We start from the raw sequence: 144,179 nt of genomic DNA, 5'->3' as shown, positions 1-144,179 counted from the left end.
ACAATTCTGTGGTTACTACATGATTCCATGTGTGTTATTTCATAGTTTTGATGTCTTCACTATTATTCTACAATGTAGAAAATAGTAAAAATAAAGAGAAACCCTTGAATGAGTAGGTGTTCTAAAACTTTTGACCGGTAGTGTATATTAACAGTTCAACCACATAAAGAAAACAAGATGGGGAAAATTGCAGACAGATGAGATGAGTTAGGTAGGCTATAGTACTACCGCAGTGAACATTTCCATAAGATGGAAGACAGACTTGAGATGCACGCCACACCGCAATCAGTTTATGATCTCAAGTCGTGTCTATGGTCAAAAATGGGTTGCCATGTGTACAGGAGAGAAAAAAAGAGATTAAAAAGACTCCAAAAGTGACTTGGTGACAGCTCCCATTATATTCACACTCATGTCTCTACAGAAAACCCTACAACTGGCCTTGGCTCCTCGGACTACACAGGTTTGACTATACAATGCTTGCCAATGTTTGGAAGTTATTTGTTCTCCAACAAACTTATTTCACCACTACTGAGATATAATGGTCAGAGCATCTTGGAACACAAACCCAGGGCACACAACCATTCCTATACTGTACAATTTATTGTGGTCAGTGGACCGACTGACCAAAAAGTTACCATTTAACCATAGATCTGCTGTCATGATGTTCGACCAAAATGGTATTGGGATCCACAATGTTGAAGTGGATAAGGGGGAGTGCTTCACAGGTCTTTACCAAACTATCAATCTCTTTTTCTGCTTCTTCGTTCTACAACAAACTGTCACTTTATCATATGTAATAAGCCCTTGAGTCGAGAACACCCTAAATAACCTCCCTCCCCCCAAAAACACAATTGAAGGGCTATATGCCAAATGGCACCTATTTCCTATAAGTGCATTTCTTTTGACCAGAGCCCTAAGGCCCTGGTCAAAAGTAGTACTATAAAAGGAATAGGGTGCCATTTGGGACGCAGTAATGACTTGCCCGCTGACACCAGAGGTTTATTCAGGGGAGAGCAATGTTACAGAATGTACAGATAATGATGCATTGTGTATCGAAGAATCACAATTCTAGTATGTCTATCTATACATTACATTTCTATCTGCGACGTTCTAAAGCGCTGTACCCCATTCTATAAGCTAATCTATCATTCTAAAAAGGTTTCTTAACCCAAACGCCCCTATGGCAATACTGGCCCGAGTAATGTCCATACAGAGGTATTTTCATTGGTCTCTGCCAAAATGGAAGACTTGGGTCACATTATTGACGTGGTAAATACACAGAGGGAAGAAGCCATGAGTTCATTAACATCTTTCGTTTTGTCAAAAAGTGTCCGATATGACTTAGGAGTGCCGAGTGGTGCGGCTGTTCCTTCTCTAAGCAGTACTGGTTACGGAGGCCCTTGAAGACAAGATGAAAAGAGAGAGAGAGAGGAACTGTGATGAGACCAGAGGACCTGAGAGAGCTGCCTGGATACGGATGGGTTGAGGTGACTCGACGACGAGACGAGCCACTTGGTGGGTTGCTTTCCACCTGGGATCCGACGCCATTTTGCGGTGGCTGGTTTAGCTTAGCTAGGTGCCGTTTTCAGATCGAGTGTGTGTGTGTGTGTGTATATGAGTGTGTGTATGAGTGTGTGTGTATTGAGAGTGTGTGTGTATGAGTGCTATTGCACACAGAGTGAGTCCATGCAACTTATTATTTGACTTGTTAAGCAAATGTTTACTCCTGAACGTATTTAGGCTTGCCATAACAAAGGGGTTGAATACTTATTGACTCAAGACATTTCAGCTTTTCATTATTAATTAATTTGTAAACATTTCTAAAAACATCATTCCACTTTGATATCATGGGGTATTGTGTGTAGGCCAATGACAAAACATCTACATTTAATCAATTGTAAATTCAGGCTGTAACACAACAAAATGTGGAAAAGGGGAAGGGGTCTGAATATTTCCGAATGCACCGTTTGTTTTTTTTCAAGATGATTGATGAGAAAAGTATCATCCAACCCATTGGGTATCTCACTACACCCCAATGTCATGTCTTGAAATATGCAGACAGATGGATTACAAGTATATTTACATTGTAATACTCCTGACAGCCAACTTTCTAACTCTGCGAGATATATAACTTCTTTTTTTTATATACAGAAATACAGCCAGTATATATCTTAAACTTGATTGCTGACATGCAATTTATTTTACACTACATGAACAATGGACTAATGAAACAAACATTTCGTTTTGGGTGTAGTTTTTTTCTTAACTTGGGCCCAGACAATATCTCTGAGCTCGACTTAAAGGGATACTTTGGGATTTTGATGCTCTTATCCAGAGCGACTTACAGGAGCAATTAGGGTTAAGTGCCTTGCTAAAGGGCACAGCGACAGATTTTTTTCCCCCCACCTAGTCCGCTCTGGGATTCTAACCAGCGACTTTTCTGTTACCGGCCCAACGCACTTAACCGCTAGGCTACCTGCCACCCCAGGTATGAAAGGCTTTGTTGAAGAAGTAGTCAAAACATAATAGGGGAGGAGACAAGTTGGCATGTTGTATACATACATTTAACATAATGAATTAGCTGCAATAGTATGTTTGGCATGGCTCGTACTGTTAAAGCAATATTTATTTTCATGATGTTTCTTTCTACTGTGTTAATGGACGTGCTTCCTTTGGTACATACAATCTATAATGAACAAAAATATAAACTGAACATGCAACAATTTCAACGATTTTACTGAGTTATAGTTCATATAAGGTAATTCATTAGGCCATAATCTATGGATTTCACATGACTGGGCAGAGGTGCAGCCATGGGTGGGCCTGGTTGGGCATAGTCCCACCCACTTGGGAGCCTGGCCTAGCCAATCAGAATATGTTTTTTTTTTCCCACAAAAGGGCTTTATTACAGACAGAAATACTCCTGTTTCATCAGCTGTCCGGGTGGCTGGTCTCAGATGATCCCGCAGGTGAAGAAGCCGGATGTGGAGGTCCTGGGCTGGCGTGGTTACACGTGTTCTGCGGTTGTAAGGCCGGTTGGATGTACTGTTTAATCATCTTCTTGATATGCCACACCTGTCAGGTGGATGTATTATCTTGGCGAAGGAGAAATGCTCACTAACAGGGATGTAAACAAATTTGTGCGTATGGAACATTTCTGGGATCTTTTATTTCAGCTCATGAAACATGGGACCAACACTTTACATGTTGCGTTTATATTTTTGTTCAGTGTAGATATTTATATGACATGCCCTACTAGTCACTTAGGAATGATACTCTTTCTGTCTCATCATTCCGGGCATGTAAACTGGCTTCGGTGCTGAAGGGAGTGTTGGATATCATCAGGTGAGTACATTAGTGCTGCTTAACCCACCTGTTTGTCTGTGTGTCAGCCACACAGGGACTTATGTTTTCACCTGTCGCCTACTGAATCATCCACTTGGTAGGGCATATCTATTCATCCTCTTCTGGAAAGACATTACAGAACTGGCTACTACTGTCAGACAGTACAATGACAGAACTGGCTACTACTGTCACAGTACAATGACAGAACTGGCTACTACTGTCAGACAGTACAATGACAGAACTGGCTACTACTGTCAGACAGTACAATGACAGAACTGGCTACTACTGTCAGACAGTACAATGACAGAACTGGCTACTACTGTCAGACAGTACAATGACAGAACTGGCTACTACTGTCAGACAGTACAATGACAGAACTGGCTACTACTGTCAGACAGTACAATGACAGAACTGGCTACTACTGTCAGACAGTACAATGATAGAACTGGCTACTACTGTCAGACAGTACAATGACAGAACTGGCTACTACTGTCAGACAGTACAATGACAGAACTGGCTACTACTGTCAGACAGTACAATGACAGAACTGGCTACTACTGTCAGACAGTACAATGACAGAACTGGCTACTACTGTCAGACAGTACAATGACAGAACTGGCTACTACTGTCAGACAGTACAATGACAGAACTGGCTACTACTGTCAGACAGTACAATGACAGAACTGGCTACTACTGTCAGACAGTACAATGACAGAACTGGCTACTACTGTCAGACAGTACAATGACAGAACTGGCTACTACTGTCAGACAGTACAATGACAGAACTGGCTACTACTGTCAGACAGTACAATGACAGAACTGGCTACTACTGTCAGACAGTACAATGACAGAACTGGCTACTACTGTCACAGTACAATGACAGAACTGGCTACTACTGTCAGACAGTACAATGACAGAACTGGCTACTACTGTCAGACAGTACAATGACAGAACTGGCTACTACTGTCAGACAGTACAATGACAGAACTGGCTACTACTGTCAGACAGTACAATGACAGAACTGGATACTACTGTCACAGTACAATGACAGAACTGGATACTACTGTCACAGTACAATGACAGTCAGTGGATGAGCAACAGGCTACAGACAGCCACTAGTTCCTGTTTTTTTATTATTTTTTATTTTATTTAACCTTTATTTAACCAGGTAAACCAGTTGAGAACAAGTTCTCATTTACAACTGCGACCTGGCCAAGATAAAGCAAAGCAGTGCGATAAAAACAACAACACAGAGTTACATATGGGGTAAAACAAAACAAAGTCAAAAATACAACAGAAATACATATAATATACAGTGTGCAAATTTAGCAAGTTATGGAGGTAAGGCAATAGAATAGGCTATAGTGCAAAATAATTACAATTAGTATTAACACTGGAATGATAGATGTGCAAGAGATTATGTGCAAATAGAGATACTGGGGTACAAATGAGCAAAATAAATAACAATATAGGGATGAGGTAGTTGGGCGGGTTAATTTCAGATGGGCTGTGTACAGGTGCAGTGATCGGTAAGGTGCTCTGACAACTGATGCTTAAAGTTAGTGAGGGGAGATAAGTGTCTCCAGCTTCAGAGATTTTTGCAATTTGTTCCAGTCATTGGCAGCAGAGAACTGGAAGGAATTGCGGCCAAAGGAGGTGTTGGCTTTGGGGATGACCAGTGAGATATACCCGCTGGAGCGCAGACTACGGGTGGGTGTTGCTATGGTGACCAATGAGCTAAGATAAGGCGGGGATTTGCCTAGCAGTGATTTATAGATGGCCTGGAGCCAGTGGGTTTGGCGACGAATATGTAGTGAGGACCAGCCAACAAGAGCGTACAGGTCACAGTGGTGGGTATTATATGGGGGCTTTGGAGACAAAACGGATGGCACTGTGATAGACTACATCCAATTTGCTGAGTAGAGTGTTGGAGGCTATTTTGTAAATGACATCGCCGAAGTCAAGGATCGGTAGGATAGTCAGTTTTACGAGGGCATGTTTGGCAGCATGAGTGAAGGAGGCTTTGTTGCGAAATAGGAAACCGATTCTAGATTTAACTTTGGATTGGAGATTCTTAATGTGAGTCTGGAAGGAGAGTTTACAGTCTAACCAGACACCTAGATATTTGTAGTTGTCCACATACTCTAGGTCAGACCCGTTGAGAGTAGTGATTCTAGTCGGGTGGGCGGGTGCAAGCAGCGTTCGGTTGAAGAGCATGCATTTAGTTTTACTAGTGTTTAAGAGCAGTTGGAGGCTACTGAAGGAGTGTTGTATGGAATTGAAGCTCGTTTGGAGGTTTGTTAACACAGTGTCCAATGAAGGGCCAGATGTATACAAAATGGTGTCGTCTGCGTAGAGGTGGATCTGAGAGTCACCGACGTCATTGATATACACAGAGAAAAGAGTCGGCCCAAGAATTGAACCCTGTGGCACCCCCATAGAGACTGCCATAGGTCCAGACAACAGGCCCTCCGATTTGACACATTGAACTCTATCTGAGAAGTAGTTGGTGAACCAGGCGAGGCAGTCATTTGAGAAACCAAGGCTATTTAGTCTGCCAATAAGAATGCGGTGGTTGACAGAGTCGAAAGCCTTGGCCAGGTCAATGAAAACGGCTGCACAGTACTGTCTATTATCGATCGCGGTTATAATATCGTTTAGGACCTTGAGCGTGGCTGAAGTGCACCCATGACCAGCTCGGAAACCGGATTGCATAGCGGAGAAGGTACGGTGGGATTCGAAATGGTCGGTGATCTGTTTGTTGACTTGGCTTTCAAAAACTTTTGAAAGGCAGGGCAGGATGGATATGGGTCTGTAACAGTTTGGATCTAGAGTGTCACCCCCTTTGAAGAGGGGGATGACCGGAAGCCAGCCATTACACCCTCATGAGCGAAATAATGACATCACATCACCGCTTACTTCAACTCTGGCCGTGTCTCAATGTTAGAAGTTTCCTCTTTTGTTTTCCGTCAAGGAGACCAGTCTGAGAGGAATTGATTGGTGGATGAAAGAGGAAAGGAAGAAAATGATTTTTTCTATTGTACTCTACCAGTACACCTTCCTCTCTCTCCTCCTCCTCCCCTCCCTCTCTCCTCCCTCTACCAGTACACCTTCCTCTCTCTCCTCCTCCTCCCTCTCCCTCTCTCTCCTCCCTCTACCAGTACACCTTCCTCTCCCTCTCTCTCCTCCCTCTACCGGTACACAGCTCTCTTCCTCTCTCTCCTCCTCCTCCTCCTCCCTCTACCGGTACACAACCCTCTCCCTCTCTCTTCTCCTCCCTCTACCGGTACTCAGCCCTCTCTCTCTCTCTCTCTCTCTCTTCTCCTCTTCCTTCCTCCTCAGGGCCAGTCACGTGTGTTTAGAAGCAGACCTGAACTGGGGGGTGGCAGGTAGCTCAGTGGTTAAGAGCGTTGTACCAGTAACCGAAAGGTCGCTGGTTCTAATCCCCGAGTCGACTAGGTGACAAATCTGTCAAAGTGCCCTTGAGCAAGGCACTTAACCCTAATTGCTCCTGTAAGTCGCTCTGGATAAGAGCGTCTGCTAAATGACTAAAATGTAACTGGGTGCAGTTTCTGGACGGGGCCGTGGATCACAACCTACAGAAGATCAAAGTTCTGATTCAAGGCTCCAGCTAGACGATGACAGCTAGTGTGCGTGTGTATGAGGTGAATGAAAACAACGAGGTGTGAAGAGGACTGGTGGTCTTTTCTCTGATGGACTGGGACTTTGTTGAATGTTACTTAAGTGTGTGTACTTCCCTCTTGTGTACACACGCTCTACATCATTTTAACAGCAGATATATTACATATATTACATTACTGCAAGACAAATATTTGCCAAACATACATCTTGCTTCATGAATGTATGAATATTTCTAGATTAATTTAGTCTTTACCACTTTTATTTTGTATTTCAGTGTGACATACAGCCAGATGCTTTGCAGTGGCATAAGCCTGTTTGGAAATCTTTCTTTGAGTGACAGACTTGAATTCTGAAAGAACAATCATTTATTTCAGGATATTTAGGCAAGTTATGCGTTTGATTTGATTTGACAATTTAAAAAGAATAAAGAAGCCACACCAGTTAACAATACATGTACAACAAGTATGGATGATTACATAGACAAAGTCACGCCTTGTTCCCATTGTGGTCCATTATGAAGGAAAGAGATTTCCATGTACTTCTGCTGCCCACACTTGAATAATTTGACTTTTTTTCAGATTATTGTTAAACAATTTTACTATCAACAGTAATAAAAACCATGCTATATAATGTGATTTTATTAAATCTCATTGAACAGCACAATGTATTACTAAATAAAAACTTGCCTTAGCCTTGCACTAAAACAGGAGGTGTAATAGTGGGTGGAGGATGTAATGGGATATAATAGTATATTATAGGATAGGGGTTTTTCAACTTTCTCAGCCTGGGACCCAGATGAGAAATTCTGTGTTTTCCTGGGACCCAAGCTTATGAAAACATGCAACTATACGTAAATATCGGTACATTTCATTGCCCTTATGTCTAAAACAAATGCAATATAGACAAAAACTAATAACAATTAAATGAAATACCCATATATATAGCAATTCATGTTTATTTTTCTCATTAAAAACACTCTTACATATCTGTCTAGGTAGGAACTGTTGCTGTTAAAATACAATAAATGATTTTCATTCTGATTCTGAACTGGAATAAACTGATTGATCACATCAGTCGAATGTATAACAGAACACACACACAGGCTCAGTTTTTGATAGTGCAACCCTAAGTAACAGTACAGATGAAAAATGATCAGACTTACTGTACATCTTACTGTAGAAAGTATTGTTGAAAGAAAGGTCTAGATTGGAACTATTGCTGTTAAAACACAATAAATAATTGTTTTTCTGAACAGATGTAGACCAGAAAACACACACAGTCCTAATGAGAGGTGTGTGGCTGGTTGAAGTGTTCAACAAGCATGTCTATTCTGGGCTCAGAACATCTACTGCTTTCTCAGACAGGCAGGAGACCGCTTCCTGCTGTCGATGAGCAACACAGAATTGTGCGAGTGTTTGCCTCAAAAAGCATCTTGCTTCAATCAGTTTATTACAGTTCAGAATAAAAAGTATTACTTGTATTTTAACAGCAGCAGTTCCAACCTAGACTTGTTTTCAACAATAATTTATACAGTAAGATGTACAGTAGGCCTGATCATTTTTCATCTTCATATGTGACTGACCGGCTCGATTCGGTCTTATGTAGCAACATTTGAAATTGTGTTTTTTACATTGGATAAAAGTAGAGACTCAGAGCTAGAAAATGGTATATCATACATTACAGTTGAGGAACAATGGGAAAGTCATTCTACTTTGAAAGTTGATAAACTTGTAATCTGACTTTTGAGAAAATGGCCCTTGAATGTTTTGGTAAACCTACTGGAGAGCTCTTCTTTGTCTACACCCATTCAGCATCGTTCACACACTCTTAAGCCTTAGCCTCACCCATCTCTTTAAATATAATATAATATGCCATTTAGCAGACGCTTTTATCCAAACCGACTTACAGTCATGCGTGCATACATTTTTGTGTATGGGTGGTCCCGGGGATCGAACCCACTACCTTGGCGTTACAAGCGCCATGCTCTACCAGCTGAGCTACAGAGGACCACGGTCTTTAAGGATTCACATATAAGGCCATGTACTAAACAACCAAAGACTTCAAGACTAAAGGCTGGTTTATACTACGTGTATCGACAGTTGTCGCAGTGACATCATGAACATTCTATTGTCGTCCGACATCAAACTTGTCGTTGTCGTTATGAAAAGTATAAACACAAAAACTACAGGCTGCATGACATCAGCAGCCTGGTGGTCAAAATAGCATAACTAGAAAATAGCTTACGGTTGTGAGTGTGACGAAATAAAAGCAGGGCATTCTACTGGAGAATTTTAGATCTTGGACATTGTCTCGTTGGCCTAACGTTATATCCTGATTTTACTTTGGTGCAGGTCATGTTCTTCACATTACCGTCTCTGGTAAACACATACTATATCAAATAAAATCAAAGTTCATTTGCCACATTGTCACGTTCGTTGAATGACGGGTCAGACCAAGGCGCAGCGTGATATGCGTACATGTTTATTAATGTTATAAACAACACGACAAAACAACAAAGGAAACGAACCGTGAAGTCCAAGGTAGTACAGAACAACAAACCTTACACGGAACAAGATCCCACAACTACATAGTGCCAATAGGCTGCTTAAGTATGGTCCCCAATCAGAGACAACGAGCGACAGCTGCCTCTGATTGGGAACCACACCGGCCAACATAGAAATATACATACTAGAATACCCCACATAGAAAATGCACAACAAGGAATATACACACCCTGACTCAACATATAAGCGTCCCCTGAGTCAGGGCGTGACACACATGCACTGGATACAGAAGGTGTAGTGAAATGGTTACTTGCAAAGTGGAGTCTAGCTAGCTAGCTAAACAATTAACCATAATCCCAACTCATAACGTTACTACCCGGCATGAATCTGCAGGTAGCTAACCAACCAGGTTCAATGTTAGCTAGCTAACATTAGGCTATAACTAGCAATGCAAATGGCTCTGAGATACGAATAATATTACTACATAGATCATACATGTAACGTTACCTAGCTAGCTAACAGTAAGCTTTAACTAGCAATCAAAGCGACTTTCTGACAAAATTAGAAACTTATAATATCTGAAAATATAGCTAGCTAGACTCTCTTACCCAAACACATGGATGAACGCTTCTCCCTATCTGTCACAGATGCCATGGTTGCCCTTAGTTTGAAGATGTAATCCGGAGACAGGTGTTTTATACAACAGCCTTCTGTGTTTTCTCTTTTCGACTCCATCTGCATATTTGCAATCAAACAGCAGAATTTTCTCCATCTCTTTAGCTATCATACTCTATTCCACCGGGCATTCCACTGATTTCAAAACTCGGTCCTCCAGAAAGTGGAGAGCAACACTTCAGCAGTTCTACTACGTGACATCTTTCAAAAAAGCTGCGTTAGAAATAATGACCTACACATACTGACCAACTCATGTTATAGACATGGCAGACCAATCCGAACTCATCTCTCGGCTTGTCCAGCCCATCTATTATCTCAGCCAATCATGGCTAGCGGGGTTCCTGTATTTTTCCGTGGCTAAACCAACTAGGCTCGTAAGTTAACAATTGTATTTGTAAATACAGATGGCATACAAGTTTATTATAAAGGCACATGAAAGTTTGCATGTCCTTAAGGCATTTCTGCCAAAAAAAACACATTTTGATTAAAAAAAAAAGTTTACGTTCAAATCCCTCTCCTGTGAAGTAGTGACGCGCGACATATATTAAATCATTATACATTTACTCTGAAACATCGCGACCCACCATTAACAGGTCAGGGTCGCGACCCATACTTTAACAAAGGCTGATATACGATATAACAGGATAATACAGTATAAATTGCAGAACTTATTTGAGTTATTATAGTTATTCTCACGAGGGCTTTACTGTCTACGGCAGTGGGGGGACAGCACTGGTGACAGGTAGGATGTCCACATTGCAGCTCGCCTTAATGTTCCTGAATTGGTCACAGTTGAAGTTGGCCACTAGCTTCTTAGGACCGGGTCTGTATGGAGTAAAGGGCATCTTCACACGCAGCTGTTGCCCTTGTTTTAGGAAAGGAAATCTGAGGAGACACATTAAATAAATTATACCTCAAAGCATCTTTAGATCTCTAAACTTCAACACACAAGGTAGTGTAAAATAACGAACAGCCCATAATCGAACGCACAATTGCTGATGCTCCAGATACTCAACTAGTCTCAAGAAGGCCAGTTTTATTGCTTCTTTAATCAGCACAACAGTTTTCAGCTGTGCTAACATAATTGCAAAAGGGTTTTCTAATGATCAATTAGCCTTTTAAAATGATAAACTTGAATTAGCAAACACAACGTGCCATTGGAACACAGGACTGATGGTTGCTGATAATGGGCCTCTGTACGCCTATGTAGATATTCCATTAAAAATCAGCCATTTCCAGCTACAATAGCCATTTACAACATTAACAATGTCTACACTGTATTTCTGATCAATTTGATGTTATTTTCATGGACAAAAAAATTGCTTTTCTTTCGAAAACAATGACATTTCTAAGTGACCCTAAACTTTTGAACGGTAGTGTACATTTGGTTGAGTTATCAACTAACGTGAATTCAACTTGAAATCAACAAAAAGGTTAAAAAGTTTACTTTTTGCAAATCCAATCAGTTTTCCATGTTGATTCAACGTCATCACATTGATTGTTTTGGTTGAAGTTACATGGAAACAACGTTGATTCAACCAGTTTTTGCCCAGTGGGATGGATTCAGGTTTTATGACAAACCGAAACCTTGCTCGTAAAGACGGCAGAGAAATGTCACATAGGCCTACCTGGCTTCCATTGTCTCTGTCAGCAAGCCACTGCCAGTCACTGTGATGGAGCAGTCTCTTAGACCCTTGGATATAGGGTTCTCAAACACAACCTCTGCCATCATGTCACTATACTGCAATTCAGATCCAATGGCCTAAAAGAGAAGAAACATCAGAATAAAAGCATCTGCTAGATAGTATATTATATTAGAATTATCACACTGAATAAACCCCATCTCCAGTTGAGTGGGTGTTACTGATATTGGCATTGTATTGAATAGATCAATTGTTCAGATGACAGTCTAACACTTTCGATTTTCATCTTCACATCACGTTTATTCACAGGCCAACCGTTATATTCCTTGCAAAATGCTATTCTCGCTACTAGTATGTTTGCCACCTACAAATTTGAAATGGTAACCCAAGAGCACGTAAAGAGCCTTGGGGCTTGTTCCATAATGACCCCAATGAATGTCACTCAGAGAAAGTTGAGCTGTTCTAATTAAGTTATTGGAGTGGCTTAAGGATCTGACAGATGCGCGAAATTACAATTTGGGGAATATACAGTACTCACTTTGATGGTGAGTGAAGGGCTCTCTGGCACAATGTCTTTCTCTGTGATGTACACTGCATCACTGTTGTCCTTGTCTGTGACCACAGCCGAAACCTTGATGCTGTTGCTCTCCCGCATGTTCTCACCGTACACAGAGAAGGGGATGTGGATGGGTATAATCAGATCTGCCAACACAGACAATGCATTTGATTGTCAATGTATCACAAAGGCTAACATTCTGTGATGTCATCAGTACAACGTTAGCAACCCTAACATTCTGTGGTGTCCTCAGTACAACGTTAGCAACCCTAACATTCTGTGGTGTCCTCAGTACAACGTTAGCAACCCTAACATTCTGTAGTGTCCTCAGTACAACGTTAGCAACCCTAACATTCTATAGTGTCCTCAGTACAACGTTAGCAACCCTAACATTCTGTAGTGTCCTCAGTACAACGTTAGCAACCCTAACATTCTGTAGTGTCCTCAGTACAACGTTAGCAACCCTAACATTCTGTGGTGTCCTCAGTACAACGTTAGCAACCCTAACATTCTGTGGTGTCCTCAGTACAACGTTAGCAACCCTAACATTCTGTGGTGTCCTCAGTACAACGTTAGCAACCCAAACATTCTGTAGTGTCATCAGTACAATGTTAGCAACCTGACAGCCATAAGAGTTAGTGTCAGTTGATTTGCTACACAGCTATACATGAGACTTTACAGCTTTGTTAAATTTACCAGTTACAGTTGAAGTCGGAAGTTTACATACACTTAGGTTGGAGTCATTAAAACTCGTTTTTCAACCACTCCACAAATTTCTTGTTAACAAACGATAGTTTTAGCAAGTCAGTTAGGACATCTACTTTGTGTATGACACAAGTAATTTTTCCAACAATTGTTTACAGACAGATTATTTCACTTATAATTCACGGTATCACAATTCCATTGGGTCAGAAGTTTACATACACTCAGTTGACTGTGCCTTTAAACAGCTTGGACAATTCCAGAAAATGATGTCATGGCTTTAGAAGCTTCTGATAGGCTAATTGACATAATTTGAGTCAATTGGAGGTGTACCTGTGGATGTATTTCAAGGCCTACCTTCAAACTCAGTGCCTCTTTGCTTGACATCATGGGAAAATCAAAAGAAATCAGCCAAGACCTCAGAAAAACAATTGTAGACCTCCAAAAGTCTGGTTCATCCTTGGGAGCAATTTCCAAACGCCTGAAGGTACCACGTTCATCTTTACAAACAATAGTACACAAGTATAAACACCATGGGACTACGCAGCCATCATACCGCTCAGGAAGGAGACGCGTTCTGTCTCCTAGAGATGAACATACTTTGGTGCGAAAAGTGCAAATCAATCCCAGAACAACAGCAAAGGACCTTGTGAAGATGCTGGAGGAAACAGGTACAAAAGTATCTATATCCACAGTAAAACGAGTCCTATATCGACATAACCTGAAAGGCCGCTCAGCAAGGAAGAAGCCACTGCTCCAAAACCGCCATAAAAAAGCCAGACTACGGTTTGCAACTGCACATGGGGATAAAGATCATACTTTTTGGAGAAATGTCCTCTGGTCTGATTAAACAAAAATAGAACGGTTTGGCCATAATGACCATCGTTATGTTTGGAGGAAAAAGGGGGACACTTGCAAGCCGAAGAACACCATCCCAACCGTGAAGTACAGGGGTGGCAGCATCATGCTGTGGGGGTGCTTTGCTAAAGAGGGACTGGTGCACTTCACAAAATAGATGGCATCATGAGGAAGGAAAATGATGTGAACATATTGAAGCAATAGCTCAAGACATCAGTCAGGAAGTTAAAGCTTGGTCGCAAATGGGTCTTCCAAATGGACAATGACCCCAAGCATACTTCCAAAGTTGTGGCAAAATGGCTTAAGGACAACAAAGTCAAGGTATTGGAGTGGCCATCACAAAGCCCTTACCTCAATCCTATAGAACATTTGTGGGCAGAACTGAAAAAGCGTGTGCGAGCAAGGAGGCCTACAAACCTGACTCAGTTACACCAGCTCTGTCAGCAGGAATGGGCCAAAATTCACCCAACTTATTGTGGGAAGCTTGTGGAAGACTACCAAAAATGTTTGACCCAAGTTAAGCAATTTAAAGGCAATGCTACCAAATACTAATTGAGTGTATGTAATCTTCTGACCCACTGGGAATGTGATGAAATAAATAAAAGCTGAAATAAATAATTCTCTCTACTATTATTCTGACATTTCACATTCTTGAAATAAAGTGGTGATCCTAACTGACCTAAGACAGGGAATTTTTACTAGGATTAAATGTCAGGAATTGTGAAAAACTGAGTTTAAATGTATTTGGCTAAAGTGTATGCAAACTTCCGACTTCAACTGTAAATGCTATCTATATGCACTCCTGAAATACACCACCTTTGTGACATAATCAATCATTGAGATTGATGCATGCGTCAAACCAAGGATGTTGACAAAGAATTATGAAAGTAAATAGCTGCAATGTGTTCTTGGTTTTGAGAAGTGTTTCAGTTCTCTTTGTTCTGTGATGTAAATGCCCCCCTTTGTTAGTTCAGCCTTGTAGGCCTACTCATGGAAAGAGTTTGAAACATTTTCACTCTACCTTGGTTGGGACGGAGCTTCTGTTCTTTCAATTCAGTCTGTATCTTGGAGGATGGAATGCCGGTGTATCTCATGGCCTGAACGTTGACATGGATCACTAGTGTCCGAGTCTCACGGTCGTCGCTGTTCAGTACAAGCTTGAGGTCGATGTCTTTGCCGCTGAGCGGCTTGGTCAGCTCCACGATTTTCATGGAAACATCAGAAGGTTTGCGGTCAAGGATCCCGTTTGAATTCTCTTTGTCGTCGAGATTGTTGACTCTGTTCACTGCGTTATTGTACACAGTCCTCTCCTTTTCCGTGCCTGTTTTAAATGTGTGACATTTTGGATGAGTAGCTGGTCACTCAAGCAGTTGCCCTCACTCACCTAGGAGAATTATGTCTTGTGACAGGTGGACACAGCCCTTTTCTAACTCATCTCTTAAAAAAGTACAGAACTATTTCCCAGACCAACCCTAGCTCTCAAAGACATAAAATACGCTTCTACCCTTATGATAGGCATAACCCTTGTAACGCTGCATTATTTCGGAAATCAATTGATAACAGTTCAACAGCCAAAATGTATAAAAGGGTGGAGATTGGACAGCCTTAGCGTTACTCCATACAGAACTGGTCCTAAAAAGCTAGTGGCTGGCTTTTGACATTTAACCTCCAGGACGTTTTTTAAAGAAAACATCTGACAAGTCAACCTTTGTAGATATAGTCAGACTCTCTCAGTTCATTCAATACCAACCCTCTGCATATTTATAGTTGGCCGTGATGTCCACTCTCTTGTCGCTGCCCACTGCCTTGGTGCTGATGTTCTGGCCTATGGACCCAGTGTCCGTTAAGATCTTTTTCTTGGAGCCGTCAGCGAACACCATCCAGGTTACACGGTCGGCGTTGACTTCGGCGAAGACAAAGGGCACATCGTATTTGAGGTCAATGTGACCCTGCAGTATGGCCTTGACTGGAGCAGGGCCGCAGCAGTAAACACCTGGGGGAGAGGAAGGGAAAACAACATGAGTGTATAACAGGGAGTTCCCTTCATGTCTCCCAGACCCAGGACACAAACTCAGCACCATCTTCATAATAACACAACATACAGTACATACATACTCCAGAAGTGTGTTATTATGTATGTTGGTGTGAGATGAGATGGAAGTTAGACCATACCAGTGCTTTTCTCTTGAGGGGTAGGGTCCACAGCCTGCCAGCCGTCATATAAGGAGTCTCCTGAGAGATCGGGCCGTCTCATCCAGGCCTCCACCCACACATGGTAGTTCCTGAGCAGAAACACCAGTCTTTAAAACATCATGCTATTGGCATCACTCTTCATACTGTAGCCACAATGACCTGATGTTGCATTTACCAGACACTGTCTTGGCTCTGTTTGGGTCTGACTCCATTGTCGGAGAAGAAGTCGTCAATTGTCAGGTTTTTGTCGGTGTCGTGGGCTGACTGGAAGTTGGTAACCACTCGACATGGGATTCCCAAACACCTCAGTACTGACATGGAAATACATTTCAGGCACACTGGTTAACTAAATAAAGACATCCAAAGGATACTGGTTAACTAAATAAAGACATCCAAGGCATTGACACCCAGCCTCTCTCCTCTGGTCAGAGATGAATCGGACACAGATGGTGGGTAATCTTGCCATCCCTCTCAAAACCAATCACAACCCTGGGTCTGAGCGCTTGCAGTACAGTCAGCGCTATTTAAATATCGTTGTATTGATTGATTGACTAAAATAATAATTTAAGATAGATTGGACAGTGATAGGCTACCTGTGCACATTACAGCGGCGAACACCCAACACTGGCCATACTTGACTGGATTGCCTCCATTGTTGAGCCACCTCCTTAGTACCTCCACACTGCCGTTCCAGTGAGTGGGGGACACGCCACCATTGTATTGACCATCCCACCGCCCCAACAGGACACCTCTGTCATCATTAGCGTTGATCTGGGCAAGGAAAATAATGTTAAAATTATAAATTATAAATTTCAGAACTGTCATTTGGCTGAGTGAATGTGTTTTTGTAATATCTCAAATGTAGTTGGTTTCGTGGATCTAGATTGAGCCTTGGACTAAAAAGCTCAGTGTGGAAAGTTATTTTTAGTCCAGGACTAGGTTTAATCTGGGTCCGGGAAACCAGTCCTATATGTGCAACAACACCTTACTTAGTTGCACTGGACCCATTTATAGTGAACAGGGCTAGATGACGTTCCAGAAATGAACCAATGTATTTTCTTATGCTGTTCATACAGTACTATGACCTTATGATGATTAAAGAATGTCACTGTTACTAGTGGGGTTCAATAATGTTGTCACTGTTACTAGTGGGGTTCAATAACGTTGTCACTGTTACTAGTGGGGTTCAATAATGTTGTCACTGTTACTAGTGGGGTTCAATAACGTTGTCACTGTTACTAGTGGGGTTCAATAACGTTGTCACTGTTACTAGTGGGGTTCAATAATGTTATCACTGTTACTAGTGGGGTTCAATAATGTTGTCAGTGTTACTAGTGGGGTTCAATAATGTTGTCAGTGTTACTAGTGGGGTTCAATAATGTTGTCAGTGTTACTAGTGGGGTTCAATAATGTTGTCACTGTTACTAGTGGGGTTCAATAATGTTGTCACTGTTACTAGTGGGGTTCAATTGTCACGGTTTCGGCCGAGGCGGCCCCTCCTCCTTGTTCGGGCAGGTTTCGGCGGTCGTCGTCTCCGGAGTACTAGCTGCCACCGTTCTATGTTTCTTGTTTGATTGGTTTTGTCTGTTTGTCACACCTGTTTTGTGTTATGTCTCATTAAGCACCCTATTTAGTTCCTTGTTGTTAGTTAGGTGTTGTGTGTAATTGTTCCTTGTCGTGTTGCTGCGCTACCTGTATTTTGGTGCGCTATTTTGTAGCTTACCTCCTTGTTTTTATTTAGGAGAAGATTACGCACTTGTTTAGTGCGCCCGTTTGTTTACGCCTGTGCGCGCTTTTCTCGCCTCCGGGCTGGTTTGTTGGATTATTTTTGTGTGATCTACTAAAGTATTTGGTTGGACTTTACTTCTGCGTCCTGTGCCTGATTCCACACCACACCTACCTACAGCAACTCTTGACAGAATTACACACCACATATGGAATCAGCAGGAGCACCCACCGACATCATGGAGGAGCGTCTTCGTGGTCAAGAGGATCGTATCAACCAGATTGGGCACGCCTTGGACCGCGTCATGAACACCCTCCATCGCTGGGAGACCAGCGGGGTACCCACACCCCCACCTATCGCACCATCACCATCGGACAGCCCGCCCGTCCAACTACCGGAACCCAGTGGGATTCGGCTCTCGCTCCCGAGGGCGTACGACGGCACCGCTGCCGGGTGTCAGGGGTTCCTATTACAAGTGGAGCTCTACCTTGCCACCATACACCCGGCGCCCTCGGGATACGAGCGTTTCCGCCCTCATCTCCTGTCTCACCGGCAAGGCGTTGGAGTGGGCCAACGCCGAATGGAGGGGAATAGACGCCACCACAGTCACCTATGCGGAGTTCTCCCGCCGCTTCCGTGCTGTCTTCGACCATCCACCAGAGGGGAAGGCGGCGGGGAGCGTCTATTCTACCTCCGACAGGGGATGAGGAGCGCTCAAGAGTTTGCGCTGGAGTTCCGGACTCTAGCGGCAGATGCAGGGTGGAATGAGAGGGCCCTCATGGACCACTTTAGATGTAGCCTTCGGGAGGACGTCCGTAGAGATTTAGCGTGCAGGGATACTACACTAACATTTGACCAGTTGGTGGACATGGCCATTCGGCTGGACACCCTGCTCGCGACCCGCGGACGTCCCAGGTGGGGGCCTCCCATTCCACCCTCCAGCGCCTCCGAGCCGAGCCCGATGGAGCTTGGAGGTGCTGGCGCTAGAAGGAGGAGAGGAAGGAGCCCGAGGGGGGCAGTCTCCTGCACCAACTGTGGCCGCGGAGGGCACACCGCGGCTAGGTGCTGGGGAGGGTCCCCTGGTGAGGGAGATGGCAGGTCACACATTGGGGAGTCCTCCCAGGTGAGTAGGCGCCCTACTTACCCAGAGCTTTCTGTCGTACACATTACATTACCTGTTTATTTCCCACAGGTTGCACCTCGTTCCCAGCATAAGGCGCTAGTCGATTCAGGCGCAGCTGGGAATTTTGTAGATCGTAAATTCTGTGTTGAGTTAGGGATTCCCCTCCTTCCAGTCGATAAGCCCTTCCCTGTACATGCCTTAGATAGTCGTCCGTTAGGATCTGGGTTGATTAGGGAGGTCACGGCGCCACTTAGGATGATGACGCAGGGGGTCATGAGGAGACGATTCAACTCTATCTGATCGACTCTCCTGCGTATCCGGTGGTACTGGGGCTTCCCTGGTTGATTACCCATGATCCTACGATTTCGTGGCGAGAGAAGGCTCTTAAAGGGTGGTCTGCTCAGTGTGAGGGGCTATGTCTGGGTGTTTCCGTAGGGGCGACCTCGGTGGAGAGCCCGAACCAGATGCCAGCACTGCACATTCCGCCTGAGTATGAGGATTTGGCACTCGTGTTTAGTAAGACCAGAGCGGCACGGTTGCCGCCTCATAGACAGGGGGATTGTGCGATAGACCTCCAGACAGGAGCTGCGCTCCCGCGGAGCCGTGTGTATCCTTTGTCACAGGAGGAGAAAAGGGCAATGGAGACTTACATTGCCGAGTCTCTGAGACAGGGATACATACGGCCCTCCACTTCTCCCGCATTCCTCGAGCTTCTTTTTTGTGAAGAAAAAGGATGGAGGTTTGCGTCCGTGTATTGATTACCGCGGTCTCAATCAGGTGACTGTGAAATATAGTTATCCACTCCCGCTGATTGCGACCATGACGGAGTCATTACACGGGGCACGGTTCTTCACAAAATTGGACCTCAGGAGCGCATATAACTTGGTGCGCATTAGGGAGGGCGATGAGTGGAAGACAGCATTTAGTACTACCTCCGGCCATTACGAGTATCTCGTCATGCCATATGGGTTAATGAATGCTCCATCAGTCTTCCAATCGTTTGTAGATGAGATTTTCCGGGACATGCAGGCGCAGGGAGTGGTGGTGTACATAGATGATATTCTTGTGTACAGTTCTACTCGGGCCGAGCATGTAGCCCTGGTGCGCAGGGTATTGAGGAGACTGTTGGAGCATGACCTGTATGTCAAAGCCGAGAAATGTCTGTTCTTTCAGGAGTCAGTCTCCTTTTTTGGGTTACCAGTTGTCTGCGTCAGGGGTGAGAATGGAGGTGGACCGAGTGTCTGCCGTGCGTAATTGGCAAACCCCAACTACGGTTAAAGAGGTGCAGCGGTTCTTGGGTTTTGCGAATTACTACCGGAGGTTTATCCGGGGTTTTGGACAGGTGGCAGCTCCCATAACGTCTCTTCTGAAGGGGGGTCCGGTGCGCTTGCAGTGGTCGGCTGAGGCGGACAGGGCCTTTGGGAGACTGAAGGACCTGTTTACCTCGGCTCGGTGCTGGCGCACCCGGATCCCGCTTTACCCTTCCAAGTAGAGGTGGACGCGTCTGAGGCCGGTATCGGGGCAGTTCTTTCACAACGGTCTGGCACACCACCTAAGCTCCGCCCCTGTGCTTTTTATTCTAAGAAGCTCAGTCCGGCGGAGCGGAATTATGACGTAGGGGACAGGGAGCTGTTAGCCGTAGTACAGGCCCTAAAGGTGTGGAGGCATTGGCTTGAGGGGGCTCAACACCCTTTCCTCATTCTGACCGACCACCGTAACCTGGAATACATTCGGGCAGCTAGGAGACTGAATCCTCGCCAGGCTCGATGGACTATGTTTCTCGCCCGGTTTGTGTTCAAGATCACTTACATCCCTGGGTCCCAGAACGGAAGGCAGATGCCCTGTCCCGGAGGTATGACACGGAGGAGAGGTGCGTGGAGCCCATTCCCATACTACCGGAGTCTTGTCTGGTGGCACCGGTGGTGTGGGAGGTCGATGCGGAGATCGAGCGGGCATTACGCACCGACCCTAGCCCTCCACAGTGTCCGGAGGGTCGGACGTACGTCCCCGCTCGAGGTCCGGGATCGGCTGATTTATTGGGCTCACACGTCACCCTCCTCTGGACATCCAGGTATTGGCCGGACAGTGCACTGCCTTAGTACGAAGTACTGGTGGCCAACGTTAGCCAGGGATGTGAGGGTTTATGTCTCCTCCTGCTCAGTGTGTGCCCAGTGTAAGGCGCCCAGACACTTGCCCAGGGGAAAATTACAGCCCCTGCCTGTTCCACAACGACCCTGGTCTCACCTCTCGGTGGATTTTGTTACCGACCTTCCCTCCTCACAAGGGAATACCACCATCCTGGTCGTTGTGGATCGGTTCTCGAAGGCCTGTCGTCTCCTTCCCATGCCGGGTCTTCCTACTGCCCTACAGACCGCTGAGGCTCTATTTACTCACGTCTTCCGGCATTACGGGGTACCCGAGGATATAGTGTCCAATCGAGGCCCCCAGTTTACCTCCAGAGTCTGGAGAGCCTTTATGGAACGGTTGGGGGTCTCGGTGAGCCTTACCTCGGGTTACCACCCGGAGAGTAATGGGCAGGTCGAACGAGTCAACCAGGATGTGGGTAGGTTTCTGAGGTCATATTGTCAGGGCCGGCCGGAGGAGTGGGCGAGATATGTGCCCTGGGCCGAGATGGCACAGAACTCTCTCCGCCACTCCTCCACTAGACTAACCCCTTTCCAGTGTGTGTTGGGGTACCAGCCGGTTCTGGCACCTTGGCATGAGAGCCAGATCGAGGCCCCTGCTGTGGATGAGTGGGTGCGGCGCTCGGAGGAGACGTGGAACGCTGCACACGTCCATCTGCAGCGAGCCATCCGTCGACAGAAGACGAGCGCCGACCTACACCGCAGTGAGGGGCCAGTGTACGCACCTGGAGATCGAGTCTGGCTCTCAACCAGAAACCTGCCCCTCCGCCTGCCCTGCCGGAAGCTGGGTCGGCGGTTTGTGGGGGCCTTTAAAGTCCTGAGGAGATTGAACGAGGTGTGTTACAGGTTACAACTGCCCATTGATTACAAGAATATTAACCCCTCGTTCCATGTGTCTCTCCTCAGGCCGGGTGGTAGCTGGTCCACTCCAGGACTTTGAGATTGAGGAGACTCCTCCGCCCCCGTTGGACATCGAGGGGCTCCGGCGTCACACTGTTCGGACCATCCTGGATTCGAGACGCCGGATGGGGGTCTCCAATATCTCGTGGAGTGGGAGGGGTACGGTCCGGAGGAGCGGTGCTGGGTGCCGAGGAGGGACATTCTGGATCCGTCCCTACTGACCGAATTCCATCGTGGTCATCCTACGCTCCCTGCTCCGCGTCCTCCTGGTAGTCCCCGAGGCCGGGGGCGGCGCACGGCTGGAGCCGCGCGTCAAGGGGGGGGTACTGTCACGGTTTCGGCCGAGGCGGCCCCTCCTCCTTGTTCGGGCAGGTTTCGGCGGTCGTCGTCTCCGGAGTACTAGCTGCCACCGTTCTATGTTTCTTGTTTGATTGGTTTTGTCTGTTTGTCACACCTGTTTTGTGTTATGTCTCATTAAGCACCCTATTTAGTTCCTTGTTGTTAGTTAGGTGTTGTGTGTAATTGTTCCTTGTCGTGTTGCTGCGCTACCTGTATTTTGGTGCGCTATTTTGTAGCTTACCTCCTAGTTTTTATTTAGGAGAAGATTACGCACTTGTTTAGTGCGCACGTTTGTTTACGCCTGTGCGCGCTTTTCTCGCCTCCGGGCTGGTTTGTTGGATTATTTTTGTGTGATCTACTAAAGTATTTGGTTGGACTTTACTTCTGCGTCCTGCGCTTGATTCCACACCACACCTACCTACAGCAACTCTTGACATCAATAATGTTGTCACTGTTACTAGTGGGGTTCAATAATGTTGTCACTGTTACTAGTGGGGTTCAATAACGTTGTCACTGTTACTAGTGGGGTTCAATAATGTTGTCACTGTTACTAGTGGGGTTCAATAATGTTGTCACTGTTACTAGTGGGTTTCAATAACGTTGTCACTGTTACTAGTGGGGTTCAATAATGTTGTCACTGTTACTAGTGGGGTTCAATAACGTTGTCACTGTTACTAGTGGGGTTCAATAATGTTGTCACTGTTACTAGTGGGGTTCAATAATGTTATCACTGTTACTAGTGGGGTTCAATAATGTTATCACTGTTACTAGTGGGGTTCAATAATGTTGTCACTGTTACTAGTGGGGTTCAATAACGTTGTCACTGTTACTAGTGGGGTTCAATAATGTTATCACTGTTACTAGTTGGGTTCAATAACGTTGTCACTGTTACTAGTGGGGTTCAATAATGTTGTCACTAGCTAGAATTTCCATCCAATTGGTGACAGATTTTCATGCGAATATTCAAAAATCTGCATAAAAACAATATGTGCATTTTCCCACCAGAGATGTGTTTCCATTAAATTGACCTTTTTTTTTTTTTTTTCGGATAAAAGGCTGTGGGGTGATGACATAGTGGACATAAAAATACCTTTTGCGGTTAAATTCTTTATGTAGCGAATGTTCCCACTCTGGTATTGGCACAGCTCGCAGATACATTGCGGGTATACAGTGCATTCGGAAAGTATTCAGACCCAATTACTTTTTTCACATTTTGTTAAGTTACAGCCTTATTCTAAAATGGATTAAATAAATAAAAATCTTAATCAATCTACACACAATACCCCATAATGACGAAGTGAAAACAGGGTTTTAGATTTTTTTTGCAAATGTATTACAAATAAAAACAGAAATACCTTATTTACATAAGTATTCAGACCCTTAGCTATGAGACTTGAAATTGAGCTCAGATGCATCCTGTTTCCATTGATGATCCTTGAGATGTTTATACAACTTGACTGGAGTCCACCTGTGGTAAATTCGATTGATTGGACATGATTTGGAAAGGCACACACCTGTCTATATAAGGTCCCACAGTTGACAGTGCATGTCAGAGCAAAAACCAAGCCATGAGGTTGAAGGAATTGTCAATAGAGCTCCAAGACAGGATTGTGTCAAGGCACAGATTTGGGGAAAGGTAACAAAAAATTTCTGCAGCATTGAAGGTCCCCAAGATCACAGTGGCCTCCATAATTCTTAAATGGAAGTAGTTTGGAACCACCAAGACTCTTCCTAGAGCTGGTCGCCCGGCCAAACTTAGCAATCGGGGGAGAAGGACCTTGGTCAGGGAGGTGACCGAGAACCTGATGGTCACTCTGACAGAGCTCCAGAGTTCCTCTGTGGAGATGTGAGAACCTTCCAGAAGGACAACCATGTCTGCAGCACTCCACCAATCAGGCCTTTATGGTAGAGTGGCCAGACGGAAGCCCGTCCTCAGTAAAAGGCACATGACAGCCCGCTGGAGTTTGCCAAAAGGCACCAAATGACTCTCAGACCATGAGAAACAAGATTCTCTGGTCTGATGAAACCAAGATTGAATTCTTTGGCCTGAATGCCAAGCGTCACGTCTGGAGGAAACCTGGCATGGTGGTGGCAGCATCATGCTGTGGGAATGTTTTTCAGCGGCAGGGACTAGGAGACTAGTCAGGATCGAGGGAATGATGAAAGGAGCAAAGTACATAGAAGATCCTTGATGAAAACCTGCTCCAGAGCGCTCAGGACCTCAGACTGGGGCAAAGGTTCTCTGGAGAGACCTGAAAATAGCTGAGGAGCGACACTCCCCATACAATCTGACAGAGCTTGAGAGGATCTGCAGAGAAGAATGGGAGAAACTCGCCTAATACAGGTGTGCCAAGCTTGTAGCATCATACGCAAGAAGACTCCAGGCTGTAATCGCTGCCAAAGGTGCTTTAACAAAGTACTGAGTAAAGGGTCTGAATATTTATGTAAATGTAATATTTCCGTTTTTTTTTTTTATATATACATTTGCTCAAATTTCTAAAAACGTGTTTTTGCTTTGTCATTATGGGGTATTGTGTGTAGATTGATAAGGGGAAAAACGATTTAATCAATTTTAGAATAAGGCTGTAATGTAACAAAATGTGGAAAAAAGTCCAGGGGTCTGAACTTTCCGAATGCACTTTAGCCTACATGATGAGATAATTTTTTATTTGTCAAACGAGGACAGCCAAGCATCGAGGATCATGTTACCAGAATAAGGCCCTCGATATTTATTATAAAGAAATATCAAGCTTATCACCTTGCACATTCAGCACCCTGTGAAGTTCATCATTCATTTCTTCATCTGTAGCCTAATAAACTGCATGCTTTCCCGATGAGTCGTAGTGGGAGGACCACACAACATGTCATTACGTGACTCCATGTTTACTTCGAAATGATGGTTATTGAATCAATATTTGCGCATAAAAGCATTTCCACCAACATTTCTCTCATAGTTCATTTTACCGACACAAAAAGATCCCACCTTGTCTAGTGTATTTTGTTTTGTCAACATTTGGAAAGTTTACTGAAAACATTTTCCATCAGCACTGTTATGAAATGTTTTAACTGACATGTACTTTACTCGCATTACAAGATTGGATGGAAAACTGTTTACTGTTACTAGTGGGGTTCAATAATGTTGTCGCTGTTACTAGTGGGGTTCAATAATGTTGTCGCTGTTACTAGTGGGGTTCAATAATATTGTCGCTGTTACTAGTGGGGTTCAATAATGTTGTTGCTGTTACTAGTGGGGTTCAATAATGTTGTCGCTGTTACTAGTGGGGTTCAATAATGTTGTCGCTGTTACTAGTGGGGTTCAATAATGTTGTCGCTGTTACTAGTGGGGTTCAATAATGTTGTCGCTGTTACTAGTGGGGTTCAATAATGTTGTCGCTGTTACTAGTGGGGTTCAATAATGTTGTCGCTGTTACTAGTGGGGTTCAATAATGTTGTCGCTGTTACTAGTGGGGGTCAATAATGTTGTCGCTGTTACTAGTGGGGTTCAATAATGTTGTCGCTGTTACTAGTGGGGGTCAGATCTCCAGTCTTACCATGGCACTGACCACCCTACTGACATAGATGGGGTTGCAACGAGCAGAGAAGTCCTTGGCGGGGTCTCTCAGACACTTGGGGTTCACGTCAAGCAGCTTCAGGCAAATGTCCACTATATCGTCTTCAAACTGGAGAAACAATACATTTGGGCACGTTAGCTAGGTAGCCTACAACTATTTCTAACATGTCTTGTCTATACTTACATACATTTTAGTAATTTAGCAGACGCTCTTATCCAGAGCGATTTACAGTATTGAATGGATAAATGTTCGTATTGGTCTCCCGTGGTAATCGAAACCCACAACCCTGGCATTGCAAGCGCCATGCTTTACCAACGGAGCCACACAGGACTCTAGCCAATCACTTCGACTGATATATCGTTGTGTAACACTTGGGGGCGGTTTCCCGGGCAACAGATTAGTCCTGGATTTATCTAGAGTAAAAATAATTATTGGTGGAGATTCTCCATTGAGTTTTGCTTTTTAGTCGAGGAATAGGTTTAATCTGTATCCAGGAAACCAGCCCTATATGTTATAAGCAGCACTTTTCAACTGTGCAATACTGTATTGTTTGTTCTGTGTACCTGTCCGAAGTCCCACGCCAGGGAGCTGATGTATTTGTCAGAACCTCTGTACACCAGGCCTTGTTCTCTCATCACATACTCCTGCCTCTCCTCCTCTTCAGGTAGATGCACCCAGTCCTCTACAGCCCGCCACAAAATACAGCAGTTTCAAAACATGAATTATAAGAATTTGTTCAACTGACTTGGCTGGTTAAATAAATGATAAATAAAAAATATATTATTATACAAAATGAAATGAAGGGGTAACTTTAACATGTTATCATGCTGTTACTGTGTTATGACCACTGTCTCCCATGCTAGAATGTAGTGTTACCAGGATGTTACCAAGCTGTGTTACCGGGCTGTGTTACCAGGATGTTACCAGGCTGTGTTACCAGGATATTACCAGGATGTTACCGGGCTGTGTTACCAGGATGTGTTACCAGGATGTTACCAGGATATTACCAGGATGTTACCAGGCTGTGTTACCAGGATGGTACCAGGATGTTACCAGGCTGTGTTACCAGGATGTTACCAAGCTGTGTTACCGGGCTGTGTTACCAGGATGTTACCAGGCTGTGTTACCAAGATGTTACCAGGATGTTACCAGGCTGTGTTACCAGGATGGTACCAGGATGTTACCAGGCTGTGTTACCAGGATGTTATTAGGCTGTTACCAGGATCTTACCAGGCTGTGTTACTAGGCTGTGTTACCAAGATGTTACCAGGATGTTACCAGGCTGTGTTACCAAGATGTTACCAGGATGTTACCAGGCTGTGTTACCAGGATGGTACCAGGATGTTACCAGGCTGTGTTACCAGGCTGTTACTAGGCTGTAACCAGGCTGTGTTACTAGGCTGTGTTACCAAGATGTTACCAGGATGTTACCAGGCTGTGTTACCAGGATGGTACCAGGATGTTACCAGGCTGTGTTACCAGGCTGTTACTAGGCTGTAACCAGGCTGTGTAACTAGGCTGTGTTACCAGGATGTTACCAAGCTGTGTTTTACCGGGCTGTGTTACCAGGATGTTACCCGGCTGTGTTACCAGGATGGTACCAGGGTCTTACCAGGCTGTGTTACCAGGCTGTTACTAGGCTGTTACCAGGATCTTACCAGGCTGTGTTACCAGGCTGTTACTAGGCTGTTACCAGGATCTTACCAGGCTGTTACTAGGCTGTTACCAGTATGTTACCAAGCTGTGCTACCAGGCTGTGCTACCAGGATGTTACCAAGCTGTGTTGTGGCCCATTGTTTGTATCTGTGTATATGGGCTATTATGTTCCAAAACAATTATGAGGCGTCTTCCCAACCCATACAGAGACATGGGTTACAACAATCTCTGTAAAGTTAGCAATTTCCAGCTTTTAAACTGATAAGAACATTCAGGAATGCAGCATTTCACACCCTCCAGATACTGTATCAAATAGTTACCATGGCTGTATTGATGCATTCACCGCATTTGTTCTCCTTTGTGTGATTAAAATAGTTAATTTATCACAGTTCTAGTTAACATTTTTATGAATTTGTTATACTCCATTATAATGTATTAAATCTGCTTTACCGTACTCTCAAATCTCGTTCACAGGAAGTGTACAGATGTAAGATGTAATAAAGTTGTTTTGAATTGAATTGTGTTTACCTTGGCACCAGGGGTTAAACAGCAGAAGGAGCTTGCCCAGGCTTCTGCCCACTGTGGCGTTGGCGCTGAGTCTTTACAGACAGGCTGTACTCTCCCACTGGGGCATCTGCTGGGCTGGTGATGTCCAGAGTGATTGAGCCCTCCAGGAGCACTGAGTCCGGGTGAACCTCAACCTTCCAGGAGGAACCCTTCCCACGGCCCTCAGGTATCCCGAACACTGACCTGGTCCCCAACGCCTCAGATGGCTGGGGCCCTGGATGGAGAAGGGAGGATGAGTTTTGGGTTGTGTTCAGTAGGAACGAAATGGAAGAAAACGTTCAGAAACAGTGAGGTAGTATACACAGTGTACAAAACATTAGGAACACCTTCCTAATATTGAGTTGTCCCCTTTCGCCTTCAGAACAGACTCAATTCGTCGGGGCATGTACTCTACATGGTGTCGAAAGTGTTCCTCAGGGATGCTGGTCCATGTTAACCCCAATGCTTGTCAAGTTGGCTGAATGTCCTTTGAATGTCCTTTGGGTGATACACACGGGAAACTGTTGAGCATGAAAAACCCAGGAGCATTGCAGTTCTTGACACACTCAAACCAGTGCGCCTGGGTACTTAAATCTATTGTCTTGCCCATTCACCCTCTGAATGGCACACATACACAATCCATGTCTCAGCTGTCTCAAGGCTTAAAAATCCTTCTTTAACCTGTCTCCTCCCTTATTGAAGTGGATTCAATAAGGGATCATAGCTTTCAACTGGATTCACCTGGTCAGGTCAGTCTATGTCATGGAAAGAGCAGGTGTTCCTAATGTTTTGTACACTCAGTGTATTTGTCCAATAAGATGTTATATTTTCTGTCAGAGTAACTTTGATGTCAACATTACATTTACAGTACAAGTGGAGGTATCTCAAGTCCTGTAAATGGTGCAATTTAGTCTTTAGATTAGATTGAATTGACCCCAATTCAGCTATTTACAACGCATACAAGGATTTGTTTTAATGTCATTATTACTGCACGTGTCTGTCTTGTCAAAGGGGATCCACATAGGGCCGGTTTCCCTGCCCTAGCCTAGATTAATCCTAGTGTGTTTTAGTCCAGGACTAGCATAATCTGAGTCCGGGAAACCTCTAGTACAAACAGCCCTAATAAATAGCAGAGATAAATAAAGTGATTCTATGTTCTATTCTAGATAGCTCACCTGTCTCCACCATCAGCTCCAGCATGTCTGTTGTGGGCCTGAAGGGGCCATGGAGGTCAAAGGTGACCAGGAAGGACTGGCCTCTCCTGACTATCAGTCTGTTCACTGAGATGTCATTGGTGTTGTGGGCTGTGTTGTTCTTCTCACAGTGGAGCTCTACCTTACCAATGTCTTCAAGAAATAAAGAAATAAAAAGAAATAAATCCTGATTTTCTATTTTGTCCTGATAATACAATGATTATTATTATTTTATTAGTGTGAGCGTCAGTCTGTTTCTGCGTTTGCTTTTGTCTAGCCTGGTCACGATCGTTATAAGATGAAGCGGACCAAGGCGCAGCGTGATAAGCGTACATTATTTATTACGTACACAACACTAGAACAAAACGATACGTGAAGTCCTAGGTTAAACACAAACCTTAACGGAACAAGATCCCACAATAAACTAGTGCACACAGGCTGCCTAAGTATGTCCCCAATCAGAGACAACGAGCTACAGCTGTCTCTGATTGGGAACCACCCTGGCCAACATAGATATAAACGATCTAGAAAACAAACATAGAAAACTACATAACAAGTCCACACCCTGGCTCAACATTTAAGAGTCCCCAGAGCCAGCGCGTGACAAGCCTAATGTTTTGTCACTTTTGCCTGACAGCAGCATAGCAGAAACAGACTGTCAGTTGGGCTAGTTGAGGCCACTGGATAGAGAAAACACGTGTAGTCTATCACCATGCATAATGCAGAAAGAATATGCAGAGAGAAACAGGCCAAAGACCACAGACTTAGGAATTAGAATATCAATAATATTAATTTAACAGATGAACATACACCAACAATAATTATCTTTCTTTGTAAGCAAATGTTACATTCTACAAGTCAAGTCACCCAATTACCCATTCACTGTACTATATGACCCTCTGTCACTAAACATGATATAGGGTACCTTGACAAGGCAATATCTACATTTTTCATCATCTGAATTTGATCAAAAATCTTGCAACGAGAAGTTTCAGTTGACTTACCAAAATCCATTGAAGCTGTCTCTCACGTGGTTGTGTTGGTAAGTGGATCGAGTTGCTTGTTGTAGTTCTGTAAGTAATGAAAGGATGCCAGGCCTTATAAAAGGAGCCCCACCCATGTCATAATGTCTCAAACGTCACACAGAGATGTACACACCTTTTCTTAATTCACAGGAAAATGTGTCATTACATAGTCATCACCACATCAGCATCTAAATTAAACCAGAAATGTGTGTTTATGTGTAGTATTGAGATTGAACCGCTATAGGTAGAACTCTCTTTATGGTTTGAGTTTTAGTACATTGTTCAATGTGTTTTTCTGTCATGGGGTGACTTTAACCACAGACAACCACCATGGCAGTTGATCAGCACAGTGACAACCACTATCATAAATCACTGCTAGGCAAATCCCTGCCTTATCATGGCTCATTGGTCACCGTAGCAGCACCCACCCGTAGTATGCGTGTCACGCCCTGACTTATGGGACTCTGGTATGTTGAGTCAAGGTGTGGTGTTCTATGTTGTGTTTTCTATGTTGTCATTCTAGGATTGTATGTCTATGTTTGGCCGGGTGTGATTCCCAATCAGAGACAGCTGTCGCTCGTTGTCTCTGATTGGGGATCATACTTAGGCAACCTATTGGCACTCGTTAGTGGTGGGATTTTGTTTCGTGTGGAGGCTTGTTTTGTGTTTAGCCTCAGGACTTCACGTGTCGTTGGTTTGTTGTTTTGTCGTATGTTTAGCATTTAAATAAACATGTACGCATTTCACACAGAGAGAGGAGCTGGTTAGGCAACATAAGGAGCGTGGGTTAAAAGAGGAACCCAGGTATGCGGAGATACGCACTGTATCGCCAGTGCACATGCACAGCCCAGTGCGTTCTGTGCCAGCGCCCCGCACGTGTCGTGCGAAAGTGGGCAGCCAGCCAGGACGGGTTGTGCCAGCTCTCCGCTCCAGACCTCTAGTCCGCCTCCACAGTCCGGCCCAGCCCGTTCCTGCTCCTCGCACCAGACTAGTGGTGCGTGCTCCCAGTCCGGCCCGGCGCGTTCCTGCTCCTCGCACCAGACCTGTGGTGCGTGTCTCCAGTCCGGCCAGGCCCGTTCATGCTCCTCGCACAAGACCAGTGGTGCTTGTTCCCAGTCCGGCCCGGCCCGTGCCTGCTCCCCACACCAGACCAGTGGTACGTGTTCCCAGTCCTGCCCGGCCCGTTCCTGCTCCCCACACCAAGCCAGTGGTGCGTGTTATCAGTCTGGCTCGGCCCGTTCCTGCTCCCTGCACCAAGCCAATGGTGCGTGTTTCCAGTCCGGCCCGGCCCGTTCCTGTTCCCCGCACCAAGCCAGTGGTGCGTGTCGCCAGCCCGGTACGACCCGTACCTGCTCCCCGCACCAAGCCAGTGGTGTGTGTCCCCAGTCCGGCCCGGCCCGTGCCTGCTCCCCGCACCAAGCCAGTGGTGTGTGTCCCCAGTCCGGCCCGGCCCGTTCCTGCTCCTTGCACCAGACCAGTGGTGCGTGTTCCCAGTCCGGCCCGGCCCGTTCCTGTTCCTCGCACCAAGCCAGTGGTGCGTGTCGCCAGCCCGGTACGGCCCGTGCCTGCTCCCCGCACCAAGCCAGTGGTGCGTGTTCCTAGTCCGGTCCAACCCGTCCCTGCTCCTCGCATCAGACCAGTGGTGCGTGAGTCCAGTCCGGCACGGCCCGTGCCCGTTCCACCGGTGCCTGGTCCGGCACCGGTCAGCTGCTCCACTCCGGAGCCAGAGCAGTCCGCTCCACCGGTGCCAGATCGAGCTCCAGTCAGCTGCTCCACTCCAGAGCTAGAGCAGTCCGTTCCACCGGTGCCCAGTCCAGCTCCGGTCAGCGGATCCACTCCGGAGCCAGAGCAGTCCGTTCCACCTGTGTGAAGTCCAGCTCCGGTCAGCAGCTCTACTCCGGAGCCAGAGCAGTCCGCTCCACCGGTGCCCGGTCCAGCTCCGGTCAGCGGTTCCAGTCCGGAGCCTGAGCAGTCCGCTCCACCGGTGCACGGTCCAGCTCCGGTCAGGGGCTCCAGTCCAGACCCAGACGTCAGCCCCTCTCCAGGTTCGGGGTCTCCCACACCAGGGTCCAGACAGGGCTTGGTACTTCATGGGAGGAAGGAGAGGGGAAGCAGCGCGCCGAGGTCCAGACCAGACCAGGGCGCAACAGGGAGGCGGAGAGGATGTGGTCGTCACGCCCGAGCCGGATCCGCCTCGGGGCGGAATGCCCACCCGGCCCCTACCCTGTTATGTTTATGTTGTGCGTTCGGAGTCCGCACCTTTGGGGGGGGGGTACTGTCACGCCCTGACTTATGGGACTCTGGTATGTTGAGTCAGGGTGTGGTGTTCTATGTTGTGTTTTCTATGTTTTCATGGGTTACAACAATCTCTGTAAAGTTAGCCATTTCCAGCTTTTAAACTGATAAGAACATTCAGGAATGCAGCATTTCACACCCTCCAGATACTGTATCAAATAGTTACCATGGCTGTATTGATGCATTCACCGCATTTGTTCTCCTTTGTGTGATTAAAATAGTTAATTTATCACAGTTCTAGTTAACATTTTTATGAATTTGTTATACTCCATTATAATGTATTAAATCTGCTTTACCGTACTCTCAAATCTCGTTCACAGGAAGTGTACAGATGTAAGATGTAATAAAGTTGTTTTGAATTGAATTGTGTTTACCTTGGCACCAGGGGTTAAACAGCAGAAGGAGCTTGCCCAGGCTTCTGCCCACTGTGGCGTTGGCGCTGGTCTTTACAGACAGGCTGTACTCTCCCACTGGGGCATCTGCTGGGCTGGTGATGTCCAGAGTGATTGAGCCCTCCAGGAGCACTGAGTCTGGGTGAACCTCAACCTTCCAGGAGGAACCCTTCCCACGGCCCTCAGGTATCCCGAACACTGACCTGGTCCCCAACGCCTCAGATGGCTGGGGCCCTGGATGGAGAAGGAAGGATGAGTTTTGGGTTGTGTTCAGTAGGAACGAAATGGAAGAAAACGTTCAGAAACAGTGAGGTAGTATACACAGTGTACAAAACATTAGGAACACCTTCCTAATATTGAGTTGTCCCCTTTCGCCTTCAGAAAAGACTCAATTCGTCGGGGCATGTACTCTACATGGTGTCGAAAGTGTTCCTCACGGATGCTGGTCCATGTTAACCCCAATGTCAAGTTGGCTGAATGTCTTTTGAATGTCCTTTGGGTGATACACACGGGAAACTGTTGAGCATGAAAAACCCAGGAGCATTGCAGTTCTTGACACACTCAAACCAGTGCGCCTGGGTACTTAAATCTATTGTCTTGCCCATTCACCCTCTGAATGGCACACATACACAATCCATGTCTCAGCTGTCTCAAGGCTTAAAAATCCTTCTTTAACCTGTCTCCTCCCTTATTGAAGTGGATTCAATAAGGGATCATAGCTTTCAACTGGATTCACCTGGTCAGGTCAGTCTATGTCATGGAAAGAGCAGGTCTTCCTAATGTTTTGTACACTCAGTGTATTTGTCCAATAAGAGTTTATATTTTCTGTCAGAGTAACTTTGATGTCAACATTACATTTACAGTACAAGTGGAGGTATCTCAAGTCCTGTAAGTGGTGCAATTTAGTCTTTAGATTAGATTGAATTGACCCCAATTCAGCTATTTACAACGCATACAAGGATTTGTTTTAATGTCATTATTACTGCACGTGTCTGTCTTGTCAAAGGGGGATCCACATAGGGCCGGTTTCCCTGCCCTAGCCTAGATTAATCCTAGTGTGTTTTAGTCCAGGACTAGCATAATCTGAGTCCGGGAAACCTCTAATACAAACAGCCCTAATAAATAGCAGAGATAAATAAAGGGATTCTATGTTCTATTCTAGATAGCTCACCTGTCTCCACCATCAGCTCCAGCATGTCTGTTGTGGGCCTGAAGGGGCCATGGAGGTCAAAGGTGACCAGGAAGGACTGACCTCTCCTGACTATCAGTCTGTTCACTGAGATGTCATTGGTGTTGTGGGCTGTGTTGTTCTTCTCACAGTGGAGCTCTACCTTACCAATGTCTTCAAGAAATAAAGAAATAAAAAGAAATAAATCCTGATTTTCTATTTTGTCCTGATAATACAATGATTATTATTATTTTATTAGTGTGAGCGTCCGTCTGTTTCTGCGTTTGCTGTTGTCTAGCCTAATGTTTTGTCACTTTTGTCTGACAGCAACATAGCAGAAACAGACTGTCAGTTGGGCTAGTTGAGGCCACTGGATAGAGAAAACACGTGTAGCCTATCACCATGCATAATGCAGAAAGAATATGCAGAGAAAAACAGGCCAAAGTCCACAGACTTAGGAATTAGAATATCAATAATATTTAGCCTTAGGACGTCACGGTTCGTTAGTTTGTTGTTTTGTTAGTGTGTTTATCGGTGAAATAAACATGTACGCATTTCACGCTGCGCCTTGGTCTGACCCGTCCTTAAACGAACGTGACAATGCGCTCCAGCAGGTATATCTCACTGGTCATCCCCAAAGCCAACACCTCCTTTGGCTACCATTCCTTCCAGTTCTCTGCTGCCAATGACTGGAATGAACTACAAAAATCTCTGAAGCTGGAGACTCTAATCTCCCTCACTAAGCATCAGTTGTCAGAGCAGCTTACCGATCACTGCACCTGTACACAGCCCATCTGAAATTAGCCCACCCAACTACCTCATCCCCATATTGTTATTTATTTTGCTCATTTGCACCCCAGTATCTCTATTTGCACATCGTCTCTTGCACATCTATCATTCCAGTGTTAATACTAAATTGTAATTATTTTGCACTATGGCCTATTTATTGCCTTACCTCCATAACTTGCTACATTTGCACACACTGTACAGTGAGGGAAAAAAGTATTTGATCCCCTGCTGATTTTTTACATTTGCCCACTGACAAAGAAATGATCAGTCTATAATTTTAATGGTAGGTTTATTTGAACATTGAGAGACAGAATAACAACAACAAAATCAAGAAAAATGCATGTCAAAAATTTTATAAATTGATTTGCATTTTAATGAGGGAAATAAGTATTTGACCCCCTCTCAATCAGAAAGATTTCTGACTCCCAGGTGTCTTTTATACAGGTAACGAGCTGAGATTAGGAGCACACTCTTAAAGGGAGTGCTCCTAATCTCAGTTTGTTACCTGTATAAAAGACACCTTTCCACAGAAGCAATCAATCAATCAGATTCCAAACTCTCCACCAAAGAGCTCTCCAAGGATGTCAGGGACAAGATTGTAGACCTACACAAGGCTGGAATGAGCTACAAGACCATCGCCAAGCAGCTTGGTGAGAAGGTGACAACAGTTGGTGCGATTATTCGCAAATGGAACTTTGGCCTGTTTTTCTCTGCATATTCTTTCTGCATTATGCATGGTGATAGGCTACACGTGTTTTCTCTATCCAGTGGCCTCAAAAGAACTGTCAATCTCCCTCGGCCTGGGGCTCCATGCAAGATCTCACCTCGTGGAGTTGCAATGATCATGAGAACGGTGAGGAATCAGCCCAGAACTACACAGGAGGATCTTGTCAATGATCTCAAGGCAGCTGGGACCATAGTCACCAAGAAAACAATTGGTAACACACTACGCTGTGAAGGACTGAAATCCTGCAGTGCCCGCAAGGTCCCCCTGCTCAAGAAAGCACATATACAGGGCCGTCTGAAGTTTGCCAATGAACATCTGAATGATTCAGAGGAGAACTGGGTGAAAGTGTTGTGGTCAGATGAGACCAAAATCGAGCTCTTTGGCATCAACTCAACTCGCCGTGTTTGGAGGAGGAGGAATGCTGCCTATGACCCCCAAGAACACCATCCCCACCGTCAAACATGGAGGTGGAAACATTATGCTTTGGGGGTGTTTTTCTGCTAAGGAGACAGGACAACTTCACCGCATCAAAGGGACGATGGACGGGGCCATGTACGGTCAAATCTTGGGTGAGAACCTCCTTCCCTCAGCCAGGGCATTGAAAATGGGTCGTGGATGGGATTTCCAGCATGACAATGACCCAAAACACACGGCCAAGGCAACAAAGGAGTGGCTCAAGAAGAAGCACATTAAAGTCCTGGAGTGGCCTAGCCAGTCTCCAGACCTTAATCCCATAGAAAATCTGTGGAGGGAGCTGAAGGTTCGAGTTGCAAAACGTTAGCCTCGAAACCTTAATGACTTGGAGAAGATCTGCAAAGAGGAGTGGAACAAAATCCCTCCTGAGATGTGTGCAAACCTGGTGGCGAACTACAAGAAACGTCTGACCTCTGTGATTGGCAACAAGGGTTTTGCCACCAAGTACTAAGTCATGTTTTGCAGAGGGGTCAAATATAGAATTTATGGGTTTTTGTTTGTCCACCCGCCTCTTGAGGATTGACCACAAGTTCTAAATGGGATTAAGGTCTGGGGAGTTTCCTAGCCATGGACCCAAAATGTCGATGTTTTGTTCCCCGAGCCACTTAGTTATCACTTTTGCCTTATGGCAAGGTGCTCCATCATGCTGGAAAAGGCATTGTTCGTCACCAAACTGTTCTTGGATGGTTGGGAGAAGTTGCTCTCGGAGGATGTGTTGGTACCATTCTTTATTTATGGCTGTGTTCTTAGGCAAAATTGTGAGTGAGCCCACTCCCTTGGCTGAGAAGCAACCCCACACATGAATGGTCTCAGGATGCTTTACTGTTGGCATGACACAAGACTGATGGTAGCGCTCACCTTGTCTTCTCCGGACAAGGTGTTTTCCGGATGCCCCAAACAATCGGAAAGGGGATTCATCAGAGAAAATGACTTTACCCCAGTCCTCAGCAGTCCAATCCCTGTACCTTTTGCAGAATATCAGTCTGTCCCTGATATTTTTCCTGGAGAGAAGTGGCTTCCTCGCTGCCCTTCTTGACACCAGGCCATCCTCCAAAAGTCTTCGCCTCACTGTGCGTGCAGATGTACTCACACCTGCCTGCTGCCATTCCTGAGCAAGCTCTGCACTGGTGGTGCCCCTATCCCGCAGCTGAATCAACTTTAGGAGACAGTCCTGGCGCTTGCTAGACTTTCTTGGGCGCCCTGAAGCCTTCTTCACAACAATTTAAACTCTCTCCTTGAAGTTCTTGATGATCCGATAAATGGTTGATTTAGGTGCAATCTTACTAGCAGCAAAATCCTTGCCTGTGAAGCCCTTTTTGTGCAAAGCAATGATGACGGCACATGTTTCCTTGCAGGTAACCATGGTTAACAGAGGAAAAACAATGATTTCAAGCACCACCCTCCTTTTAAAGCTTCCAGTTTGTTATTCTAACTCAATCAGCATGACCGAGTGATCTCCAGCCTTGTCCTCTTCAACACTCTCACCTGTGTTAACGAGAGAATCACTGACATGATGTCAGCTGGTCCTTTTGTGGCAGGGCTGAAATGCAGTGGAAATGTTTTTTTGGGATTAAGTTTCTTTTCATGGCAAAAGGGACTTTGCAATTAATTGCAATTCATCTGATCACTCTTCATAACATTCTGGAGTATATGCAAATTGCCATCATAAAAACTGAGGCAGCAGACTTTTGAAAATTAATATTTGTGTCATTCTCAAAACTTTTGACCATGACTGTACAATAGGCAGTAGGCAGAGATGGTGAAACAAGGATCTTTACTGGTGGTCCCGAAGCCAGAATACAAAAATAATGGGACTTATCACAATAAAAGAAAGGCGGAGCAAAAAAAGTCTCTAAAAACCGGTTGACAGACACAATACGAAATACTACCTACGACTGAAACAAATAACGAAACAGGGAGAACACTTCTCAAGTACCTGTACATAGATCTCCAATCAGACACTGAGTAGTTCTGCTGGACATAGAGAAACTAACAGAGAAAACTGAGCAAGGGAACACAGGGAAGTGAGGGCATAAATACACAGGTGAACAGGTAGACAAAGGTGACACCAATAGGATACTGATTAGTCCAGACTGTGAGTGAGGAGGTGCCTAAGGTTGTCGGAGGATGACACCTAGTGGGTCGCTCCGGAACTGCGACCCCCTCCTGTAACATGCACAGGATACAGCAGGTGTAAACAGTACAGTGAAAAGATTGCATGCAAGTTCTTCCTCAACTTTGCAGTAATACTAAGTCATATAAAATAAATACACATGAGAAATAAAAAAAGGTAAACATAAGAATGAAAGAAATACAAAATAATATATTGACATGTAGAATATATTGACATGTGGAATATATTGACGTAGAATATATTGTCATGTAGAATATATTGACATGACATGTAGAATGTATTGACATGTAGAATATATTGACATGTAGAATATATTGACCTGTAGAATGTATTGACATGTAGAATATATTGACATGTAGAATATATTGACATGTAGAATATATTGACATGTGGAATATATTGACATAGAATATTTGACATGTAGAATATATTGACATGTAGAATATATTGACCTGTAGAATGTATTGACATGTAGAATGTATTGACATGTAGAATATATTGACATGTAGAATGTATTGACCTGTAGAATGTATTGACAAGTAGAATATATTGACATGTAGAATATATTGACATGTGGAATATATTGACATAGAATATTTGACATGTAGAATGTATTGACATGTATACAAGAGTATTGTGACTATCAAAATAGACACCATTGAAATCTATAAATCTATATTTCTACGCAGGGCAAATGATACATCAAAGATGAATACTACTATCACTCCCCTGTATATGCTGCCATGGTGCAACGGCAATGCATTTGTTTGATAGAACAGTTCACATGACTACAATCATTTAAGCTTTAAAGGTACTTTCTTCCCCTTTCACCAGTCTTAAACTCCCTTTGAATTGGCTTTTATCATACAGTATTAGTATTTTTTATCATATTGTTCTCATGTATCTCTCTGGTTTATTTTATTCACCTATAAGCAGTGTCACATTCTGTCGTACAGGTTTCTCCATACGTCTTATTTCACCATCTGACTAATGCAATTGCACCATTTTGCTGCACCTTTATTCTCACTGGTTCATCTTGATTATAATTGTCAGTTCATCTACTTGTCTGCCTCTTGCTGATTTCATGAAGGAAGTCTTGCTGCTCGGAGCCATTGCGAGAGCGCTTACTCAACGTCAGATGTGGGAGAGGTAGGCGAACTTCCGACTTCTGACTAAATTATGAAGGGGAAAAACATTGTCTGTTAGCAGGTTTTTGTTCCAACCCAACACTAACACATCTGATTCAAATGATCCGACTGCTCATGCGATTCAATCTAGAGTAGTTAGGAACTGGTGTGTTAGTGCTGGGCTGGAATAAAATCCTGCGTCCACGGCTCTCCAGGACCAGGCTCTTGGCCACCCGCCCTGTTCTTGAACTGCAGCTCTGGTCACGCGTCCCCCATCCACGCCCTCCTTGCCTGGGCCCTCATGGCCGTGTTCTGCGGCGGCCCCAGCTGCCTCACTTCCACCCTGCCCTCCACCCCACGGCTACAGCGCCCCAGGTGGGCCATGTATCTCTGGGCGTGGGCACCCCGGTGCCAGGTGCGTAGCTGGGAGTCATGTTTCTAGTGGGCGAACAGCTCCGTCTCGTCCAGGTGAGGCTTGAGGCGCACGCCCTGCGCCCGCTCCTGCCAGTGGAAGAGGAAGAGCTGCCAGGTCCTCTGTCCATAAATTGAAGAGTTTAGCATTTTTCAAACACATGAAACAGCTTTTTCCTGCAATCTAGAGCCATAATCACTATACTTAATTATATGTAAAAATATATATATTTTTTTTTTTCTGCATCTCTAAGCATAACTCTTGAGCTGTCTGTATCATCCTGACTGGTGGTTCTTTTATTAAATGAACTAAATATGCTTCTCTGCATCTCTGCTAAAATCTGGGTAAAATATTCAGTACATTTAGTTACTGCTTGCTTTTCTAAAGTCTACCAACCTTGCCAGTAGGCATGCCAGCTAAGATAGTTAGACAAGCTAATTACTCTTACTTGATTGATAGCCTGAAATGGCTTCTTGTTAGCTGGGAGATCGGGAACCTATCTGGGCTAGCTAAAGCCAACCTCATAAAATTGCTAAGTGGCTAGTAGTATTACAGAGATTATTACATGTTTTTTGCAAATGTCTTTTACATGACAAATCTGAGGGGGCACCTGACATGTGCCCGCTATGGGCATGACACCTCTGAGGGGGATGTCTACATTCAATTGATGTAGAATAATTGATCAAAATCACCCAAAGTGAGATACAAGGTTTTTCTAGTGCGCCGGTGATATCCAGATGTTTTGCCTCTGCGGTGGTGGGTACCTTGTTGGAGCAGGAAGCGGACAGCGGGCATGTGTCCACGGTGGGCACTGATGAACAGAGCAGAGAAGAGACGGTGAGAGAGCCAGGAGGGAGCTCCACCCATGGAACCCATAGCACTGGGATGGGAGGAACGTGGCGGTGCTGGTTTGGACATCACACTCTTGAGCTACGTGAAATAAAGAGGAAAATAGTCATTTTTATGTGTGAAAAGTAGAAATGTTCATCCTAAAAAAAGGGAAGAGTGAAGTTAATAAGGTCTACATGTTGTAATAACAGCTGTGAGATGTTGTTACTACAAGACCATGGTGCTTCCCTACGGAGCTGTGAGGGGAACGGCACCTCCTTACCTTCAGGCTCTGATCAGACCCTACACCCAAACGAGGGCACTACGTTCATCCACCTCTGGCCTGCTAGCTCCCCTACCTCTACGGAAGCACAGTTCCCGCTCAGCCCATTCAAAGCTATTCGCTGCCCTGGCACCCCAATGGTGGAACAAGCTCCCCCACGACGCCAGGACAGCTGAGTCACTGACCACCTTCCGGAGACACTTGAAACCCTACCTCTTTAAGGAATACCTGGAATAGCATAAAAGTAATCCTTCTACCCCCCCCCCCCATAAAAAAAAGTGGTTGTCCCACTGGCTATCATAAGTTGAATGCACCAATTTGTAAGTCACTCTGGATAAGAGTGTCTGCTAAATGACGTAAATGTAAATGTTTAGATGTGCAGTAAGTACAGGCTAGCCACATTACATCAAATAAGGAGGTGGATCTTTCAGCATGTCTAGTAAAGAAATGCAGTATTGCTATTACTATTTTTGTTGATGATGTGTCACGATCGTCAGGGAGAGACATTTACATTTACATTTTAGTCATTTAGCAGACGCTCTTATCCAGAGCGACTTACAGGAGCAATTAGGGTTAAGTGCCTTGCTCAAGGGCACATTTACGTCATTTAGCAGACGCTCTTATCCAGAGCGACTACAAATTGGTGCATTCACCCTTTATCCTATCCCAGGTGTTCCTTAAAGAGGTGGGGTTTCAAATGTCTCCGGAAGGTGGTGAGTGACTCCGCTGTCCTGGCGTCGTGAGGGAGCTTGTTCCACCATTGGGGTGCCAGAGCAGCGAACAGCTTTGACTGGGCTGAGCGGGAACTATGCTTCCGCAGAGGAAGGGAGCCAGCAGGCCAGAGGTGGATGAACGCAATGCCTTCGCCTGGGTGTAGGGACTGATCAGAGCCTGAAGGTACGGAGGTGCCGTTCCCCTCACTGCTCCATAGGCAAGCACCATGGTCTTGTAACGGATGCGAGCTTCAACTGGAAGCTAGTGGAGGTGCGGAGGAGGGGGGTGACGTGAGAGAACTTGGGAAGGTTGAACACCAGACGGGCTGCGGCATTCTGGATGAGTTGTAGGGGTTTAATGGCACAGGCAGGAGCCCAGCCAACAGCGAGTTGCAGTAATCCAGACGGGAGATGACAAGTGCCTGGATTAGGACCTGTGCCGCTTCCTGTGTAAGGCAGGGTCGTACTCTCCGAATGTTGTAGAGCATGAACCTGCAGGATCGGGTCACCGCCTTGATGTTAGCGGAGAACGACAGGGTGTTGTCCAGGGTCACGCCAAGGCTCTTCGCACTCTGGGAGGAGGACACAACGGAGTTGTCAACCGTGATGGCGAGATCATGGAACGGGCAGTCCTTCCCCGGGAGGAAGAGCAGCTCCGTCTTGCCAGGGGTTCAGCTTGAGGTGGTGATCCGTCATCCATACTGATATGTCGGCCAGACATGCAGAGATGCGATTCGCCACCTGGTTATCAGAAGGGGGAAAGGAGAAGATTAGTTGTGTATCGTCAGCGTAGCAATGATAGGAGAGGCCATGTGAGGATATGACAGAGCCAAGTGACTTGGTGTATAGGGAGAAAAGGAGAGGGCCTAGAACTGAGCCCTGGGGGACACCAGTGGTGAGAGCACGTGGTGCGGAGACAGCTTCTCGCCACGCCACTTGGTAGGAGCGACCGGTCAGGTAGGACGCAATCCAGGAGTGAGCCGCGCCGGAGATGCCCAGCTCGGAGAGGGTGGAGAGGAGGATCTGATGGTTCACTGTATCAAAGGCAGCAGACAGGTGTAGAAGGACAAGAGCAGAGGAGAGAGAGTTAGCTTTAGCAGTGCGGAGAGCCTCTGTGACACAGAGAAGAGCAGTCTCAGTTGAATGAGAAAGGGACAACACAAAGGGAAAACAGACAGTTTAAATATGGCTCCCAATCAGAGACAACCAACGACAGCTGACACTCGTTGCCTCTGATTGGGAGCCATATTTAAACTGTCTGTTTTCCCTTTGTGTTTGTGGGTTCTTGTTCCAGTTGGTCATTGTTACCGTTGGACGTTACGAGTCGTTTATTGTTTTGTGGGTTGTGTATGTTATCACTGAAGATAATAAATACCATGTTCGTTCAACACGCTGCGCATTGGTCTCTCCCTGACGATCGTGACAGAAGAACCCACCAAGTAAGGACCAAGCAGCGTGTCCCGGGGCAGAACTTGGACTGGACATGGGAGGAAGCGCCGGGAGAGGCCCTGGCGAAAGAGGAGCAGCGGCGTCAGCAGTGTCAACGTCGGACAGGCGAGAGGCAACCCCAGAACATTTTTAGGGGGGGCACACGGCATGGACGACGGGGCTGACGGAGGCAGAAAAGGGGCGGATTCAGAAGGCCACCAGGTTATGGGGGCCACTGGTCAAAGCAGGGAAGGAAGGTGTAGAGGCACGGCGAGAGGTACTGGGGTGTGTTACCAGTCCGGTCCGGCCCGTTCCAGATCCCGAGGTAGAGCCAGTGGTGTGTGTCCCCAGTACGGTCCGGCCTGTTCCGGCCCCTCGCACCAAGTGTACGGTGCGCTGTCGCCAGCCCGGTCCGGCCTGTCCCTGCTCCCTCGCACCAAGCCTACGGTGTGCGCCGCCAGCCCAGTCCGGCCTGTCCCTGCTCCACGCACCAAGCCTACGGTGTGCGTCGCCAGCCCAGTCCGGCCTGTCCCTGCTCCACGCACCAAGCCTACGGTGTGCGTCGCCAGCCCAGTCCGGCCTGTCCCTGCTCCACGCACCAAGCCTACGGTGTGCGTCGCCAGCCCAGCCCGGCCTGTCCCTGCTCCACGCACCAAGCCTACGGGGTGCGTCGCCAGCCCAGCCCGGCCTGTCCCTGCTCCACGCACCAAGCCTACGGTGTGCGTCGTCAGCCTGGTAAGGCCCGTTTCTCCTCCACGCACCAAGCCAGGGGTGCGAGTCGACAGCCTGGTAAGGCCCGTTCCTCCTCCACGCACCAAGCCAGGGGTGCGCGTCGTCAGTCCAGCACAACCCGTGCCTGGGTCACCGGTGCCTGGTAAGGTACCGGTGAACTGCTCCACTACGGAGCTGAAGCTAACCGCTCCTGCTAAGTCCAGTTCAGCTCCAGCCAGCGGGGCCAGACTGGACCAGGGGCGCTATGGGGGGTTTATTGGAGGGTGGTGGGCAAGGCCGGAGCCAGAACCGCCGCCGAGGAGGTATGCCCACCCAGCCCTCCCCTGTTTTGTTCTAGTGGAGGCGCGGTCGCAGTCCGCGCCTTTAGGGGGGGGGTACTGTCACACCCTGGCTCTGGGACTCTATATGTTGAGCCAGGGTGTGTTCATTCTATGTGTTTATTTCTATGTTGGTAGTTCTGTTGTGTTTATTTCTAGGTTGGCCAGAGTGACTCCCAATCAGAGGCAACGAGTGTCAGCTGTCGTTGGTTGTCTCTGATTGGGAGCCATATTTAAACTGTCTGTTTTCCCTTTGTGTTTGTGGGTTCTTGTTCCGTGTTGGTCATTGTTACCGTGGACTTCACGAGTCGTTTCTTGTTTTGTTGATTGTGTCTATTATCACTAAAGATAATAAAGTTAAACATGTTCGTTCATCACGCTGCGCCTTGGTCTGTTCAATACGACGATCGTGACATGATGGTTCTTTTTTTATTATGATCAATATTGACCTGAGCCATAGAGAGTCTCTGTGTATGACTGCTGTAGACTATTATTGGGGATTTATTATTTTCATAATTGATGGGATGACTAACTTAGAAAGAATGAATTCTGGACTGTGCTAATGTAGGTTGTGACACCTGGCAAGCTGTGATTGATGTAAAGAGCTGTTTTAGGGGGTAAAATGAGATAGGGATTTGTGTCTCCAGATACTGGAATATACTGGTTCTTTGTGATCTGTGAACCTTCCTTGGACGTAGGAATGGTGTCTAAGGGAGCTGGCTCTTCTCACTATGACAGGTTGTTATGATGAACGTATGCCTGGAAACAGGGATGCGCTAAGAGGAGGGGGACTAGCCTGTGCGCCAACGGATAGGCTGAGTAAGTCTAAACCACGCTCAAGTCTCTACTCTAATTGGTCAGCAGAGAGGTGGGAAATTCTCTCTGTCAGAGTATTTGAGCAAGAACCTAGAACAATGGATTAGTTCTCTGAAGTGCCCTGCGAGGTATTTCAAAGAGCCCGTATATACGAAACATCATATTTACCATTGAAGGTTTTTGCATTAATTAAAATAACTAGTATATCTTAGAAGTCGTGTTGACCTCTTTTGTTCCTAATACCAGATTTGAATTGATGCGACTTTGACATGCAGTATAGCTATTACTATTTTTGTTGATGATGGTTCTTTTTTTTAAATGATGATCAATATTGACCTGAGCCATAGAGAGTCTCTGTGTATGACTGCAGTAGACTGTTCTAGGTTGTTCTTTTATGCCACATCACCTTGAGTACATCCCCCAGTAGCTGCAGCTATCACAAGCTCAGCCCATCCATCGTAAGGCCAGATCATCAGGGTGACAGTAGTTCCGGGGACGATGTCATTACAGTGAATAGTGGTGTCATCATATAGGTCATCTGTTGGGTGGAGTATACATTGGGTCTGGTCAGACAAGCACATCCTTAGATAATTAGGCAAACTGGAAAACACCCTATAATCAAATGTTCACCATGATGGGCCCGTCACTACTAGCCTACTTTTGAGATTTATAAGGGCTGTGATTCTAACTTCATTAAACCCATTAAAAATAAATGAATACATCTAAGAAATTAATTAACAACGACATCCCATTTCTTATTAAAATATGTCAACAGTTAAACCAGCAAATGAGATCAAACATATTTATTTGACCTTTATCCAGTTAGCATACTCTCTGGAAGTCTGTGGGAATCACAACCACTAATTCCATGGCGTTTTTTAGCTCTCTGATTCTCATATTGTGCTGGCAGTCGGGCACAACGAACATCTCTCCCGTTTCACGCAGCCTGGCACCAAGACTGAACTTGACTTTCTTCGACAGTCACGGTAAATTGCACTTTTGGGTCTCGGTACACTCTTCGAGTCGCTGTCGCGGTAAATCATCGCACATTTGGGTCTCGGTACCTGAAGTGGAATCCTCTTCGTTTAGCTAGCATAAAATATGCCATTGGATTGCTCATAGAAACGCGCTGAATAATTTTTGCATATTGCAAATGGTTTAGAATTGGAAAATAATGAATGATTTGGAATGCTGTGTCTGACTACTTACTGTTGCTAAGGTGATAATCGTTCGAGTCCTATTGTTGCGCTTTCGGTACATGTCCAACAATAACATAGCCACACAGTTGAACAAATCTAATGTTTCATGATCAACTGATAGTAAGTTTAGTTATATTGACTTGGAAATACCTGGTATATTATGGTAAGAAGGTAGGCTTATTTTTTTATGGACTTGCGACAGCAGTCCCACTTGAAATACTATACAACTTATTTCAGACTTTTGAACGTGATTGGCTCAGCAGTCACAATTTAAACAGGCTATAGTCAGTGGTGTAGTGCTGATTTTTAGGTGAGGGAGCGCAACAGTTTTTGTTTTTATATGACGTCATCTGTTCCCAATCAAAGTTTGAACCGACCAGTGGTTTTGAGCCCCACCTGTTTAGCTAAAAAAAGAAAAAGAAAATAATATATATATATATCATGTTATTTTGGCATTAATATGTGTCACATATCAGTTTGCAAACAATGTAAAAAAATTTATCATATTGAGTTAATAAAGCTGCATACAAACATGGTCTCTTTTTTGCTTTCTTGAGTAAGGCAGCTCCAAAATGCAGGGGTTTCAGCCTAGCTCAGTGCTGCAGCTAGCGACTGGAACGAGTTGCAAACAACACTCCAAACTGGACAGTTTTATCTCCATCTCTTCAAGACTCAATCATGGACACTCTTACTGACACTTGTGGCTGCTTCGCGTGATGTATTGTTGTCTCTACCTTCTTGCCCTATGTGCTGTTGTCTGTGCCCAATAATGTTTGTACCATGTTTTGTGCTGCTACCATGTTGTGCTGCTGCCATGTTGTGTTGCTACCGTGTTGTTGTCATGTGTTGCTACCATGCTGTGTTGTCATGTGTTGCTGCCATGTTGTGTTGTTGTCTTAGGTCTCTCTTTATGTAGTTTTGTGGTGTCTCAGTCGTGATGTGTGTTTTGTCCTATAGTTTTATTTTTAATCCCCTGTCTCCGCAGCATTTTGGTTGGCCGTCATTGTAAATAAGAATTTGTTCTTAACTGACTTGCCTAGTTAAATAAAGGTTCAATAATGTTTTTTGTTTTTTATTCTGTGGTGGTGGGGCAGTCAGGGGAAAATACAGAGCGTAGGGGTTGGTAATGTTCTCTAGTTGCTCCGTGATTGGCTCAGTGTTCTGTCACTCATGGGGACACTATGTCACCGCAAAATCTACAGGGAGAGCTAGAAAGTTCAAGCCCCTTTGGGTACTGCCATAGATTTACAGTAGCAGTGCCCATCCAAGAAGGCTCAAGGTCATTGGCCACAGATAAAATGACATCAAATCACGTGTTATCTACCGTAGCTTTGATTGGACTGATCATGTCAACATCATACTTCTTAGCTAGCAAGCTAGACAAGCAGTCATCATCATGAATCACGTTGACAATCTACTGGTAAATCCTTTTCAATCCTTGTCATATGAAGAGAAATTAGAGATAAAACGTCTCGGTGCTCATCGGCCATGGACATAAACATTACACAAAAAGTCGGAAATCGCAAATTCAACAAAGAGTGGTTTGGAAGGAAGCAGTGGCTAACTGCAAGCGTCTCAAAACAATCACTATTTTGCTTCCCCTGCCTGCTATACGGTGGAGAGGGTGTGTGGTCCAAGTCTGGGTTTAAGGATTTAAAACATGTCTGAAAGGGTCTCAAAACATGTGAATTGTGCATCACATATAGACAATGCTGTTAAACTGGGATTACTGGGGAAATCAAACATTTTGGCTCAGCTAGACACCGCATATAGACGAGCCATCGACCTTCACAACCAACAGACGGAGGAGAATAGGTGCATGCTTGCCAGAATTATAGCATGCATTAAATTGTGTGGCAATTGTGAGACAGCACTGCAGGGCCTGTTTGTACAACTGTTCTGACTTAGTGGTGCACATGTAGCCTATAGCCTGTTTTAGAGAAATGTCATCATCGAATATTATAAGATCTTTCATTGTCTGCTCATGTGCCCACGTTATTTATCCTATGGTTCAGACTTGGTGTACTGGCAGAATACTGTAAGAACGGCCCACGTTCTGAATTATGTCGCTGTCCATTTCAAAAGTGCTGAACAAATAGGCGGCGTATAGGCTACATCCGTCTCAGCTCGCTACATCCGTCTCAGCTCGCTACATCCGTCTCAGCTCGCTACATCCGTCTCAGCTCGCTACATCCGTCTCAGCTCGCTACATCCGTCTCAGCTCGCTGCATCCGTCTCAGCTCGCTGCATCCGTCTCAGCTCGCTACATCCGTCTCAGCTCGCTACATCCGTCTCAGCTCGCTACATCCGTCTCAGCTCGCTACATCCGTCTCAGCTCGCTACATCCGTCTCAGCTCGCTACATCCGTCTCAGCTCGCTACATCCGTCTCAGCTCGCTCATGTCTCAATCCAAATGACGGTTTGTCTCTTAACCACTTATCGTTATTTATGCCATAGTTTGTACGTTTGTATAGGTCTATGTCATTAGTAAGCTATTCATTATTATAGGCAACGTTAGAATTATGCATTTAATTGTTTTGCTTACTTTGTGTGTTATAATTAGCTCAGGTGCTTTTCTCTCACGAGGAGGGGATACTATAATGTAATGTTGTTAGGTCTGACCCAACAACATTATAGTATAGTATCCCCTCCTCGTTACCATGGTTACCAGTGATACAGCCTGGAATCAAACCAGGGGTCTGTAGTGATGCCTCAAGCACTGAGATGCAGTGCCTTAGACCGCTGCACCACTCGGGAGCCCAGAATAATAGTGAAGACATCAAAACTATGAAATAACACATATGGAATCATGTAGTAACCAAAAAGTGTTATACAAATCAAAATATATTTTATAATTGAGATTCTTCAAATAGCCACCCTTTGCCTAGATGACAACTTTGCACACTCTTGGCATTCTCTCCAACCAGCTTCACCTGGAATACTTTCCCAACAGCCTTGAAGGAGTTCCCACATATGCAGAGGAGTTGTTGGCTGCTTTCCTTCACTCTGCGGTACGACTCATCCCAAACCATCTCAATTTGGTTGAGGTTGGGGATTGTGGAGGCCAGGTCATCTGATGTAGCACTCCATCACTCTCCTTCTTGGTAAAATAGCCCTTACACAGCCTGGAGGTGTGTTGGGTCATTGTCCTGTTGAAAAACAAATGATAGTCCCACTAAGCCCAAACCAGATGGGATGGCGTATCGCTGCAGAATGCTATGGTATCCATGCTGGTTAAGTGTGCCTTGAATTCTAAATAAATCACAGTGTCACCAGCAAAGCACCCCCACACCATAACACCTCCTCCTCCATGCTTTACTGTGGAAAATACACATGCAGAGATAATCTGTTCACCCACACCGCGTCTCACAAAGACACGGCGGTTGGAACAAAGACCTCCAATTTGGACTCCAGACCTAAGGAAACATTTCCACCGGTCTAATGTCCGTTGCTTGTGTTTCTTGGCCCAAGCAAGTCTCTTCTTCTTATTGGTGTCCTTTAGTAGTGGTTTCTTTGCAGCAATTGGACCATGAAGGCCTGATTCACACAGTCTACTCTGAACAGTTGATGTTGAGATGTGTCTGTTACTTGAACTCTGTGAAGCATTTATTAGGGCTGCAATTTCTGAGGCTGGTAACTCTAATGAACTTATCCTCTGCAGCAGAGGTAACTGTTTGAATGTTAAATGACGAGACAGAGGCATTGATGCGAGTAACCAGTCTTGTTCAGTATATTGCAATACATCCGGGTATCTCAAGTACGCCGGTAAAACACTGGAGTTGCAGTAATTAACATTTACCAACAAATGGAATCATTGAGCCATCTTCCACCCATAACGTCTTCCCTTTTATAAAATAGGACAGGAGCTGTCAATTCACTAACAAAACAAACCTAGTAGTAATTTCCAACATGAACAGTTTAGTATTATTATTATTTATTTTTTTATTCAGTTAACCACTTAACACATTTTGATACTCTCTTCACCTTTATCTCTGTCTGTCAACAATCCCTAATGGGAAACCTACAGATTAAGTATTTTTGGTGGCTGGGACAGATGCCCGCAGCGTGAAAAGACAGGGGGCTTGTCTGCGTGGACTGCGGGCTCCCGCACAGGCGTGTCACCTGACTGTCTAAGGGGAGTATTGATGGGCGAGGGAGTGGCCGACCTGTGATCCCCAGGCTCTTCGCCCAGTGCCTCAGGCCCCATGTGACTTGCTGGGGTTCCGTCTTTTGTCATGCGACCCCTATGACCATCAGAGTTCTGAGTAGATGCTGGCTCAGCAATCCGAAGGTCAACCCTGTTACGACGGTACAGTGATCCATTCACTTCGACCAAGTAGGAGCGTGGTGCCACTGGTAGTCTCCAGATCTGAGTCTCCAGAGGCCCGTCCGGTCCCCTGGTAGTGGCTTCATTCGCACCGTTTCACCCATCCTGAGCTCAGGTAAGTATTTTGCTGATTTGTCGTAGATGAACTTGGAGACCTGTCTTCTGTGACGTAGCTTCACCAGCACGTCTGTCACCACACATGGCTCCTGTCAGGTGGATGAATTATCTTGACAAAGGATAAAATGCTCACTAACAGGGATGTAAACAAATTTGTGCACAAAATTTGAGATAAATACGCTTTTTGTGTGTATGGAACATTTCTGGGATCTTTTATTTCAGCTCATGAAACATGGGAACAGAACTTTACATGTTGCGTTTATATTTTTGACCAGTGTAGTAGTCTATCAAAGTAATCAGAACAGATATTTTAATATATTTAACTTTGACTATATTTCACCACTTCACTTAAGTAAAAATACATTTTAAACTTCAAGTATCACACAAATACTTTTAAAGAAGCAAGTCACAATTTTCCTTCATGGAAAATCACCTAGCTGAGTTATATTAATAAAAAATCTGTGTTGCAGGTGTTTTGAACCTTTGTGACAATGGTGTGACACTCATTTGCACAATTCATTTGTTGGTTTTTCTGATTTATATTATACATTTAATTACAGAATACTAAAAATAACAATACATAAAACATATTTTAAAAGAAACCATTGAATATTACAAAGGTTGTGAATTGCAAAGTTATGATATAAAATCTTTGAACAATGGTACATAATTGAAAAGAAAAATAAATGTAATTAAATGCATATACACTACCGGTCAAAAGTTTTAGAACACCTACTCATTCAAGGGTTTTTCTTTATTTTTACTATTTTCTACATTGTAGAATAATAATGTAGACATCAAAACTATGAAATAACACATATGGAATCATGTAGTAATCAAAATGTATTTTATAATTGAGATTCTTCAAATATCCACCCTTTGCCTTGATGACAGTTTTGCACACTCTTGGCATTCTCTCAACCAGCTTCATGAGGTAGTCACCTGGAATGCATTTCAATTAACAGGTATGCCTTCTTAAAAGTTAATTTGTGGAATTTCTTTCCTTCTTAATGCGTTTGAGCCAATCAGTTGTGTTGTGACAAGGGAGCGGGGGTATACAGAAGATGGTATTTTACCAAATAAGCAAAGAGAAACGACAGTCCATCATTACTTTAAGACATAAAGGTTAGTCAATATGGAACATTTCAAGAACTTTGAAAGTTTCTTCAAGTGCAGTCGCAAAAACCATCAAGCGCTATGATGAAACTGGCTCTCATGAGGACAGCCACAGGAATGGAAGACCCAGAGTTACCTCTGCTGCAGAGGGTAAGTTCATTAGAGTTACCAGCCTCAGAAATTGCAGCCCAAATAAATGCTTCACAGAGTTCAAGTAACAGACACATCTCAACATCAACTGTCCAGAGGAGACTGTGTGAAATCAGGCCTTCATGGTCGAATTTCTGCAAAGAAACCACTACTAAAGGACAGCAATAAGAAGAAGAGACTTGCTTGGGCCAAGAAACACGAGCAGACCGGTGGAAATGTGTCCTTTGGTCTGGAGTTCAAATTGGAGGTTTTGGTTCCAACCGCTGTGTCTTTGTGAGACGCGGTGTGGGTGAACGGATGATCTCTGCATGTGTATTTACCACCGTAAAGCATGGAGGAGGTGTTATGGTGTGGGGGCGCTTTGCTGGTGACACTGATTTATTTAGAATTCAAGGCACACTTAACCAGCATTGCTACCACAGTATTCTGCAGCGATACGCCATCCCATCTGGTTTGGGCTTAGTGGGACAATCATTCGTTTTACAACAGGACAATGACCCAACACACCTCCAGGCTGTGTAAGGGCTATTTTACCAAGAAGGAGAGTGATGGAGTGCTGCATCAGATGACCTGGCCTCCACAATCCCCCAACCTCAACCAAATTGAGATGGTTTGGGATGAGTCGGACCGTAGAGTGAAGGAAAAGCAGCCAACAAGTGCTCAGCATATGTGGGAACTCCTTCAAGGCTGTTGGAAAGTATTCCAGGTGAAGCTGGTTGAGAGAATGCCAAGAGTGTGCAACGCTGTCATCAAGGCAAAGTGTGGCAATTTGAAGAATCTATATATTCGGATTTGTTTAACAATTCTGTGGTTACTACATGATTCCATGTGTGTTATTTCATAGTTTTGATGTCTTCACTATTATTCTACAATGTAGAAAATAGTAAAAATAAAGAAAAACCCTTGAATGAGTAAGTGTTCTAAAACTTTTGACCGGTAGTGTATATTAACAGTTCAACCACATAAAGAAAACAAGATGGGGAAAATTGCAGACAGATGAGATGAGTTAGGTAGGCTATAGTACTACCGCAGTGAACATTTCCATAAGATGGAAGACAGACTTGAGATGCACGCCACACCGCAATCAGTTTATGATCTCAAGTCGTGTCTATGGTCAAAAATGGGTTGCCATGTGTACAGGAGAGAAAAAAAGAGATAAAAAAGACTACAAAAGTGACTTGGTGACAGCTCCCATTATATTCACACTCATGTCTCTACAGAAAACCCTACAACTGGCCTCGGCTCCTCTGACTACACAGGTTTGACAATACAATGCTTGCCAATGTTTGGAAGTTATTTGTTCTCCAACAAACTTATTTCACCACTACTGAGATATAATGGTCAGAGCATCTTGGAACACAAACCCAGGGCACACAACCATTCCTATACTGTACAATTTATTGTGGTCAGTGGACCGACTGACCAAAAAGTTACCATTTAACCATAGATATGATGTCGACCAAAATGGTATTGGGATCCACAATGTTGAAGTGGATAAGGGGGAGTGCTTCACAGGTCTTTACCAAACTATCAATCTCTTTTTCTGCTTCTTCGTTCTACAACAAACTCTGTCACTTTATCATATGTAATAAGCCCTTGAGTCGAGAACACCCAAATAACCTCCCTCCCCCCAAAAACACAATTGAAGGGCTGTATGCCAAATGGCACCCTATTCCCTATAGGCCCTGGTCAAAAGTAGTGCACTATAAAAGGAATAGGGTGCCATTTGGGATGCAGTAATGACTTGCCCGCTGACACCAGAGATTTATTCAGAGGAGAGCAATGTTACAGAATGTACAGATAATCATGCATTGTGTATCGAAGAATCACAATTCTAGTATGACTATCTATACATTAAATTTCTATCTGCGACGTTCTAAAGCGCTGTACCCCATTCTATAAGCTAATTTACATTTACATTACATTTACATTTTTAGTCATTTAGCAGACGCTCTTATCCAGAGCGACTTACAGGAGCAATTAGGGTTAAGTGCCTTGCTCAAGGGCACATCGACAGATTTTTCACCTAGTCGGCTCGGGGATTAGAACCAGCGACCTTTCGGTTACTGGCACTACGCTCTTAACCACTAAGCTACCTGCCGCCCCATCTATCATTCTAAAAAGGTTTCTTAACCCAAACGCCCCTATGGCAATACTGGCCCGAGTAATGTCCATACAGAGGTATTTCATTGGTCTCTGCCAAAAATGGGAGACTTGGGTCACATTATTGACGTGGTAAATACACAGAGGGAAGAAGCCATGAGTTCATTAACATCTTTCGTTTTGTCAAAAAAGTGTCCGATATGACTTAGGAGTGCCGAGTGGTGCGGCTGTTCCTTCTCCTAAGCAGTACTGGTTACGGAGGCCCTTGAAGACAATATGAAAAGAGAGAGAGAGAGGAACTGTGATGAGACCAGAGGACCTGAGAGAGCTGCCTGGATACGGATGGGTTGAGGTGACTCGATGACGAGACGCGAGTTGCTTTCCACCTGGGATCCGACGCCATTTTGCGGTGGCTGGTTTAGCTTAGCTAGGTGCCGTTTTCAGATCGAGTGTGTGTGTGTGTGTGTGTGTGTGTGTGTGTGTATATGAGTGTGTGTATGAGTGTGTGTGTATATGAGTGTGTGTGAATGAGTGTGTGTCTGAGCGTGTGTGTGTGTTTGAGAAAGAGAGAATGAATGATTGTATGCAAGTCTATGCATGTAGGAGTGTGTGTGTGTGTATGTATGTATGTATGTATGTATGTATGTATGTATGTATGTATGTATGTATGTATGTATGTGTATGTGTATGTGTGTGTATGAGTTTGTGTGTGTTTTGTTTGAGAGAGAACATGAATGATTGTATGTATGTTTATGTATCACTGCCTTTATTTCCTACAAGCTAGTGGTCTGGTGCTGGTGATAGTTGTTGGCTGTGGGTCGGAGCAGGCTGGCTGGGTCTAGATTAAGGCAGCCATGTCCATAAGCACCATGTTGGGGTCCAGGCTGTCTGTCTGGTTCTGGTTTAAGGCAGCCGTGTCCATAAGCACCATGTTGGGGTCCAGGCTGTCTGTCTGGTTCTGGTTTAAGGCAGCCGTGTCCATAAGCACCATGTTGGGGTCCAGGCTGGCAAAGAAGCGTACGTCTCGGTCCTTGTCCGCCTGCAGGGCCATCACCGTCTCCTCCAGCTCGTCTAAGTAGGCACTGCCCGGCTCTTTGAAGTACGCTGAAAGTACAAGTCAAGTCAGCATTTATAGTGGGGGAAAAAAGTATTTAGTCAGCCACCAATTGTGCATGTTCTCCCACTTAAAAAGATGAGAGAGGCCTGTAATTTTCATCATAGGTACACGTCAACTATGACAGACAAATTGAGAGAAAACAAATCCAGAAAATCACATTGTAGGATTTTTAATGAATTTATTTGCAAATTATGGTGGAAAATAAGTATTTGGTCACCTACAAACAAGTAGGATTTCTGGCTCTCACAGACCTGTAACTTCTTCTTTAAGATGCTCCTCTGTCCTCCACTCGTTACCTGTATTAATGGCACCTGTTTGAACTTGTTATCAGTATAAAAGACACCTGTCCACAACCTCAAACAGTCACACTCCAAACTCCACTATGGCCAAGACCAAAGAGCTGTCAAAGGACACCAGAAACAAAATTGTAGACCTGCACCAGGCTGGGAAGACTGAATCTGCAATAGGTAAGCAGCTTGGTTTGAAGAAATCAACTGTGGGAGCAATTATTAGGAAATGGAAGACATACAAGACCACTGATAATCTCCCTCGATCTGGGGCTCCACGCAAGATCTCACCCCGTGGGATCAAAATGATCACAAGAACGGTGAGCAAAAATCCCAGAACCACACGGGGGGACCTAGTGAATGACCTGCAGAGAGCTGGGACCAAAGTAACAAAGCCTATCATCAGTAACACACTACGCCGCCAGGGACTCAAATCCTGCAGTGCCAGACGTGTCCCCCTACTTAAGCCAGTACATGTCCAGGCCCGTCTGAAGTTTGCTAGAGTGCATTTGGATGATCCAGAAGAGGATTGGGAGAATGTCATATGGTCAGATGAAACCAAAATATAACTTTTTTGGTAAAAACTCAACTCGTCGTGTTTGGAGGACAAAGAATGCTGAGTTGCATCCAAAGAACAGCATACCTACTGTGAAGCATGGGGGTGGAAACATCATGCTTTGGGGCTGTTTTTCTGCAAAGGGACCAGGACGACTGATCCATGTAAAGGAAAGAATGAATGAGGCCATGTATCGTGAGATTTTGAGTGAAAACCTCCTTCCATTAGCAAGGGCATTGAAGATGAAACGTGGCTGGGTCTTTCAGCATGACAATGATCCCAAACACACCGCCCGGGCAACGAAGGAGTGGCTTCGTAAGAAGCATTTCAAGGTCCTGGAGTGGCCTAGCCAGTCTCCAGATCTCAACCCCATAGAAAATCTTTGGAGGGAGTTGAAAGTCTGTGTTGCCCAGCGACAGCCCCAAAACATCACTGCTCTAGAGGATATCTGCATGGAGGAATGGGCCAAAATACCAGCAACAGTGTGTGAAAACCTTGTGAAGACTTACAGAAAACATTTGACCTGTGTCATTGCCAACAAAGGGTATATAACAAAGTATTGAGAAACTTTTGTTATTGACCAAATACTTATTTTCCACCATAATTTGCAAATAAATTCATTAAAAATCCTACAATGTGATATTCTGGAATTTTTGTCTGTCATAGTTGACGTGTACCTATGATGAAAATTACAGGCCTCTCTCATCTTTTTAAGTGGGAGAACTTGCACAATTGGTGGCTGACTAAATACTTTTTTCCCCCACTGTATTTAAAGTGCATTTTACATGGGTCACAACCATAGAAATATAATTACTAGAATGGGTGTCCCAATTCAAGTCAATGAGGCCCTAATGGGTGGACCGGTGGGCAGTACTTAACATAATTAAATATAAGAATGTAGGAAACTGGGGAAATATGGAGAACAATGAAGAATAGAGGGAAAACATTAACAACAAAATGAAGGGAGAAAATAGTCCACAGAAGAGAGAGGGAATACAATATTCTAAGTGGTATGCTCGTTTGGATATTGGAACATACCGCATAACACATTTGGGAGGAGCAAAAACAACACCATGCCATGAGAGAGAAAATCAGTTGGAACTGGGAAAGGCTACAGTTCGCTCTAACTGCTGTCATTCACTGTTTCATCAGTGGCCAATTCAACACTCTTTCCACAAAGAAGTTGGTCTAGCAATAGCTTGAATGTGTACTACATCAGTTTTTACATTGCTGATGCATTTCAAAAGACCCCTTCAGAGGAAGTTGCCACCCCTATTTCGATCATTCTAGTAATAGAGCGGAAATGCTTGTTACGGTTCCACCTCTGAAGAATGATGGGAGTCTACTTATACATATTCACGAATCTGGGGTGGGAAGGTACGTTGTGGGGATTTCCACGTGGAGAAACAACAAATAGGGCACTGACAGCTGTCAGTCTAGCTTGCTAGAATGCTAAGCTTATCTAGCTAGCTAGCTAGCTAGCTAGCAAGCATGCTAAGCTTTTCTAGCTAACCTTATCTACCTAGCTAGATTGCATGCTAACCTTATCTACCTAGCTAATGTTATCTGTTGTTATACACCGTATTCAAAAGATTAGCCAGCTGGCTAGGCTATGGCTGGATCTGAATTTGCTAAATGCAATCATATCACGCATTTATACAATAGAAAAAAAAAAAGAAAAAAAAGGACAAATTATCCAATGGATTATGATCATTTTAAATATAGGCCTCAGCTCGAGACGTCTTGTTTTCCTCCGGGTGTTATCCTTGTGACAGCGTGGCTGGAGTTATGTCTTCTGGGGTGCGTTGGAAAATGTAAGCTGTTACTTGTTCCTACAGTTGGTACTATTGAATGTGTACTAGAGCAGCTATGCTACATTTAGTTCCTCCCTCCTGCTATTACTATGCTATAACCAATATTATGGTCGGCAATAATTAGTGACTATTTACAAACTCCTATTTATTATTATTTCATACCATCTATTGTTCTCATTGTATTACTGTGTGATACCATTCAGCATATACAGTTTGATACAGTCCTCCCTCTTGTTGCTAATGTTGTGTAGTGCTCTTGTTGTATACCTGTATATAGTCCCGTATAGCTCAGTTGGTAGAAAATGGCGCTTGCAACGCCAGGGTTGTGGGTTCGATTCCCACGGGGGACCAGTACGAAAAAAAGTATGAAAATGTATGCACTCACTAACTGTATGTCGTTCTGGATAAGAGCGTCTGATAAATTACTGTAATGAGGAAGATAATGTATTTTCAGTGTTCAGTGTTTGACAACAGCTGATAATAAGATACATGTAAATGTACCTCTGAGACCATTCAGCCTTTATGTTTTATAATCATGTACAGTGTTTTACTTATCTATTGATATTGCTCTATTCAATATAATTCATCCATGCACAGTAGTTATGCTCTTCTCCTGCTATTTATTCATTTAATGTGTATTGTATCATATCTCTATTTCTGTTTCTGTTCTGTTTTAGACCATTCAATGAAGTCCTCTGTTTGGAACACTTTGGAGGTTGCCTCGTCTCACTAATAGGAGATAGTTGTCAATAAGCCACAGACCTGCTTATTCTGGAGGGTCCTCCCTCACAACACTATTTTCATTTGCTTTCATGGCTCAGGACGCAAGGCTGTTTGGCTCAGCTCATTTGCGAAGAGGAAGAACTTGGCAGCTGTTTCTGATTAATAAACAATGCCATGCTGGTGGGTGGTAACATTCAAATAAAATCCAGCCCTGAAAATAAATGTAGTTTGAAAAATAATTTGTACGTTATCTCATTGGAAAATACGGATTTCCACGAATGTCCCACTTCAAGGCCAAATATATCACTTTGACTAAAATGATGATGACCTATTGACATAAATTGTTGTACAACATCATGGGTAAGCTCTGGCCATCATCTTTCAGCTGGAAAAAGTGGATTTACTGGTGTGGGCGTTTAAATGTGCGAGACATGTTCCCTCTCGAAGGCTAATTAAGTTCTATTCCATTCTTGACTTTATCAATAGCATAAAGCATCTACATGCATTATAATAATAATAATAATAATAATAATAATATGCCATTTAGCAGACGCTTTTATCCAAAGCGACTTACAGTCATGCGTGCATACATTTTTGTGTATGGCATTAAATATGTTATTTTTGTTCATATTCTTGGGTAGATAGAGGGCCCAGTCTTTACCTTTCTCCATGACACTCTGCCGCAGTGCTTTGGCCACCAGCACGCGGACGTTGGCCACAGGGTCCAACGACAGGCTGAGGAGACTTGGGAGGAGGTGCTGGGCAAACTGGTCCATGGGCATACAGTCCTCCTCCACGATGGCCTGGGGAACACAGTGAAGAGAGTTAATAGAAAAACTGATTTAGATAGAAAGACAGACGGATGACAGATGGAGAGCAGGGTCGTGTTCATTAGGGAATGCAACAGATTATTTTTTTATTACAACGGAAAACTAAAGTTTACATTTCTTATTGGTTTCCCTTCCGTTTGGTGCCTAATGAACATGACCAAGCAGTCAGACATACAATTCTCACACCCGCCTTCTTTCAGAATAGTGCTATGGCAAGTATGGCATTCAAAAAAAAAAGAGAAAAAAATAAAAATAAAAATAAAATATGGCTGATGCAATTTCACACTAAAACATTTTCTGAAGTTAGCAACTATTGGGATTAATGTTTATAAGGATTTATTTTCATAATACTATGTGTATCCTGACCTGGCAAATGAAGGCAAAGGCCTGGCGGCCCACCCATTTTGGACAGTGGCAGAAGCGGACGATGAGCTCGTTGATGAAGTTCAGGCCCAGCTCGTGGGCTCCGCACGCATACATCTTCTGTAAGATCTCCACCACCTGGGACAGACGAGATGATATTTGATTATATTTCCACAATATGAGGTCAAAATAACACTTTGAAATTGTGTATGAGCCGTTTGAAGAAAATGCCTTGAATTTCAGCCTGTTCAGGTGGGATGGAACTTGACGTCACAATGTGATGTGATTATAATAAACCAATGACTGTTCATCTGGGTAAGGGGGTGGGTTCTGTGTATGTAAATACAATTCATTACCAAAAGTATGTGGACACCTACTCGTCAAACATCTCATTCCAAAATCATGGACATTAATATGGAGTTGGTCCCCCGTTTGCTGCTATAACAGCCTCCACTCTTCTGGGAAGGCTTTCCACTAGATGTTGGAATATTGCTGCTGGGACTTGCTTTCATTCATTGTCATGCTGAAACAGGAAAGGGCCTAACACCAAACTGTTGTCACAAAGTTGGAAGCACAGAATCGTCTAGAATGTCATTGTATGCTGTAGCGTTAAGATTTCCCTTCACTGGAACTAAGGGGCCTAGCCCGAACCATGAAAAACAGCCCCAGAATATTTTATCTAAGCCACCAAACTTTACAGTTGGCACTATGCATTCGGGCAGGTAGCGTTCTCCTGGCATCCGCTAAACCCAGATTTGTCCGTCGGACTGCCAGATGGTGAAGTGTGATTCATCACTCCAGAGAAGGCGTTTCCACTGTTCCAGAGTCCAATGGCGGCGACCTTTACACCATTTCAGCCGACTCTTGGCATTGCGCATGGTGATCTTAGGCTTGTGTGCAGCTACTCGGCCATGGAAACCCATTTCATGAAGCTCCCGATGAACAGTTATTGTGCGTTCTTTGCTTCCAGAGGCAGTTTGGAACTCAGTAGTGAGTGTTGCAACCGAGGACAGACGATTTTTACGCGCTACGCGCTTCAGCACTCGGCGGTCCCGTTCTATGAGCTTGTGTGGCATACCACTTCGCGGCTGAGCTGTTGTTGCTCCTAGACATTTCCACTTCACAATAACAGCACTTACAGTTGACCGGGACAAACTGACTTGTTAGAAAGGTGGCATCCTATGACGGTGCCACTTTGAAAGTCACTGAGCTCTTCAGTAAGGCCATTCTACTGCCAATGTTTGTCTATGGAGATTGCATGGCTGTGTGCTCGATTTTATACACCCGTCAGAAATAGCCGAATCGACGAAATTGAAGGGGTGTCCACATACTTTTGTATATATAGTGTATGTGGGATGCTGGGCTGAAGGGAGTTGTAGTTTTCATTAAGCAAATATTCAACCTAGCGCCGCGTCATAAACGTGGTAATAAAATACAATGACCATAATCCATTGAGAGAAGGATAGAGACAGTTGGTGAAGTAGCTCTACCCGATTGGTAGTTGTAGTAGTTGGTAATAAGCAGTCTTGAAAGTATGCCGCATCTACTTTGAAGAGCTAGTCAAATGATATTGTCAGACAGCCTGCAGCATACTTAGGCAGCTACCAGCTAGCCACTAGCCTAGCTAAATAGGATGACTCAAAGACAGTACAGTATGACGGAGCATAGAGATAACGCTAGATGGTTGTCTGGCTGGCTGGCTGGCTGGTACTGCCTGAGCAGAGATGAGATGATGACTTTAAGGAATGAAAAATAATGAAGTCATCAAATAAAATTAAGTAATATACAATAATGAAATATGTTATTATTTCATAGTAATTTCCTATTGATGTCAACCCAATGTGGACCTGAAACAGACAATGGAATATTTACAATGTTTTGGCAATTGAATGTTGAATTATTTCATAATGCATTAAAAAAAAAGTACAATTATCGAAACCAAAATCAAAAACTTTGATTATGTTTTTAAAGAATGGAACCGACCTCAAAAAGCACTAATTGCTCAGCACCATTATTTAACCAGGTAAGCCAGTTGAGAACAAGTTAGAACACTATATAAGGAACAGGGTGCCATTTGCGACACAATATTTGGGTGCTTCCCATTCTTCAGAAAAGCAGGTCACTGCATGAAGATGAGATGACTGTACACTTCCACAGAAGTTTGTCACAATACAGACGTGCGCACAAACGTCATATCATTCAGGACAATCTGAGTACGTGAAAATGTTAAAAATTTATAAAAAATATAAAAAAAACTTTGTTACATCATTCAACAACACATTTTTTCAAGTACAAACGGCATGCCTACCAGCTTGTAAGAGATCCACCGGACCTCCGACACTTTGTCTGAGCAGAGGGTCAGTGCTATTTGTCTGAGGTAGTTATACACGTCATAGTGGCTGTACAACTCGATGATCAAGATCAGCTGCCTGTGGACACACACATGAAGACGTTCTGTTCAACACACACTGGCTCTGAAGTATAGGGGTCATCCTAAATAAAGTACATTTTCTTTCTCTGATATCTTCACTCCGCAAAGGAGTCCAACAATATTTCTATATGCATTGGGAGCACAGAGTAATAAAACCTAGAGGGTGACCCTCCTTTCGTTTCCATTGACTGATTATGTGACAGCATGGAGCGCCATGTTAACCTGAGTGCCAGTCTGTGTGCGCTATCATGCCAAGTCCTTGTCACTCATTGTCATGTATGGCTTGACACTGAGCAATGGAGTGGACAAGAGCACAAACAGATCTGGGACCAGGACCTGTATCCACAAACTGTCTCAGAGTAGGAGTGCTGATCTAGGACATATATCTATCTATATATCTATATCATCTTATTACGATCTAAAAGGCAAAACTGATTCTTACTCTGACACGCTTTGTGGATACGGGCCCAATGTTAGTAATTTACTGTCATATGCCATCCTGCTAAGGAGCATAATTCATTGGCTGATCCATCCTGCTGACCTAGATCGGCACCAAGACTGAACGTGACTTTCTTCGACGGTCACGGTAAATTGCACTTTTGGGTCTCGGTACACTCTTCGAGTCGCTGTCGCGGTAAATCATCGCACATTTGGGTCTCGGTACCTGAAGTGGAATCCTCTTCGTTTAGCTAGCATAAAATATGCCATTGGATTGCTCATAGAAACGCGCTGAATAATTTTTGCATATTGCAAATGGTTTAGAATTGGAAAATAATGAATGATTTGGAATGCTGTGTCTGACTACTTACTGTTGCTAAGGTGATAATCGTTCGAGTCCTATTGTTGCGCTTTCGGTACATGTCCAACAATAACATAGCCACACAGTTGAACAAATCTAATGTTTCATGATCAACTGATAGTAGGTTTAGTTATATTGACTTGGAAATACCTGGTATATTATGGTAAGAAGGTAGGCTTATTTTTTTATGGACTTGCGACAGCAGTCCCACTTGAAATACTATACAACTTATTTCAGACTTTTGAACGTGATTGGCTCAGCAGTCACAATTTAAACATAGTCAGTGGTGTAGTGCTGATTTTTAGGTGAGGGAGCGCAACAGTTTTTGTTTTTATATGACGTCATCTGTTCCCAATCAAAGTTTGAACCGACCAGTGGTTTTGAGCCCCACCTGTTTAGCTAAAAAAACTAAAAGAAAATAATATATATATATATATATATATATATATTTGCATGTTATTTTGGCATTAATATGTGTCACATATCAGTTTGCAAACAATGTAAAAAAATTAATCATATTGAGTTAATAAAGCTGCATACAAACATGGTCTCTTTTTTGCTTTCTTGAGTAAGGCAGCTCCAAAATGCAGGGGTTTCAGCCCAGCTCAGTGCTGCAGCTAGCGACTGGAACGAGTTGCAAACAACACTCAAACTGGACAGTTTTATCTCCATCTCTTCATTCAAAGACACAATCATGGACACTCTTACTGACACTTGTGGCTGCTTCGCGTGATTTATTGTTGTCTCTACCTTCTTGCCCTATGTGCTGTTGTCTGTGCCCAATAATGTTTGTACCATGTTTTGTGCTGCTACCATGTTGTGCTGCTGCCATGTTGTGTTGCTACCGTGTTGTTGTCATGTGTTGCTACCATGCTGTGTTGTCATGTGTTGCTGCCATGTGTTGTTGTCTTAGGTCTCTCTTTATGTAGTTTTGTGGTGTCTCGTCGTGATGTGTGTTTTGTCCTATAGTTTTATTTTTAATCCCCCGTCTCCGCAGCATTTTGGTTGGCCGTCATTGTAAATAAGAATTTGTTCTTAACTGACTTGCCTAGTTAAATAAAGGTTCAATAATGTTTTTTTGTTTTTTATTCTGTGGTGGTGGGGCAGTCAGGGGAAAATACAGAGCGTAGGGGTTGGTAATGTTCTCTAGTTGCTCCGTGATTGGCTCAGTGTTCTGTCACTCATGGGGACACTATGTCACCGCAAAATCTACAGGGAGAGCTAGAAAGTTCAAGCCCCTTTGGGTGCTGCCATAGATTTACATTAGCAGTGCCCATCCAAGAAGGCTCAAGGTCATTGGCCACAGATAAAATTACATCAAGTCACGTGTTATCCACCGTAGCTTTGATTGGACTGATCATGTCAACATCATACTTCTTAGCTAGCAAGCTAGACAAGCAGTCATCATCATGAATCACGTTGACAATCTACTGGTAAATCCTTTTCAATCCTTGTCATATGAAGAGAAATTAGAGATAAAACGTCTCGGTGCTCATCGGCCATGGACATAAACATTACACAAAAAGTCGGAAATCGCAAATTCAACAAAGAGTGGTTTGGAAGGAAGCAGTGGCTAACAGCAAGCGTCTCAAAACAATCACTATTTTGCTTCCCCTGCCTGCTATACGGTGGAGAGGGTGTGTGGTCCAAGTCTGGGTTTAAGGATTTAAAACATGTCTGAAAGGGTCTCAAAACATGTGAATTGTGCATCACATATAGACAATGCTGTTAAACTGGGATTACTGGGGAAATCAAACATTTTGGCTCAGCTAGACACCACATATAGATGAGCCATCGACCTTCACAACCAACAGACGGAGGAGAATAGGTACATGCTTGCCAGAATTATAGCATGCATTCAATTGTGTGGCAATTGTGAGACAGCACTGCAGGGCCTGTTTGTACAACTGTTCTGACTTGGTGGTGCACATGTAGCCTATAGCCTGTTTTAGAGAAATGTCATCATCAAATATTATAAGATCTTTCATTGTCTGCTCATGTGTCAACATTATTTATCCTATGGTTAAGACTTGGTGTACTGGCAGAATACTGTAAGAACGGCCCACGTTCTGAATTATGTCGCTGTCCATTTCAAAAGTGCTGAACAAATAGGCGGCGTATAGGCTACGTCCGTCTCAGCTCGCTACATCCGTCTCAGCTCGCTACATCCGTCTCAGCTCGCTACATCCGTCTCAGCTCGCTACATCCATCTCAGCTCGCTACATCCGTCTCAGCTCGCTACATCCGTCTCAGCTCGCTACATCCGTCTCAGCTCGCTACATCCGTCTCAGCTCGCTACATCCGTCTCAGCTCGCTACATCCGTCTCAGCTCGCTACATCCGTCTCATCTCGCTACATCCGTCTCAGCTCGCTACATCCGTCTCAGCTCGCTACATCCGTCTCAGCTCGCTCATGTCTTAATCCAAATGACGGTTTGTCTCTTAACCACTTATCGTTATTTATGCCATAGTTTGTACGTTTGTATAGGTCTATGTCATTAGTAAGCTATTCATTATTATAGGCAACGTTAGAATTATGCATTTAATTGTTTTGCTTACTTTGTGTGTTATAATTAGCTCAGGTGCTTTTCTCCACGAGGAGGGGATACTATAATGTAATGTTGTTAGGTCTGACCCAACAACATTATAGTATAGTATCCCCTCCTCGTAACCATGGTTACCAGTGATACAGCCTGGAATCAAACCAGGGGGTCTGTAGTGATGCCTCAAGCACTGAGATGCAGTGCCTTAGACCGCTGCACCACTCGGGAGCCCAGAATAATAGTGAAGACATCAAAACTATGAAATAACACATATGGAATCATGTAGTAACCAAAAAAGTGTTATACAAATCAAAATATATTTTATAATTGAGATTCTTCAAATAGCCACCCTTTGCCTAGATGACAACTTTGCACACTCTTGGCATTCTCTCAACCAGCTTCACCTGGAATACTTTCCCAACAGCCTTGAAGGAGTTCCCACATATGCAGAGGAGTTGTTGGCTGCTTTTCCTTCACTCTGCGGTACGACTCATCCCAAACCATCTCAATTTGGTTGAGGTTGGGGATTGTGGAGGCCAGGTCATCTGATGTAGCACTCCATCACTCTCCTTCTTGGTAAAATAGCCCTTACACAGCCTGGAGGTGTGTTGGGTCATTGTCCTGTTGAAAAACAAATGATAGTCCCACTAAGCCCAAACCAGATGGGATGGCGTATCGCTGCAGAATGCTATGGTATCCATGCTGGTTAAGTGTGCCTTGAATTCTAAATAAATCACAGTGTCACCAGCAAAGCACCCCCACACCATAACACCTCCTCCTCCATGCTTTACTGTGGAAAATACACATGCAGAGATAATCTGTTCACCCACACCGCGTCTCACAAAGACACGGCGGTTGGAACAAAAACCTCCAATTTGGACTCCAGACCTAAGGAAACATTTCCACCGGTCTAATGTCCATTGCTCGTGTTTCTTGGCCCAAGCAAGTCTCTTCTTCTTATTGGTGTCCTTTAGTAGTGGTTTCTTTGCAGCAATTGGACCATGAAGGCCTGATTCACACAGTCTCCTCTGAACAGTTGATGTTGAGATGTGTCTGTTACTTGAACTCTGTGAAGCATTTATTAGGGCTGCAATTTCTGAGGCTGGTAACTCTAATGAACTTATCCTCTGCAGCAGAGGTAACTGTTTGAATGTTAAATGACGAGACAGAGGCATTGATGCGAGTAACCAGTCTTGTTCAGTATATTGCAATACATCCGGGTATCTCAAGTACGCCGGTAAAACACTGGAGTTGCAGTAATTAACATTCACCAACAAATGGAATCATTGAGCCATCTTCCACCCATAACGTCTTCCCTTTTATAAAATAGGACAGGAGCTGTCAATTCACTAACAAAACAAACCTAGTAGTAATTTCCAACATGAACAGTTTAGTATTATTATTTTTTTTTAAATTCAGTTAACCACTTAACACATTTTGATACTCTCTTCACCTTTATCTCTGTCTGTCAACAATCCCTAATGGGAAACCTACAGATTAAGTATTTTTGGTGGCTGGGACAGATGCCCGCAGCGTGAAAAGACAGGGGGCTTGTCTGCGTGGACTGCGGGCTCCCGCACAGGCGTGTCACCTGACTGTCTAAGGGGAGTATTGATGGGCGAGGGAGTGGACGACCTGTGATCCCCTGGCTCTTCGCCCAGTGCCTCAGGCCCCATGTGACTTGCTGGGGTTCCGTCTTTTGTCATGCGACCCCTATGACCATCAGAGTTCTGAGTAGATGCTGGCTCAGCAATCCGAAGGTCAACCCTGTTACGACGGTACAGTGATCCATTCACTTCGACCAAGTAGGAGCGTGGTGCCACTTTCTGTACACAGGATCTGAGTCTCCAGAGGCCCGTCCGGTCCCCTGGTAGTGGCTTCATTCGCACCGTTTCACCCATCCTGAGCTCAGGTAAGTATTTTGCTGATTTGTCGTAGATGAACTTGGAGACCTGTCTTCTGTGACGTAGCTTCACCAGCACGTCTGTCACCACACATGGCTCCTGTCAGGTGGATGAATGATCTTGACAAAGGATAAAATGCTCACTAACAGGGATGTAAACAAATTTGTGCACAAAATTTGAGATAAATACGCTTTTTGTGTGTATGGAACATTTCTGGGATCTTTTATTTCAGCTCATGAAACATGGGACCAGAACTTTACATGTTGCGTTTATATTTTTGACCAGTGTAGTAGTCTATCAAAGTAATCAGAACAGATATTTTAATATATTTAACTTTGACTATATTTCACCACTTCACTTAAGTAAAAATACGTTTTAAACTTCAAGTATCACACAAATACTTTTAAAGAAGCAAGTCACAATTTTCCTTCATGGAAAATCACCTAGCTGAGTTTTATATTAATAAAAAATCTGTGTTGCAGGTGTTTTGAACCTTTGTGACAATGGTGTGACACTCATTTGCACAATTCATTTGTTGGTTTTTCTGATTTATATTATACATTTAATTACAGAATACTAAAAATAACAATACATAAAACATATTTTAAAAGAAACCATTGAATATTACAAAGGTTGTGAATTGCAAAGTTATGATATAAAATCTTTGAACAATGGTACATAATTGAAAAGAAAAATAAATGTAATTAAATGCATATACACTACCGGTCAAAAGTTTTAGAACACCTACTCATTCAAGGGTTTTTCTTTATTTTTACTATTTTCTACATTGTAGAATAATAATGTAGACATCAAAACTATGAAATAACACATATGGAATCATGTAGTAATCAAAATGTATTTTATAATTGAGATTCTTCAAATATCCACCCTTTGCCTTGATGACAGTTTTGCACACTCTTGGCATTCTCTCAACCAGCTTCATGAGGTAGTCACCTGGAATGCATTTCAATTAACAGGTATGCCTTCTTAAAAGTTAATTTGTGGAATTTCTTTCCTTCTTAATGCGTTTGAGCCAATCAGTTGTGTTGTGACAAGGGAGCGGGGGTATACAGAAGATTTCCCAAATAAGCAAAGAGAAACGACAGTCCATCATTACTTTAAGACATGAAGGTTAGTCAATATGGAACATTTCAAGAACTTTGAAAGTTTCTTCAAGTGCAGTCGCAAAAACCATCAAGCGCTATGATGAAACTGGCTCTCATGAGGACAGCCACAGGAATGGAAGACCCAGAGTTACCTCTGCTGCAGAGGGTAAGTTCATTAGAGTTACCAGCCTCAGAAATTGCAGCCCAAATAAATGCTTCACAGAGTTCAAGTAACAGACACATCTCAACATCAACTGTCCAGAGGAGACTGTGTGAAATCAGGCCTTCATGGTCGAATTTCTGCAAAGAAACCACTACTAAAGGACAGCAATAAGAAGAAGAGACTTGCTTGGTGCCAAGAAACACGAGCAGACCGGTGGAAATGTGTCCTTTGGTCTGGAGTTCAAATTGGAGGTTTTGGTTCCAACCGCTGTGTCTTTGTGAGACGCGGTGTGGGTGAACGGATGATCTCTGCATGTGTATTTACCACCGTAAAGCATGGAGGAGGTGTTATGGTGTGGGGGCGCTTTGCTGGTGACACTGATTTATTTAGAATTCAAGGCACACTTAACCAGCATTGCTACCACAGTATTCTGCAGCGATACGCCATCCCATCTGGTTTGGGCTTAGTGGGACAATCATTCGTTTTACAACAGGACAATGACCCAACACACCTCCAGGCTGTGTAAGGGCTATTTTACCAAGAAGGAGAGTGATGGAGTGCTGCATCAGATGACCTGGCCTCCACAATCCCCCAACCTCAACCAAATTGAGATGGTTTGGGATGAGTCGGACCGTAGAGTGAAGGAAAAGCAGCCAACAAGTGCTCAGCATATGTGGGAACTCCTTCAAGGCTGTTGGAAAAGTATTCCAGGTGAAGCTGGTTGAGAGAATGCCAAGAGTGTGCAACGCTGTCATCAAGGCAAAGTGTGGCAATTTGAAGAATCTATATATTCGGATTTGTTTAACAATTCTGTGGTTACTACATGATTCCATGTGTGTTATTTCATAGTTTTGATGTCTTCACTATTATTCTACAATGTAGAAAATAGTAAAAATAAAGAAAAACCCTTGAATGAGTAAGTGTTCTAAAACTTTTGACCGGTAGTGTATATTAACAGTTCAACCACATAAAGAAAGCAAGATGGGGAAAATTGCAGACAGATGAGATGAGTTAGGTAGGCTATAGTACTACCGCAGTGAACATTTCCATAAGATGGAAGACAGACTTGAGATGCACGCCACACCGCAATCAGTTTATGATCTCAAGTCGTGTCTATGGTCAAAAATGGGTTGCCATGTGTACAGGAGAGAAAAAAATAGATGAAAAAGACTACAAAAGTGACTTGGTGACAGCTCCCATTATATTCACACTCATGTCTCTACAGAAAACCCTACAACTGGCCTCGGCTCCTCTGACTACACAGGTTTGACTATACAATGCTTGCCAATGTTTGGAAGTGATTTGTTCTCCAACAAACTTATTTCACCACTACTGAGATATAATGGTCAGAGCGTCTTGGAACACAAACCCAGGGCACACAACCATACCTATACTGTACAATTTATTGTGGTCAGTGGACCGACTGACCAAAAAGTTACCATTTAACCATAGATCTGCTGTCATGATGTCGACCAAAATGGTATTGGGATCCACAATGTTGAAGTGGATAAGGGGGAGTGCTTCACAGGTCTTTACCAAACTATCAATCTCTTTTTCTGCTTCTTCGTTCTACAACAAACTCTGTCACTTTATCATAAGCCCTTGAGTCGAGAACACCCAAAATAACCTCCCTCCCCCCAAAAACACAATTGAAGGACTGTATGCCAAATGGCACCCTATTCCCTATACAGTATAAAAGGAATAGGTTGCCATTTGGGACGCAGTAATGACTTGCCCGCTGACACCAGAGGTTTATTCAGGGGAGAGCAATGTTACAGAATGTACAGATAATGATGCATTGTGTATCGAAGAATCACAATTCTAGTATGTCTATCTATACATTACATTTCTATCTGCAACGTTCTAAAGCGCTGTACCCCATTCTATAAGCTAATCTATCATTCTAAAAAAGGTTTCTTAACCCAAACGCCCCTATGGCAATACTGGCCCGAGTAATGTCCATACAGAGGTATTTCATTGGTCTCTGCCAAAAATGGGAGACTTGGGTCACATTATTGACGTGGTAAATACACAGAGGGAAGAAGCCATGAGTTCATTAACATCTTTCGTTTTGTCAAAAAAGTGTCCAATATGACTTAGGAGTGCCGAGTGGTTCGGCTGTTCCTTCTCCTAAGCAGTACTGGTTACGGAGGCCCTTGAAGACAATATGAAAAGAGAGAGAGAGAGGAACTGTGATGAGACCAGAGGACCTGAGAGAGCTGCCTGGATACGGATGGGTTGAGGTGACTCGACGACGAGACGCGAGCCACTTGGTGGGTTGCTTTCCACCTGGGATCCGACGCCATTTTGCGGTGGCTGGTTTAGCTTAGCTAGGTGCCGTTTTCAGATCGAGTGTGTGTGTGTGTGTGTGTGTGTATATGAGTGTGTGTATGAGTGTGTGTGTATATGAGTGTGTGTGTATGAGTGTGTGTCTGAGTGTGTGTGTGTGTTTGAGAAAGAGAGAATGAATGATTGTATGCAAGTCTATGCATGTAGGAGTGTGTGTGTGTGTATGTATGTATGTATGTATGTATGTGTATGTGTATGTGTGTGTATGAGTTTGTGTGTGTGTTTGTTTGAGAGAGAACATGAATGATTGTATGTATGTTTATGTATCACTGCCTTTATTTCCTACAAGCTAGTGGTCTGGTGCTGGTGATAGTTGTTGGCTGTGGGTCGGAGCAGGCTGGCTGGGTCTAGATTAAGGCAGCCATGTCCATAAGCACCATGTTGGGGTCCAGGCTGTCTGTCTGGTTCTGGTTTAAGGCAGCCGTGTCCATAAGCACCATGTTGGGGTCCAGGCTGTCTGTCTGGTTCTGGTTTAAGGCAGCCGTGTCCATAAGCACCATGTTGGGGTCCAGGCTGGCAAAGAAGCGTACGTCTCGGTCCTTGTCCGCCTGCAGGGCCATCACCGTCTCCTCCAGCTCGTCTAAGTAGGCACTGCCCGGCTCTTTGAAGTACGCTGCAAGTACAAGTCAAGTCAGTATTTATAGTGGGGGAAAAAAGTATTTAGTCAGCCACCAATTGTGCATGTTCTCCCACTTAAAAAGATGAGAGAGGCCTGTAATTTTCATCATAGGTACACGTCAACTATGACAGACAAATTGAGAAAAAAAATCCAGAACATCACATTGTAGGATTTTTTATGAATTTATTTGCAAATTATGGTGGAAAATAAGTATTTGGTCACCTACAAACAAGCAAGATTTCTGGCTCTCACAGACCTGTAACTTCTTCTTTAAGAGGCTCCTCTGTCCTCCACTCGTTACCTGTATTAACGGCACCTGTTTGAACTTGTTATCAGTATAAAAGACACCTGTCCACAACCTCAAACAGTCACACTCCAAACTCCACTATGGCCAAGACCAAAGAGCTGTCAAAGTACACCAGAAACAACATTGTAGACCTGCACCAGGCTGGGAAGACTGAATCTGCAATAGGTAAGCAGCTTGGTTTGAAGAAATCAACTGTGGGAGCAATTATTAGGAAATGGAAGACATACAAGACCACTGATAATCTCCCTCGATCTGGGGCTCCACGCAAGATCTCACCCCGTGGGGTCAAAATGATCACAAGAACGGTGAGCAAAAATCCCAGAACCACACGGGGGGACCTAGTGAATGACCTGCAGAGAGCTGGGACCAAAGTAACAAAGCCTACCATCAGTAACACACTACGCCGCCAGGGACTCAAATCCTGCAGTGCCAGACGTGTCCCCCTGCTTAAGCCAGTACATGTCCAGGCCCGTCTGAAGTTTGCTAGAGTGCATTTGGATGATCCAGAAGAGGATTGGGAGAATGTCATATGGTCAGATGAAACCAAAATATAACTTTTTGGTAAAAACTCAACTCGTCGTGTTTGGAGGACAAAGAATGCTGAGTTGCATCCAAAGAACATCATACCTACTGTGAAGCATGGGGGTGGAAACATCATGCTTTGGGGCTGTTTTTCTGCAAAGTGACCAGGACGACTGATCCATGTAAAGGAAAGAATGAATGGGGCCATGTATCGTGAGATTTTGAGTGAAAACCTCCTTCCATCAGCAAGGGCATTGAAGATGAAACGTGGCTGGGTCTTTCAGCATGACAATGATCCCAAACACACCGCCCGGGCAACGAAGGAGTGGCTTCGTAAGAAGCATTTCAAGGTCCTGGAGTGGCCTAGCCAGTCTCCAGATCTCAACCCCATAGAAAATCTTTGGAGGGAGTTGAAAGTCCGTGTTGCCCAGCGACAGCCCCAAAACATCACTGCTCTAGAGGAGATCTGCATGGAGGAATGGGCCAAAATACCAGCAACAGTGTGTGAAAACCTTGTGAAGACTTACAGAAAACATTTGACCTGTGTCATTGCCAACAAAGGGTATATAACAAAGTATTGAGAAACTTTTGTTATTGACCAAATACTTATTTTCCACCATAATTTGCAAATAAATTCATAAAAAATCCTACAATGTGATTTTCTGGAATTTTTGTCTGCCATAGTTGACGTGTACCTATGATGAAAATTACAGGCCTCTCTCATCTTTTTAAGTGGGAGAACTTGCACAATTGGTGGCTGACTAAATACTTTTTTTCCCCACTGTATTTAAAGTGCATTTTACATGGGTCACAACCATAGAAATATAATTACTAGAATGGGTGTCCCAATTCAAGTCAATGAGGCCCTAATGGGTGGACCGGTGGGCAGTACTTAACATAATTAAATATAAGAATGTAGGAAACTGGGGAAATATGGAGAACAATGAAGAATAGAGGGAAAACATTAACAACAAAATGAAGGGAGAAAATAGTCCACAGAAGAGAGAGGGAATACAATATTCTAAGTGGTATGCTCGTTTGGATATTGGAACATACCGCATAACACATTTGGGAGGAGCAAAAACAACACCATGCCATGAGAGAGAAAATCAGTTGGAACTGGGAAAGGCTACAGTTCGCTCTACCTGCTGTCATTCACTGTTTCATCAGTGGCCAATTCAACACTCTTTCCACAAAGAAGTTGGTCTAGCAATAGCTTGAATGTGTACTACATCAGTTTTTATATTGCTGATGCATTTCAAAAGACCCCTTCAGAGGAAGTTGCCACCCCTATTTCGATCATTCTAGTAATAGAGCGGAAATGCTTGTTACGGTTCCACCTCTGAAGAATGATGGGAGTCAACTTATACATATTCACGAATCTGGGGTGGGAAGGTACGTTGTGGGGATTTCCACGTGGAGAAACAACAAATAGGGCACTGACAGCTGTCAGTCTAGCTAGCAAGCATGCTAAGCTTTTCTAGCTAACCTTATCTACCTAGCTAGATTGCATGCTAACCTTATCTACCTAGCTAATGTTTCTGTTGTTGTTGCCGTTTATTTTTTATACACCGTATTCAAAAGATTAGCCAGCTGGCTAGGCTATGGCTGGATCTGGTATTCTTTAAGGAATACCTGGGATAGGATAAAGTAATCCTTCTACCCCCCCAGGTTCCCCACTGGCTATAGGGTGAATGCACCAATTTGTAAGTCGCTCTGGATAAGAGCGTCTGCTAAATGACGTAAATGTAAATGTAATCTGAATTTGCTAAATGTAATCATATCACGCATTTATACAATAGCAAAAAAAAAAAAAAAAAAGACAAATTATCCAATGGATTATGATCATTTTAAATATAGGCCTCAGCTCGAGACGTCTTGATTTCCTCCGGGTGTTATCCTTGTGACAGCGTGGCTGGAGTTATGTCTTCTGGGGTGCGTTGGAAAATGTAAGCTGTTACTTGTTCCTACAGTTGGTACTATTGAATGTGTACTAGAGCAGCTATGCTACATTTAGTTCCTCCCTCCTGCTATTACTATGCTATAACCAATATTATGGTCGGCAATAATTAGTGACTATTTACAAACTCCTATTTATTATTATTTCATACCATCTATTGTTCTCATTGTATTACTGTGTGATACCATTCAGCATATACAGTTTGATACAGTCCTCCCTCTTGTTGCTATTGTGTAGTGCTCTTGTTGTATACCTGTATATAGTCCCGTATAGCTCAGTTGGTAGAAAATGGCGCTTGCAACGCCAGGGTTGTGGGTTCGATTCCCACGGGGGACCAGTACGAAAAAAGTATGAAAATGTATGCACTCACTAACTGTATGTCGTTCTGGATAAGAGCATCTGATAAATTACTGTAATGAGGAAGATAATGTATTTTCAGTGTTCAGTGTTTGACAACAGCCGATAATAAGATACATGTAAATGTACCTCTGAGACCATTCAGCCTTTATGTTTTATAATCATGTACAGTGTTTTACTTATCTATTGATATTGCTCTATTCAATATAATTCATCCATGCACAGTAGTTATGCTCTTCTCCTGCTATTTATTCATTTAATGTGTATTGTATCATATCTCTATTTCTGTTTCTATTCTGTTTTAGACCATTCAAATAAGTCCTCTGTTTGGAACACTTTGGAGGTTGCCTCGTCTCACTAATAGGAGATAGTTGTCAATAAGCCACAGACCTGCTTATTCTGGAGGGTCCTCCCTCACACACTATTTTAATTTGCTTCATGGCTCAGGACGCAAGGCTGTTTGGCTCAGCTCATTTGCGAAGAGGAAGAACTTGGCAGCTGTTTCTGATTAATAAACAATGCCATGCTGGTGGGTGGTAACATTCAAATAAAATCCAGCCCTGAAAATAAATGTAGTTTGAAAAATAATTTGTACGTTATCTCATTGGAAAATACGGATTTCCACGAATGTCCCACTTCAAGGCCAAATATATCACTTTGACTAAAATGATGATGACCTATTGACATTAATTGTTGTACAACATCATGGGTAAGCTCTGGCCATCATCTTTCAGCTCGAAAAAGTGGATTTACTGGTGTGGGCGTTTAAATGTGCGAGACATGTTCCCTCTCGAAGGCTAATTAAGTTCTATTCCATTCTTGACTTTATCAATAGCATAAAGCATCTACATGCATTATAATAATAATAATAATAATAATATGCCATTTAGCAGACGCTTTTATCCAAAGCGACTTACAGTCATGCGTGCATACATTTTTGTGTATGGCATTAAATATGTTATTTTTGTTCATATTCTTGGGTAGATAGAGGGCCCAGTCTTTACCTTTCTCCATGACACTCTGCCGCAGTGCTTTGGCCACCAGCACGCGGACGTTGGCCACAGGGTCCAACGACAGGCTGAGGAGACTTGGGAGGAGGTGCTGGGCAAACTGGTCCATGGGCATACAGTCCTCCTCCACGATGGCCTGCGGAACACAGTGAAGAGAGTTAATAGAAAAACTGATTTAGATAGAAAGACAGACGGATGACAGATGGAGAGCAGGGTCGTGTTCATTAGGGAATGCAACAGTTTTTTTTTTATTCCAACGGAAAACTAAAGTTTACATTTCTTATTGGTTTCCCTTCCGTTTGGTGCCTAATGAACATGACCAAGCAGTCAGACATACAATTCTCACACCCGCCTTCTTTCAGAATAGTGCTATGGCAAGTATGGCTGATGCAATTTCACACTAAAACATTTTCTGAAGTTAGCAACTATTGGGATTAATGTTTATAAGGATTTATTTTCATAATACTATGTGTTTCCTGACCTGGCAAATGAAGGCAAAGGCCTGGCGGCCCACCCATTTTGGACAGTGGCAGAAGCGGACGATGAGCTCGTTGATGAAGTTCAGGCCCAGCTCGTGGGCTCCGCACGCATACATCTTCTGTAAGATCTCCACCACCTGGGACAGACGAGATGATATTTGATGATATTTCCACAATATGAGGTCGAAATAACACTTTGAAATTGTGTATGAGCCGTTTGAAGAAAATGCCTTGAATTTCAGCCTGTTCAGGTGGGATGGAACATGACGTCACAATGTGATTATAATAAACCAATGACTGTTCATCTGGGTAAGGGGGTGGGCTCTAGACCATCCTATCACGGCTGTGTATGTAAATACAATTCATTACCAAAAGTATGTGGACACCTGCTCGTCGAACATCTCATTCTAAAATCATGGACATTAATATGGAGTTGGTCCCCCGTTTGCTGCTATAACAGCCTCCACTCTTCTGGGAAGGCTTTCCACTAGATGTTGGAATATTGCTACTGGGACTTGCTTTCATTCATTGTCATGCTGAAACAGGAAAGGGCCTAACACCAAACTGTTGTCACAAAGTTGAAAGCACAGAATCGTCTGGAATGTCATTGTATGCTGTAGCGTTAAGATTTCCCTTCACTGGAACTAAGGGGCCTAGCCCGAACCATGAAAAACAGCCCCAGAACATTTTATCCAAGCCACCAAACTTTACAGTTGGCACTATGCATTCGGGCAGGTAGCGTTCTCCTGGCATCCGCTAAACCCAGATTTGTCCGTCGGACTGCCAGATGGTGAAGTGTGATTCATCACTCCAGAGAAGGCGTTTCCACTGTTCCAGAGTCCAATGGCGGCGACCTTTACACCAGTTCAGCCGACTCTTGGCATTGCGCATGGTGATCTTAGGCTTGTGTGCGGCTACTCGGCCATGGAAACCCATTTCATGAAGCTCCCGATGAACAGTTCTTGTGCGTTCTTTGCTTCCAGAGGCAGTTTGGAACTCAGTAGTGAGTGTTGCAACCGAGGACAGACGATTTTTACGCGCTACGCGCTTCAGCACTCGGCGGTCCCGTTCTATGAGCTTGTGTGGCATACCACTTCGCGGCTGAGCCGTTGTTGCTCCTAGACATTTCCACTTCACAATAACAGCACTTACAGTTGACCGGGACAAACTGACTTGTTGGAAAGGTGGCATCCTATGACGGTGCCACTTTGAAAGTCACTGAGCTCTTCAGTAAGGCCATTCTACTGCCAATGTTTGTCTATGGAGATTGCATTGCTGTGTGCTCGATTTTATACACCCGTCAGAAATAGCCGAATTTGAAGGGGTGTCCACATACTTTTGTATATATAGTGTATGTGGGATGCTGGGCTGAAGGGAGTTGTAGTTTTCATTAAGCAAATATTCAACCTAGTGCCGCGTCATAAACGTGGTAATAAAATACAATGACCATAATCCATTGAGAGAAGGATAGAGACAGTTGGTGAGGTAGCTCTACCCGATTGGTAGTTGTAGTAGTTGGTAATAAGCAGTCTTGAAAGTATGCCGCATCTACTTTGAAGAGCTAGTCAAATGATATTGTCAGACAGCCTGCAGCATACTTAGGCAGCTACCAGCTAGCCACTAGCCTAGCTAAATAGGATGACTCAAAGACAGTACAGTATGACGGAGCATAGAGATAACGCTAGATGGTTGTCTGGCTGGCTGGCTGGCTGCTACTGCCTGAGCAGAGATGAGATGATGACTTTAAGGAATGAAAAATAATGAAGTCATCAAATAAAATTAAGTAATATACAATAATGAAATATGTTATTATTTCATAGTTATTTCCTATTGATGTCAACCCAATGTGGACCTGAAACAGACAATGGAATATTTACAATGTTTTGGCAATTGAATGTTGAATTATTTAATAATGCATAAAAAAATGTACAATTATCGAAACCAAAATCAAAAACTTTGATTATGTTTTTTAAGAATCGAACCGACCTCAAAAAGCACTAATCACTCAGCACCATTATTTAACCAGGTAAGCCAGTTGAGAACAAGTTAGAACACTATATAAGGAACAGGGTGCCATTTGCGACACAATATTTGGGTGCTTCCCATTCTTAAGAAAAGCAGGTCACTGCATGAAGATGAGATGACTGTACACTTCCACAGAAGTTTGTCACAATACAGACGTGCGCACAAACGTCATATCATTCAGGACAATCTGAGTACGTGAAAATGTTAAAAATGTATAATAAAAAATAACACATTTTTTCAAGTACAAACGGCATGCCTACCAGCTTGTAAGAGATCCACCGGACCTCCGACACTTTGTCTGAGCAGAGGGTCAGTGCTATTTGTCTGAGGTAGTTATACACATCATAGTGGCTGTACAACTCGATGATCAAGATCAGCTGCCTGTGGACACACACATGAAGACGTTCTGTTCAACACACACTGGCTCTGAAGTATAGGGGTCATCCTAAATAAAGTACATTTTCTTTCTCTGATATCTTCACTCCGCAAAGGAGTCCAACAATATTTATATATGCATTGGGAGCACAGAGTAATAAAACCTAGTCCTTGTCACTCATTGTCATGTATGGCTTGACAATGAGCAATGGAGTGGACAAGAGCACAAACAGATCTGGGACCAGGACCTGTATCCACAAACTGTCTCAGAGTAGGAGTGCTGATCTAGGATATACAGTGGGGAGAACAAGTATTTGATACACTGCAGATTTTGCAGGTTTAACTACTTACAAAGCATGTAGAGGCCTGTAAATTTAATCATAGGTACACTTCAACTGTGAGAGACGGAATCTAAAACAAAAATCCAGAAAATCACATTGTATGATTTTTAAGTAATTAATTTGCATTTTATTGCATGACATAAGTATTTGATACATCAGAAAAGCAGAACTTAATATTTGGTACAGAAACCTTTGTTTGCAATTACAGAGATCATACGTTTCCTGTAGGTCTTGACCAGGTTTGCACACACTGCAGCAGGGATTTTGGCCCACTCCTCCATACAGACCTTCTCCAGATCCTTCAGGTTTCGGGGCTGTCGCTGGGAAATACGGACTTTCAGCTCCCTCCAAAGATTTTCTATTGGGTTCAGGTCTGGAGACTGGCTAGGCCACTCCAGGACCTTGCGATGCTTCTTACGGAGCCACTCCTTAGTTGCCCTGGCTGTGTGTTTCGGGTCATTGTCATGCTGAAAGACACAGCCACGACCCATCTTCAATGCTCTTACTGAGGGAAGGAGGTTGTTGGCCAAGATCTCGCGATACATGGCCCCATCCATCCTCCCCTCAATACGGTGCAGTCGTCCTGTCCCCTTTGCAGAAAAGCATCCCCAAAGAATGATGTTTCCACCTCCATGCTTCATGGTTGGGATGGTGTTCTTGGGGTTGTACTCATCCTTCTTCTTCCTCCAAACACGGCGAGTGGAGTTTAGACCAAAAAGCTCTATTTTTGTCTCATCAGACCACATGACCTTCTCCCATTCCTCCTCTGGATCATCCAGATGGTCATTGGCAAACTTCAGACGGGCCTGGACATGCGCTGGCTTGAGCAGGGGAACCTTGCGTGCGCTGCAGGATTTTAATCCATGACGGCGTAGTGTGTTACTAATGGTTTTCTTTGAGACTGTGGTCCCAGCTCTCTTCAGGTCATTGACCAGGTCCTGCCGTGTAGTTCTGGGCTGATCCCTCACCTTCCTCATGATCATTGATGCCCCACGAGGTGAGATCTTGCATGGAGCCCCAGACCGAGGGTGATTGACCATCATCTTGAACTTCTTCCATTTTCTAATAATTGCGCCAACAGTTGTTGCCTTCTCACCAAGCTGCTTGCCTATTGTCCTGTAGCCCATCCCAGCCTTGTGCAGGTCTACAATTTTATCCCTGATGTCCTTACACAGCTCTCTGGTCTTGGCCATTGTGGAGAGGTTGGAGTCTGTTTGATTGAGTGTGTGGACAGGTGTCTTTTATACAGGTAACAAGTTCAAACAGGTGCAGTTAATACAGGTAATGAGTGGAGAACAGGAGGGCTTCTTAAAGAAAAACTAACAGGTCTGTGAGAGCCGGAATTCTTACTGGTTGGTAGGTGATCAAATACTTATGTCATGCTATAAAATGCAAATTAATTACTTAAAAATCATACAATGTGATTTTCTGGATTTTTGTTTTAGATTCCGTCTCTCACAGTTGAAGTGTACCTATGATAAATATTACAGACCTCTACATGCTTTGTAAGTAGGAAAACCTGCAAAATCGGCAGTGTATCAAATACTTGTTCTCCCCACTGTATATCTATCTATATATCTATATCATCTTATTACGATCTAAAAGGCAAAACTGATTCTTACTCTGACACGCTTTGTGGATACGGGCCCAATGTTAGTAATTTACTGTCATATGCCATCCTGCTAAGGAGCATAATTCATTGGCTGATCCATCCTGCTGACCTAGATCGGACTCTGTGATCCATTGGAAGTCCCATCCAAGTGGACTACTAAAATGGTGCATGCCATCACAGTCTTGTGGCAAGTGCGCCCTCTATTGGGAGAAATCAGGAGGCCTCCATTCTAAATGAATGAGAAAGATTGGCCCTGAACTAAATGAATGGGAGACTCACTCGGCCAGCTGATATCTAAATGAATGGGAGACTCACTCGGCCAACTGGTATCTAAATGAATGCGAGACTCACTCGGCCAGCTGGTTTTTAAATGAATGGGCGACTCACTCGGCCAGCTGGTATCTAAATGAATGGGCGACTCACTCGGCCAGCTGGTATCTAAATGAATGGGAGACTCACTCGGCCAGCTGGTATCTAAATGAATGGGAGACTCACTCGGCCAGCTGGTATCTAAATGAATGGGAGACTCACTCGGCCAGCTGGTATCTAAATGAATGGGAGACTCACTCGGCCAGCTGGTATCTAAATGAATGGGAGACTCACTCGGCCAGCTGGTATCTAAATGAATGGGAGACTCACTCGGCCAGCTGGTATCTAAATGAATGGGAGACTCACTCGGCCAGCTGGTATCTAAATGAATGGGAGACTCACTCGGCCAGCTGGTATTTAAATGAATGGGCGACTCACTCGGCCAGCTGGTATCTAAATGAATGGGAGACTCACTCGGCCAGCTGGTATCTAAATGAATGGGCGACTCACTCGGCCAGCTGGTATCTAAATGAATGGGCGACTCACTCGGCCAGCTGGTATCTAAATGAATGGGAGACTCACTCGGCCAGCTGGTATCTAAATGAATGGGCGACTCACTCGGCCAGCTGGTATCTAAATGAATGGGAGACTCACTCGGCCAGCTGGTATCTAAATGAATGGGAGACTCACTCGGCCAGCTGGTATCTAAATGAATGGGCGACTCACTCGGCCAGCTGGTACCTAAATGAATGGGAGACTCACTCGGCCAGCTGGTATCTGAACCTCCAGTTGCGGCTGTTGTCCGTCACCATGAACTCCTGCAGCTGGTACAGGTACTCTCTCCTCTTCTCCGCATGGAGCAGCTGCCACAAGACAAGACAGAAGACAGAAAGCTGAAACACCACAGCAACAGATCCAAGTTATGGGTCGTTCCACCAAAACAGTGCCGTTTGCATCCCTTTGATATTTTAAGTAGAAATTGTGCACCGATATTGAATTTTAATGATTTATTTAATGTGATTAGTTTATCATTTACATCTGTCGCTTTTTTTAAGGTCAACCCCCGTAACGTGAACTGAACTTTAGTTATAATATGGTGTAAGTATTCCTTTAAAAAAAAATGTTTTCACAAGAAACATTTAACTAATAGTCAAATCATAGTATAACAACAGGTCAGCTGGTTCTACCCTTTTTGGCCATTTTCTGGTGGAAAACTGAGCGGGTCGAGCATAACACGTCAACCCTGTTACCCATAGATAGATAAGCTAAAAATGTTTTAACAATGAAAAATGTTTTGTGAAGCTTCCATTCCTGTTGCAATACAACACGCTTCCATTACCCCTGTCACGAGGGGATTTATGGTTGATTTAAGATAAAATCTTCAACCCTGTTACGGTCAACCCAGTTACTTTATTTGGCACTTACTTCAGTAATTGTTTTATTTAATCTCTTGAGAAGGGAAAATGACTTTGTTATGACAGAATGATAAAATTGGGTGAAACCAAAACATATATATATATATATGTTTACCAAGTTACACATCTCAAAAGGCACCAAATTGGTGGAACGACCCTTATCATGTCTCACCAAAGTTAGCATTATTCATCGTTACAAAACCCCTGGACAACAAATTCTCATTCATTAGTGACGCAAGGCACAAGTATCAAAAGAAGTGGAGACAAACGGAACAAGTGTAAAAAGACAGAAAAATGCCTCTCTACCTATAGACTAAACATGTTGTTATTGTGAAAGACAAATCGGTTCTATGACAACCATATGAACCCAATACACAGGTCAAGTCAGGCAGCCATCTAAATTTAAAATCCACTCTAGATTTACCATGTGACACGTAATATGGTAGCCTGAGTTCCAGTCTGTTTGTGCAATCATGCCAACTCCTTGTCACTCATTGTCAATGTTTGGCTTGACAATGAGCAATGGAGTTGGCAAAAAGAGCACAAACAGATCTGGGACCAGGCTATTAAAACAGCACAGCAGGTGGACCAAACGTTTTAATGTGTAGATTACCGATTTAGAATCGCTACACAGTTGCTCGTTACATGTATCGTGGTCTCACCTTGAGGAAGTCGTAGAGGTGTTTGAGCACGCCGATGCGCACCTCGTCCAGGTCCTTGAGGAAGCCGTTGAAGATGGGCACCAGGTCGGCCGCCGTCAGCTGGTCCCCCAGGATCAGGGCCAGATCGTGGATGGAGAACGCCAGCGTCCGGCGCACCTTCCACTATAGGGGTAATGAGTACAGCCAGGGGGTTAACTTGGCTCTTCACAAAACAAGACATTTCCATGTTAGGGAGCATTAGGGGGAGCATAGCCAACATGACCTTTGTCAGGTCAGAGGTGGTAAATGGGAGTATAGCCACTGCTATTTCAGCACACTCTCTTCTCTCGACCTCTGTCCCATCCAATTTGCCCAGAAATAAGCAAACATTTGAGGTAACTGAAGTTCCGTATAGCCTCTAAGTGAAAATGACAAGCTGTATTGCTTTTGGTTGCAAACTAACACGTAAATATTACGTCATGACCAAGCAGTCACTGGACTGGCCATTTGCATAGCAACGTGCATAGGATTTGCAAACAAATGTAATGGTTGTTTTCTGACGGGCATCAGAGTATCAATCTCCTGTGATGAGAGTATGTCAATACATGGTGTGTTGTTCACTTTTCGTTCCAAACCAAGCACTTATCATTGAAGACCCTGAGTTTCCGGTGTCGTGTTCTTGGGAACGCAACAGAAAACGAAAATGGGCATTTCTTATTGAACAAGCATAACATTTTCCCTCCCTGTTTCAGCCCGTTTTGGTAACTAATGAACACGACCCAGGTCCCCAACAGCATAACACAAAATAAAGCCTTTTGAGTGAAGCCAAAAAGCACCCACCTGTACGTCGGTGGCGAGGGTCTCGTACGTGTCCTTTAGGCAGTGCCAGTTCTGTCGGCCAAGGGTGAGGGCCACGCCAGGTAAGCTGAACGCACAGTGCTTGGCGATCTCCGTGTCCACCGTCTGGGCCTGTGCCGGGTCCGTCATGGAAAGATACTGTTCCAGCAGCTGCTGGGGAATCACATTCTGGAGAGGGGGGGGACAAGAGTATGAAGAATGGTTCAAACCTGTTACTATCATAGCCATGGCAGCGGCACTCAGTAGAAAGGACAAAGGGGGCTGGTTTCCCAGACATGGACTAAAGCCCGATTCACATTCAACAGCTGAGACGAGAAGGGACTGCTTTAAGTTTTCTTGATCTGAATGGTGTAGTTTTAGAACGTCTCGTGTTGGATGCTGGAGTTTCCAAAATTCCACATGTCAAATCTTAGCTAAAGACGAGATGTGTCCGTTAGCCAATAAGAGAACAGTGCGCTGACGTTCCGTGTTTAGCCAGCCAAGCTTACAGCCAGCTATCCATTTCTGAGGGGATAGCTGTAGTTAGCTAGCCTGGCTTGCTAATATTTATTTGTCAAGTCACAAAGTGAGCCAGTGAGCCAGCCAGTGGCTGCATGTATTTCATGAAACTCGTTTGCTAAATACCTTGCTACAAGTAGCTAGCAACTTAGTTACAACGTATCAGCACTGTGCTCAACCTTTTTTATTTGAATGCCCATCTCGAGTCAGCTGTTTTACAACACAAAATTCTAATTCTATTCTGTCTTGTTTTGTGTCGCCTCTCTTTATGTTGGCTGTTAGATCTGTACCAGGCTTAAGCCTCATCCTGGACTCAAACGCACCATCAATGGACCAGGACTAGGCTAAATCTGGTTCCGCAACACTGGCACTACATCTTGTCAATCGCAATTCATTGGACATTGGATCGTTTTACTATTCTCAGACAAAACAGCTTAAAAAGGTACCCCAGACTTGACTGGATCATAAATGTCCCTCTATGTGTACAGTAACAAGGTTTATTAGAAATTCAGTGTTTGACAGAACTGACTAACTGACCTGGACCTTGGACTTCTCCTCACACACCTGGTTGAAAGCAGAGTCCTCCTTCCCCTCCTCCTCCGCGCTCTCCATCAGCTCCGACTCCTGACCAACAACGGGAGCAGATACACATTTAGATATATCAGTCAGCTAGCACAGACAAACCTATCAGTCAGATAGCACAGACAAACATACCTGTCAGCTAGCACAGACAAACCTATCAGTCCGCTAGCACAGACAAACCTATCAATCAGCTAGCACAGACAAACCTATCAATCAGCTAGCACAGACAATCATACCAGTCCGCTAGCACAGACAAACATACCTGTCAGCTAGCACAGACAAACCTATCAGTCCACTAGCACAGACAAACCTATCAATCAGCTAGCACAGACAAACCTATCAATCAGCTAGCACAGACAATCATACCAGTCCGCTAGCACAGACAAACATATCAGTCAGCTAGCACAGACAAACCTATCAGTCAGATAGCACAGACAAACATACCTGTCAGCTAGCACAGACAAACCTATCAGTCCGCTAGCACAGACAAACCTATCAATCAGCTAGCACAGACAAACCTATGAATCAGCTAGCACAGACAATCATACCAGTCCGCTAGCACAGACAAACATAGCAGTCCGCTAGCACAGACAAACATACCAGTCCGCTAGCACAGACAATCATACCAGTCCGCTAGCACAGACAAACATACCAGTCAGCTAGCACAGACAAACATACCAGTCCGCTAGCACAGACAATCATACCAGTCCGCTAGCACAGACAAACCTATCAGTCAGATAGCACAGACAAACATACCAGTCAGCTAGCACAGACAAACCTATCAGTCAGATAGCACAGACAAACATACCAGTCAGCTAGCACAGACAAACCTATCAGTCAGATAGCACAGACAAACATACCAGTCAGCTAGCACAGACAAACCTATCAGTCAGATAGCACAGACAAACATACCAGTCAGCTAGCACAGACAAACATACCAGTCCGCTAGCACAGACAGACATGTAGAGAAGTAGCTCAGATACACCCATATAGAGAGAAGTAAGCTAGCTAGACAACAAAGAGGACAAAAGGGAACAGAGACAGGCTTTACTGGAGTAAAATATATACTATAAAAGTTTAGTTGCTTAACTTTTTACAAATGTTGGCTGTATGGTTCATGTACATAAATCATTTAATATTACATTTTTATCTCACACAAATCCTTAGTTTTAGGCAAACAACATATGAGTTTTACTTATGGGTATGGGGAGTTATGCCCTTTCGGTATAATGAGGTAACTTCTGGACCATATTTCTCTTCATTTAAGGGAACCCTTTTGGCTCAAGAGCACCCCCAGAGGCAAAGGTTCCATATAGTGTCTTTAACGGTGTCAAAGTTCCATATAGCCTCTTTAACATTGTCAAAGTTCCATATACATTTACGTCATTTAGCAGACGCTCCAGAGCGACTTATATAGCCTCTTTAACAGTGTCAAAGTTCCATATAGTCTCTTTAATGGTGTCAAAGTTCCATATAGTCTCTTTAATGGTGTCAAAGTTCCATATAGCCTCTTTAACAGTGTCAAAGTTCCATATAGCCTCTTTAACAGTGTCAAAGTTCCATATAGTCTCTTTAATGGTGTCAAAGTTCCATATAGCCTCTTTAACAGTGTCAAAGTTCCATATAGTCTCTTTAATGGTGTCAAAGTTCCATATAGCCTCTTTAACAGTGTCAAAGTTCCATATAGTCTCTTTAATGGTGTCAAAGTTCCATATAGTCTCTTTAATGGTGTCAAAGTTCCATATAGCCTCTTTAACAGTGTCAAAGTTCCATATAGTCTCTTTAATGGTGTCAAAGTTCCATATAGCCTATTTAACAGTGTCAAAGTTCCATATAGCCTCTTTAACGGTGTCAAAGTTCCATATAGCCTCTTTAACGGTGTCAAAGTTCCATATAGCCTCTTTAACAGTGTCAAAGTTCCATATAGCCTATTTAACAGTGTCAAAGTTCCATATAGCCTCTTTAACGGTGTCAAAGTTCCATATAGCCTCTTTAACAGTGTCAAAGTTCCATATAGCCTCTTTAACAGTGTCAAAGTTCCATATAGTCTCTTTAACGGTGTCAAAGTTCCATATAGTCTCTTTAACGGTGTCAAAGTTCCATATAGTCTCTTTAACGGTGTCAAAGTTCCATATAGCCTCTTTAACGGTGTCAAAGTTCCATATAGTCTCTTTACATTTACATTTACGTCATTTAGCAGACGCTCTTATCCAGAGCGACTTACAGTTTAGTCACATTATTATTATACTTTTTTTAAATCTTTTTTTTTTTTTATACCCCCTGTGGGAATCGAACCCACAACCCTGGCGTTGCAAACGCCATGCTCTATCAACTGAGCTACATCCCTGCCGGCCATTCCCTCCCCTACCCTGGACGACGCTGGGCCAATTGCGCGCCGCCCCATGGGTCTCCCGGTCGCGGCCGGCTACGACAGAGCCTGGATTCGAACCAGGATCTCTAGTGGCACAGCTAGCATTGCGATGCAGTGCCTTAGACCACTGCGCCACTCGGGAGTATGGTGTCTTTAATGGTGTCAAAGTTCCATATAGCCTCTTTAACAGTGTCAAAGTTCCATATAGTCTCTTTAACGGTGTCAAAGTTCCATATAGTCTCTTTAATGGTGTCAAAGTTCCATATAGCCTCTTTAACAGTGTCAAAGTTCCATATAGTCTCTTTAATGGTGTCAAAGTTCCATATAGCCTCTTTAACAGTGTCAAAGTTCCATATAGCCTCTTTAACAGTGTCAAAGTTCCATATAATCTCTTTAATGGTGTCAAAGTTCCATATAGTCTCTTTAATGGTGTCAAAGTTCCATATAGCCTCTAATTGTCAAAAAGCAATTCATCAAAGTAATTTTGACTTACCATACTGCTGTGGTCCGGGTCATCCCGTACTAGGAAAGGCGAGTCGGGGGGTGACTCCTGAGGCTCTGCCTCCTCCTCCAACTCCTTCTCAGTCTCCTCTTCTGCCTTGTTCTCTTTCTGTTCCTCTGTAGGTTCTGGGTCCCTGGCCTGCTTGGTTGGTGGCTCAGGTGTCTGTGTCTCCTCTGTGGTCAATCTGTTCTGGGAGGACTCCTTGTCCCCATCTTCTGGTGACTGGCTCTCTGACTGACCCTCCACCTCCTCCTCCTCCTCAGACTGGCTCTCTGACTGACCCTTCATCTCCTCCTCCTCAGACTGGCTCTCCAGCTGGGCAGCCTTTAGGGCGGCCGAGAGCACCTGTACTTGGGCTGGGAGACGCATGTGGAAAGACACACACAAAAAAACACACACACACACACACACACACACACACACGGTCGTGAATACACAGGTCATGTTCAAACTCCCAAATGTCCAGACTATTAAATTCAGTGAGTGTTAAATAATGTTGTGAAGGTTGGATGATATCCAGCCCATTGTGTCACCATAAAACACAATTTGTCCTAAATGATTGAACCAATTTTATTGATTTATTATAACTTAATTAACAACCTTTGACAATCCTCACCTTGTACATCAGGGTCGTCCATGTGGGGCTGGAGGCAGTCCAACACCTTCTGGATTTGAGAGCTGGTTGCTGGCTGCAGACTGGTCATCTCCCCGTCCTCTAGCCCCACCACCTCCTCCTTTTCTCCCTCTGTCTGAGTCCGAGGACCCTGGCACTTCAGCATCTCCAATTCCTGGCTGATATCCGCTAACGGAGGCCTCCAGTAGTGGAAAGAGTTAAAGTTCTGGTCTGTTTGTGCCGTCTCCTTGTTTTTGTTGTTTGTGGGAGGAGGGTTGTTGTTGTGCACCTGGCCTTCGTGTCGGTTTCGGGGAGGAGTGTGTGTGGAGTCGCTGCCACTGTCCCCCCTGGACATGGATTCTAGGGATGGGGTGGAGCGGCCATCTTGGTTAATGGGTGTGTTCGAGGGTCTCACTCTGTGGCCGTTGGAGGAGCAGCGCATGGAGGACTCGATACAGAGGGGGGAATTGCTGCAACAGAGAGCCAACAAATATCAGAGAGCCCCCTTGTGTCCCGCTTAAAGTATATCAACATTATTTCAAACGCATTTAAAAAAATCTGAACACAACTTTAATTCAAACGCATTTATCACTAGAACCGCTAAATCAGTCATTTTGACTGCTTGTGAATTTTATTTATTTATTACTCTGTAATTTTTTTAAGTCATGCGCCCCTCTGTCCTTCATTTTTACTAAATATGTCTATATACAGTGAGGGAAAAAAGTATTTGATCCCCTGCTGATTTTGTACGTTTGCCCACTGACAAAGAAATGATCAGTCTATAATTTTAATGGTAGGTTTATTTGAACAGTGAGAGACAGACTAACAACAACAAAATCCAGAAAAACGCATGTCAAAAATGTTATAAATTGATTTGCATTTTAATGAGGGAAATAAGTATTTGACCCCCTCTCAATCAGAAAGATTTCTGGCTCCCAGGTGTCTTTTATACAGGTAACGAGCTGAGATTAGGAGCACACTCTTAAAGGGAGTGCTCCTAATCTCAGTTTGTTACGTGTATAAAAGACACCTGTCCACAGAAGCAATCAATCAATCAGATTCCAAACTCTCCACCATGGCCAAGACCAAAGAGCTCTCCAAGGATGTCAGGGACAAGATTGTAGACCTACACAAGGCTGGAATGGGCTACAAGACTATCGCCAAGCAGCTTGGTGAGAAGGTGACAACAGTTGGTGCAATTATTCGCAAATGGAAGAAACACAAAAGAACTGTCAATCTCCCTCGGCCTGGGGCTCCATGCAAGATCTCACCTCGTGGAGTTGCAATGATCATGAGAACGGTGAGGAATCAGCCCAGAACTACACGGGATGATCTTCTCAATGATCTCAAGGGAGCTGGGACCATAGTCACCAAGAAAACAATTGGTAACACACTACGCCGTGAAGGACTGAAATCCTGCAGCGCCCGCAAGGTCCCCCTGCTCAAGACAGCACATATACATGCCCGTCTGAAGTTTGCCAATGAACATCTGAATGATTCAGAGGAGAACTGGGTGAAAGTGTTGTGGTCAGATGAGACCAAAATCGAGCTCTTTGGCATCAACTCAACTCGCCGTGTTTGGAGGAGGAGGAATGCTGCCTATGAACACCATCCCCACCGTCAAACATGGAGGTGGAAACATTATGCTTTGGGGGTGTTTTTCCTGCTAAGGGGACAGGACAACTTCACCGCATCAAAGGGACGATGGACGGGGCCATGTACCGTCAAATCTTGGGTGAGAACCTTCTTCCCTCAGCCAGGGCATTGAAAATGGGTCGTGGATGGGTATTTGATAGATTAATTATTAATGACTAATTATTACACCCTGAAACTGTGTATAATGTGTTAGAAATGTGTGAGTGTAGGACCAGTAAAGGCTATGGCATTGAGCCACTATTTAGCAATGTGAGTAAGAGTTAGGCCAGACAACAAAGACAACTGAGAAACTAAGATAAAGAGGCCTCCCAATTTAGGGAGGGGAGAAACTGTTATGAAAACATGGTGCAGAATATTGTGAGAACGGCAATAACTGAGTAATGCAGGGAGTAGGATATGTGTGTGTGTGTGTATGTATGTGTGTATGCATGTGTGTATATGTGTGTGTGTGTGAACTGAAGGTCAGTAGAGCAGTTTTAGAGTGGAAAACTACAGCCCGCCTACAGAGGGGAGGGATTTATTTTTGTATGACGTATGAGTATAAAAGATGGACTCTGAAATTGTGATGGCAGAATTCTCAATGAATAAATATCTCTGACTATGCAGACCGGGACTCTGGCCGTTACTTAAATCCCAAAAGACTTACAACCTTTTGGGAGACGCACAGAGACACTAAAATAGTTTGTTAAATAATTCACATAACAGTATTCCAGCATGACAATGACCCAAAACACATGGCCAAGGCAACAAAGGAGTGGCTCAAGAAGAAGCACATTAAGGTCCTGGAGTGGCCTAGCCAGTCTCCAGACCTTAATCCCATAGAAAATCTGTGGAGGGAGCTGAAGGTTCGAGTTGCCAAACGTCAGCCTCGAAACCTTAATGACTTGGAGAAGATCTGCAAAGAGGAGTGGAACAAAATCCCTCCTGAGATGTGTGCAAACCTGGTGACCAACTACAAGAAACGTCTGACCTCTGTGATTGCCAACAAGGGTTTTGCCACCAAGTACTAAGTCATGTTTTGCAGAGGGGTCAAATACTTATTTCCCTCATTAAAATGCAAATCAATTTATAACATTTTTGACATTAGTTTTTCTGGATTTTTTTGTTGTTATTCTGTCTCTCACTGTTCAAATAAACCTACCATTAAAATTATAGACTGATCATTTCTTTGTCAGAGGGCAAACGTACAAAATCAGCAGGGGATCAAATACTTTTTTCCCTCACTGTAACACACTGTCGGTGTTAGAATCTTAATATCACAAACAGAACTGGAGTTTTAGGAGGGCATGTCATTATTTGAATGGTTTTCCCTCCCTGCTCCACTCCTTCTCCCAACAGTAGGGCCTGCTCCACTCCTTCTCCCAACAGTAGGGCCTGCTCCACTCCTTCTCCCAACAGTTGAAAGTGCCCAGCTGATAATCACCCCGATAATTGCCTCAAAATTGAACCGAAAATATACCGACACTAATTTCACAAATATAACAACAGATGAAATAAATTAAGTAAAGTATGATGGGGAAAAGGGGGGAGAATTGGTGAGTTGATGAACGAGGGGAAGCGAACGATGCATAATTATGTAATCATCAATTGTGAATGAAGAACAGCGCGGGCCATTCTATTGTATTGCTTGCAAAGAAAACAAGTAATGCCGGCACCATGAACAAAGTGAGACAGGAGCTCCCTCCCTCTGCGCAAAATAAGGCACCTGCACAGCCATTGAACTCCACAACGGTGATGAAGAATGACAAGATGACCGGAACACAATAAAGAGAACTGGAGACTATTACACACTGCACTGGAGACTATTACACACTACACTGGAGACTATTACACACTACACTGGAGACTATTACACACTACACTGGAGACTATTGCACACTACACTGGAGACTATTACACACTACACTGGAGACTATTACACACTACACTGGAGACTATTGCACACTACACTGGAGACTATTGCACACTACACTGGAGACTATTACACACTACACTGGAGACTATCACACACTACACTGGAGACTATTACACACTACACTGGAGACTATTACACACTACACTGGAGACTATCACACACTACACTGGAGACTATCACACACTACACTGGAGACTATTACACACTACACTGGAGACTATTACACACTACACTGGATACTATTACACACTACACTGGAGACTATTACACACTACACTGGAGACTATTACATACTACACTGGAGACTATTACACACTACACTGGAGACTATTGCACACTACACTGGAGACTATTACACACTACACTGGAGACTATTACACACTACACTGGAGACTATTACACACTACACTGGAGACTATTACACACTACACTGGAGACTATTACACACTAAACTGGAGACTATTACACACTGCACTGGAGACTATTACACACTACACTGGAGACTATTACACACTGAACTGGAGACTATTACACTACACTGGAGACTATTACACTACACTGGAGACTATTACACACTACACTGGAGACTATTACACACTACACTGGAGACTATTACACACTACACTGGAGACTATTACACACTACACTGGAGACTATTACACTGGAGACTATTACACACTACACTGGAGACTATTACACACTAAACTGGAGACTATTACACACTGCACTGGAGACTATTACACACTACACTGGAGACTATTACACACTGAACTGGAGACTATTACACTACACTGGAGACTATTACACTACACTGGAGACTATTACACACTACACTGGAGACTATTACACACTACACTGGAGACTATTACACTGGAGACTATTACACACTACACTGGAGACTATTACACACTACACTGGAGACTATTGCACACTACACTGGAGACTATTGCACACTACACTGGAGACTATTACACACTACACTGGAGACTATTACACTGGAGACTATTACACACTACACTGGAGACTATTACACACTAAACTGGAGACTATTACACACTACACTGGAGACTATTGCACACTACACTGGAGACTATTACACACTACACTGGAGACTATTACACACTACACTGGAGACTATTACACACTACACTGGAGACTATTACACACTACACTGGAGACTATTACACACTACAGCCAAACAAAGTTATGTCAAAGTGTCTCAAGCAAGTGAAAGTTATGAAAATGGTGTCAACTATTAGAACAAGGGACAACAGCTAAATGAAATCCAACTGATGCCATCGCATGAACACGCACACAAGCTGACAATAACTGACTATTTTTGACTGCTGTCATATCGACACCTACATTCATTATAATGCTGTTATTGCTTTTCTGCTGAGATTCACTATTTATCAAGGCCACTTGGCGCTTATAATGATGTTTAGGCTACTGATGTTTTCATCATTTGACCGAGTCTTGGTGGTTGGGGTATTTAAAAAATAAAGAAAATCGTTATAAAAAGAAGCTGTTACCGTGTTCCAAGTATGCTTTCTGTTTCATAGTTGTAACAAAGGCATTCCATGAAAAACATTTATTGAACACTTGAATTTGTATTTTTTTGTTTTTACATATAATGAAAATGCTATTGTGTTACTTGAAATAAAATACAAAATGTATTCTAATGTTACCCAAGGCCTTCATAAACACAACCAAATGTTTATTTTTGCGATAGCATATACTGTATGAAATGGATTAATTACACTGTAATGGGGCGGCGTGCAATTGGCCCAGCGTCGTCCAGGGTAGGGGAGGGAATGGCCGGCAGGGATGTAGCTCAGTTGATAGAGCATGGCGTTTGCAACGTCAGGGTTATGGGTTCGATTCCCACAGGGGGTATGAAAAAAAATTATGTATGCACTAACTGTAAGTCGCTCTGGATAAGAGCGTCTGCTAAATGACTAAAATGTAAATGTAAAATGTACTGTCAGAATGTTGCAGTCAGAGTGACTGCTCATTGGCTGGAAGGGGGGGGGTCCGTCGAGGCCCAGCGTGTTAAAAAAATCACAACACACAAAACTCTAAATTCAAAAATGAAAACAAGAACGGCTATTGGTCCATTTTACTAGTATGGTACATTTCGAATAGTGTTTTTGGACCCAGAGTGGAGCGGTGACAATGTGTGTGTGTTTTGCGTGCCGGTTTGTGTTTGTGTCCTAACCTGTCAGAGGGACACCTGGGGACCTCCAGCAGCGTGCCGTCCTCTTTGAAGTAGAGGCCCGTGCTGGAGGGGTTGGCAAAGGTGGAGATGAAGCGTCCCAGAGACTGGAAGGCAGCCTGGCGCACCTGGAGGGTCAACAGAGCATGTTGACCACATCATTAAATACAACAATGTAGGAACACACACACACACAATAATATATCTCTATGATGTTCACCGTCAGTCTATGATCACTGTTATTGTAATTCATGGTCATTCACACGGAAAATGTGTCTCACACAAACATGACCAGAATAGAATGGTGTTTATACAGTGTGTGTGTGTGTGTGTGTGTGTGTGTGTGTGTGTGTGTGTGTGTGTGTGCGCACGCGTCTGGCGCTGGCTCTTACCCAGCGAGACTGGTCACTGATGAGGCTACTGAAGAGGGGGGACAGTTTAGTGCGTCGCACCTCGGGGGAGGTAGAGTTGGAGACGATCATGAAGCAGTCGGCGCACGCCTTTCGGATGCCCCAAAGGCTATCAGAGCATAGGTCAAAGAACTTGGACATCTGGGCAGTGACAGAAGACAATCATTACCATGTATTCATTACTGGAGATTGTAGCAAACTGTAGCAAAACATTTTCCAATGAAAACAATCATTTCTTATGAGACAAATTCAGGTAGGTTGCACTTAAGGAAATCACGAATATCATGGATATATTAGAACTAGTGGATATATGGAGGCTTAAATATCCTGACCTAGTGAGATATACAGTACCAGTCAAAAGTTTGGACACACCTACTCATTCAAGGGTTTTCTTTATTTTTACTATTTTCTACATTGTAGAATATTAATGAAGACATCAAAACTATGAAATAACACATGGAATCATGTAGTAACCAAAAAAGTGTTTAACAAATCAAAATATATGTTATATTTGATATTCTTCAAAGTAGCCACCCTTTGCCTTGATGACAGCTTTGCACACTCTTGGTATTCTCTCAACCAGCTTCATGATGAATGCTTTTCCAACAGTCTTGAAGGAGTTCCCACATATGCTGAGCACTTGTTGGCTGCTTTTCCTTCACTCTGCGGTCCGACTCATCCCAAACCATCTCAATTGGGTTGAGGTCTGGTGATTGTGGAAAACAGGTCACGTGATGCAGCACCATCACTCTCCTTATTGGTCAAATAGCCCTTACACAGCCTGGAGGTGTGTTTTGGGTCATTGTCCTGTTGAAAAACAAATTATAGTCCCACTAAGCGCAAACCAGATGGGCTGCAATTTCTGAGGCTGGTAACTCTAGTGAACTTATCCTCCGCAGCAGAGGTAACTCTGGGTCTTCCTTGCCTGTGGCAATCCTCATGAGAGCCAGTTGCGCTTGATGGTTTTTGTGACTGCACTTGAAGAAACTTTAAAAGTTCTTGAAATGTTCCGTATTGACTGACCTTCATGTCTTAAAGTAATGATGGACTGTCATTTGAGCTGTTCTTGCCATAATATGGACTTGGTCTTTTACCAAATAGGGCTATCTTCTGTATACCACCCCTACCTTGTCACAACACAACTGATTGGCTCAAACGCATTAAGAAGGAAAGAAATTCCACAAATTAACTTTTAACAAGGCACACCTGTTAATTTAAATCCATTCCAGGTGACTACCTCATGAAGCTGGTTGAGAGAATGCCAAGAGTGTGCAAAGCTGTCATCAAGGCAAAGCGTGGCTACTTTGAAGAATCTCAAATATAAAAAAACACTTTTTTGGTTACTACATGATTGCATGTGTTATTTCATAGTTTTGGTTTCTTCACTATTATTCTACAATGTAGAAAATAGTAAAAAATTAAGAAAAACCCTGGAATGAGTAGGTGTGTCCAAACTTTTGACTGGTACTGTATATACACAGTATCTTTGAGAGTGTGAGGATGAAATAATGCCACATTCTCACCAGTAGTTTCTCTGTGGCATCCCGGCCCACAATGGAACAGAACTCTCCGAAATTGGCTGCACACACCTGAAGGAAAACAGTGTCAAAAACCTGTTGTTAAAAATAGTTTGTTCATGCAGCTTTTCCTCACTGGTACGGCTGGAAAAAAAACATACTGTTTATCCATGTCGGCCTTACAGACGTATTATTCAGAACCAACAGTATTAAGGGGCAACATTGGGACACACCAAGGCGCATTACAGTCATTACAAGCTCCGGAATATCTCCAGGGGTTCAAATAAATACCCCTTCCCCAACTGGTACCAGGTTCCAGAGGGGATTACAATTCCAAACAGAAAACAACGACAGTTTACGCCTTCATACTGAATCACAAAACACACTCCTTCAGCAACTGCATTCATTCAGTTTGTGAACATTTTGGAAGATTCAAGACGTGAAAACACACTCCTTGAGCGACTACCATAAACAGTGTGTAATGTTTATTGTCAAAACTGTGCTCTAGTTGGATCCGGAGAAGCGTGTGCGTTTACCTTGCGGACTTGGAATAGCCTGGCGTCGCTGCACAGCTCACAGAAGCGCTGCAGCAGCTGCTCCACTGTGTCTTTGCTCAGCATGGTTACCAGCTTACACATGATCTACAGAGCAGGGAGAGAGGAGAGGGCATCGCAATCAATGCTACTCTAATGGAATCCACAGGGGCTCCAGGGTACAGATCTGGGATAAGCTTCCCCTCCCCCCCAATCTGGAAATTATTTGCTGGGGCAAAATACTAAAACTGACCCAAGATCAGTGTCTAGGTGCACCCTGCACCTCCACGTGGATCCAAGCACAGTGCTTGGTTCTCAAACAGCACTTATTGGACTTTGTGGAGGATTCAGCCTTACCGTTCCACACAGCCTTACCGTTCCACACAGCCTTACCGTTCCACACAGCCTTACCGTTCCACACAGCCTTACCGTTCCACACAGGCTTACCGTTCCACACAGGCTTACCGTTCCACACAGCCTTACCGTTCCACACAGCCTTACCGTTCCACACAGCCTTACCGTTCCACACAGCCTTACCGTTCCACACAGCCTTACCGTTCCACACAGCCTTACCGTTCCACACAGGCTTACCGTTCCACACAGCCTTACCGTTCCACACAGCCTTACCGTTCCACACAGCCTTACCGTTCCACACAGCCTTACCGTTCCACACAGCCTTACCGTTCCACACAGCCTTACCGTTCCAAACAGCCTTACCGTTCCACACAGCCTTACCGTTCCACACAGCCTTACCGTTCCACACAGCCTTACCGTTCCACACAGCCTTACCGTTCCACACAGCCTTACCGTTCCACACAGCCTTACCGTTCCACACAGCCTTACCGTTCCACACAGCCTTACCGTTCCACACAGCCTTACCGTTCCACACAGCCTTACCGTTCCACACAGCCTTACCGTTCCACACAGCCTACCGTTCCACACAGCCTTACCGTTCCACACAGCCTTACCGTTCCACACAGCCTTACCGTTCCACACAGCCTTACCGTTCCACACAGCCTTACCGTTCCACACAGCCTTACCGTTCCACACAGCCTTACCGTTCCACACAGCCTTACCGTTCCACACAGCCTTACCGTTCCACACAGCCTTACCGTTCCACACAGCCTTACCGTTCCACACAGCCTTACCGTTCCACACAGCCTTACCGTTCCACACAGGCTTAACGTTCCACACAGCCTTACCGTTCCACACAGGCTTACCGTTCCACACAGGCTTACCGTTCCACACAGCCTTACCGTTCCACACAGCCTTACCGTTCCACACAGCCTTACCGTTCCACACAGCCTTACCGTTCCACACAGCCTTACCGTTCCACACAGCCTTACCGTTCCACACAGCCTTACCGTTCCACACAGCCTTACCGTTCCACACAGCCTTACCGTTCCACACAGCCTTACCGTTCCACACAGCCTTACCGTTCCACACAGCCTTACCGTTCCACACAGCCTTACCGTTCCACACAGCCTTACCGTTCCACACAGCCTTACCGTTCCACACAGCCTTACCGTTCCACACAGCCTTACCGTTCCACACAGGCTTACCGTTCCACACAGGCTTACCGTTCCACACAGCCTTACCGTTCCACACAGGCTTACCGTTCCACACAGCCTTACCGTTCCACACAGGCTTACCGTTCCACACAGGCTTACCGTTCCACACAGCCTTACCGTTCCACACAGCCTTACCGTTCCACACAGCCTTACCGTTCCACACAGCCTTACCGTTCCACAGCTAACCGTATTAGAGAAAGCATCGTCGAGGTTACGAAAATAAACCCCATTTATATAGCACAGTACTGGTAGTGAGCAGGGATTAATGCGGACTTGTCTAGCCGCTGACAATTCCTCTGAAGCTGCATCTGATATTGACTTGAATATTGTGGCTAGGGTCCACTAACAACCATCTTCATTCTTCCCACCCAGGGATCAGTCTTAGCCGATATCATCTTTGTCTGACGTGTTTTTGGTATAATGCCTCAGAACCACTACTCTTGCATCTTTGTGTCTACGTCCTGTATTTCCTTTATGTTCTATACTGTATATGTCTGTATGTTCCATATGACATACAGGACCTATATAGAACATAAAGACATATACAGAACATAAAACAAAGATCAACAGATACGGGCAAGATAAGTTGTTCTGAAAAATGTTTGAGTGCGTTTGACAAGTTCTGCATTTCTTCAGTTGCTGTGATCTGAATAAAAAATGTGAGCTTGAATCATCAATAAACCCAAAGCCAAAGTAATCTTACTGCGACGGCCTCTATCTTGTAGTCGTCGTCGCTGCTGGGCTCGGTGAGGTCCAGTAGAACAGGACACACTTTGGTCTCCATGTCGCCCTTGCAGATGAGACCCTGCTCTAATAGCACCAGCAGGGCCGCCTGACTGGTCTTCCTTACCTGGGGAAAAAATACCATCTCTGTCAGTACTGACCGCTTTACCTCACACTATAGTGTTTACTTAGCCTGGAAATACTTTCCTTAGCCTGGAAATACTTCACTTAGCCTGGAAATACTTTCCTTAGCCTGGAAATACTTTACTTAGCCTGGAAATACTTCACTTAGCCTGGAAATACTTTCCTTAGCCTGGAAATACTTTACTTAGCCTGGAAATACTTCACTTAGCCTGGAAATACTTCACTTAGCCTGGAAATACTTTACTTAGCCTGGAAATACTTTACTTAGCCTGGAAATACTTCACTTAGCCTGGAAATACTTCACTTAGCCTGGAAATACTTCACTTAGCCTGGAAATACTTTACTTAGCCTGGAAATACTTTACTTAGCCTGGAAATACTTTACTTAGCCTGGAAATACTTCACTTAGCCTGGAAATACTTTACTTAGCCTGGAAATACTTCACTTACCCTGGAAATACTTTACTTAGCCTGGAAATACTTTACTTAGCCTGGAAATACTTCACTTAGCCTGGAAATACTTTACTTAGCCTGGAAATAATTTACTTAGCCTGGACATACTTTACTTAGCCTGGAAATACACACTGATTATTGTGCGCCGCACATATTCTGTTCAGTTCACTATGGTAGCCTTTTTTCCTGGAATTTGTTTAATGTATTACGAGCTTGTTGAATTTCCAATAATAAATCACCATTTACAATTCATATGCACAAATGACAGCCAAAGGGTGTCAGTAGTCACAGTTGCTTAAGATAATGTCACGGTTTTGCTGTGGTCCATTTTGGAGTCCCATATGTTCCTACCTGGTTATTGGGGTCTGTGAGATAGCGCACCACGATGGGCACCAGGTATCTGGAGAAGGCTGCTGGGAAGTTGGGCTGGCTCTCGTGTAGGAACATGGCGATGTTGGGCACCTGCTCCATCAGCTCGGCGCGCACGGTTGGCTCTGAGGACACACACAACGATGACACAGACACACACATAGGGAGATGGTCACAAACACGCATACAAAAAGGTTCTAACAATACAATAGATTTTCATTTGGGGTTTGGGGTCAATTGCATGTAAAAGTCAGTCAATTCAGGGATTAAATTGCACTCCAATGGATCGCCAACCTTCCATGTCCAATTCAAGTGACAGCAATTAGAATGGAATGGATCCCAACCTCACAAACACATGACAGAATTGTCAAATAATATACATTTAATAAAACATCTACCTCCATCTTCAGACATTCGGGCAACTGTCTCCATGACACTGATAAAGTCATTCTCATTGTCACTGAACTCTCGAAGCACATCAAGCAACCCGCGTGCCACGATCTGCCTAGAAAGCAACACAAGCCCCAAGTTAGTGCCTGGGCCAGCATCTAGCCCAAGTGGCACAACACAGCGCAGCAGGCCCATAGCTGACGAGAACATCACACACATGCACTTACAAATCACCCCAATGAGGACTTGAACTCAACAAGCAGAGCATGAAAACTTCCTTTCCATGAGTTTAGTTCAATTGGGGGCAATGGAGGGGTGTTGATGGGGTGTTTGTAGAGGTGATTTGCACAAGCTATGCCAAAGCACACGCTAAGGCCTTTAAAAACCACAGGGCATCAGGCAGGCTTTTATCTTTGATTTGGCAGAAAGCAAGAAGAAACCACATCATAAACACTTAGGTCAAACCAGGCACGTCATAACAAGCGTGGCACCTCGTGAGTTCATGTCTTGAAGCACAGGGTGAAAGACCTGGCAGTATGGAATGCCCAGCCTTCACTCAGCCCATTCACTGATGCCTGACATAATTTGTTATATTCCAGCCATGCCATGGCATGAGCCCAGGTTGGGTGAACTCACAGGAACACAGAGAACCAGAACTTTTCAATCAACACTGTGTATTGTGGTCCAACATTGCAAAAACAAATGCCAGTCATCATGAACATCACATTATATCTAAACTTTTGCTATTGCTTCCCTGTGGCGTGTATCTAAGTGCGTCATCATTTTAGTTCCTACCTGTTGAAGACATTTTCGCTGAAGGCGTATTTCTCTAGTCTCCCCAGGGGGGTGAGATTGTCCTGCCCTGCATCCAGAAAAGCTGTGATCCGAATCCCGTCGCACTCCGATCCATAGTCATCAAACCCAACTATAAGGGAGGGAAAAATCACAACTTTACAAACATGTTTGTTCACGATGAAGTGAGTGAGTGTGGAGACTAGGTGAGTAAGCGCTTTCATCTGGACAAGGAACCACTGCTATCAGAATAGGCTGTGTTAGAATTATTATATTGATATCAGTACGCTTTGGGGTGATCCTGGCGCAAGTAGTAAGACACCACATTTAACCTCAATATACAGTGCATTCTGAAGGTATTCAGACCCCTTTACTTTTTCCACATTTTGTTACGTTACAGCCTTATTCTAAAATTGATTACATTTTTTTTTTATCCTCATTCATCTACACACAACACCCCCATAATAGCAAACTGAAAACAGGTTTTTAGAAATGTTTGCAAATGTATTTATTTTTAAAAACAGAAAAACCTTATTTACATTAGTATTCAGACCCTTTGATATGAGACTCGAAATTGAGCTCAGGTGAATCCTGTTTCCATTGATCATCCTTGAGATGTTTCTACAACTTGATTGGAGTCCACCTGTGGTAAATTCAATTGATTGGACATGATTTGGAAAGGCACACACCTGCATATATAAGGTCCCACATTTCACAGTGCATATCAGAGCAAAAACCAAGCCATGAGGTCAAATGAATTGTGCGTAGAGCTCTGAGACAGGATTGTGTCGAGGCACAGATCTGGGGAAGGGTACCAAAACATTTCTGCAGCATTGAAGGTCCCCAAGAACACAGTGGCCTCCATCATTCTTAAATGGAAGAAGTTTGGAACCACCAAGACTCTTCCTAGAGCTGGCCACCCGGCCAAACTGAGCAATCAGGGGGAGAAGGGCCTTGGTAAGGGAGGTAACCAACAACCCGATGGTCACTCTGACAGAGCTCCAGAGTTCCTCTGTTGGGATGGGAGAACCTTCCAAAAGGACAACCATCTCTGCAGCACTCCACCAATCAGGCCTTTATAGTATAGTGGCCAGATGGAAGACACTCCTCAGTAAAAAGGCACATGACAGCCCGCTTGGAGTTTGCCAAAAGGCACCTAAAGGACTCTCAGACCATGAGAAACAAGATTCTCTGGTCTAATGAAACCAAGATTGAACTCTTTGGCCTGAATGCAAAGCGTCACGTCTGGAGGAAACCTGGCACCATCCTCACGGTGAAGCATGGTGGTGGCAGCATCATGCTGTGGGGATGTTTTTCAGCGGCAGGGACTGGGAGACTAGTCAGGATCGAGGGAAAGATGAACGGAGCAAAGTACAGAGAGATCCTTGATGAAAACCTATTCCAGAGCGCTCAACCTCAGACTGGTGAGAAGGTTCACCTTCCAACAGGACAATGACCCTAAGCACACAGCCAATACAATGCAGGAGTAGCTTCGGGACCTGAATGTCCTTTAGTGGCCCAGCCAGAGCCCGGACTTGAACCTGTTCGAACATCTCCGGAGAGACCTGAAAATAGCTGTACAGCGACACTCCCCATCCAACCTGACAGAGCTCGAGAGGATCTCAAATCAAATCAAACTTTATTTGTCACATGCGCCGAATACAACCGGTGTAGACCTTACCATGAAATGCTTAATTACAAGCCATTAAACAACAATGCAGTTCAAGAAAGAGTTAAGATAATATTTACCAAATAAACTAAAGTAAAAAAGAATAAAAAGTAACATAATAAAATAACAATAACGAGGCTATATACAGGGGGTACCAGTACAGAGTCAATGTGCAGGGGTACAGGTTAGTCGAGGTAATATGTTTACGTAGGTAAGGGTAAAGTGACTATGCATAGATAATAGACAGCGGGTGGCAGCAGCGTAAAAACAAATGGGGGGTCCAATGTAAATAGTCCGGGTGGCCAGTTGATAAATTGTTCAGCAGTCTTATGGCTTGGGGGTAGAAGCTGTTAAGGAGCCTTTTGCTCAATTTTTTTGGGCTTTCCTCTGACACTGCCTAGTATATAGGTCCTGGGTGGCAGGAAGCTTGGCCCCAGTGATGTACTGGGCCGTACGCGTTACCCTCTGTAGCGCCTTACGGTCAGATGCCGAGCAGTTGCCACACCAGGCGGTGATGCAACCGGTCAGGATGCTCACGATGGTGCAGCTCTATAACTTTTTGAAGATCTGGGGACCCATCTCCTGAGGGGGAAAAGGTGTTGTCGTGCCCTCTTCACGAATGTCTTGGTGAATTTGGACCATGATAGTTTGTTGGTGATGTGGACACCAAGGAACTTGAAACCCTCGACCCGCTCCACTACAGCCCCGTCGATGTCAATGGGGGCCTGTTCGGCCCGCCTTTTCCTGTAGTCCACGATCAGCTCCTTTGTCTTGTTCACATTGAGGGAGAGGTTTTTGTCCTGGCCACACTGCCAGGTCTCTGACCTCCTCCCTATAGGCTGTCTCATCGTTGTGGGTGATCAGGCCTACTACTGTTGTGTCGTCAGCAAACTTAATGATGGTATTGGAGTCGTGTTTGGCCACGCAGTCGTGGGTGAACAGGGAGTACAGGAGGGGACTGAGCACGCACCCGAGGGGCCCCAGTGTTGAGGATCAGCGTGGTAGACGTGTTGTTACCTACCCTCACCACCTGGGGGCGGCCCGTCAGGATGTCCAGGATCCAGTTGCAGAGGGAGGTGTTTAGTCCCAGGGTCCTTAGCTTAGTGATGAGCTTTGTGGGCACTATGGTGTTGAACGCTGAGCTGTAGTCAATGAACAGCAACAGGGCAGTGTGGAGTGCGAGTGAGATTGCATCATCTGTGGATCTGTTGGGGCGATATGCGAATTGGAGTGTGTCTAGGGTATCCGGGATGCTGCTGTTGATGTGAACCATGACCAGCCTTTCAAAGCACTTCATGGCTACCGACGTGAGTGCTACAGGGCGGTAATCATTTAGGCAGGTTACCTTCGCTTCCCTGGGTGCAGGGTCCGCGCATGCTTTGAGTACACGTCCTGGTAATCTGTCTGGCCCTGCGGCTTTGTGAATGTTGATCTGTTATAAAGGTCTTGCTCACATCGGCTACCGAGAGCGTGATCACACAGTCTTCTGGAACAGCTAGTGCTCTCATGCATGCTTCAGTGTCACTGGGCAGCTCGCGGCTGGGTTTCCCTTTGTAGTCCGTAATAGTTTTCAAGCCCTGCCACATCCGACGAGCGTCAGAGCCGGTGTAGTAGGATTCAATCTTTAATCCTGTATTGACACTTTGCCTGTTTGATGGTTCGTCTGAGGGCGTAGCGGGATTTCTTATAAGCGTCCGGATTAGTGTCCCGCTCCTTGAAAGCGGCAGCTCTAGCCTTTAGGTCGATGAGGATGTTACCTGTAATCCATTGCTTCTGGTTGGGTCCATTGCTTCTGGTTGGGATATGTACGTACAGTCACTGTTGGGACGACGTCGTCGATGCACTTATTGATGAAGCCGATGACTAAGGTGGTATACTCCTCAATGCCATTGGATGAATCCCATAACATATTCCAGTCTGTGCTAGCAAAACAGTCCTGTAGCGTAGCATCCGTGTCATCTGACCACTTCCATATTGAGCGAGTCACTGGTACTTTCTGCTTTAGTTTTTGCTTGTAAGCAGGAATCAGGAGGATAGAAATATGGTCAGATTTGCCAAATGGAGGGCGAGGGAGAGCTTTGTATGTGTCTCTGTGTGTGGAGTAAAGGTGGTCTAGAGTTTTTTTTCCTCTGGTTGCACGTGACATGCTGGTAGAAATTAGGTAAAACTGATTTAAGTTTGCCTGCATTAAAGTCCCCGGCCACTAGGAGTGCCGCTTCTGGATGAGCATTTTCTTATGGCCTTATACAGCTCATTGAGTGCGGTCTTAGAACCAGCATCGGTTTGTGGTGGTAAAAAGACGGCTACGAATAATATAGATGAGAACTCTCTTGGTAGACAGTGTGGTCTACAGCTTATCATGAGGTACTCTACCTCAGGCGAGCAATACCTTGACACTTCTTTAATATTAGACATCACACACCAGCTGTTATTGACAAATAGACACACACCCCCGCCCCTCGTCTTGCCAGACGTAGCTTCTCTGTCCTGCCGATGCATGGGAAATCCTGCCAGCTCTATATTATCCGTGTTGTCGTTCAGCCACGACTCAGTGAAACATAAGATATTAAATTTTTTTATCTCCTGTTGGTAGGATATTCTTGATCGTAGATCATCCATTTTGTTTTCCAATGATTGCACGTTGGCCAATAGAACGGATGGTAGTGGAGGTTTACTCACTCGACTACGGATTCTGAGAAGGCAGCCCGACCTCCGCCCCCTATTTCTCTGGCTTTTCTTCATGCAAATGATGACGGGGATTTGGGCCCGTTCCGGAGAAAGCAGTATATCCTTTGCGTCGGACTCGTTAAAGAAAGAATCTTCGTCCAGTGCGAGGTGAGTAATCGCTGTTCTGATGTCCAGAAGTTATTTTCGGTCATAAGAGACGGTAGCAGCAACATTATGTACACAATAAGTAAAAAAATAAGTTACAAACAACACTAACAAAATAGCACAGTTGGTTAGGAGCCTGTAAAACGACAGCCATCCCCTCCGGCGCCATTATATCTGCAGAGAAGAATGGGAGAAACTCCCCAAATACAGGTGTGCCAAGCTTGTACCGTCATACCCAAGAAGACTCGAGGCTGTAATCGCTGCCAAAGGTGCTTCAACAAAGTACTGAGTAAAGGGTCTGAATACTTATGTAAATGTGATATTTCCGTTTTTTATTTTTAATAAATTTGAACAATTTTCAAAAAAACTGTTTTTGCTTTGTCATTATGGGGTATTGTGTGATGAGGGGGGGGGAAACTATTCAATCAATTTTAGAATAAGGCTGTAACATAACAAAATTTGGAAAAAGTGACAGCTATTGCACTGCCTGTTTCAGTTACAAAATGAGTAGCCTATGTGGTTTCATCACCATAGACAAGATGGATAGATGGATATTGCTAATAACAGCTTGCCTGAACCCAGAGGGAGGGATCTAACACAAAGTCAGGGTGTAGTCTAGCGGTTAAGAGCGTTGGGCCAGTAACTGAAAGGTCGCTGGTTCGAATCCCCGAGCTGACTATGTGAAGAAAACAAATCTGTTGATGTGCCTTTGAGCAAGGCACTTAACCATAAATGCTACTGTAAGTCGCTGTAGATAAAATGTAAAGGCGTTACATTTCATGTGGACAAAGTGGATCGGACAAAGTGGATCAACCAGAAACTACAGGCTTCCCTCACCACACTGTGGAAGGTGTCAGTAAAAGCCTGCATTGTATGTGTCTCAGTAAGTATTTCTACATGAACTTCACAATAATTCAACATGGTATTTGAAACATATTGGTGAGGGGGAATACTCACAGTCATCCAAATCATCATGACCATCTTCAAAATATAAAGACAGACCTGCAAAATGGAATGGTGATGAGTACAGATTTTACAAACATGTAATCAACATACCTTCAGCTACAACACTACCTGGGGATTAGCTAATACATTAACTGTTACTATTTAATGTAGGAGAGAAAAGGGGAAAGCTAGCTAAAAACTAGCAGTCATTCAATCTTCTCTGTAACAGTTGAGATAATGGGACAATTCGGAGTACAACGCATTTCTCATCCTTGGATTGAGGTATGTTTTCCAAGCCATATCGTGCATCGTCTCTGCTGTGTCTAAATACAAATAAGATTAAAATCAACAACAGTTGGTTATTATGTAATTTCTGATGTCATACTGAGTATGTGTTATAAGATGATGGTCATACCAAGAATATTTAGCTATTTGATTTAGAATTCTAGGACCCCTTAAGGCATAAAAAAAAATATATATATATATATATATATATATATATATATATATATATACATACACACACACACACACACACACACACACACACACACACACTACAGTTGGAAGTCGGAAGTTTACATACACTTAGGTGGGAGTCATTAAAACTAGTTTTTCAACCACTCCACAAATGTCTTGTTAACAAACTATATTTGTGCACGACACAAATAATTTTCCAACAATTGTTTACAGACTTATAAGTGAAATAATCTTTCACTGTATCACAATTCCAGTGGGTCAGAAGTTTACATCCACTAAGTTGACTGTGCCTTTAAACAGCTTGGAAAATTCCAGAAAATGATGTCATGGCTTTAGAAGCTTCTGTTAGGCAAATTGACATAATTTGAGTCAATTTCAGGTGTACCTGTGGATGTATTTCAAGGCCTACCTTCAAACTCAGTGCCTCTTTGCTTGACATCATTGAAAAAACAAAATAAATCAGCCAAGACCTCAGAAACAAAATTGTAGACCTGCACAAGTCTGGTTCATCCTTGGGAGCAATTTCCAAACGCCTGAAGGTACCACGTTCATCTGTACAAACAATAGTACGCAAGTATAAACACCATGGGACCACGCAGCCGTTATACCGCTCAGGAAGGAGACACGTTCTGTCTCCTAGAGATGAACATACTTTGGTGCGAAAAGTGCAAATCAATCCCAGAACAACAGCGAAGGACCTTGTGAAGATTTCCTATATCGACAGAATCTGAAAGGCCGCTCAGCAAGGAAGAAGCCACTGCTCCAAAACCGCCATAAAAAAGTCAGACTACGGTTTGCAACTGCACATGGGGACAAAGATCGTACTTTTTGGAGAAACGTCCTCTGGTCTGATGAAACAAAAATAGAACTGTTTGACCATAATGACCATCGTTATGTTTGGAGGAAAAAGGGGAACACTTGCAAGCCGAAGAACACCATCCCAACCGTGAAGCACGGGGGTGGCAGCATCATGCTGTGGGGGTGCTTTGCTGCAGGAGGGACTGGTGCACTTCACAAAATAGATGGCATCATGAGGAAGGAAAATTATGTGGATATATTGAAGAAACATCTCGAGACATCAGTCAGGAAGCTTGGTCGCAAATGGGTCTTCCAAATGGACAATGACCCCAAGCATACTTCCAAAGTAGTGGCAAAATGGCTTAAGGACAACAAAGTCAAGGTATTGGAGTGGCCATCACAAATCTCTGACCTTAATCCTATAGAAAATGTGTGGGCAGAACGGAAAAAGCATGTGCGAGCAAGGAGGCCTACAAACCTAACTCAGTTACACCAGCTCTGTCAGGTGGAATGGGCCAAAATTCACCCAACTTATTGTGGGAAGCTTGTGGAAGGCTACGTGAAACGTTTGACCCAAGTTAAACAATTTAAAGGCAATGCTACCAAATACTAATTGAGTGTATGCAAAATTCTGACCCACTGGGAATGTGATGAAAGAAATAAAAGCTGAAATAAATCATTCTCTCTACTATTATTCTGACATTTCACATTCTTAAAATAAAGTGGTGATCCTAAATGACCTAAAACAGGGAATTTTTACTAGGATTAAATGTCAGGAATTGTGAGAAACTGAGTGTAAATGTATTTGGCTAAGGTGTATGTAAACTTCCGACTTCAACTGTACAACATCTCTTTCCCATAAAATAAATGTTTGAATTTTCAAACTAGTTTTTATTGGGAAGGTAGATAAAGCGTTTTTATCAAAAGGAATCACTTTTGCATGGAAAAAAACAGAATCCTACTAATTACTACACATGCTTAATTAATCCTCTTAGATGTAAAAACAATTTAAAAATCCCCTGTTTAGGGGACCTGCGTGGTTCTGGTACCGGTTTGCAACCTACATTTCCGCTTATAAATCGATCTGTGGACACCGTAGATCAATATGGCTTGCATTGAGTGAAAGCCCTGGTTCCCACGGACACAGTAGTATATTCTCTGAGCCTGTGTGACGTAGGATGTGACATCTGAAACCACTTGAACCCTACGTCACAGCCACCAAGAAAGCACATGCCTGCAATCCTTACATCGTAGCGCAGCAGGAGAGTGGTTTCCTCACTGTAGCACATTCATAGCTCGATTTATAAACATAATTCATCGATTTTAAACAAAAAACACGTTCTGTTTCTCATAAACAGACAATATTAATACGAGATTAAAAGGTGAGTTCCTAACGAGTTCAGAAAGCCAACCTAGAGCTCTGTGAGACATTCAGTGATGGGGACAGATGTTTTGTTTAAGAGAGACCTTTAGAAAATATGCACAATTTCTCTAACACTAAACACACAAATATGTATTTTACAGTTATAAGGTGAAATCTTATAGTTAGTAATTTTATGATTTGATTATACTATATTTAGAAAGCATACAAGTCATTTCAAGCCTTATTCATACAGTTTTGTTGAATAGGAAATACATACAATATTTCATAGTTTCATACAGTGCCTTGCAAAAGTATTCATCCCCCTTGGCGTTTTTCCTATTTTGTTGCATTACAACCTGTAATTTAAATGGATTTTTATTTTGATTTCATATGTAATGGACAAACACAAAATAGTCCAAATTGGTGAAGTGAAATGAAAAAAAATTACTTGTTTCAAACATTTCTAAAAAATAAATATAGGAAAAGTGCATATGTATTCACCCCCTTTGCTATGAAGCTCCTAAAGAAGATCTGGTGCAACCAATTACCTTCAGAAGTCACGGAATTAGTTAAATAAAGTCCACCTGTGTGCAATCTAAGTGTCACATGATCTTAGATATACACCTGTTCTGAAAGGCCCCAGAGTCTGAAACACCACTAAGCAAGGGGCACCACCAAGCAAGCGGCACCATGAAGACCAAGGAGCTCTCCAAACAGGTCAGGGACAAAGTTGTGGAGAAGTACAGATCAGGGTTGGGTTATAAAAAAATATCTGAAACTTTGAACATCCCACGGAGCACCATTAAATCCATTATTAAAAAATTTAAAGAATATGGCACCACAACAAACCTGCCAAGAGAGGGCCGCCCACCAAAACTCACAGACCAGGCAAGGAGGGCATTAATCAGAGAGGCAACAAAGAGACCAAAGATAACCCTGAAGGAGCTGCAAAGCTCCACAGCGGAGATTGGAGTATCTGTCCATAGGACCACTTTAAGCCGTACACTCCACGAGTGGCCAGAAAAATGCCATTGCTTAAAGAAAACAATAAGCAAACACGTTTGGTGTTCACCAAAAGGCATGTGGAAGACTCCCCAAACATATGTAAGAAGGTACTCTGGTCAGATGACACTTAAATTGAGCTTTTTGGCCATCAAAGGAAACGCTATGTCTAGCGCAAACTCAACACCTCATCACCCCGAGAACACCATCCCCACAGTGAAGCATGGTGGTGGCAGCATTTCCATCGTCAGGGACTGGGAAACTGGTCAGACTTGAAGAAATAATGGATGGCGCTAAATACAGGGAAATTCTTGAGGGAAACCTGTTTCAGTCTTCCAGAGATTTGAATAGTTATGAACGCACAAGTTCTGTTTTTTTGACTTATTTTTGACATACACAATAAACAAAATGTGCATCTTCAAAGTGATGGGCATGTTGTGTAAATTAAATGATACAAACCCCCCCAAAATCCATTTTATTTCCAGGTTGTAAGGCAACAAAATAGGAAAAATGCCAAGGGGGGTGAATACTTTCGCAAGCCACTGTATATGCTTATCATATGTATACTGTGTACTTGAGTTTATATCCTCAAAAGTGACTACACCTCAGCAATTTATAACTATTTTTATAAAAAAGGTGAGATTTTAACCTTTCTTGGCATATGCATCATTACTAGTTATTGTTAATGGCCCTCTCATGATAAATAATTACTTTTGGGATTACGTAGATTACATTTCCCATTACATTTAACTGTTTTTAATACAATGTCACTTTTGTTTTGAGCCAACTTCGCAGTGGGACAGAGCGGGGCACCTGGCTCACACCTGGGAGGCAGTCAGGTTCCAAATCGAATGCAAGGGCGAGATTACTCTAACCCCTTCAATATACACAGGAATGCTGTCTGACTTTAGTACAGCTGTAAACAAGCGAGTCGGATTTGCTGGCTAGCAGGCGTCTAGCCTAATCCAGTGGTAACAAGTAAGACCACATAAAAGTGCAGTGGCCAGCTGCCAATGTTAATAAAACAGAATTAGGAACTGTTCCTCCAAACTCCAAAACAAACGCTTCCCATAACAATTTAGTTTATACTGTTTCAGCCAATGCAAATAACGAACTAACATAAGCTATGTTGCTAATTCGCGTTACTGTAAAGTTATTTACGGTTGCCAAATCACAATGTAGCTTGCTAGCTACATGTCTTTGTTTTGAGCTGGATTTGGTATGCCAAGATATCGGCGTAGTGGCTAGCTAGCTAGCTAAATCAACTGGCTAATTTAGCAAGCTAGCTAGTTAGCTAGCTAGCCAGATACAGTACCTTGAAAACAAGTCGACATGACATATTTAGCTAACATTACATATTAGCTAGACCTAACACATTATAGCTACAACCCATACCAAGAAACAACATGTGCAGTGTTAGTGTTGTCAACAACAAGCAGATACAAATACTAGAACTTGCTAGCTAGCTTTCCCTTTCGCTTGAAAACACAGCTTGCTGCCCATGTAGCAAGCTATCCTTAGTGCTTGAAAACAACACACAACAAAGGTAGAAATTATGCGTCAATGTAGCCGAATTTTCATAAAAGACACCCTAAACGGTATTTTCACAGACACGATTTCGTTAAAGTTTCGAAAAAATGTTATTACGATAGCTAGCTACCCACATACCTGCCATCTTGATTATCTGCTCGGTGATCTACCATTTGGGCTGTTACCATAGAGAATGATAGAGGCCTCTAGTGGCCAAAAGGCCATCTTAGCATGGGCAGTGCCATTGAGGGCTTCCACCATTTTAACAAAGACAGTACAGTATAGCTGCAGTCCAAACAAACGATTTTTACCCCCGCAGCCCTCGCGCTAACCACTTTCCCTTGGGTAATCCCCATCGAAACCGGATGCAGTTTGATTGCCATCTTAAGTGGAGGTCCAATTCACTAACGTTTCCCCCTCTGCCCTCGATTTAGCTTAAGGGAGCGAGTGAAGAACTTTGATCACTTGTGGGGTTGATATGACCCACAATTCAATGCAAACTGTAGTCCCGTGTCATACTCCGGTGGCCGCAAAGTGTCACATTTAATCAACACAGCATGTGAGATAAAATTATGACGCTAGCTTGTTAAAAAAATATATGTAGATGACATTGATTTTAATATTGGCAAATTGGCTTAGTCTCGTAGTGAGAAGCCTATAAAACGTAGCTAGCTTCTTAAAAATAAATAAAAAATAAATGATCAAACTATAAAACTAGCCAGCCATCTATGGGTAACTGTAGCTAGCTAGCTAGCTAGCTACCTGACAGGAGTGCTAGCTAGCTAGGTTAGCTTGCTAGGTACATTAATAGCTTTAGGTTGGTTGTTTTTAAGCTCAATTTCAAGATTTCCACCAAGAATTTCCACCAAGGATGTGACGATGTAAAACATAATTCAAGGGATGAGGATTTAGGCCCGAGGGCTGTCGACTTTGAATTTGGACTGCAGCCTATGAAGACAGGCTAAAACTGCTTCTCCAATGGAAATCCCCAATCACACTTGTAGGTGATGTCATGGTGGTATTGGCAAGCTCATGCGTAGAAACACGTCATCGGTTCTAACGGTCGTCTCACGCCAAACTGCGAATGTGCAGGCCGTCAAATCAAAGGTTGGAGTAATAACATGTTCAACTACTTAAGACATTGGCTCAAATATATGTTGTGCCATAAGATTTCGAGAAAATGAACAACTAATACATTTTCTGTTGTATTTTTGACTTTATGTTTTGTTTTACCCCATATGTAACTCTGTGTTGTTGTTTTTATTGCACTGCTTTGCTTTATCTTGGCCAGGTCGCAGTTGTAAATGAGAACTTGTTCTCAACTGACTTACCTGGTTAAATAAAGGTCAAATAAAATAAATAAGGAATAATTTTTCACTTCTCTCATAGACTTCTCAAACCCCAAACCCCGGCTTGGTCTGTTTGGCAAGTGATTCCAGAAATCTGGCGATGTTGCGCCTCTGGGTTTAAAAACTCAACCGCTGTCACAGACGCTATAATGGCACAGATACAAAGATGAGTCCCCTATCTATCTCTATGACTTTCATTCAACGTTGACAAAACTACTTCCTGAAAGTACTTCCTGATGTTGTTTTTCATGTTTTTTTTATCAAGTAAACAATAATGTAGTTAAATATGTAGGAAAATCTACGTTGGGATAATTGCAACGAAAATAATGAAATCGTGTTGGCTTCATACATTGCTAAACAAAAAATATCCATGGAGTGTCACATGACACGACATTGGACCGTAGTTCAAGATGGTGTCTATGCGCCGTATTTTGTAGCTTTCCAGCTACAGTAATCATAATATGAGAAATTATATCAGTGATTTTTTAACGTTGAGAGGTTAAGGAGTTTATTTTTCTTTGTTTCTCGTCAATCTGTATGGGATTTGCATATAGTTATTTGATTAAAATAGAGGTTATTTGCTAGAAATCTGTCTAACTTAAACATCTAACGTTAGCTAGCTAGCAATCGGTTAAGTGGTTGGAATGTTCATAAACGTTCTATTAATTTGGAGATCGATATGACGTTGAGAGAGTTAAAAGTTTGTCTTCTTGGGGTAAGACAACAATCTTATTTGTATTCATCTAACTATGTATTATCTGTTCATTCAGATTGGAGTATGTCAAGTGACAGAAGCCACAGCAATGCAGCATACTGGCTAAAAGTTTTGTGCACCGTACTAGCTAATGTTTAGCTGACTAAACTCCCCTCCATGGCTAAGGAAGTTTCTGATGAACTCCACCAACGGAGTGGAGCAGAGACCAGTTCATCAGAAACGTCCTTCATCATGGAGTGGAGTTTAGTCAGCGAGCTAATATTGAAATGACATGACTTTGACCCTGATTGAAGGCTTTACTTTTATCATGTTCAAGTAGAAGTCTATTTTACCCCCCTTTTTCTCCCCAATTTCGTCATATCCAATTACGATCTTTTCTCATCGCTGCAACTCCCTAACGGGCTCAGGAGAGGCGAAGGTCGAGTCATGCATCCTCCGAAACATTACCCGCCAAACCACGCTCCTAAACATCCGCCCGCTTTAACCGGAAGCCAGCCGCACCAATGTGTCGAAGGAAACACTGTTCAACTGATGACCGAAGTCAGTCTGCAGTCGCCCGGCCCACCACAAGGAGTTGCTAGAGCGCGATGAGTCAAGTAAAGCCCCCCCGGCCAAACCCGCCCCTAACCCGGACGACGCTGGGCCAATTGTGCGCCGCCCTATGGGACGGCCGGTTGTGACACAGCCTGGGATCGAACCCGGGTCTGTAGTGACGCCTCAATACCGCTGCGCAACTCGGGAGGCCGTCATTAACTATTTAAAGGAATTCTGTGTCAAATATGAACTCCGAACCTGAACCCAATACCACACTGACCAATATGTGTACAGTTGCACCTCTTTTTCAAGTCACATTGATACACATTACATTTTGAATGTATTGCACAAGTGTTGCGCAATATTTGCAACATAGTAGCAGGAATACTTCTTCTTGAACCAGTGGGGTTTTCTCTTCACATAATGATGTCATCCTGATGATGATTAATGGTCTGTGTGGCCTTAGCAGTAACCAAGTATGGATGGATTCTTGGATGAATTCTAACATTCACTAAACTCCTTTCTCTTGTGATTCTTCAGGACACTGGGGTTGGAAAGTCAAGCATTGTTTGGAGGTTTGTGGAGGACAACTTTGACCCCAACATTAATCCAACTATTGGGTAAGTTATAGTTCTTCACCCACTGTAAATATCCTGGAAGAATTATTGCCTATCCTACAAGGTCCAACCGAAATTTGACTTACACTTTTAAACCCAACCGCTCCGAAAAATACACACATACAGTACATGCATAGGTTTTTGGAGAGGTGAGAGGGGCTGCCACACTGGGCGCCCAGGGAGCTGTTGTTGTGGGGAGTTAAGTGCCTTGCTTAAGGGTACAACGGCAGGCAATGGCATCTAGGATTTGATTCCAGTAACCCTTCGGTTGCCATCTCACTTCCCGCCAGATTTTTTCAGTCGGATCCAGGATTCGAACTGGCAACCCTCCGGTTGCTGACTTGCCTCTCTAACCTGCCACCCCTTACTGCACTGCCTGCCGATGCTTTGAGAAATACATTTAGAAAATGTATGCACAGATTGGGATTTGTTGGGGGTTGGTGTATGTGGAGGGGGAGGTGTTCTGTTCATGTTACATTCTCAGTAATGTCATCCCGGTCTAATTAATTTATAGCCTGGCCTCAAATCGGTTTCTGCTATCATGTCAAGTCATGACAACGAGTGTCAAAGAGTTGACATGATCGCACAAACAGATCTGGGACCAGGCTAATCAATGTATCACTTATTTTGTGATGGATTAAAGGGGTGAGCCTTATTGTACGCTCAACAAAAATATAAACGGAACATGCAACAATTTAAAAGATTTTACTGAGTTACAGTTCATATAAGGAAATCAGTACATTAAAATAAATGAGGCCCTAATCTATGGATTACACATGACTGGGAATACAGATATGCATCTGTTGGTCACAGATACCTTTAGGGCGTGGATCAGAAAACCAGTCAGTATCTGGTGTGACCACCATTTGCCTCATGCAGCACGACACATCTCCTTCGCATAGAGTTGATCAGGCTGTTGATTGTGGCCTGTGGAATGTTGTCCCACTCCTCTTCAATGGCTGTGCGAAGTTGCTGGATATTGGCAGGAACTGGAACACGCTGTCGTACACGTCGATCCAGAGCATCCCAAACATGTTCAATGGGTGACATGTCTGGTGAGTATGCAGGCCATGGAAGAACTGGGACATTTTCAGCTTCCAGGAATTGTGTACAGATCCTTGCAACATGGGGCCGTGCATTATCATGCTGAAACATGAGGTGATGGTGGCGGATGAATGGCACGACAATGGGCCTCAGGATCTCGCCACGTTATCTCTGGGCATTAAAATTGCCATCGATAAAATGCAATTGTGTTCGTTGTCTGTAGCTTATGCCTGCCCATACCATAACCCCACCGCCACCATGGGGTACTCCGTTCACAACGTTGACTTAACAAACCGCTTGCCAACACGACTGTCTGCCATCTGCCGGTACAGTTGAAACCAGGATTTATCCGTGAAGACTTCTCCAGCATGCTAGTGGCCATCGAAGGGGAGCATTTTCCCACTGACGATGCCAAACTGCAGTCAGGTTAAGACCCTGGTGCGGACGATGAGCACGCAGATGAGCTTCCCTGAGATGGTTTCTGACATTTTGGGCAGAACTTCTTCGGTTGTGCAAACCCACAGTTTCATCAGCTGTCCAGGTGGCAGCTCTGGTGGACATGGTGGCAGTCAGCCTGCCAATTGCATGCTCCCTCAACTTGATATCTGTGGCGTTGTGTGACAGGACTGCACACTTTAGAGTGGCCTTTTAATGTCCCCAGCACAAGGTGCACCCGTGTAATGATCATGCTGTTTAATCAGCTTCTTGATATGCCACACCTGTCAGGTGGATGGATTATCTTGGCGAACGAGAAATGCTCACTAACAGGGATGTAAACAAATTTGTGCACAAAATTAGAAAGAAATACGATATATGTGAACTTTTATTTCAGCTCATGAAACATGGCACCAACACTTTACATGTTGCGCTTATATTTTTGTTCAGTGTAATAAACTAGTGGTTCCCAACTCCGGTCCTCCAGTGCCCCCAACAGTACAAATGTGTTATGTAGCCCCGGACAAGCACACCTGAGTCAACTTGGCAACTTATCATCAGGCCCTCTGAATTGAATCAAGTACTGTATGTTTGTCCGGGGCTACAACAAAAATGTGTGTTGTTTGGGGTACTGGAAGACCGGAGTTGGGAACCACTGTATTAAACCAGGTTAACATTATCTTGAAATGTGACTCACATTGTATGGTTATTTTTGTTTTCCAGGGCATCCTTCATGACAAAGACGGTGCAGTATCAAAATGAGCTTCACAAATTCCTCATCTGGGACACGGCAGGGCAAGAGAGAGTTAGTAATCATCTCTCTCTTTTACCTTTTAAAATATCTTTGCTCCAGATGAAGTGGTCCCTGTTAGACATAGGCCTTGTTTGAGTAAAAATGCATCCTTCCTTCCTCACTCACTTCAATGAGGTAGCCTAATTACCGATCTCACATGATAGGTGAAATCAACATATTGGAAGTATTGCTGTCACTGACCTATCCAAGCAGGTTCGATCAGAGAAGGAAGGAAGAAAACATGTCTAAGGAATTTGAACAGGGCCGTGGAGGTCTAAGTTGGAGGCACACACTTGCAAGTGCAGTAATTCATTGTGCCTGATAGGGGGCAATATTTAGCTTACATTTAGCTGCCCCCACCAAAACATCCCCAGCTCGCTCATGCCTGCAGTCATTTCGTAAGGCCCTTCCTTTCCTGTAGTTGAGTAGTAGGTTATGCTATCATGGTTCGTGCATTCTCAAGATCACTACTGTCTGTTTAGTCTAGTAGATTAAATACATATGCCTGTCATGTTCTAGAAACTTCTCTTTCCTCTCTCACTCTCTTCCACAACAAACTTTCACTCTCTGCTATTAGTGATGGGGGAAAAAATCGATGCACTTTCATATTACCATATTATTTTGGGACTAAATTATATAGATATTTGACTCCAGGTATCGATTTGTAAGGTAGCGTTAGCTAGCGCTAGTCAGCTGTACCTCTGCCAAAACGCTGATATTTTCATCCTATAGCTTGTTCTCCATCTTCTTTTTAAATAGTGAGCCAGCATGTTTTCATCACTTTTATTTCCTTGACTGATCAAAACTAATTTTCTCATGGTTTTCTCTTGTCTCTCTGCAGCAGACATATAGTGAGCAATATGTTTGGACATCAAATTGCAATATCGAATTGCAATACATATAGAATCGTGAGAATCGCAATACATATCGTATCGGCACCTAAGTATCAAGATGATACCGGATCCTGAGGTCCCTGGTAATTTCCAGCTCTATCAGCTATATGTGCTGCGTCAATGGAGCGCAGTCCACATTATGCTAAAGCTTATCTTCTATGTGCATCGTCTGTTGAACTGTCAAGACGAGTGGTTCATCAGCAGTCATAACGTGAGAGTCGAAAGTCTAGGGGCCACTCGCAACATGATCTGCTGTGATGTTTGTCTGCGACAAATCATCTGCTGTGATGCTAAATCTGGAATGCCTTGTAGCCCGCACAGACAGACCGCACGACTGAAATAGATTATCTTTCAAAACATACACTATATGAGTAATAGAACACGGTCTAGAAACATATCATGCATTTATACTAATAAAACATTCCAACTCTGTTGTATACAGATCTGGAACCAGGCTAATACACAACACGCCTGGTTCCAGATGGGTTTGTGCCATATAGCCAACTTTCTCTGGTCGTTGTCATAACAAACATCCCATTTGGCATGCCATTTACGGTCTATTTCCTGTTAGTACAATGGCCTCTTCCCCTGCTAGTACAATGGCCTCTTCCCCTGCTAGTACAATGGACTATTCCCCTGCTAGTACAATGGACTATTCCCCTGCTAGTACAATGGACTATTCCCCTGCTAGTACAATGGACTATTCCCCTGTCTTGTCCTCTGGAGAGGGGTGGTGAGATAAAACAGTGTTTGTCTTCTGTTCTGCGCTTGTCCGGGGGCGTGGCCTTAAGGGAAAATCAATTAAGCTTTGATTAAGATAAGACAGACAGATTAAATCCGAGCTGCCTCTGCCTGCTCCCCGGTCCCAACTCGTCCACTGCCACTCTCCTCCTCTTTCTCTCTCTATCTCTGGATAGGTATATTCAGGGTAGTGGTGAAGCCCACACCATATTGCTTAGGTTACAGATCTATAGATCTAGGGCCAAAAGGAAGGGGTAGGGAACGATTTGGGACTCTATCTCTCACATACTCACTCACGCCGTCTCTCCCAGTCTACCTAGAGTTAGACAGCTGTGAGCGAGAATATGGAAACATTTCTGGTGGCGGGCTGTTGTTCTCCTTCATTGTAAGCTGCAGCCGCTGTGTTTCGAAGCTGATCGCCTCTGGAGAAGTCGTGGGCATCAGAACCAGTTGGTGTAATTAACAGTATTGGAGTTCGGTTGTGAGATTTGGTAGAAGCAGATGGAATGAGAGAGCTGTGGTTAGGCTACTACACAATCTCTGATGGCCTGGAGGGTACATCTTCCTGGCCAGAGACCTCCCATCTCACCATGCTGCTGCACAGAGAAGAAGCTGGGTTCCCCCTCGCTGTCTGCATTGACTGGCATGGACGGGCACCTTTTCATTGGGTGCCAGGCTCATAATTTCAGTAATTAATCTGCACACGCTTAGCAAAATAAGGGGTGCTTTTTATACAGCTCCAGTGTGGCCAGATGTCTGGGCCTGTATCCAGAAAGCCTCTCGGAGTAGGAGTGCTGATTTAGGATCAATTTCACCTTTTTAGATCATAATGAGTAACATTATATGGACAAGTTGGGACCTGACCTAGATCAGCACTCCTCCTCTGAGAGGCTGTGGATACGGGCCCTGGTCTTCGCTGCGAAATGCTCTCTGGGCACACTATGGAAGGGGACCACACAAGACTGGCTCTACTGCATCTAGCTACACATCGCTAGCCAGTCAGACAGGCAGCATCCCTTTCCGCCGTCTGCCAAGTATCCCAAGTTGGACTCCCTCCGGTAGTCTCGGGGCCAGTAACAACTATAATTGCAAGGAATGTGTGCTTTTCCTGAGGTAACCATGTCATTCCAAGCTGGGATAGTTTATTCCTTTTTATCGTAAAGGAAAATGAGAATTGGCCCAGGTTGTGCCAAGTCAACGTTTGACTGGGATCACTCAAATCAAATCAAATCAAATTGTATTTGTCACATGCGCCGAATACAACAGGGGGAGGACTGCCTACCTGTGATCTCCTTATTTTAGGATTGTTATTGAAGAGGAAGTGTGTGTATGTGCACATGTGAGCACACAGTCCTGGTCATGTGGATTGTTGAAATGCATGCTGAAACTAATCACAAGTTGGCTCTTTTCTGATTCACTTTACGGTGAAATGCTTACTTATAAGCCCTTAACCAACAATGCAATTTTAAGAAGGAATACCAACAAAAAAAAAAAAGGACAAAAAAATATGAAATAACAAAATAATAAGAAATAAAAGTAACAAATAATTAAAGCAGCAGTAAAATAACAGTAGCGAAGCTTTATACAGGGGGTACCGGTACCGAGTCAATGTATGGGGGCACCGGTTAGTCGAGGTAATTTAGGTAATATGTACATGTAGGTAGAGTTAAAGTGACTATGCATAGATAATAAATAGAGAATAACAGCAGCGTAAAAGGGGGAGGGGGGGGAACACAATGCAAATAGTCCGGGTAGCCATTTGATTAGATGTTCAGGAGTCTTGTGGCTTGGGGTTAGAAGCTGTTTAGAAGCCTCTTGGACCTAGACTTGGCGCTCCGGTACCGCTTGCCGTGCGGTAGCAGAGAGAACAGTGTATGACTAGGGTGGCTGGAGTCTTTGACAATTTCTAGGGCCTTCCTCTGACACCCCCTGGAATAGAGGTCCTGTGATGAACTGGGCCGTACGCACTACCCTCTGTAGTGCCTTGCGGTCGGAGGCCAAGCAGTTGCCATACCAGGCAGTGATGCAACCAGTCAGGATGCTCTCGATGGTGCAGCTGTAGAACTTTTTGAGGATCTGAGGACCCATGCCAAATCTTTTCAGTCTCCTTAGGGGGCATAGGTTTTGTCGTGCCCTCTTTACGACTGTCTTGGTGTGCTTGGACCATGTTAGTTTGTTGGTGATGTGGACACCAAGGAATTTGAAGCTCTCAACCTGCTCCACTACAGCCCTGTCGATGAGAATGGGGGCGTCCTCTTCTTTTTCCTGTAGTCCACAATCATCTCCTTTGTCTTGATCACGTTGAGGGAGAGGTTGTTGTCCTGGCACCACACGGCCAGGTCTCTGACCTCCTCCCTATAGGCTGTCTTGTCGGTGATCAGGCCTACCAATGTTATGTCATCGGCAAACTTAATGATGGTGTTGGAGTCGTGCCTGGCCATGCAGTCATGAGTGAACAGGGAGTACAGGAAGGGACTGAGCACGCACCCCTGAGGGGCCCCCGTGTTGAGGATCAGGGTGACGGATGTGTTGTTACCTACCCTTACCACCTGGGGGCGGCCTGTCAGGAAGTCCAGGATCCAGTTGCAGAGGGAGGTGTTTAGTCACAAGGTCCTTAGCTTAGTGATGAGCTTTGAGGGCACTATGGTGTTGAATGCTGAGCTGTAGTCAATGAATAGCATTCTCACATAGGTGTTCCTTTTGTCCAGGTGTGAAAGGGCAGTGTGGAGTGCAATTGAGATTGCATCATCTGTGGATCTGTTGGGGCAGTATGCAAATTGGAGTGGGTCTAGGCTTTCTGGGATAATGGTGTTGATGTGAGCAATGACCAGCCTTTCAAAGCACTTCATGGCTACAGACGTGAGTGCTACGGGTCGGTAGTCATTTAGGCAGGTTACCTTAGTGTTCTTGGGCACAGGGACTATGGTGGTCTGCTTGAAACATGTTGGTATTACAGACTCAGACAGGGAGAGGTTGAAAATGTCGGTGAAGACACTTGCCAGTTGGTCAGCGCATGCTCGGAGTACACATCCTGGTAATCCGTCTGGCCCTGCGGCCTTGTGAATGTTGACCTGTTTAAAGTTCTTACTCACATTGGCTACGGAGAGCGTGATGACACAGTCGTCCGGAACAGCTGATGCTCTCATGCATGTTTCAGTGTTACTTGCCTCGAAGCGAGCATATAAGTAATTTAGCTCGTCTGGTAGGCTTGTGTCGCTGGGCAGCTCGCGGCTGGGCAGCTCGCGGCTGTGCTTCCCTTTGGAGTCTGTAATAGTTTGCAAGCCATGCCACATCCGACGAGCGTCGGAGCTGGTGTAGTACGATTCGATCTTAGTCCTGTATTGACTCTTTGCCTGTTTGATGGTTTTTCGGAGGGCTTAGCGGGATTTATTATAAGCTTCCGGGTTAGAGTCCCGCTCCTTGAAAGCGGCAGCTCCACCATTTAGCTCAGTGCGGATGTAGCCTGTAATCCATGGCTTCTGGTTGGGGTATGTACGTACAGTCACAGTGGGGACTGGGGACGACATCATCGATGCACTTATTGATGAAGCCAGTGACTGATGTGGTGTACTCTTCAATGCCATGGGAAGAATCCCGGAACATATTCCAGTCTGTGCTAGCAAAACAGTCCTGTAGCTTAGCATCTGCTTCATCTGACCACTTTTTTATTGACCGAGTCACTGGTGCTTCCTGCTTTAGTTTTTGCTTCTAAGCAGGAATCAGGAGGATAGAATTATGGTCATTTTCCAAATGGAGGGCGAGGGAGAGCTTTGTTCACATCTCTGTGTGTGGAGTAAAGGTGGTCTAGAGTTTTTTTTCCCTCTGGTTGCACATTTAACATGCTGGTAGAAATTAGGTAAAACAGATTTTAGTTTCCCTGCATTAAAGTCCCCGGCCACTCGGAGCGCCGCCTCTGGATGAGCGTTTTCCTGTTTGCTTATGGCCGTATACAGTTAATTGAGTGCAGTCTTAGTGCCAGCATCGGTTTGTGGTGGTAAATAGACAGCTACGAAGAATATAGATGAAAACTCTCTTGGTAGATAGTGTGGTCGACAGCTTATCATGACATACTCTACCTCAGGCGAGCAAAACCTCGGGACTTCCTTAGATATCGTGCACCAGCTGTTGTTTACAAATATACATAGACCGCCACCCCTTGTCTTACCAGAGGCTGCTGTTCTATCCTGCCGATACAGTGTACAACCCGCCAGCTGTATGTTATCCATGTCGTCGTTCAGCCACGACTCGGTGAAACATAAGATATCACAGTTTTTAATGTCTCGTTGGTAGGATATACGTGCTTGTAGTTCGTCCACTTTATTATCAAGCGATTGTACATTGGCCAATAGTATCGATGGCAAAGGCAGATTAGCCACTCGTCGCCGGCTCCTTACCAAGCACCCCGATCTCCTTCCGCGATATCTCCTTTTCTTTCTACTGCGAATGACAGGGATGAGGGCCCTGTCGGGTGTCTGGAGCAAATCCCTCTCGTCCGACTCATTAAAGAAAAATTATAGGTCAAGTTCAAGGTGAGTAATCGCTGTTCTGATGTCCAGAAGCTCTTTTCGGTCATAAGAGACGGTAGCAGCAACATTATGTACAAAATAAGTTACAATCAAAATAGTACAGTTGTTTAAGAGTCCATAAAACGGCAGCCATCCCCTCTGGCGACATTTTCAACTCCTGTTTGTTGTAAAGCTAATCTCTTTATTTCATTAGCTAATACATTACACCCGTATTATTCTGTTCATGTTTAAATATGCTAATTATGTTAGAAGAATTGTGTGGAAGATTATCCTAAGATCTAGGAAGAGCTATCCTAAATGGTAGCCTAACTTATGACAGGTGTGTTCCCTTCCACTTGTCTCTGTTGCAGCTTTCAGTAGATGGTCTGAATGCCATTCATTGTTACTTCTCAGTATACATGATTACGATCATACCAAATTAAACATATGCTGCATGCATTTTCAACAATATCAAAATATTAGAGTTCACCTAATTTGAAAGAGTGAGTCTGAAATTGATTATGAATTAAGATACTTTGTGCCGGTAATTTAGGCTATAGCATGCACATCTCCTATCCCTTTAAGCTTGACAACAGGTTAAAAACAGTCATCACCAAGACCTTTTGTACTTACCCATCCAGTGTAAGGAAAGGTCTGAAAAATGCATTTGATTTAGAGTTCTATGAAAACAGGCACTTGCTAATTGCGCTGGCATTTTCAAGCCAGAACTCATAAGCTTTTGGAAAATATAGAGCACTGGCAAACATCAGGCAACTCCCCCCCCAACAATGGAATGGGAAATGATGTAGCCTCAGCTTGTTTTTATTATGCAGGGTTTCCTGATCTACTGGGTGAAGACCAAATATATAGTTCTCCATTAATATGAAATGGCTAACTGCTTTTGACACCTTGTGCTCATCTTTCTCCTGATGGCTACCACATGTGAGTCCTCGGAGGAAAGGCTTACCATACTTCCGTGTAACAAAAAGCCACTTGGCATATAGGCTTGGAACAGAAGGCCTTTTGGGGTTTTCAAAAAGGTCCTTAGTTTCTCTTTGCTTAGTTTTACCCCTCCATTTTGAGTTGATGTTTTATCTCAAAGACCCTTTCAGGTGAAACAAAGTGAAGTAAGTTATGTAACGGTGACGAAATGTAACCGTATACGGCTTAATAAAGATTGGGTAGTTTGTGACTGTAATGTTTTGGAAATGGGTGGTAGAACGGATTGCAATGCTATTTTGGTAGCCTTTGATTTTCTCATGGATGTCGTCCTATATAAACAATTGCGAGCGATCTAGATACACAATCCTCGAAGATGAGCCAAAAAATTTCTAACATTTTCTTTGAAGTATATAATCTCTTAGGATAAGTCATGTACTCTTACTTTAATTATGATCTACAGTAACACAAACGCATACATGACCCTTGACCTCACCATAACAGTGCAACCGGTTTGGCTGTTGAAAGCTTTAGAAAACCAACTATCTTCTCTGTCCAGAGGGACAGTCTCTTTATTTGAAGAACGATTACAGTCCATTACTCACCGTGCTCTTCTCCGCTTCTCTCTGCTTTCCCATAGTTCCGTGCGTTGGCGCCAATGTACTACAGAGGCTCTGCGGCAGCCATCATTGTTTATGACATCACTAAAGAGGTAAAGTATTCCCTCGTTTCCCTCTGGTAACATGCTGTTTCATTTACGTCATTTTTATTTTATCCAGAGCGACTTACAAATATGACATTTGTTGAGTTTTTTTTTTTTCTCAAATGATTAAAAAGACACTGCACCACTCTTTTCCATATACTTCCTATGATGTCATCACGGGTCATTTGCTAAATATTTAAGTGATTTTCAAAAGCTATGAGTTTCGGCTCACAGAAACTCCTTCGAAATGACAGATTTATTTTCAAGATGACCCCCGATAAACCCTTTCTTCTTATATTTTTGACTACAGAAAAAAAAAAGCTCTAAATAGATTGACCTTAGCTAAACTCAGGTATCCATGCCCAGAATGCTGCTGTCAACTGTAGGCAACTATGGGGGCCCACTGGTCACTTTGAGTCAAATGTAGGCATGTCCAGTAAACATCTGATACTGTCCACTCTCGCATTCCATGTGGAGAGAGGCACACCCATTTGTCTGCATATCTCGTTTACATCTCCTATGTTTCATGAATGTTTAAACCACACACTCCCACACAGTCATGCGTTGCATTACATTTTCTCAAACTCTGGCATCTTTACAATATAAGATGTTTACTATGCCTATATACTGTATACTGTAAAGTTGAGTAAGAATGGCTCGAACCGTGTTTCTCAGGACTCGTTCCAGACGTTGAAGAACTGGGTGAAGGAGCTTCGTCAGCATGGCCCGCCCAACATCGTGGTAGCCATCGCTGGCAACAAGTGTGACCTGTCCGATGCCAGGTAAATACATCCCTCAAGTCCCCCAGGAAGACATGGGTTGTTTCCCCAAATGGCACCCTATTCCATATATAGTGCACTACTTTTGACCAGGGTCCAGGTCTAAAGTAGTGCACTATATAAGAAATAGGGTGTCATTTGGGACTTAGCTATTGGCTTATTGTTACAAGTCAGCAGGACGGCTGCCGTACAGTCATTTTACCAGACGAATTGCTGAATTGTTGACACGAGATTTGCTTGTGCTACATTTTCGAAAGAAAATGTAAAGGACTCGTCCACGCTTTGTTTGGCAAGGGACATCAACGGCCGAGCCAAGCGTGTATCTTGAAACCTTCGGCTCCAACAATGTGAACGTACCCCCTAGAGTCGATTTCCGCGCCCCTGCAAAAAATAGAATTAGCATCATAAAAAATCCCCATAAAAATCAGTCAGTTTAAGCTACAGATATGTTTTTTTGCATTGGATACGTCTCAATCCACCGCATCCGCCAATGTCACACTTCCTCCTCTGCAGTGAAAGGTGACAAAGCTAGAGCGATGTTTGTCAGACCATGAGACCTCCCTGGAAATCGGTCTTCTCACAAACTCGTCTGTAGTGTCCGAACAGTTTGGCCTACAAAAACTATTATGACCCGTCTATGGAAAGATGAGACCCACGAACAAGATGGTGTTCTCCGTTTTGCTCTACGACCCCCACAAGTGTCTTGGGACTCGTCTGAAGTCGGTACAGCCGATCTGCCAACTTCTGCCTGTAGCGTCCGAACAGTTTGGGCTACACACTAATATGGTGAGAATCTCACGAACACTCTCACGAACACAGGCCTCACAAGACTCGTCTGAAGGTCCCCCGTTACCAGTTGAAAAAAATGAATGGAAGTAGGTATGGAGACTGTGGAGACTGTTAGTGACAAAAATAAGGGGTTAAATACATGTAAAAAAAATATAAATATGTTTCCTGATCTTTCTTATATCTCTCATTCTTATAACTTCCATTCGATTTTTGGGGGGAACTATCTGTTTTTTTCCCCTCATCAATCTACACACACTACCCCATAATGACAAAGCAAAAACATGTTTTTAGAAATGTTTGCAAATGTAAAACATTTTTTAAACTGATAAGTATTCAGACCCTTTACTCAGTACTTTGTTGAAGCAACGATTACAGCCTCGAGTCTTCTTGGGTATGACGCTACAAACTTGGCACACCTGTATTTGGGGAGTTTCTCCCATTCTTCTCTGCAGATCCTCTCAAGCTCTGTCAGGTTGGATGGGGAGCGTCGCTGCACAGCTATTTTCAGGTCTCTCCAGAGATGTTTGATCAGGTTCATGTCCGGGCTCTGGCTGGGCCTCTCAAGGACATTCATAGACTTCCCTCCCAAAGCCACTCCTGCGTTGTCTTGGCTGTGTGCTTAGGGTCGTTGTCCTGTTGGAAGGTGAACCTTTGCCCCAGTCTGAGGTCCTGAGCACTCTGGAGCACGTTTTCATCAAGGATCTCTCTGTACTTTGCTCTGTTCATCTTTGCCTCGATCCTGACTAGTCTCCCAGTCCCTGCAGCTGAAAAACATCCCCACAGCATGATGCTGCCACCACGCTTCACCGTAGGGATGGTGCCTGGTTTCCTCCAGACGTGACGCTTGGCATTCAGGCCAAAGAGTTCAATCTTGGTTTCATCAGACCAGAGAATCTTGTTTCTCATGGTTTGAGAGTCCTTTAGATGCCTTTTGGCAAACTCCAAGCGGGCTGTCATGTGCCTTTTACTGAGGAGTGGCTTCCGTCTGGCCACTCTACCATAAAGGCCTGATTGTTGGAGTGCTGCAGAGATGGTTGTCCTTCTGGAAGGTTCTACAATCTCCACAGAGGTTCTCTGGAGCTCTGTCAGAGTGACCATTGGGTTCTTGGTCACCTCCCTGACCAAGGCCCTTCTCCCCTGATTGCTCAGTTTGGCCGGGCAGCCAGCCAGTCTTGGTGGTTCCAAACTTCTTCCATTTATGAATGATGCAGGCCACTGTGTTCGTGTGCACCTCCAATGCTGCAGACATTTTTTGGTACCCTTCCCCAGATCTGTGCCTGGACACAATCCTGTCTCGGAGCTCTACGGACAATTCCTTCGACCTCATGGCTTGGTTTTTGCTCTGACATGCACTGTCAACTGTGGGACCTTATATAGACAGGTGTGTCTTTCCAAATCATGTCCAATCAATTGAATTGACCACAGATGGACTCCAATCAAGTTGTAGAATCATCTCAAGGATGATCAATGGAAACAGGATGCATCTGAGCTCAATTTCGAGTCTCATAGCAAAGGGTCTGAATACTTATGTAAATAAGGTATCTGTTTTCTATTTGTAATACATTTGCTACAATTTCTAAAAACCTGTTTTCACTTTGCTATTATGGGGTATTGTGTGTAGATTGAGGAGGAAATTGTTTCATTTAATCCATTTTAAAATAAGGCTGTAACTTGTAGAACAAAATGTGGAAAAGGTCAAGGGGTCTGAATACTTTCCGAATGCACTGTATATTTTTTAGATACTTCAAGGGGTCTTAAAATTCTAAATCAAGTAGCTAAATTATCCTTGGTATGATCTTCTTTTTTTTAAATGCACATAGCTTAGTAGAACCCCCCCATTCTCCGGCTTAGACAGGGCTTAGTCTGTTATGGGCTAAGATTTGAACACACCCGTGTCTTTATAGGGAGGTCTCGGAGAAGGATGCCAAGGACTACGCTGACTCCATCCACGCCATCTTTGTGGAGACCAGCGCCAAGAACGCCATTAACATCAATGAGGTCTTTATAGAGATAAGTAAGTGTGTTTTTTCACGAGCTTTCAGTGGCATCCCATCTTTTGGGCCCAATTAATGCTTTGTGGGTTACCACGTTTATTACGAGTGGTGTACAATGGCTGAAGTTTATTTAGGTGTACCAAGCAATATTGTGTGAGCTTCTACTGCCGTTCCTATTTAACCAATGTTTTCTGGGTGTAACGTTGTTTTTTGTCCCCCTTGCACATTTTGTTCCCGCCTGCAGGTCAACGGATCCCTGTCCTAGATGCAGGGGGAGGGGCTGCAGGGAATGGCTTCAAACTGCGCCAGCGGCCCTCGGAGACCCGGACCCGGACCTGCTGCTGATGCTGCCAGTGAACCCTGACCTTAGTCCCACATTGACCCCTGACCCTTCTCTGCTTGCAGCCTCCATAATCCCCCCTAACCACAGACCTGCGTCATAGAGGCCTGGGAGCTACAAATACCACTCCTCCATTGGGAACCCCCGACTACTACCGCCATTGCCTCCTGCATATAATGCTACACTGTAAAGAGAGGGCAGCCAAGCAAATTACAATTCACTGGGATATTTGACCATATCTCATCGTTCAATGCAGCTAACTTTGGCTTGGTTATTGTGTCGCTGTAGTCTTGTGTTCCCTATCCAGACCCCAAAAGGTTAACATGAAGTCCACAGCCTTTAAAGGTGCTGCATGGTCAATCTGACATCTGCATTGGCCGTGCAGCATTTACGGTGATATGGCCTCTGCAGAAGTCAGGGCATTTATACTTCTTGTGCTTCACAGAGCTGTTGTGAAGGAAGTGAGTTTGTGTTTATACAGGACCTACCGCCCTCACCTACCGTCAACCAATCATGTCACTGCGGAGTTATACGGAGCCCTCCGTATTGTTACAAAATTTGAGAGGTGCACGGAACTGTGGCTCGTCCAAGCCTATGGCACCCGATTCCTATATAGCTATGGGCTCTGGTCAAAAGTAGTGCGCCATATACACAGAGTGGACAAAACATTAAGAACACCTTCCTAATATTGAGTTGTCCCCTTTTGCCCTCAGAACAACCTCAATTCGTCGGGGCATGGACTCTACAAGGTGTCGAAGGTGTTCCACAGGGATGCTGGCCCATGTTGACTTCAATGCTTCCCACTGTTGTGTCAAGTTGGCTGGATGTCCTTTGAGTGGTGGACCATTCTTGATACACACGGGAAACTGTTTAGTGTGAAACTTGACACACTCAAACCGGTGCGCCTGGCACCTACTACTATACCCTGTTCAAAGGCACTTAAATCTTTTGTCTTGCCCATTCACCCTCTGAATGGCACACCACAGGTTGTTGGTGGCACCTTCATTGGGGAGAATGGGCTCGTGGTAATGACTGGAGCGGAATCAGTGGAATGGTATCAAACACATGGTTTCCATGGTTTCCAGGTGTTTGATGCCATTCCATTTGCTCCGTTCCGGCCATTGTTATGAGCCGTCCTCTCCTCAGCAGCCTCCACTGTGGCACACATATACAATGCATGTCTCAATTGTCTCAAGGCTTAAAAATCCTTCTTTAACCTGTGTCGTCCCCTTCATCTACACTGATTGAAGTGGATTTAACAGGTGACATCAATAAGGGATCATAGCTTTCACCTGGATTCACCTAGTCAGTCTATGTCATGGAAAGAGTAGGTGTTCCTAATGTTTTGTACACTCAGAGTATAGGGAAATGGGGTGCCATTTGAGAGGAATCCTACGTCTCTTCTGTCCTTGAAGGTTTTCTGCGTGAAATGTCCTCATCGAGTGGTCCAAAGCCACAGCAGTTGCCACGGTTTGCCCAAGTTCTAAGAGCTCCCCTCCCTGCCTTTTTTATATGTCTTGTAATACTTCTGAAAAGTTTCTGCTCTGATCTTGTAAACCTCTACACGGGTCCTGGCATCATTGGTTCTGCAGCATGCAGTGCTTCTTCTCTTGCAACAACCACGTGGTCTATTTTCCAACAGGAGACTATATGAATGTTCTATATGAATGTTCTATTTGAAGAGTTAAATTGTGCTAATGTAAAAGAGGTCATTGTTCGATTTTCTGTTTCATCCAAAATTTAAGATGGTTTCCCCAACTCTTAACCATTGTGATCCAGGTAGATGAGTCAGAGGTGCATGATGGGCAGTGTAGTTGTGTAGTCTGTGACCTATTAATAACCCTCACACAGTGCTTTGCAGCACAGGGCCAAGGCAGGTGTTTGCCAAACCGTTTGAGAAACAATAATGAAAATCCCTAATAGGAGTAATGGGCTCTTTTTTTTGTCATGTTGTTTCTCCATTACAACTTCAGTGCTCATCAATATCGTTGTCTCTCTCAGTGACTGCTTTAGCCTTGACACTTTGGAGGGAAAATCGGTTTGATAAGGGGGATGGCAACATGGCTGGTTGATGGTTGCCACCGAAAAGGAGTCATTTTATTGCTGTCTTTTACATTGAGAGGCCTCGTCTCTTAAAGGGCCAGGCTGTTTGAGTGCTGACAAGACTGGCAGTCACCAAGTGTGCGATATGATAACTGCTCACGTTTTCCACATTTCCACTTTAATAGTTGATAAAATGAGCCAACGCTGGAATTCTGTAAATGAATTTCCCCAGAGTGCTTGGAGTATACTGCCAGCCCTTTTACAGTATTCATTGCGTTTCAATGTTTCTGAAATTAGTTTGTGTTAGTTGGCAACCCCGTCCGTCTGCGACCTCGCACCGTTTTACAGGAGAGATTTTGTGAGGTCCTGCCAATTCTTTATTCGTCCCATAAAATATTTTTCATCTTTCTTTTCTCAGTCTTTTACAGAATAAGCACTGGCTCGCACATCCAACATAGTTTTACTACCTGGCCAGAGATAAAAAGGGCCATATCTGGAAACTGGACTTGTTCTAAGAAGAACAAGACTACACTCTTCGAGCTTAGATCTTTTTAAAGAAAAGGTTAGGCGCAGAGAACCAGGCACAGCTTTCCATTGACGTGCTGACCCGCTAATGAACCGCGCTCTCTTTTCTGTTCCTAATGATGTGCTCTACTCCGGGGACCTGTCTCATTCGTTCCCCTTGCCCCTTCTTTCCGCCGCCGGCTGCCTTCCCTACGCTGTGAAGCAACCAATTAAGTAAAGCTTGAATATGGAGTGGAACTGGAACACCTTGTCCAAAAATACAAAGAGAAGCGATGAAGGAACACTGAGCAACGTGTTCACTCTGTCTTAAATTGCTCCTCTGTGTAGCATAGTAATGTAAAGTCTCATGTTAGTTCATGACCCATTGCTATTGCCATTTGACTTGACAATTTAGGGATAACTCCTAGCACAGAGAGTTCAAGGTAATTGTTCCCCTTTCCTTTTGATATCCTCCTAGTGTCTTTCCCTCTTGCCAAAAACACGTGAATGGGCCACATTTAACAACAGTTGAAGACTGGCCCCGCCTGCCTCCAGTTGTAGACTGCCCCCCCCCCCTGCCTCCAGTTGTAGACTGGCCCCCCCTGCCTCCAGTTGAAGACTGGCCCCGCCTGCCTCCAGTTGTAGACTGGCCCCGCCTGCCTCCAGTTGTAGACTGGCCCCCCCTGCCTCCAGTTGTAGACTGGCCCCGCCTGCCTCCAGTTGTAGACTGGCCCCGCCTGCCTCCAGTTGTAGACTGGCCCCGCCTGCCTCCAGTTGTAGACTGGCCCCGCCTGCCTCCAGTTGTAGACTGGCCCCGCCTGCCTCCAGTTGTAGACTGGCCCCGCCTGCCTCCAGTTGTAGACTGGCCCCGCCCGGCCTCCAGTTGTAGACTGGCCCCGCCTGCCTCCAGTTGTAGACTGGCCCCGCCTGCCTCCAGTTGTAGACTGGCCCCGCCGGCCTCCAGTTGTAGACTGGCTCCGCCTGCCTCCAGTTGTAGACTGGCCCCCCCCTGCCTCCAGTTGTAGACTGGCCCCCCACTGCCTCCAGTTGTAGACTGGCCCCGCCTGCCTCCAGTTGTAGACTGGCCCCGCCTGCCTCCAGTTGTAGACTGGCCCCGCCTGCCTCCAGTTGTAGACTGGCCCCGCCTGCCTCCAGTTGTAGACTGGCCCCGCCTGCCTCCAGTTGAAGACTGGCCCCGCCTGCCTCCAGTTGTAGACTGGCCCCGCCGGCCTCCAGTTGTAGACTGCCCCCCGCCTCCAGTTGTAGACTGGCCCCCCTGCCTCCAGTTGTAGACTGCCCCCCCTGCCTCCAGTTGTAGACTGGCCCCCCTGCCTCCAGTTGAAGACTGGAGACTGATGTGGAGGTGTGTTAGTAGCAGGGTTGACTGTATGTTCTTCAGGATTTTTTTTACAACCATGTCAGTGCAATAATTGTCTTTATGGCAAGGGTTACTAAAATGTGACAAACAAGAAATCTTAGGGATTGAGAAGATCTAGCTTCAAGTTTTATTGTCACATGCACAGGTACAGTGAAATGCTTGACTTGCACGCTCTACCCAACAGTGCAGTAATCAATATCAAAATAGTAGATTTTTTTTTTTTTTAGATGTAAAGTATATACTGTACAAAAATAAACGCAACAATTTCAACGATTTTACTGAGTTACAGTTCATATAAGGAAATCAGTCAATTTAAATAAATTCATTAGGCCCACCCACTTGGGAGCCAGGACCAACCAATCGGAATGAGTTTTTACGTCCTGGATGGCTGGGAGCTCACCCGCAGTGATGCGCTTGGCCGTCTGCACCACCCTCTGTAGGGCCTTCCGGTCGAGGCGGTGTAGTTGCCATACCAGACGGTGAAACAACCAGTCAGGATGTTCTCGATGGTGCAGCTGTAAAAGTTCCTAAGGATCTGATGGGTCATGCCAAATCATTTCAGCCTCCTGAGGGAGAAAGGCACTGCTGTGCCTTCTTTACGACTGTACTGGTGTGAGAGGACCATGATAAGTCATCAGTGATGTAGACACAGAGGAACTTGAAGCTCTTGACCCTCTTCACTGCAGCCCTGTTGATGGGCCCCTGTCTCCTGTAGTCCACGATCAGCTCCTTGGTCTTGCTGACATTTAGGGAGAGGTTGTTGTGCTGGTACCACACTGCAAGGTCTCTGGCCTCCCTGTAGGCCAGGGTTTCCCAAACGCGGTCCTCGGGCCCCCAAGGGGTGCACGTTTTGGTTTGTGCCCTAGCACTACACAGCTGATTAAAATAATAAACTAATCATCAAGCTTTGATCATTTGAATCAGCTGTGTAGTGTTAGGGCAAAAACCAAAACGTGCACCCCTTGGGGTCCCGAGGACCGAGTTTGGGAAACGCTGCTGTAGGCTGTCTTATTGCCATTGGTGATCAGGCAGATCACCGTCGTGTCGTCAGCAAACTTGATGATGGAGTTGGAGTCGTGCGTGGCCACACAGTCGTGGGCGAGCAGTGAGTATAGGAGGGGGCTAAGCACACACCCTTGGGGGGCCCCTGTGTTGAGGGTCAGCTTGACGGATGTGTTGTTGCCTACCCTCACCACCTGGGGTCGGCCCGTCAGGAAGTCCAGGATCCAGTTGCAGAGGGAGTTGTTCAGTCCCAGGGTTCTGAGCTTGGTGACTAGATATAATATGCTTATATGTTACTTTTAGGTGTAATTGATTACATTTTGATCTTCTGATCATCAATTCTTCAAAAGGCCTTTAAAAATACAATGTTTATGGTTTTGTGGCGTTTAAGTGTTCCTCACTGATTTCCACTTGAAATTATATCGTAGTTAGCCAGGACAGTGCATTTATTAAAAAGGGAAATGTATTTCTGGTACTTTACAACTGCACTTTCAGATGAAATATTTGTATTGATTTGTGTAACCTTACCTTTTAGGTATATTATTGCTGATTATTTTGCCGCCATTGTAATTGCCATTTTTCTGCAGCAAACGTCTGAAAAATATTAGCAAGACAAGTCCCAATACATCTTGCACTGTTTGTTTGAGTGAATCAACTTCTTTCATAGCCTTTGTAATGCCATTGCATCATATGCCTTTGCATTCCAGCAATCATTATTTTACAGTATGACTGTGTTTTGCTCTCTCTCTTTGTAGAAGATGGGGCAGCTTCTCTGTGCCATTTTTAAATGTAATGTCAGTAACACGCATCACAATTTCATTGCTCACATTTGTTTAAATGCTTAACAGTTGGAAATATAGGTATTTGTAACATAAATAACAGTGTAATGTCTAAGTGTTACTGATTATGTCTGGTGTGTGACAAGATAAAGTTACTGAATTTGGCATACGATATGTGGCATTAGAGTTCTAAGGGGCTATCATAGAAAGACGACCAGGTGCATAAATTATGTTTTGGAAAAATACCAACAGTCTTGGGCTGGTCCTGAGAATGTGTTGCTGCAAAATCTATGTTCATTGTCTATTATTCAATGTAGATACCACCAAATATGCACACAAATCAATGACTATTTAGCCCGTAAGATTGAATATAATGTATGGTACATTGTGTAGATCTATGCCTGGTCTAGCAACTCATGTAGAGTAACCCCACCAGTACGTTGTCATATTTAGCTTTCATAAAAAATTAAAAATAAAAGCCTGAAACATGTTAGCATTGTGTTGCTGAATGTCTAAAAGGGAATTGTCAAGGAGTTTACTAATAAATAAAAAATATCGAAGGAAAGTGTGTGTGAGTGGGATACTGTCTGGTGGGCTGTGCGTTGCTGGGAATACCTCTGGTCCAGGGCGTTGGTACACATTCCTCTAAGTTAAGAGGTACAGGGACTAACGACCTGGACCAGAGCTACCTTGGAGGCTGTGTGTGCTTGTGTGCGTCAGGGAGATAAAGTGACAGTGTTGTCCTCTTGCTCCAGTGACAGCCAGCCTTCTGGTTATATATATATATATATATATATATATATATATATGTAATACATGACACTTCAGGCATGTGTATCACTGGGATAGGATTCCACGCTGCACTTTGAATAGTGCTGAGGATGCAGAACGTTCACCTGACAACCTCTCAACACTAGCGCTGGGGTCAATAATGTTAGTTATTTCAAGTAAACCTGTGAGTTAAATGCATGTTATATAGTGACATTGTGAACGGCGATACATGAATAGGTGCACCACCGGGCTGTGTATTGGGACTGTGACTTTTCCCACTTTTGCAGATATGATTTACAGACATCATAAATTATGTATATCCTTTTATTGGGTAAATACTTTATCAAAGTGATTTATTTATTGTTGTCAATTTGCACTTGCCTGAAACTATATAGGATTAACAGGAATTACAACATTATAGGTTGTTAGAAACGCATGATGTATGGCATTACATTTTAATTAATTATAAGAGGCCATAACACTGTGATAACATGATACATAAGAAGGTCCTGAGAAAGATTGATGACCATGAGACACATGTCCCTCCCTCCCAGGCTTAGGTGTCCCAACTCCCATGCTTTGCCCTCAGATCCTTCGCCTGGACTCCGTCTCGCATCACCCCTTCACTCCTCATTGAGTGGCTATGCAGGGGCAGTGACGTCGCACAAAGCCTCTCTCTCACTCCCTTCTTGCTGCATCACAACCGCTGCTAGTAGCACCCTGGCTATTTGCACTGACCGGGGGACAGGATAATCACATAGCTAATTAGCATAATAATAACTCTAAAGATAACACTAGCTAACATCACCACAACAGGAGTAATCTACGGAAACCATTTGCATTGAGATATCCCATTGGAACCGCTGGGACATGGCCAGACAAGATCAGGTCCTGCTCTTGGAGCCACAGCACGAACTGAAATTCCGAGGTAAGAGACCACTGAGGAGGGGAGGGCCCAACTCTGAGGGGAGGGGAGGGGGAGACATTTTTGTGAGTGGGGTAGTTAGTAACAGGCCCATTTAATGGGGAGGGGGCACACCATATGCCCATTTATTTGTCAAATAATAATAGTGAGCTAGGGAGGAAAATAATATCAAATGACTGGTGGGCATAGCATACACAGCATTTCCTGAACATTAACCTGCGCTAGCTAGCTAGCCAGCTTATGTTACGTTCCAGCCTGGCCTACTGAGAAGGTAGCTAGCTAACTATTCCTGCAGCTGCCTGACAGGTCTTTGCTGCTAATAATGTCGAGTTGACCTTCTAGTAACGTAAGGTAACTAGTTAGCTGGTAGCTAGCCTAGTAACGTAAGGTAACTAGTTAGTTGGTAGCTAGCCTAGTAACGTTAGTGCATTATGTTTCACGTGCATTGTGTAATATCGTTCCAGTAATTTAGGCGAGTCAGTCTGTTTATTCTCGTGCTAGCTGCGATTCAAGCACAGTCAAAATACAATTGTTGTTTGAATCGCAGCTATTTTCCTTCATGCCCGAAGACAATTATGTCAGTGTAATTATGAGCTAGCTGGCTAACAATGAATACCAGCTGATTGCCCCTACTTGCAAGCATCATGATAGCTAGCTGACTAACTTGGCTAGCTGGCTAGTTACTGTAATTAGTTAGCTGTCAGTCTAACCGCTTGCTGGCTTGCAAGATGGAACTGGGCATTAAATACTAGCTAGCTAACGTTATATTGCTATCTGGAGGTTCTACTCATCAGTTGGCAAGTGTTGTTCATGACTAGGTGTGGTAAGCAGCAATATGGCTCAGGATACCATATGGACACTTTGTACTGGGCATCCTATGAATTACAACGTGTCCAGTTAGTTAAATATTAATTAATTGACCCCACTCAGTAGGCTACGTTCCCTGAAACATTATCACAAGAATGTAACATTAGGCCACTTTTGAGATACAAAATAATGAATAGCCTTTCATCTGTGTTCGTTGAATTATATATAGGGTCTTTACACAGTAATTTGAGATGCCCCATTGCCTTGTCAAACCAATATAATCCATCGCTTAAAGGTGCAATATGCAGAAATTGCTCTGCCATTTCCTGGTTGCTAAAATTCTAATAATTCGCCTCATTTCAGTTTGTGACAAAACAGGCAGTGTAGGGAATCATTGTACCATCTAAACCGCTGTGAAATATATTTTCAATAGCCATTTTTGTATTTTCTGCTGTTTGAAGCTGGTTTACAAAACTGATAGTTAAGAACAGGAAACATAGAAATAGAGCACATAGAACATATCTACCACTTCTTAGACTTGCTTTCCATGAGGATGACAGATCTGTAACTCACATTTCTATGTGAATTTGGTTGGGTCGCACAAAAAGTTAAAGCAGCTTTAAACTGCACTGCTTGTTGTGAAGGTAGCCTCTTTATTTGTCTTGTCTCATGGCAAAGAAACTGAGCCAACTAATTGATAACTACGAGAAGTAGGCTTACCTCAAGAAAGTCCCAAGCCACACAGGCTAGTACAGGTGTTCATGGGCCCCTGGAGGTCTGCAAGGGTCTTTCAGGGTCTTCAGCAAAGTGACAGAAATAACTAAAAAGTCAAGACTTCTGTCAGGTAAAATCACAATCATAGGTATTCTCTCATATAAGCCTGATATTGTTATTTACGGGGCCTCAACATGAACAAGTTGGGGAACCCAGGGCTAGTATGCCTACACAATTATTGTCAATATAGATCAGAAATGGGCAACTGGTGGCCCGCGGCCCCCCTTTTGTAGGCCTGCGGATCAATTTCCCCAAAAATGTATATTATTCGTATTATTATTATTTTTTTTGGGGGACGGACGGACTCCGTCTGTCTCAACTTACTGTTGACAGTTAGAATAGTAGAATACACAAGGTGCAATTTCGAAATGTGGTTGTGCATCAACAGTTTTTCTATTGTAATGTCAGTCACTGGTAGTCACTCAATTACTCCATGTCACCTAACATTTTTAAGATTGGTAAATTAGTCTAGTTGTATTAATCATGGTCAAATTACTGACCGGGAGGCCCCCATTGATTTTGTTAGTCACTCTCACTCAGATATCGTATTCAAAACTGCGAACATTTCTCTCTGCCCCATGGCAAAATGAGTAGAATTTCATGAAATTTGTTATCGTAAAATCTTCTCTCTGCCACCTTGGCAAAATGTGTAGAATTGCAGCAAACTTGCTTTAAAACTGCATAATTTTCTCTACATCTAATGAAATAATGGGGAGAATTGCAGGTAATTTACTCTAAAACGTATTTTTTTCGCTCTCTCTGCTGTAAAAAGGGGGGCCATTAAAATATTACGCTCACAAGATGTGGGGCCCCCAACAAAATATCACTTAGGGCCCCCAAAAGGCTAGGGCCATCTCTGACTGCATGTGTGGGTATAGATGTGAGTACACAAACCCGTGAGCCACTGCGGCCCCTCATGATGTGGCCCCCCACCCCCATCAAAAATTGCCCATCCCTGATATAGAGGTAAGATGGATATCGATGTTGAGACATGTTTTAGTATACGCTTTTCATATTACTTTGAAATTCCTGTTCTTTTCCCAAGATTTCTCACAAAAACAAGCGTATCTCTGAAATGCCAAGGGAGCACTGAGCATATACCGAGCTTTTATTTTAAAAGCCTTTTACGTTTTAACTCAGGTTGTGTCATGCTAATTTTAGCTTTTTGCCACCCGTGTAAATAACTTTGAAGATGAGAAACGTGCACCGCTATGTCAGCAGAGCTCGGTGCTTATTATCGGATGTAGGCTATTAGATTACAAAATCGGACGTTTTGGATATAATGTTAATGATATGTTAGAGAAGACCCCACTGAACGATTCAGAACATGAATAATCACATTTGTCTTGGTAAACATTTTTTTTTTGTTTTAGATACATTTATAACATAATGAAGTGAGATTTCATCAACAAAGCGCGTTTTCACCGAATCTGGGCAGAGTGGGTGGACACCCTACAATATGTTACCATGAAATGATGGCCATGTTTCGAGAACATTACAACACATCTGAGCTAAACTTTTCATTGAAGCAGTTTTGATTAAAGCCTACTAGTAGTGATATTGTACTTATACTACTACTAGTAGTGATATTGTACTTATACTACTACTAGTAGTGATATTGTACTTATACTACTACTAGTAGTGATATTGTACTTATAGCCAAGTGGTGAGTAGTCTGAGATTTGTAAGCCTGGCATTTTCCATTGTTTGGTAACTCCTAAATTATTAATTAAAGTCTTTGACTGGACAGATAATCAAATCACCTAGCCTCTTAGACTAAAATTGCCCATTGAAAGGCAGGCCTATAGTGACAAGAAATTCAGCTATGGTCCTTTCGGGCTCTTTATAAATCTCCTTATTCTGTATTAGTATCAATTTGGAACCGTCTTGCTCTCCCTCAAAAAACACACTGTTCAGACGACACAACAGCATCAAATATGCCCTTCAGAACTCTCTTTTTGTGGCTGTATTTTTTCTGCCAGTTGGAAAGCATCCCAAGGCTGTTGTAGATAAGGTATAGGCTACAGTAGTTAGCTGCATGAGTTGTTTCATTGGAACGATGTTCTGCCAGTTGTGAGGGTTTACATTTCGCCTCTGTCTTGGCTCAGTGTGCAAAGGGAAGTGTCAGTTGCTGTGGACATTTGCGAGGTGAAACCTTATCTTAGTCAATTTACTGATTCACACTACGAGGCAGCTCACTTCCACATTTCCATCCACGGCTAGCGGCTAGTAGGGCTGGGAATTGCCAGGGACCTCACGATACGATGTTATCACAATACTTAAGTGCCAATACGATATGTATTGCGATTCTCATGATTCTATATGTATTGCAATTCAATACTGTGATTTTATTGCGATTTTATATTCCAAACATATTTTCTCACCCTATGTCTGCTGCAGAGGGACGAGAGAGCCATGAGAACACGAGTTTTGATCAGTCATGGAAATAAAAGTGCTGAAAACAAATTGACTTATTATTTATTTATTTTTGGGATGGAGAACTAAAGGAAAAAAACTGGAGTTCAGGTACAGCTGACTAGCGCAAAAATAATATTGCGGCAGGCCTATATCGTCAAAAATAATACCCCGATATGTAACTGTATAATATTTCCCACCCATCATTATCAGCTGGTGTGTTTTATTTTGGTAGCCTGATATGGAAACGCTCAGTCTCAGATTTGTATTCATTCATTTTCCCTTGATTCTCCCATGTTCTTTATTTTAGTGCAAAGTGTACTCTGAGATCCTGTGGAATGTTTTAAGGCCAGTTTGTAAATCCAGTACAGCTGTATGTTGCTCAATGTCAAGTGGCCTAGCCCTCTCCGAAGCCTTTTGCTTCTTATCAAACTAGTTTCACAAAGCCAACATTGTAGCTGACCTGAGTCATTCTGTTGAGGCTACTGTTTTGTGGTCTGGCTCACCCGCTTTTTGCAACCTGCATGATTACAAGTTGTGAAACAAAAGTGGTTTCATATTGAGCAATTCCACAACAGGCACGTGGAATTTCAGATTACTCTTCAGTGAAACAACTGGGCGGGGTTTAATATAATTTAGAAATGGGATTTGATTTACACTGTTGTATGTGTTGGCATTCCTTTACAAGTAGCCTAGCCTTCTCTGTGTGTGAGGTAGGCTACTTGGTCAAGTTGGGTGTGAACTTGAAGTCTATTTTTGCAGAGTGATTTTACAGAGACAGTGAAGAAGGGAGCTGGGCCCGGTTTCCTGATAGGGATGGAATTTAGGCTTATAGGTGTTTTTAACAATGTATCGTTCCTACAGTGGCCAAAGATGTAGGCCTAACGTGCGTTTCCCAAAACACCAAGGAGCTGATCGTGGACTACAGGAAATGGAGGGCCGAGCACGCTCACATTCACATCGACGGGCTGTAGTGGAGCGGGTCGAGAACTTCAAGTTTCTTGGTGTCCACAACACTAAGGATCTATCATGGTCCACACACACCAACACAGTTGTGAAGAGGGCACCATAACGTCTCTTCCCCCTCAGGAAGCTGAAAAGATTTGGCATGGGCCCTCAGATCCTCAAAAAGGTCTACAGGTGCACTATTGATATCATCTTGACTAGCTGCATCATTGCTTGGTATGGAAACTGCTTGGCATCCAACCGCAAGGTGCTACAGAGGGTAGTGTGTACGGCCCAGTACATAACTGGGGCCGAGCTCCCTACCATCCAGGACCTCTATACCAGGCGGTGTCAGAGGAAGGCCCTAAAAAGTGTAAAATACTCCAGCCACCCAAGACTGTTCTCTCTGCTACAGCACAGCAAGCGGTACCGATGCACCAAGTCTGGAAGTAACAGGATCCTGAACAGCTTCTACCCCCAAGCCATAAGACTGCTAAATAGTTAGTCCGGGCAGCTGTTTGGTTAACTTTTTAACCATCTGCGTTAACTTTTTTTAACTCGTCACAAATGTTGCTGCTACTGGGTGTTAACCCATAAAATTATTTCATTCAATGTTTATTTATTTTTTTAATCATCAAAAAAAACAATAGTCCAAACCATACGTCTCTACCATATATGGTTCACAAGACTATTTACGTAGAGAATTTAGCATGATTAGAGTGAATAGAATGTAATTATGGCCATAGTCAAAAAGTGATCGTTGCTCAATAGGACTGTCACTGCTCCGCAGGCAGAATGGGGAGTGAATGCCCTTCAATTGATTATTATTATTTTTCTCAGCCATCTACACACAATACCCCCATAATGACAAAATGAAATACAGATATCTCATTTACATAAGTATTTACACCCGAGTCAATACTTTGTAGAAGCACCATTGGTGGCGATTACAGCTTTGCGTCGTCTTGGGTACGTCTGTATCAGCTTTGCACATCTGGATTTGGGGATTTTCTCCCATTCTTCCTTGCAGATTTTTTCAAGCTCTGTTAAGTTGGATGGGAGTGGCGGTGAATAGCAATCTTCAAGTTTTTCCACAGATTGCCAATGGGATTCAAATCTGGGCTTTGGATGGACCACTCAAGGACTTTCACATTCTTATTCTGAAGCCATTCAAGCGTTGCTTTGGCTGTATGCTTGGGGTCTGCTTGGGGTCATTATCCTGTTGGAATGTAAATATTCGCCCCAGGCTAAGGTCGTTTGCACTCTAAAGTAGGTTCTCATCAAGGATTTGCCTGTATTTGGCTCCATTCATTGTTCCCTCTATCCTTACCAGTCTCCCAGTCCATGCCACTGAAAAGCATCCCCATAGCATGATGCTGCCACCACAATACTTCACGGTAGGGATAGTGTTAGACGGGTGATGAGCTGTGCCTGGTTTCTCTCCAGACATAGCGCTTTGCGTTCAGGCCAAAGAGTAAAATGTTTGTCTCAACAGACCACAGAATAATTTGCAAAAAAAAGGTACATGAAAGACTAGGAGCTTAAGGCAAACTCCAAGCGTGCTGTCATGTCCCTTTTTCTCAGGAGTGGCTTCTGTCTGGCCACTCTCCCATAAAGCCCAGATTGGTGAAGTGCTGTAGAGACTGTTGTCCTTCTGGCAGGTTCTCCCATCTCAGCCAAGGAACTCTGTAGTTCTGTCAGTGGTCATTGGGTTCTTGGTCGGACGGCCAGCTCTAGGCAGAGTCTGGGTAGTTCCATATTTTTTCAATTTCCCAATGATGTAGACCACTGTGCTCTTAGAAACGTTCAACTCTCTAGAAATTGTTTTATACCTTTCCCCAGATATATGCCTCATCACAATTCTACCTCAGAGATCTACAGACAGTTCCTTGGACTTCATGGTATAGTTTCTGCTCTGACATGCCCTGTCAACTGTGGGACCTTATATAGACAGGTGTGTTTCTTTTAAAATCATGTCCAAACAATTGAATTGTCCACAGCTGGACTCCAATCAAGTTGTAGCGACATCTCGAGGTTGATCAGAAGAAATTGGATGCACCTGAGCTCAATTTGAAGTGTCATAGCAAAGGGGTGTGAATACATATGTAAATGAGATTTCTGGATTGTTCTAATGTTTTCACTTTGTCTTTATGGGGTATTGTGTGTAGATGGTTGAGAAAAAATATATATGTAATCTATTTTAAGTTCAGGCTGTAAAAACAGAATGTGGAATAAATCAAGGGGTATGAATATTTTCTGAAGGCAATGTATCTACCTCAATTACCTCGTACCCGTGCACATCGACTCGGTACTGGTACCCCGTGTATATATCCAATTTATTGTAACTCATTGTGTATTTATTTATGTTATTACTTTTTTTTTTTTTTTCTCAATTTTCTCTCTCTCTGCATTGTTGGGAAGGTAAGTATTTCACTGTTAGTCTACACCTGTTGTTTACGAAGCATGTGATGAATAATATTTTAGTTTGATAAAATTTGATTTCATACTGATAAGTTAGAAAGAAAACGGATCAGCTCCTAGAGAGATATTGCCACCTATGACTGCAAATATTGAGGCGGTTTATTATGTTTACCCTATAATAATGCACTAAATCACAGATTGGGCACATCATTGCGCCCATGTTGTCACACATCATGAAATATATTGAGGCAAACATTACAGTATTGGCAAAATAGAACTCAATTGATTGAACATTAACCTCTACGGGATCAGTGTCCCGTATACGGGACGGTTGAGCTATCTTGCGCTAATGTGATTAGCATGACTGTTGTAAGTAACAGCAAACTTTCCAGGACATAGACAGAAAGGTTTAATTCTTGTTAATCTAACCTCACTGTCCAATTTACAGTAGCTATTACAGTGAAAATATACCATGCTATTGTTTGAGGAAAGTGCACAACAACAAAAAACGTATCACGGCAACTGGTTTGATACATTCACCTCTGAAGTTAAATAATGTACTTACATTAAG

At 43.9% G+C, this 144,179-nt stretch overlaps 4 protein-coding genes and 1 long non-coding RNA gene across 12 annotated transcripts in view; 3 read left to right on the top strand and 2 right to left on the bottom strand.

Annotated features, from left to right (window-relative positions):
- Positions 1 to 10,876: 10,876 nt before the first annotated feature.
- Positions 10,877 to 30,405, bottom strand: LOC121578816 (protein-glutamine gamma-glutamyltransferase 2-like). Its single transcript, XM_045224097.1, has 14 exons — positions 30,322 to 30,405; positions 29,300 to 29,470; positions 28,188 to 28,359; positions 28,107 to 28,150; positions 26,486 to 26,604; positions 25,902 to 26,030; positions 16,712 to 16,889; positions 16,294 to 16,429; positions 16,098 to 16,207; positions 15,676 to 15,918; positions 14,947 to 15,246; positions 12,348 to 12,511; positions 11,795 to 11,928; positions 10,877 to 11,051 (listed from the first exon to the last, which is right to left on the bottom strand). Exons 1-14 carry the CDS (start codon positions 30,329 to 30,331, stop codon positions 10,877 to 10,879), a joined length of 2,085 nt encoding a protein of 694 aa, XP_045080032.1. The 5' UTR covers positions 30,332 to 30,405.
- Positions 30,406 to 54,708: 24,303 nt separating this feature from the next.
- On the bottom strand, positions 54,709 to 111,872 carry LOC121577957 (serine/threonine-protein phosphatase 4 regulatory subunit 1). 8 transcript variants are annotated; one of them, XM_045223664.1, is made up of 22 exons: positions 111,813 to 111,872; positions 106,514 to 106,558; positions 101,059 to 101,188; positions 100,272 to 100,378; positions 99,856 to 99,998; positions 98,890 to 99,036; positions 96,619 to 96,723; positions 96,089 to 96,154; positions 94,548 to 94,706; positions 94,159 to 94,283; positions 88,373 to 88,839; positions 87,748 to 88,112; positions 84,839 to 84,925; positions 83,786 to 83,971; positions 82,967 to 83,128; positions 81,652 to 81,752; positions 78,513 to 78,633; positions 76,230 to 76,364; positions 75,743 to 75,884; positions 71,354 to 71,586; positions 54,921 to 54,980; positions 54,709 to 54,860 (listed from the first exon to the last, which is right to left on the bottom strand). In XM_045223664.1, exons 1-22 carry the CDS (start codon positions 111,817 to 111,819, stop codon positions 54,828 to 54,830), a joined length of 3,126 nt encoding a protein of 1,041 aa, XP_045079599.1. In that variant the 5' UTR covers positions 111,820 to 111,872; the 3' UTR covers positions 54,709 to 54,827. The 8 variants fall into 8 exon arrangements, with proteins under 8 accessions (XP_045079599.1, XP_045079600.1, XP_041747896.1 ...); XM_045223665.1 differs by having other exon boundaries at positions 54,709 to 54,980; positions 71,354 to 71,410; positions 71,471 to 71,586; XM_041891962.2 differs by having other exon boundaries at positions 54,709 to 54,980; positions 71,354 to 71,413; positions 71,474 to 71,586.
- LOC123492027 lies at positions 56,764 to 58,810 on the top strand. Its single transcript, XR_006661592.1, has 3 exons — positions 56,764 to 57,326; positions 57,675 to 57,763; positions 58,441 to 58,810. It is a non-coding gene; the product is annotated as an uncharacterized LOC123492027 (long non-coding RNA).
- A 1,404-nt stretch (positions 111,873 to 113,276) lies between the features above and the next one.
- On the top strand, positions 113,277 to 129,266 carry LOC121577958 (ras-related protein Rab-22A). Its single transcript, XM_041891964.1, has 7 exons — positions 113,277 to 113,738; positions 114,813 to 114,892; positions 117,092 to 117,173; positions 124,880 to 124,951; positions 125,618 to 125,724; positions 128,415 to 128,524; positions 128,749 to 129,266. The coding sequence occupies exons 1-7, from the start codon at positions 113,703 to 113,705 to the stop codon at positions 128,847 to 128,849; spliced, it is 588 nt and encodes a 195-aa protein (XP_041747898.1). The 5' UTR covers positions 113,277 to 113,702; the 3' UTR covers positions 128,850 to 129,266.
- Positions 129,267 to 135,923: 6,657 nt separating this feature from the next.
- Positions 135,924 to 144,179, top strand: part of LOC121577959 (vesicle-associated membrane protein-associated protein B) — a 33,852-nt gene continuing 25,596 nt past the window's right edge. Inside the window, exon 1 of the mRNA XM_041891965.2 lies at positions 135,924 to 136,249. Within this exon, the coding sequence (XP_041747899.1) occupies positions 136,192 to 136,249 (58 nt within the window). The 5' untranslated portion in view covers positions 135,924 to 136,191. The remainder of the gene's footprint in view (positions 136,250 to 144,179) is intronic.

Source organism: Coregonus clupeaformis, chromosome 12 (genome assembly GCF_020615455.1).
Source record: "Coregonus clupeaformis isolate EN_2021a chromosome 12, ASM2061545v1, whole genome shotgun sequence".
In the NCBI taxonomy this organism is placed as follows: domain Eukaryota; kingdom Metazoa; phylum Chordata; class Actinopteri; order Salmoniformes; family Salmonidae; genus Coregonus; species Coregonus clupeaformis.
This window is presented reverse-complemented; position numbering and strand designations above follow the sequence as displayed.

Bases quoted from the DNA above. Each gene is read 5' to 3' on its own strand.
- LOC121578816 (XM_045224097.1), bottom strand. The intron at 26,605-28,106 runs GTAAACACAATT...GGCGGGCTGTAG, and splicing joins GTTTAACCCCTGGTGCCAAG to AGGACTGGGTGCATCTACCT. The intron at 15,247-15,675 runs GTTGGTATTGAA...CATTTAAAACAG, and splicing joins CAACTATAAATATGCAGAGG to GCACGGAAAAGGAGAGGACT.
- LOC121577957 (XM_045223663.1), bottom strand. The intron at 99,999-100,271 runs GTAGATGTTTTA...GTGTGTCCTCAG, and splicing joins CCGAATGTCTGAAGATGGAG to AGCCAACCGTGCGCGCCGAG. The intron at 71,587-75,742 runs GTAAAGACTGGG...TTGTACTTGCAG, and splicing joins GCAGAGTGTCATGGAGAAAG to CGTACTTCAAAGAGCCGGGC.
- LOC121577958 (XM_041891964.1), top strand. From the start codon at position 113,703: ATGACGTTGAGAGAGTTAAAAGTTTGTCTTCTTGGG. The intron at 113,739-114,812 runs GTAAGACAACAA...GTGATTCTTCAG, and splicing joins TAAAAGTTTGTCTTCTTGGG to GACACTGGGGTTGGAAAGTC. The intron at 117,174-124,879 runs GTTAGTAATCAT...GCTTTCCCATAG, and splicing joins ACACGGCAGGGCAAGAGAGA to TTCCGTGCGTTGGCGCCAAT.